The sequence below is a fragment of the Callionymus lyra genome, chromosome 8, assembly GCF_982586985.1.
Source record: "Callionymus lyra chromosome 8, fCalLyr1.hap1.1, whole genome shotgun sequence".
Taxonomy (NCBI): Eukaryota; Metazoa; Chordata; class Actinopteri; order Syngnathiformes; family Callionymidae; genus Callionymus; species Callionymus lyra.
The window spans coordinates 1,958,462-2,081,387 of record NC_141825.1 but is presented as its reverse complement, the minus strand read 5'-3'; the positions used below and the strand labels follow the sequence as shown (position 1 = coordinate 2,081,387).

Here is a 122,926-nt window from a genome sequence, read left to right as displayed (position 1 = left end):
TATACAAGTCGAAGAATAAGGCAGAGATATGTCCCATTTTGAAAGTTTTTTTTTTTTAGATCGCTTGATATTTCTTCTTTACCCAATCGAAAATACTATTATTGGGCCAAAAACAGCCTTATTATTGAATATTGGATCAACTTTGAGGGCTCCCACAATCCTCCGGCTTGGATAGCTATGAAAGCTGCATATTCTAAACCAGTTTCATTGTCTCTCCTCATAAATTCTCCCATTAACTGTTCCACTTATGCTCCTATTCAGAATACTATTATCAAAAACACCCTAGAGACTTGGACTAAGTTTAAACGTCATTTTAATCTACAGTCACTCCCCATCACCGCTCCCATAGTAAGAAACCACATATTTGCCCCATCATTAGTGGATGACGCATTCTTAAGCTGGTCTTGATGTTTAATCAAAACTTTTAAAGCTCTATTTAAGGACAACACATTTGCGAACAGTCTTCATGGTTCAACCTCCGATCCTCATCTCTACAATCATCTTCAAGCCCCTTGACTGGCTCACCGGATTCAAGATCTCTCCTCTAACCGTCTAGACTGCTACTCTGCTCCAACTGTTCTCAAAATTTGGTTTTCTCCTTCTTGCTTTCCTTCCATCCAAGTCGGTTGCAGCAGAAGGCCGTTCACAAAGAGTCTGGTTGTGTTTGAGGTTTCTGCCTCACAGGCAGTTTTCCTTGCCACTGTTACACTTGTGATTTGCTGGGACCTGTTTTGCTTAGATTAGTAAGTTAAAATACTTAAGTTAACTCAATGATTTAAAAAGTATTACCAATACATTGCAAACGTACCACCACTAGTGTCAAGAACTTATCAGGGGGGAATAAAAAAATTCTCAGATCCCCAACCCCCTATCATTCATCAAACTCTGATAATGCGGTCTAACTGCCAAATATATTTTCCAATCTCACAACATTAAAATATATCTTAAAATCCTAAATTTGTGTCCAAGTCTCTCTTGGTTGAATTAAGGTGTTGGTCAACTGGGGAAGAGAACACCACAATGTCATCAAGGTATAAGAGAGCAGGGACTGGCACTGCTGATCACCAAAAAGCCGCTTCATGAGCCTCTGAAATGAGTGGTAAGGCATCCTTTCTTGTCTTGTTATTGTGCTGCCTATGCAGAGACTACCATCTTTCTTTTAAATAACGGTAAAGGTAAGGCATACGGGCTGCTGCTCTCTCTAATTACATTAGACTTGTTGCTGTTCAATGTGCTCATTCACCACCTCATATTCTAACAGGGGAATATGTTTATATCGCTGTTTCACTAGCATTTTGTCCTGCAGTGGAATTTTAGTTCAATCAAATGTCTACAACCCACCTCACCATGATCAGCAAGGACAGATGAATACTAATTGGTGACAGAAACTTACTTGAGAAGAGACAGTGGCCACTCTTGCTGGAGCCTAACTAATCCCTCTAGGCAAAGTGATCACACCCACCTCCTCCAGAGGACTGTATCTGCGGAGACATTCCTCTTGGCTTAAATAATACAGTTGTGCTGGAAAATGGCTCTGAACATGTAGCGGCAACAACTTTCTAATCACCACCAGGGATATGATAAATTCTTCTTCCACATACCTTAAGAGTAGCAGGCAAACGTGCTGGACACACTCCCTAGAAAAGTGACCAAGTTGTTGGCACCTTCTAAAAATAACTGGGAGATGACGAGAGGAATGAGCTTTGCATGCGAGACATGCTTTGAGTAAACATACGTATTTAGCTTTACTTACTGCAGTCTTAGCAGCTCTCTGATTTCACTGACGTGGTGACTGACAAGCTGAGTCAATCACCACCTGAGGGACAACTTTTACCTGGTACTCTAAGTAAAGCAAGTTTGTGACAGGATTACTACAGCCTCTAGTGCCTAAAGGTAGACCCTCGCGGTCCCACCTGATTGCCTCTCCACGAACCTCAAATAGTATAGCAGCAGACTGGCATTGCACAAACTGTTTCAACTCCCGTCAGGCTGCGCACCTTCAAGGACATGCTCAAAAAACTGGTCGCAGAGCTTTACCTCTGCATTTGACATTTAACTAGGAGCACACTGTTTAACAGATTCCATTAAACTCCAACCAACGAGATTTACAGAGATTCAGCTTCCTGTTGTTGCAGGGAGAAAAACGCTCCATGTAAAGCATCTCCTTTTAAGATTTAAAAATGCATGGTGAGTGGACAAATCGAGGGCCATCCTGCACGCCTGTGCTTCTTTGCTCACTTAATTGGGAGTCACCTAGCACACTTGAGAGTCAAACCACACTAAATGAACACAAACAGGGGGCAGACAATACAAGGAAAGGGAACTGCCACCCAGGAACACCACCTCAGCACTCAGCCACTACAAGGTTCAATAGAGGTAATTGATATACAATTACACACAAAATCAAACGTTAACACAGAGGCCAGACAAATCGTGGCAATGTGGCAGAATTAAAGAAAATACAAATAAAGAAAACGAATAACACATTGATTGTCCTCGGAAACTTAAAAGTCCACCAAGCAATATGTGAGCACCATCTAGAGTCTCTAAGCAAAACTGCAGGGATGGTGTTGACGTCCTCAAGACCAGCAGGTTGGACAGCAGGTAAAGTTCAGTTAAAGGCGACAAAGCTGAAGGCAAGGGAAAGCTTGCAAGCAGGTCCAACAAAGCAAGTAAAGTAAAGTAAAGTAAAGTTGTTCGGGCAAAGCATGCAGGCAAAGCATGTAGGCAAAGCAGTAGTCACTGTCATGGCAGGAGTCGGCCCGGAGGAAAGATTGACCACAGGCTGGACGTGATGAGCAGGTGTCCCTTAAGGAGGGCAGTCCTATTTACCAGCAGTTACATGATTTCTTGGTAGTCATCCAATGTCTCCATCTACGTCACCGGTCTAGATGTGTCCGCTCTCTATGTCTCAAACAATTTCCAGATATTGAAGTTTTGGCTCACACAGATCATTGTGTGACTGACAAAAACATTTCCTCCTGACTCCAGGTCATCATGACCCAGCTATTTTGGCATAAACATCTCCTCATGTGGTCAGGTCATCGCCATTGGTATTTTGATCCACCCAGTGGTATTTTGATCAGAGCGGCTTAGCAATGAACTTGGAAAACCTTAAGTTCACTTCACGTCTTTTTCTTGGGGCTTTAACCAGCTGAATTCCCAATAATCACATAGAGTGACCGGTCACAAATGCCGATTAAAACCGGATTATAACTATAAACTACTTATAATATTAAAAATCAAAGACGCTACAATTTATCCATGTTGACACACACAGAAAGGAAACAAAACCATCACGTCGCGGCAGAATATGCTTATTAAGAATTTTCTGGAACCTTCAGCTACAGGTCAGGGAGAAGAACAGTCCATGTGAAGCTACCAGAGTAATATTGCAAACGAAATTTTGATATTCAAAGACAACCCGGAGAAAGAACACCTGTCATCCTTAGTAAAAAAAAATATCAATGGTGTTGGAACTGGGATGTAAGTCCGATAAAGCCCTTAAATTAACGGGGGTCAGCCAGTCCTTCACTAAACACACTTTCTCTTCCAAGTTCAACTCCAACTTCAATTCTTTCCTCATAAAACAACACTTGTCAGGATGTAGTAAGTAATTAATATAGTAAGTAAGTAATATTTGTATACCGCTTTTCTAGACAGGGGTCACAAAGCGCTTAAACATCAATAAATCACCAAATAAAATAGATGATTAAAAGGTCAATACAACACAGAGAACAACACAGGAGTCTCAGAGAATCAAGGAAAAGCCTGCATGAATAAAAGTGTCTTCAGATGTTTCTTGAAGGAGTCAGTAGACTCCATCAAGCGCAGAGCGAGAGGAAGATCGTTCCAAAGCTTAGGAGCAACAGCCTGGAAGGATTTCTCTCCTCTGGTCCGGAAGCGTGTGCGAGGAACCATCAGTAGATTCTGATCCGCAGAACTAAGCCAGCCCGAGCTGGGATGTAAGGCTGGATCAGATGACTAATGTAAGGAGAAGCCTGACCACGAATAGCTCTCAATGTAAGAACCAGAATTTAAAAAATGATCCTGAAATAAACTGGCAGCCAGTGAAGAGTTTTAAGGATCGGAGAAATGTGAGTTATTCTCCTAGAGCTAGTCAGACTTCTTGATGCAGAGTTTTGTATTAACTGCAAGCGAGACAGCTCCTTCTTGTTTAGACACGAAAATAAACTGTTACAATAGTCTTAACAAGAAGACCCAAACGCATGAATTACAGGCTCCAGATCGTGTTGTGACATAATTTCCCCAAGTTTAGAGATTTTCTCAGTTGAACAAAACAGTTTCTGGTCAGTTTTCTCGAGTGATGCCCTAGAGACATTGTCAAATACAACACCAAGGTTTCTCAGGCTCAGTTTGACAGACTGGCCTAAGTCACCTAAGTATTGACTCAACCCTTAAGCTTTATCATTAGGCGCAATAAGTAAGTAAGTAAGTAATTTTTATTTATATAGCGCTTTTCCAGACCAGGGTCACAAAATGCTTATATAAGCAGAGTTTCAGTTTTTTCCACATTTAGCAGCAAAAGTGTTTTCACGCCTCTGGGGCTCAGTTGGATCAAATTAGCAGTAGAGCTGGATGTCATCAGCAAAAATGTGGTCAGGAATCAGGAAATCTCTGAATAATTTTACTCAGGGGAATCAAGTACAGTAAAAATAATGAAGGACCCGAAACAGAACCTTGAGGGACTCCACACAGATCCAACAGATCCGATTCAGACCTTATTTAATTGGCAGATACACTGAAACTGTGTGTTTAGTAAAGGCTCAACAATGGCATGTTTAAATGCATTGGGAAAAAAACCCTGTGGAAATAGTGCCGAAATATCAGCCAGCATTACAACATTGAAGGAGGACCACAACGTGGAGACAGGCTCAGTGACAGTAGGGGTTCCACACAGAAGGGGGGCGATTTTCTCTTTGATCAATAAAATGTTATTAGTGAAAAATCTCAACAACCATTGCTGTCAGCTAACTTTCAAGGGCTTAGGTTCAGGGATGAAGTCCAGGTTAAACAAATCAAGAGAATGATCACTCAGATTGACATCATGTACAGATTCATTAGAAATGTCCAGGCCAAGAGTAAAAAGTAAGTCAAAAGTGTGGCCTTTTTGGTGAGTGGGTTCAGAAACATGTTGCTCAAAATTAGAGGCTTCTGTCAAAGTTAAAAGTTCTTTAGCAGAGCAAGATGTGACATCATAAACATGAAGATTGAAGTCTCTAAGAATAAGAACAGATTCCATTTGAATAATGAAAGATAAAAAGTCACTAAAGTCCTCGAAGAATCCCTTTGCATGAACAACTATCTCCCCCACAACACCCCCATGACGACAGGGACGGGCCTCCTTTCAACAGATCTGCCAGCAGGACAGAGTTCATCAAGATGAATAAACTCTTTCTCTCTTTGCCATGTCTCTAAAAGACACAATGAATCCAACTTTTCTCTTGTGAAGAGATCATTCAGAGAAAATGATTTATCTGCGATCGAGCGAGTGTTCAACAAGCCAACATGTATCGCTGATGACGTCACTGAGGCTGTCACAGCGGAGCACAGCGGGACCTTTTGAAGGCTATTTCAACGGTCACGTGGGTTACAGCTAGTTACGGGTAGCTCTGGTGTAAACACCGAATTAAAAGGAGAAAATGAAAACATCTGACCACCACTTGTTGAAGTCAAGGCAAGCGGCAACGCTGACGTTCTGTCACACACATCACAGGGAGGTCAGATTCTAGGCGAGCTGCAGCCATGGCAAAACAAGACCTTTTCTTCTTCGATTATTGTGGAACTCGCCTGGTATTCGACAGAACAGCCGATATATCAGAGAATCCGTGTCAATGAGAAACGCAGGAGGAATCGATCGATCATAACTGTCCCTTGTGTAAATATCCTCAATCAACTTTCTGATGCTAAACAGAGAGTAACAATCATAGATCCATAAGGCTTGAGGCATATACATAGTGAAATGAGCAAAAAATCAGCATAGATAGTTGTTAAAACAACTTTTTTGACACTCAATAGCAGGAGACGGCCTGAGGTGTTCACAGGCTACGCCACAAGTGGAAACCAAACAATCTCTCGATTGTGCCTGCTAGACTCTGTGTGCAAGGACAGTCAATTGATGAACAGATTCTCTCTAGAAGAAATCAACTGCAGCAACTTTCCATAACCACCACGTGGCACGGCCATCTTATAAGACAATTGTGTAGCTGACCTACCGCTTGGCATTCAAAGACGTCTCTGTAATAGATCTCTGCTTTGCCAAGTCCCATGATCATGTAAGTTGTGTCTCTGACTTTTGCAAATTTCACTAAAAAAACATTTTCTCTTATACTCATGCCTGTGTCTGTGACCTTCTTTACCAGTACCACCACACTTCCAGCAACACCAGCCACGGATCCAGTGGTCCCCTCTCTCGGTGGTTGGGTGGGGGTCGGATTGTGACCAGCAGTGTTTAACCTCTCTGTTCTGCTCATAGGCTTGTCTCTCCTCCCAGCACGCTTAACCTTGTCGCCGATCTCTCCTGTGTCCCGCGTGAGTACCATGACCTGAGTGAGGTGTTTTCTAAGACTTGTGTGCCGTCCTCATCGGTCCTATGATTGCGCGATTGAACTCTTACCCGGTGCTGAGCCGCAACAAGGGCGTTTGTACTCCCTCTCTCTCCCTGAGACTGAGGCCATGAACACATATATTTCTGAGTCATTGGCGACAGGCATCAAACGTCCTTCTTCTTCCCCGGCTGGCGTGGGTTTCTTCTTTGTAGAAAAGAAGGACGGGTCCCTCAGACCCTGCATTGATTACCGCTCACTCAATAACATCACAATTAAGAACCGCTATCCCCTCCCGTTAATGTCAACTGCGTTCGAGACTCTTAAAGGGGCACTGTGTTCACCAAATTAGACTTGCGCAACGCCTAGTATCTCGTTAGCATCCGCCAGGGCGACGAATGGAAGACCCGGTTTAATACTCCATCCGGGCATTACGAGTATTTAGTCAACTAATGCTCCTGTGGTTTTTCAGGCCTTGGTGAACAACGTCTTACGCAAGTTCCTTAACCAGTTTGTTTTCGTTTATTTAGACGAGCGTCAGCTCTGGTGCAGCGGTGCAAGTCCACCTGGCTCAAAGCAAGACAGAAACTTTTGAGTTCGGTGGCCTCCGTCAAGTCTGCTGCTGACCGGCGGCGTTCAGACGCTCCTGCCTGCAAGGTGGGGGGACCAAGTCTCAGCACTAAAGACCTCCATCTCCACCTACCTTCTCGTAAGCTCACCCCCCGATTCATGGGACCCTATGCCATCGCCAAGGTGATGAACCCTGTCGCGGTCCGCCTACGCCTCCCCAAGGAGATGCGCATTCACCCCACGTTTCACGTGTCAAAGGTCAAACCTGCTAAGGTGTCCCCACTGGTTCCGGCTTCTAAACCTCCTCCCCCTCCTAGGGTGGTTGAGGGTGAGAGAGTGTTCACTGTACTCAAGATCCTCGACCCATTGTGGGTTGGTCGGGGCTAAAAGTACCTGGTAGATTGGCAGGGTTACGGGCCTGAGAAGCGTTCCTGGGAGCCAACTGGGAACATTCTCGACGCCCGCCTGATTGATGAGTTCAATGCTCGAACTAAGAAGAATGTAACATCTTCCAAAACCCAGAGCTAAGGCTAATTCGTGTTAAGTTGTTTTCCCTGTCTGTTTTTTTTTTGTTCTCTCTTCTGCCTGTTCGTCCCGTGTTCCCCGTGTCTTCCTCTCGTCAGCTTTATGGTGGACTTACTGTAGGTCCGCCAGTGGCGGTCCCTTGAGGGGGGGGCACTGTTATGTCTCGTGTGTCTTTCCCGGTGTTTTTATTTTGATTCCTGCTCCCTTCTGTGTCTGTGTGAGTTTCTTTTCCGGTCCCTCCACCTGCTGATTGTTATCGTCTCCACCTGGTCTGGTATTCTCCTGCTCCGCAGCTGCCACTGATTGCTGGCAGCCTTCTTATTCTGCTCACTCTCCCTCAATCTTTGTCGGTTCGTCAAACTCGCTGTCCCGTGTTTTCTAGTGTTTGTTTCACGTTATAGACTCCTGTTTCAAGATTTTTCTGCCTTCCCGGTTTTGACCCTGGTACGTTTTCTCGCCTTTCTGCCTGCCTGTGCCCCTGACCTGTTTTTCGGATATCCTGTTCCTGTTCCTGTTTGCATGTTTTTCCTGGACTGCTTTTAACGATCCCTCAATGTCAACAGACAGAGGGAGATAAGGTGAGAAGTAAGCATGGTGCTCCTATTTGGTGTTTTAATCTGGTTAGCACTAGAAAAGACGCGTTCAACTGTACAGGATGTCATTGGTAGTGTTATCAGAGCTTTAAAGAAACGTGGATATTCGGGAAAACGTCCTCATTACATATGTCCATAACTTCAAAAAGACTTTTGAGAAGTTCTCTCCTTTTTTTCTTCCGCTCTATGAGTTGCACAAACACTGTGAGCTCCGACTCTGATATTGTTATGTGGAAGCGCTTCCCTGCATCATTGAGAGACTTCGCTATAGTGGCCAAGGTGGTGTCATTTGTATCAAGGCTAGGGGACCTCAGGATTGCCACAGGCCATGAGGCCATAGGTGTCACTGTGGAATCGAGTGTTGGAAATGTTACGCACTGTCACTCCTCACCCTTTCGGATTTCCCCAACGTGCATGTGACAATACATCCCTCAAATCGGGCTAACAGCTTTCTTGAGCAGGGTGGCAAACTGGGAACATCCCAATTCTCGACATCATGATCCTCCATCATCTTATTTCTCTTCTTTCTTTCACCAAAATGAATGTCTGCCAGTTTTTGTTTGAGGTTCTCGATCAAATCAGCCGTGTCCGTCACTGATGTGGAGATAGACTGGAGGCTTTTAGATGTGAAGTCTGATTTACTGAACAACTGTTTGGAATATGAACTTTTTTGTTCTGATCTGCTGAAGGAGTGACTGTGCCTCAATCTAACTCTGCACCCCTCCCCCCCCTTCTGCATACTGTGCCAGAACCTCCACGATAACATCATACAGAATGAAAACTTTTGTCACTGCAGCAGATCTTGAATCCCACCTAGTGTCACACCTTCGCTCCAATTCCAGCGACCTCTGATGGGCCGCATCTCTCTTTGCGCGTTAAGGAAGCGGGCATGACGTTCGCTGCCGCACATGAAGGTGTGCAAGGTGTTGAGAGAGTCGAAAAAGGTAGAGGCATCCAGCGATGTCCGGGCCAAAGATGACAGGACAAGGTTTAACCTATGGGAGTGACAGTGCACGTAGACGGCGTTTTGAAACGTGCCCCTAAGGATGGCTTGGACACCCCCCTTATGCCCAGCCATTACCGATGCACCATCAAAACCAACGCAAAGGCTAGGATCTAGTTCAAAAGGTGTGACAACTTCGAATATATTTCTGTGCAATCGCATCAGCAGTCATGTTGTCTGTGGCTACCAGGCCAACAGCGCATTCTCGCACAGTCCCCATGTGTACATACCATAAGCAAACGGCCACCAGCTGATTTTAAGATCATCCTTACACTCGTCTGCTAAAATAGCATAGAAAGATCCCTCATGCAGTTCACGTTTAATCCTTCACAAGAGGAGAGTACACAAAGAATCCAACAGGTCATTATGAATATCGTGACTGTCGCTCTTGAATTTTTTTTAACCTCATCATTCTCCCGGTTTCCAAGCAGGGGTACTTTTTGTTTGACACAAGTGATGAGAACGTCCAGGACGACTTTGATTTGCTGGCGATTCCTTTCTATGATTTCATCCTGTCTGCCATCTGTGTTGTTGAGTTAATGGATGACAGAGCCACGCTCAGACATTGATAGCCTGTAATTCTTCAATTTATCCAGTTATCCTATTTTGGTGCTTTAAACAAGCATGATTGAGGTGCCTCCAGTCCAGGTATCCAGTCTGGCTAAACTTCTCCTCCCTGCCCTGCTCACCAAAGTGCCTGCACATCTTACATAAGTCTGTATCCTTCCTAAATTGTATCTGCTATACCAGTTTGTGGAGAAACTCCTTGATTTGTCACCTATCACTGTGACCGGATACTTAAGCACTGGTTGAGTTTCTGGCTCATCCACAGAAGATAGATCCACAGTGCTATCATCATCCACTCGTGAGGAGGCAGGAGCAGAGGCACTAGCACCAGCGCTAGTCGCACTAGCCACATTAGCATCCTGGGATGGCACAGGGGAAGATGTGCTATCAGAAATCAGAAATCCTTTATTTGTCCCGCGAGGGGAAATTCGGTTTAAACAACAGCAAGAGCAATATACCACAAATAAAACACCCAGAAATAAAAATAATAAAATGAAAAAAAAAAAAAATAGAATAGAAATCTGCACTATATTATATATACACAACATATTTAAAAAAAAATAACAAGAAGAAAGGTGCTGTTAAATATTTATCTGGCTGTGTTCTTGTTGTTGAGTCTGATGGCAGCAGGGAGGAAGGACTTGCGGTACCTCTCCCTCACACACCTGGGATGGAGCATCCTATCACTGATGGAGCTCCTCAATGCCCTCAGTTTGTGCTGGAGAGGGTGAGATAAGTTCTTCCTCATGGAGGCCAGCTTGCTCTGTATCCTCCTCCCAGACACTTCCTCCACAGGATCCAGGGGGCGCCCTAGGACGTAACCGGCCTTCTTAATAAGGCTGTCCAGTTTAGCCCTATCCTTTGCTGTCATGCTGCTCCCCCAGCAGACCACACCGTTGAAGATGGCAGAGGCCACTACTGAGTCATAGAATGACTTCAGGAGTGGCTGGACACCAAACGACCTCAACCTCCGGAGCAGGTAGAGTCTACTCTGCCCTTTTTTATAAAGAGCAGCAGTGTTATCCACCCAGTCCAGGCGGTTGTTGAGGTGAACACCCAGGAACTTGTAAGACGTGACAATCTCAATGTCCTGTCCCTGGATGTTCAGTGGTGAGTGGGAGATGGAGGGACACCGCCGGAAATCCACAATCAACTCCTTAGTTTAGCTGGAGTTGATCTGGAGGTGGTTTTCCAGGCACCAGTCAACAAAGTCCTGGACAAGTCCCCGGTACGACCCGTCATCCCCGTCCTTAATGAGGCCGAGGATGGCGGAGTCGTCCGAGAACCCCTACACTGCACAGTACAGTCTTCGAAACACCATCCCAGGTCCTCACGAACTGTGGACGGTTGGTGAGGTAGTCCACAATCCAGTCCGTGAGGTGAGTGTCCGCTCCAGACAGCTCCAGCTTGTCCCTCAGGATGTCTGACCTGATGGTATAGAAAGCACTGCTTAGATCAAGGAAAAGGATCCTCACAGTGCTTCCAGGGGACTCCAGGTGAGAAAGTGCTCGGTGGAGAAGGAAGATGATGGCGTCCTCCACACCGATGTCAGGTTGGTAGGCAAACTGCAAGGGATCCATGGAGGAGCGCACCAGAGGACTCAGGTAACTAAGGACCAGCCGCTCCAGGGCCTTCATAAGTTGGGATGTCAAGGCCACAGGTCTGTAGCAGCTGGGATCCTTAGGGTGCTGAGTCTTCGGCACCGGTACCACACAGGACGTCTTCCACAGTAGTGGAACTCTTCCCAGGGTCAAGCTCATGTTGAACAGAAGTCCAACAATTTCACTTAACTGGTCAGAGCACGTCTTGAGTACTTTGCCACCGATGCCGTCTGGTCCAGGGGCCTTTGTTGTCCTGGTTCTCCTGAGCTGATTTCTCACCTGGAGAGGTTTGAGGGACAGGCTGGGGTGGGGGGGCATTGTCCCCTGTGTAGTCAGCGGGGGGGCTGAAACAATACAAGCTCGGGGGGGAGAAGAAGGTAAATGTAGAGGTGTGAATGGTGGAGGAGCAGGGGGGAGAGCAGACACCTCAAACCTTGAAAAATAACTGTTATAGTTGTCAGTCCAATTTTGATCCCCCGCCGCTACAGAGAGCCTGGTCTGATGTTCTGATATGGATTTTAAACCTCTCCAGACATCTCTGGTGTTGTTATTGGCCAGACTCTCTTCCATCTTCCTCCTGTACCTCTCCTTTCCCTCCCTGATCTTTCTTCTAAGCTCCTTCTGAACTGCCCTCAGATCCTCTTTGTTTCCTGACCTAAATACTCTCTTTTTCTCCTTTAAGAGAGCCTTTATATCAGGATTAATCCAGGGTTTGTTGTTGGAGAAGCATCGTACAGTTCTGGTTGGCACAATGCTCTCCACATAGAAGTTAATGTAGTCTGTGACACATGTGTTTAGACCGTCAATATCCTCCTTGTGGGACTCACTGAAAATGCCCCAGTCCGTGGTCTCAAAGCAGACCTTCAGAGCTTCCTCAGCTTCTTCAGACCACTTCTTGACCGAGCGAGTCACTGCTGGTTGCCTGCTCACAAGTGGCTTGTAAACAGGTAGGAGATGGACCAGACAGTGGTCAGCTCGTCCCAAAGGAGGAAGGGGGAATGATAAATAAGCATCTTTTGTGTTCGCATAAAAAAGGTCCAGTGTGTTATTGTCCCTGGTGGCACAAGTGACGAACTGCATGAATTTGGGCAGACAGGAAGAAAGAGATGTGTGATTAAAATCACCGGAGATGATAAAGAGGGCCTGAGGGCTCTGATTCTGTAATCCGTTCACTACTCCAGTGATGACGTCACATGCTGCCTCCGCGCTCACCGACGGTGGGATGTACACAAGCACCGCGACAACATGTGAAAACTCCCGTGGCAAGTAGAAGGGTCTCAGACTCGGCGCCAAAAGTTCAATGTCAGGAGAGCAGTGTTGATCCTTTAAAGTGACGTGCCTGGGAAGGCACCACTTCTCGTTAACGAACACCGCCAGTCCTCCACCCTTTCTCTTCCCGCTCATCTCCGTCCGGTCCGCGCGTAATAAACAGAATCCATCCAGCGCAGCAATCGCGTCCGTGTGGTTCTGGTTCAGCCACGTCTCCGTAAGCATCAGCATACTGCACCGTCGATATTGCGGGTCGTACCTGGTCGCCGCCGCGAGTTCGTCCATCTTATTTGGGAGAGATCTCACGTTGCCCATGACGACGGATGGGAGCGCCAGTCGATAAGCTCTCCTCAGGTCCCGGCGTTTAACTCCGGCGCGGCATCCCCGGCTCCTCTTCATAATATCCCGGGGGATGATGGGTCGCTCCTCCGGCCGCACCGTAGAGAAACGCAGCGCCAGCAGCTGATCCCGACTGTAGACAATGGCCATTACGCGCGCAGGACGCCCGTTGCGCACCAGAAAAAGCGATGAAAAACTTTCCTTTTTCACTGAAAGTTTCCAATTCTTGTAGAAAACTGTCCGAGTCTTAAAGAGACAGTGTGATGAAAAGAAAAGTTTGAAAAGACGGAGGCAATCCTCGGAAAAAAGTGAATAAACCCAAAAAAGCACTCGGAGCTGCTGTTAAGGCTGCCGTCCTGTCGGCGCCGTCTAGCTGGTTGTATCTAAACAATGACTGCTGCGACATTGTTCTACATTGTAAATTATTCACACACTTGGAGCTAGCCTAGCATTACAGTCAACCAACAAACTACGATCCCAAACTTATCTGTCTTCTGAACTTGAGCACAAACATCAATTTGACCAGCTTTTTAATATTTAAAAAAAAACAAAAACATTTAGACTATTTTCGGACAACTTATTACATTATTTGTAGATTTTTACTAATTATTGACAACATTAAAATACATTACAAGTTTTTTATTTTTTGGAAGAAAAGTTTTGGGCCTGTTAAAAAGTGGGCGGGCCTAGTCAGGCCCGTCAGGCCCACCCATAACGCCGTGCCTGCCTTATATATCATGCATGATGTCATGCTGTACCTTCTGGTACTTTCCATGAGGTCATTGTCTGAAACTTTCCTGACTAAACTCCCAAAATGCAGCCCAGTCACGTTGACCGACCGCCTGATCATTACCCAACAGAACAGGGGCGCATGATCAACTTCTTTTTCCTCCTCCTTTTACAGCAAACTCTCACGGCAAGTTTAGTTTCCCTTTTCAGGCAAACCATGGTAACAACAGTGGCGAGGACGAGGATCAGCAGTGTTAGGACAGAAGGCCACATAGACATGAGTCAGAGACAGGCAAACGGGTTATATTATACAGTTGTATGATAAAAAGGTGATTGCATATAAGCAGTAGTAAAAACTTTAATATACAAGAAAACTCTTCTCACACTCAGGGCTAATGGGGAGAGCACAGAGCTCACATGCTCTCTTCGTGTATGTCAGCACGCAGGACGTTGTGAAATGCTTTAAACTCTAGCCAGTTGATGCGTCTAGAAATCGGCCTGTTCCAGACCCCGCTTGGCTAAGTTCTGACTCGAAGTGCCCCAAACTGTCATGGATGCGTCTGTAATGAGGACGCAACCTAAAAAGAACTTTTGGCCTGAGGTTGAGAGTTCCTAGACTAGATGTCCTACAAAAAACGGTTGGGGGAGGCACACATTTTAACCTTGGTCCCGCTTGCGGTCTAGCTTGAAATCACCAAACCATCTCTGGAACTCCCTCATTTGCAGCAAACCCAGACGCAACACTGTGTGAGCTGCTGCAATGAGCCCCAGGAGGGACATAACAGCGCCTGCCGACTTCACATGACGCCGAGCTTCCAGCAACTATGTTGTCAGTCCGAGAATTGGTTGGATACACGTGTCCGGGAGGCAAGTGCATCTTTCCTTCGTGTTCAGCAGCACCCCCAGGTGAACCAACTGCTGAAGAGCGCTCTTGCTGAGGTTCACTATGAACCCCAGAGTTGCAATGTGGCTCAAAACCTTGTGTGTTTGCGAGCGTGACTCTCTGCTTCTGACCTGGCTAGGATCAACCATTCGCCCAGATGGTCAAATTGCTTTCTTTGGCTCCAGTGCTGCCTCTACACACTATGTGGAGGTTCTGAGAGCCAGGGCGTAGCTAAATGGAAGTCAAGTGTATTGAAACACTTGCTCCTTACTCTTAAACTTGGATAAACCAGTAGCAAAGCGGTTAGACCAAATGACGTAGAACACACGGTTACGAAGGAGGTTCATTGTGTTGTTATCTAAGCTATTTATTGGGGCTGATGAAAAAGAGTCCACTCACATTAGTGATCAGTATGACCAGTACAGGGCAGGCTGCAGATGCACCGAGGGAGAGATATAGGAGATGCCGGTGGCATAATAATGCAACGCTAAAGACAGCCGTGCCGTCAGCAAGACTCCTCCTTTTACATGCATCCAGCGAACATTATCATAAAACAAAGTATGTACTGTGATATCCCATTGAGCAGCATGAGTGTACAGCCCTCGGACCAGGAAATATTGCACTCCTGCCTTTGGATTAAGGACTTTCAGACTTCTAAGGTGCCTTGTCCCTCGTCGTCATAATACCCCAACAGGTATCTGGAGGATGTCTTGAGATAACTGCAATAAAATTGACCAAGATGAGGAGCTATTCCTGAAGTGTGTTACCTTGTGACCATTTTGGTGGCGCTAAAAGCTTTATAAGATGCATTCACACCAAATGTTTGGCAACACTTTTTGTACAGTGGGGGTTGGGACCTGCCAATTCTGAAGAACTTATGTAGAGACACTCTACAGTGCCTTGTGACACTGAATATATGAAAGATGTCGTGTGACACGCCTTGAAATGAGGCAAAAGACAACTCTGCCTTGGTATGACTCTATTTTAAGTCGATATATGCCTCAGAATATTCAAAGTAAATTCTATTGCATCATCTAAAAAGGAAGACTACACAGGTCCGGATTACATTTGTCACTCAAATGGCCTTTATTCCATTACAAAAGTGTGAAAGTAAAGCAACACAATTTTTGCTTAAGGGATATACGTAAGAGGGTAAACAACTCTGGAAGTAACTCAACTGTCTCTTTCTTCTTTCGTCTTTGCCATTTACAATGTATGCACAAGCGCAAGGAGATCATGCGGAAACACACATCAGACATCAAACCATACCCTGCCTTCCCCAGATGGGGCTAGGAGACGGACAGCTGGACGCCATATTTGTATGGAACTTAATGGAGCAAAGAAACGTCTACAATGCTGTACACGACCAAGAGAGAAACCATATCGGAACAACCAGAAACCTTAATATTGCCAACTACACCAGCAGTGATGTGGAGTCAGAGAGCAGCAGTGTTACAAGTTACAGCGACACAGAAAGCATCCACGACGGCGGGAGCACCAGCGAGATCTACAGCATAGAGAACAGCCAGAGTGAGACGGAGATTGTAGATGAAGACAGCAGTCAGACAGATACCGACAAAAATGAACTCAGCACTCAGAGTAACGACACAAACGAGGAGAGCAACAGACAAATAAACAGCGACGATCAGAGTTCTCTCAATAATGGCCAAGGTAACAATGGCCACCAAGAGAATGAAAAGACTGAAAACAGCCGACCGACTGACAGTGAAAGCTCCAGTGGAAAAGACCTGAGCAGCTACACTGACAGCTCCAACGAGAGCAGCAGCTGCGAGGGAAGCTACAGCTACACCGGCAGTCACAGTTCCTACGACAGCAGCGGCTACACAGAGAGCGAGAATTACAGCGACACCTTCAGTGACAGTTGTGATGTCAACAAGGACAGCAGCACGCAGACAACCGCTGCCGTTTGTTCGTCATTGAAGCCAATCATTGACCTACCTTTACAATGAGGCAGAATACTTGAACTGTACCATCCAGAACGCAGCTTTATATTATTCACACTTCAACGTCTGATGCACGTTAGGAGTTATGTTAGCTTTCAAACCTTAAGGTGTGATATATGGATGGCATTTCAGGGAGTACACAGCAATCATCAGGTGTGGATTACAACTTACTCTGTCCCACACCGCCTCTAGAAGGAATGTAGCCAACAGGTCGGGTCTTTAAAAGTCTGCAGATATGGTACATAAAGTTCAGCGTTGATTTATTTTAAATTCTCATTTCCTTTTTACTTATAATTCTATCATCTACTTTCCCATCTGTTATGATGGCTTGGCTTTTATTTTTTAACATGATCGTGATGAACGGCGTTGAATGTTGATGAATCACTGATTTAAAGTTGGAATTAAAAGTGAAATATGGTGGCTGTGGTGTTTGTTATGTCAAAGGAACTGAAGACAAGTTAACAGTGATGAGCAAACAAAGTCAATTAGGTAGAAACAGAAATGAATTGATTATTTTCCACTCAAACATTCATGGTCCAAAAAAGACAGAAAATATTCCTGAATTTTTATATTGAGGGTTGAAAAATATTGGTGAAAGGGAAAATAAACCGTTAATGGAACCTAAAATCTACTTTTGATTTTCCACAATGGCAGTGACCTTTACTGTTCTGTAAAACTTATTTTTAACCCTTACTCTGAATTCAGTTGTTTCCACCCTGTCTGCAGTCGCCTCTTCACCTTTATCATTACATTGATGATTCACACCAAATACTTGAACTTCCTCACAGAAAGACTTGACAAGCTGGTTTAACTTTGACATTTTTATTTCACCTATGTACAGGAAAAAAGCAGAATCTTACAATCAACGGAAACTCATCAAACCTTGTCACAGTTCTTCACAATAATAATCTCTCTGGGACACACACACACACACGCGCATACACACACACTTATATATGCTTTTCTGGTGGATATGTTTTAGCAACTGGATGCTGCAGTAAATGAAGCCAGGCATGTGTGTGTGTCGCAGATATATGTAAAGGTTTGTTTTGTGAGTGTGTCCACCACCAGCAGTTCGGGCGTTGTTGATCTTGGGAGTCTCAGAGTGAAGCTGAGCAGTGGGAGCTCACTCCTGACCGAAGCCCTCAGTCTCCTCGATGGCAAATAGCAGCTTCTCACGCAGCTGCTCCAGACTTCTGTACGGCGGCAGATCCAGTCGGTTGAAGCTGCACAGAGCGTTATCATCAATAATCTGGCAGTTTAATTGACAGCCATGTGCTAATGTAAAGTCAAGATAAGAATGCAGGTGTGTAAATTGAGGCAGTTTGTGTGTATTTTAACTTAAACGTCCCAAAAGGATTTAGGCTTCAAGCCTATGTTTTCCAGGTAACATGCTATGATAACCCTAAAACATATTTCAAATGTCCACTTAAAAAGGTTTGTCTCTCTTTCTTTCTCTCTCTCTGGGCGTGTCTGACAGGTGGACAGAATGCATCATGGTCTATTCATCTGTAGGCATTTATGGTAATTACTCATAACCATGAACTGCTCTCACGAGTGGTTATCATTCATCATCATGCGCACGTTTTTACGATCGGATCTTAGTTTTCTACCTGGTTGATGAATCCAGAGTTAGTTTTGAGAAGCACATACCTTGATGTGCAAAACATTTTCCTCACTTTTCATGACCTGGTTGCTTTCACATGACAAGTGGCTTCTGTGCATGCTAGCTAACAAGAGGAATCACTCACGGTTACAGTCTTAATGTCAGACAGTTGTCACTAGCTTTATAAAAACACTAGGCTTAGAAACACTTCTGGGAAAGGCAGCAGGCAGCCCTCTAGTGGTGAAGAAAAAACCCTACTAGTTCCGTATCCTGTCTGAGATCACAACTATTTCTCCGGTCAAAGCAACACTGGCTTGCGTCTTACCAAGTGTGACTTCTCGGAAGCCAAGTCTCCTTCCCCACCTTGTCTATGCAGAACTTCTGTGCTCCGTTACTTCCTGTAACAGTTTAGAGTCACAAGATTATTTAGATCTCTCAAGCCATGTGTTCATTTGCAGACAGTAATTCAGATCTTTTGGGTGTGTTGTACCTATGAGCTCGGCAAAGCCTCCCACTGGCAGTCGACAAGTACCCGTCACAAACTGAAGAAGCCGAATTCTTTTCTCGTTGTCCATCTCCTTCACCACCTGCAGCAGATCGTGTGTTTAAGTGTTTTTATATACTGTATATGTGTGTGCACACATTCCTACAGGTGTGTTCAAATGTATTTAAATATGCAAGAGTGTGTGTGTATGTGGGTAGCTGTGTGAGTGTTACCTGCCAGAACCAGTGGATCTGCTTGGTGTTCTTGGTGTAGTGTCTATAGATTGTGTTTTTCTGCCAGTCGGCCAAATCGATCTCTTGCATTCCGCAGAGCATCAACTGGAGAACAGAACCAGACTCGGGTCAGAATACACAGAATGACTTTCAGAATGTTTTCTTCGGTCTTCACCTCCAACTCCTTCTCGTCAAAGTATCTTAGCCACTCCAGGGGAACCACCTCATTGAAGCCATCAAGGAAGGCTTTGGTCTGCTCCTCCACGCCGCGAGTGAACCTCCAGTCAGTCAGCAGGCTGCAGCAAGACCACGGTTAACAACCTGGCTGTCGTTACAGGAGACCCTTGACCCACCTAATGTATTCTTCCTTGTTTTCCTCTGTCACAAGTACGTTCTCTCCATCCTCCTTCAGCTGGTGCGTCGACACTTTCCCTAGAATCTCCATGTCCTGAGCGAAGTATAGCTCCAGACCGCACTCCTCCAGACTGTTCTCCCTGTCGACAGAACCAGTTACCATCCGTCGTCTGACACTGGTGAGTGAGAGCTGCAGTACTTACTTGACCCACATGATAGAGTTAAAGAACTCCGGATCAATGGACTCCAGGTCTTTGAGGGTGGGCTTCTTGTCCAGCATTCGTTTGTAGAAGGGCAGCGTAAAGCCGGTGTCAATGAACTTCCCGTGGTACAACGCCTAGAGGGGTAAACAAGAAGTTGCTCAGACATTATCACTGCTGAGACGACGTCAAAAAACGTCCACAGAGAAGAACTTATTTTGTCAAACTCTTAGAAAGCACAGTGATAATACACACAACTACAATACAACACTCGACGAGATAGAAGTTAGACAGTGGTAAAGTGAACTGATGTTACACATGTCGGAAAGGAAGTTCTTAAATCAAGTTGGTTTTTGACTCATAAACAGTGAAGGACATATTTATTTAATTATTTTCACAGTCGGGTTACAATTTCTATTAAATTCAAATTGTATTATGTTTCATTATTTCCCATCCTAAACTTGCTATAAATGTTCTCAAACTTATAAACATTGTGAAAACTCAAAAATATGTTTTAAACAATCAATACAGCAATTGAAGAGTTTTAAGGATCAGGGAAATGTGAGTTCTTCTACTAGAGCAGGTCAGAATTCTGCAGAGTTTTATATTAACTGCAAGTGAGACAGCTCCTTCTTGTTTAGAGACGAAAATAAACATTAGTTAAAATAGTCTAAACAAGAAGACACAAACGCATGGATTACACGCTCCAAATCGTGTTGTGACATCCTCATTCTTAAGTTTAGAGATTTTTCTCAGTTGAAGGAAAACAGTTTCTGGTAAGATTTCTGCAGTGTTGTACTAGAGACATAGGATGCAAAGTGTTTTCACTCAGCCACTGTTTGATTTCTAGAAAAAAATTGACTAAGCTGTTCAGCCTCTGGGGCTCAGTTGGATCAAATGAGCAGTAGAGCTGGATGTCATCAGCAAAAATGTGGTAAGAAACCTTAGGAAATATCTCTTAATCATTTTACCCTATAACGGACCCAAAACAGAACCTTGAGGGACTCCACACAACAGATCCACTGATTCAGACCTTAATTGATTGGCAGTGAAAATTTGCCCAAAAAGGTTTGACGAGAACCACTGTAAAACAGGCCTTACAGTCCCACTTCATCCTCTTGTCGTCTTCTCAGGATCTGGTGATCAACTGTGTCAAAGGCTGAGGACAGATCCAAGAGAACCAGAACAGTGTATTTACCCGAATCAGCCGACATCATGATGTCACCTGACACTTTCAGTAAGGCTGTCTCCGTAGAGTGATGTTTACGGAAGCCAGAAATAAACAATGATAACTGCTCAGAAACCACCTTCACTAAGATCTTGGACAAGAATGGAAGCTTAGAAATAGGCTTGCAATGCCATGGGAAAAAACCCTGTGGAAGGGGAGAGGTTTACCATTTTGGTAACCCAGGGGCCAATTACATCAAACACTTTAATAAAGAGCCTACACGTGAGGACGTCGGACGAGCAAGAGGAGGGTTTCATCTTGTTCACCAGTGCCGAAATATTGTCCAGAGTTATAGGTTAAAAGAAGGCCCACTAGGTGAAAACAGGCTCAGTGACAGCAGGGGTTTCACACAAAAGGGGAGGGATTTTCTCTTTGATCAATTAAATTTTGTGAAAAATCTCAACAACAATGCATTACTGTTAGCTTTGCAGAAGACAAGGGTGATCGGAGCAGCAAAACACACGAGAGAATTGATCGTGTGAAACATCACTTTGGGTTTTTTTCTTAATTACTGTCACCAGTTTCCGAATGTAATCAGATCTGAACCGAGAGTTCAAGAAAAATCCAGAACTTTTGCTTGCTTTACCCCCATACAATGACTCGATGTCCCTGTTATGTCCCACCTAGAATACTTTTCACCAGCTGCCACTGACTCACCATCTCTCTTACTCTCCTCATGTCATCTCAGCAGACACTCGTCAAACTGTCTCACTCTTCTAAAGCCTCATGAAACCAAGAGTTTAGGAAAAATTTAGAAGGAGGTGGCTGGTGAGGAGGGGTGAGATGGTCATGAATTAAGAGAGACAGTTGGGTGGAGCAGCTGATGATCTCACTGGGAGAAACACTATGACTGAGAGAAAACTCTAAAGACCCGAACTTAGCTGCAGCACAAGTTCAGAACAACATGCACTCACCATGGCTATGAAGCGTCCGATGAAGCGGAAGTAAGTGAGGTGGTCAGGGTTGATGGAGGAGGCAGGGTTGATTTGCAGACAGTAGTTGTTCTTGCCAGCGTATTCGAAGAGACAATACATGGGATTCAGGACCTCGTGGGACAGCAGGAAAAACCACTCCCTGCATAGCCACGACAACATATGAGACAAGGTTTTAGCTTACATCAATCCATTTGAATTTGTATTCTCTTTTCTCATTTACATGAGTTGGTTTGTGGCCAACACCTTTGCCATTGTCAGACTTTGTTTATATAGATGGATGGATAGTACTTTATTTATCCTTTACAAGGTTCCTTTGGGAAATTACAATTCAAATATTCACAGCAGACAACAAATAAACAAAAGAGCACAGAGCTATATCAAAGTTTAATGAAGATTTTAAAGTGCATATACATTTCTTATATTCCTTATATAGATTAATTGCTTTACAAAGTAAATATAATCCAACTGTTGTGTGGTTTGAAAATGTGTTTTTATAAACCTTTTTTTTTTAATATTATACAAATCTAATGACAATGAAAAACAAACAATTTATTATTTAAAAAAATCATGATCATTTAACTGATTAAAGTGGCAAACAAAGCATATCCAACAGAACTAAAATAGGTTAGCAACAAAATAAAGTATACATATAAAAACAACAAAACAAACAAAAATACAATTATACATACACATATATATATATATATATATATATATATATATATATATATATATAAAAATGCACAACATGAATTGATCAGTAATTTAAACAATCATTACCAATGTAAATTTAGGACTTTGTATTAAATAAATATCCCAAGAGAAACCAAAGGTCTAAAAACACATTTAACATGCAGGCCAAATAAAGAGAAACCTGAGGGCAGTACTGTACTGTGTACTGTACAATTTTCTGATATTTTAATTTAAAGTCATATTGTAAATGGGTTATTATTTATATTTTAGTAAATTTGATTGAATCATATGTTGGTAGGTTTAACTTACTTAAACAGTAAATATTTGTTGTGTAACCTTGACAGGGCAAGAATGACATTTGAAAAAAAGGAAAGACAAACATGGATGATTGTGTGCAAGAGCAGGAGCCCACCACCAGGTGCAGAACCAAGCAGACCCAAAAATCAGATACACCAATGTCAGGAACATATGAGAGGATTTGCAGGGAAATGGATGGATTGATTGACGGACGGACGCAGACACCTCCCAACATCCCGTCCGTGGTTCTACCCTGTGGTAGAACAGCATGATGTCACCTACCATAGGGTAAAACCACTGACGTGACACCGGAGACAGAAACAAAAATAAAACAGAGGGAATGACACACCGCCAACGCAGGAGGAGAGGAGGGATGACTGATGAGCACAGACACACGGGAGGAACATGTGTGGAGAAGGAATTTTGAATCGGGAGAGCAGAGGCTCGACACTCACCTGGCGATGCCACCGTAGTCCAGACCTTCTTCTCCTCTCATGATGATGTAGAGTCTCCGGCGGAGGTCGTACGGCTTCACGTTCATGATCTGATCACAAGACAAAACATAATCAACACAAATGTTGCCAAACTAGCATTTTTGTCAAACTTTCAATTTAAGCAAATCCATACAGTTGTAAAAAGAAGGACTCCATTTTAATTGGATTCAAAACTAGATCACAGAAACTAACTGTGTCGCTCCATAAGCCGTTTTGTAGCAAACAAAGATTTATGAATATCACAATTAATCTGGTAACCTTCACAAATGAAGGACAAATAGGAAAGTAGGCAGTAATTGAGGAGAAAAAAACAGGCTGTCTAGTTGTTTAAAGACTAAAATGAATGTGACATAAAATAAAATAAATGCATATTGCTGAAGTTAAACCGATGAGAAGTTACAAGGATTCAATAAAGGGAGATTTGGTTCAGCATCTAATATGTTGGCCTATTATGTGAAGGAGGGAAAAATTCCTCTGCTAGTAGAACTATCTAGTAAGGGACACCGTGGAAAGGTCCCAAGTACAGTATATCACAAGACACAGACAGACAACCACACACTCTTTCATATTTGCAGCCGAGTTCAATGTTTTTCAATTTTATTTGTGACAAACGTGAGCTAGGGGCACCTGTTGGAACGAGTCCTCGAACAGCGTTTGTCTGGACACGGAGATCTTTACATGGCTTGGCAATGCATTCGACTGCAGAGGGAGGAAGACACAAAAAAAAGATTGGGTAAAGAAGCAAAAAATTTAACAGCCAAGAGGAAACCCACTCACATGACAAAGGAAGCGAAACTGATGATATTTCCACCTGAAGCTGCGATCATAGGCACCAGGTGATCCTCCCTGTCGTGACCTGCACACACAGAGAAAAACACAAACACATTAACTATCAAATAATTCAGATCAGGTTAGAGCAAAATTGACTGCATTAACTGCATTTTTCTCTTTATTAACTTTTGATTTTAGAATCAGAAAACATATATTACCATAATAATAATACGATGAAAATATAACGAAGAAATATAAATAAAATAAAGTTAGATGAATAAAATATAACAAAATATGTCTGGTTCATTTAATTGGGCATGTGATAGTTGAACTTAGAATCAAATTAAATAAAAATGAAAAATAAAATAACATTATCTGAGAGAGCAGTTCAGAGTGTCCTGGGTGCGAGAGGGCAGCAATTTGTATTGAAACAACAATTAAAAAGAAATGAAATATCTGTTTCAGATTGATATACTTACATATATCATCTTGAATATTTGAATCACTCTTAATATAGTGTATATATTTTACATACTAAATAACTTTAAGTAAGACCTTAACTGATTTCAAAAAGAATAATTAAAAATAAGAAATAGGGGAGTTGAGAACAGAATTTGGCACAAAATATTGAGATTATGATTGTCATGATTTGAGAAAGGACATTTTATAAATTTATAAATAAACAGGAAGAATAATAAAAACAAAAGATTGAGGAAAAACAATAATAAGTACAACTATAAGACAAAAAATAACTAAGAAGTGTAAGAGGAGAAAGAACAAGATTTTTCTAATTTAATCGGACAAATTAAAATTTGAGGGTGTTTTTTCAAAAACATCAAGAGCAGAATACACACCAACATGCAACACACAATTAACACAAAACAATCCCACAACAAATACACAGCAATTCTGCATACATATACCCTGTGTGTTTGTATGTGCATGTGTGTACGTGTGCGTGTGTGTGTGTGTGTGTGTGTGTGTGTGTGTGTGTGTGTGTGTGTGTGTGTGTGTGGTGCATGAAACCGGAATTAAACCACAGTTTAGTAATACATTCATAAACTATTACGGTACATTTGTTTGGTCATGCATGATTGTACACCCGATGACTGCTTCTCTACTTTTGATGATAAGGGACTGAGATGATAGTTACCCTGACTCAAACCCAGGTCGCGGGTCTTTAAAGGTGGTAGTGCGTGAGTTGTGGTCCACAAAATATCGGACTCCCTCAGCCGTGTACTTCATCTCCCAGCCCGGGGGCAATGGGTGCTCCTTGATCATCCTGCAACAGGGAGAGGGGCAGTGAGACGAGTCTCAGGAGGGGAGGAGTGGGGGCTCTACCGAGTCTCTAGGGGCCTTGAGGATAGTTTTTAGTAATCATCTTTGGAACTGAAGCCGTTTCAAGAATTGATCTGAACACATTTTACATATTTAGGATGTTTATGAAGAAAAAACTCAAACTATATAGCTTAATAGGAAGTACAATGAAGAAGATATTTATACATTTAATTCTTCTGATTTATAACTCATCCATCTTTAACATGAGCTGAAGCCAGAATCAAGCTGTGACTTCAATTTTCTTTAACTCACCCTATTAAAAAATGTTAAATCAAATTTAATTAATACCTCCTGGTGATTATTCACACATTAAAAAAATTATGTTGGTCAGGTTACTCATGAAGTATTTAGTAATATTTGTACTTTCATTTAAAATATCTGAACCAATTATAATAGATTTATTTTAGTTCTACAATACAAAAGTTTTTTGTATTTATGACAAAGTTTAATATCTTTTTTTGTTTAGAAAAAAGCATTCCAAGTCAAGAATTATTCTATATCAAAAGTGCAATAAAAAAACCTATTGACATGGTTTATTAATTAATACTGTGAGTCAGATGATCGACCTATTTTTATGAGTGAGTATGTCAAGAAATGCTCAAATGACTGAAGTCATTAAAGGGTTAGTTAGTATTTTTTTTTTTAATTTGTTTCACAGGAGCACAACATTTTGAGTTGTCATAGTTTAGACAAAGTTTGTTTGAAAACCAACATTTTTGTTAGATGTAAATGAATTCAAAACTAAATAAACTAAATAAAAATTAAGATTATTTTTGGTTTATTTTAAATGACTTTTGTTAAAATGTTTTAAATTGGAAAAAATACTACTCTCGTCATTAGCTTCTGTTCACAAGATTATCAATGTTATAGCAGGAAGAAATATTTGTGTCGTCACTGTGTGTGATGTATCTAGCAAAGCAGCGTGCAGTCCAACAAACATGCACACATACAGATTTGCTCGAGTGTGGCGGTCTTACCCTTGGGTCCGCGGGTCGTCCCACTGTGTGGTCCTGGTGTTGTGGTTGACGAAGTAGACTCTGCCATTGTCCTGCCGCTTCTCTGCCGACACAAGCGGAGAACATGAGTTCTTCCTCAAGTATTTCAGAGCGCAGCTTGAAAAGCTACATGTCCATGTGCTTATTCTCCACCAAGTTTTAGACGGTTCAAACCCCCTTAAAAAAATGTGTTGCCTAAAGGGAGCTCAAGCTTTCCCACATCTTTTTCTCATTAGTCACAAACAGTAGTCCCTCACATCCTCCTGTTCCAAGACGCCCCAATTAAACCAGGCCCCTCCCTATTTCCTCCCTCCATCCTCCAAGAAACCGCAGAAGAGCGCGCCAGAAAGCAGAGCTAGTGTTGTAATTGAGGTTTGGGTTCAGAGGTACCACAACATGCTGAAAAGGCATCATGGGCGGCAGGAGCAGAATATTTGGGGGGAAAGAGCTAGTTGCACTGAATCATGAATGAATGTTCGATGATGCGTCCATAGACATTCACATCACAATTATTTCACACACTGGAGTAAGAAGGGTTGTTCATTTTATGATTAACCACAGGGATGCAGGAGGAGCCAGCGTTAAGTTTGCCGCTCTTGCTGAAGATGAAGCTCCAGAACTTCCTCAACACATTTAGTCTGAGTCAGAACCTGATTTCTGTCGCTCAAGTTAAATATAAAAATAGCATTAAAGGCATATTGTATTCCAAACTACCCCTCTTAACAAATTTAACAACTCGTTCATTCAGCAGCCATCCATGACCATGATCGCCATGATGGCGTCACCAAAAAGCATCTTTATCTCCTTAATACACTCCTACACATCCCTCAGACATGAGAGATGAACATTTTTATTTACTTTACAACGAAAAAATGTTTGAAATTGGAAAGAATTTAAAACGAGTACCTTAAAAGTCAGACTAAGACTCAGAGCTAAGAATCATCAGCTCTAGACTCACCCCATCCTGGAGGAAGCTGGCCGAGCGGGTCATTTTCCACCGGAGCGCCAGACGGCTGCAGGGGAAAACAGATCCAGTTAGGACACCTTTCTCCGCCTCGGCAAAAAAGGAGCCAATCTCACTGGCTCTGAGAAGGGGAAGGGAGAGGGATCCTCTCCGCTCCAGCAGTACAGGTCGACTGAGGCAGCAAACTGCTCAGCTGCTTGTATTCCTTCCAAAATCTACACGCTCAGTAGGAGGATAAAACAACATCGTTGTTCCAATGAGCTCCTTGGCTGGATGGAGAACCCTCCCACAGCTTCCTGTTCACCTCACTGACAAACCCCTCCACCCAGGCACTCCTCCCTACCCCACCCGGGCTCTCTTTAAGCACTGCTGTGAAAGTAGGCAGGGAGGTGCAATGTCTGCATGAACTGAAGGCATCATTGATGCTTGTTCCAGACTGGACACCCCCGCACCGTTACCCCACCCCCTCCAACCCACTGGACAAAAGGTACCTTTATTCACCCTGCGTCTGGAAACCACTGAGAGGTTTGCACAGCCTGTACACACAAATACAAGCACACACACATGCATGCACGTACACAGCCACATCGGATGGAAGGAAAAGAAAAGTGGAAAGTTAGTCAGCAGCAAACAGGCCATCTGAGTGTGTTTGCATGTCGGAATGCACATGCATGCGCAAACACCATCAGTTATTTAAAAAAAAAGATAGATCACACTCTTGATTTAGCTGAGACAGAACTATTGTTGCACCTTCTCACTGTTGGACTGTTTATGCTGATGATGCATATGTGGACAGTGCTGGGCTGGAACAGGTTATCTGAAAGAACTAGTTTATATATTGAGCAAATGTGAACTGAACATAGTGTATTACTGCCTGCATGTTATTGTGAACAGAGATTTCTACGAGGCCTAACAGGCAAAACGTGTCTAAAACACACTGTAAACAGGTCTTAATGTCATGTGTACAATATCTGTCAACACAAGCCACCAGTTACGCACAACTGCTTAGGTCATCAAAACAAACAGCAGCAACAGAAAGCTACAACAGCTTGTTATTATTTATCATACCATATTGGTCATAAAACTATACCTATACATTTTTATAACTTAATAGAAATTAAATACTGTGTTCAGCCCAGTAACAGTGCCAAATCAGTCTTTAAAAAGTGACTTCCGGGATTGATGACGTAGGGTGAAGAACTTGGATGATTGACCAATCACACCTAAGTGGGTGTGATTTTATCTCCTCAAAAACAAAAGTGTTTTTGGTGGGTGGGGCATATTAAAATGTTCTATTGTAAATATTTCAGTTAAAAAGAGTTTTGTGCAAACAGGCATATAACGATGAGTACAATAGAGGTCCAAGATCAATTTAAGAAACACTTAAGTCGACAAATCAGTTGCCCTTTAAAATTAAGAGAAGAAAGAAGACAAAACAAACATTAACCATCAAAATAGTTTCTCCTGTTTGGTCAAGATGTGTGCAGGCTTGAAATGAGCAAACAGTTAATCAGGTGCTAACAGAGGGATGAAGGGATTTTTCAGGTTAAACAAAGAGAAGTCTTGCTCTCTCCCCTTGAGCTCTCGACTTCTCCAGAGCTTTTTCTTTCACCTTCACAACACAAAGTGATGATGATTATTTCCTGAGCAGCTATAAAGCTCAATATTACCCAGCAAATGTCAGCGCCACTTTCCAGCGAGTGTTTCCCATTGAGAAGTGTGAGTGTCTAAAGTGCCGCTGTCATGGAAACTGCGAGGGAGCTGCGATTGAAATGACTTTCTGGAGGAGCTTCAGCAGCCACACAAAAGGGTTAAAGAGTTTGTGTGTGTGTGCTTATGAGTGTCGCTTGTGTCGACAGCCAATCTGTACCCCAGCGCCCCACCCTTCTGGGCTTTCTGTGCCTAAAAAAGGTAAAAGGAGAATATAATGATATAAAGACACGATGACTTCATTCTGGCTGGAGCTGTCAGGCTTTTTGGCAGCTTCCAGACGGAGCAAGAGAAAACAAGGGAGGCAGAAAATGAGTGGGAGCGGTGGCAAAACTTGCACAGATGTGTGAAGTAAAATGTTGGCTATGACACATCGGGAGGGTAATCTCCATGAAGCCTTAAGAAGATTAATCATATTTCCTAGGACATGCTGATATCAGCAGGACTTCGGAAACCAGCTTCACAATCTCGTACAGGTCATTTCAGTGCAGTGGTGGAACTTAAAGAAGTACTACTAACTTTAATTATCAAAGAGAGGCAGGTATGTCACGTACTGGTAAAGTCTTTCATGTTTACTGTATTTGTCAATAATTAAAAATGGCAACATTTTGCATTATTTTCCAGAAGAAGACTTGTTGGTCCCACGCCATTCAAAACACTCATTCAGATGAGCTGATCACTTGAACCCCTAATCACTAGTGTGTAGAGAGAGCTTAAGCCAACACTTTGATGATGGTGTATCTTGTTCCTATCGAGGAAACCAACATAGAAATGAGACTACAAACCACTTTGCATTTCTGTTATTCAGCTTCTTTAGTGAAGCCTTGTGATGCCTTAAAGTCTCCAGATATAACTTACATGAACTGATGATGACAATTAGGTCCCTCCATTCAAGTCACTTCCAGCCTTGCCGGGTCCATACATAATCCATTCATGAAACAAGCTTCTATAAACAAGCCCAACGGAAACCTGACCCTGAAGAGTTGCGCTTGTAAACACAAGTGGGCTTGATAATAAGGTTGCTGTGTGTGATACTATCCTACGCTTCCACTAATAAAAGACTGATGTGGGTTTAGGGAGGACTTGTTCTTGAGAAAAGAAGGTGAAGAAAAATAAACTCAAAATGGGCAAAAAAAGAAGAAGGAGGAGATGGAAGTCTTAGTAAAAAGCGCTTAATTTTACTTTTCATAAAATAATGCGGTGGAAAAGGGGGAGGACCAGACTAAAAGAATCCAAGTCCATTCAGAAGCTCCAGAAATTGTGGCATCTGAACTAGACATGAGGAGGGCAGAGCTAGTTTTAGTACTGTAATGTATTTTTTTTTGTATTCTTCAAGTTGTTTTAGAAATGAGTGTTTTGGTGTGTGTGGTTGGTAGCACACAGAGAGCAAAAAATTACTATTATCAGCTTCTTTCCTTAAACAAAAAAGCAGCCGATCAGCCAGCTGAACGTTTTCAACACAGGGAAACTAGGCGCTAAGCTCTGGACCAATGTGAGGTTTCTCCACCAGAGTGAAGTCTAATTTTGTACTTCTTTCATTTCTAGATAAGATTCTAGATTTTGACAGTTTATAAACATAATGAAACTACACATTTTCAGCTGAAGTTTCAAGGACCAAAGGATGTCTCTGGTTCACAGTTCATGTCTTACATTATTCATCCACTGTAAGATGTTGAAGACTAATTTAGTGACAAACTTACACACACAATCTGGGTGTTTAGTAGTGATTGTTTAATAGAGACTCGTAAGCGTGTTAAAGCTGCTTATACAAAGTACGTTATAGTCATGTAGTTGAACTGGTGACCTTTGAACTCTTGTGGGTACACAAAACAGAAGCTATATTGTATTTTCGTTTCAGATTTTCTGGCACCAATTGTGAGAAGCAGCTGTGAGCAAGACCAAATTAAACTATGATGACCGTCTGGTTTGATAGATCCTTGAAATCAGAGGTAGAAGAAGTTACTTTAGTGAAAATAAATTCTAACAAAAAGTGCCATTTAAGCTGTCTCACTTGTTGCCTAAATTGGAAATTGCAGCATCTGGAATATAACATTAATTGCAGTCAAGACCAATACAAAGAAGTTCTGCGTAATTTAAATTTGCAAGACTTTCGCAAATGACTCCAGTTTTTTAAACTGGGTTTAACTGTATAGCATAACATTGCAAGTCAATATCTTGTGAAAAAAGATGATACATATGCATTGTATTTTGATTTTTAGGATTAACATGTGTAATCAGTATTACATGAACTCATTATACAAACAGTTTGCTTGTCACCACGAACAAGTGCAGATTGATGGTTACTTTTACCATGCTGTTACCTTCCCCGATCTAAATCCAAACTGGGATTTCTCACTTGTTTTGACACATACAATCCTGAAATGTCTTTCCTACTTATATATTATTATATTACCAATTATTTTTATTATACCAAAAAAGGAAGTTTGGAGTTTATCATACTGAGTTTACTTAAAAGAAGTGGGATTGTTGGCTGTAAAGGATGCTGGGAGGAATGGACCTTCAGAGTGATGACTGACAGGATACTTTTAAAGTGTCGGGGAGGACATGGAAATGGTGTTACCTGGTAGAGGAAGCGCTGGCTGAACTGGTGCATGGCGCCCTGCAGCTGGTTGCGCTGACTCTGCCACTGCTGGTAGTTGCGCACGGACTCTGCAGTTGGCCTCTGCCATGTGGTGGTTCTGGTGTTGTGGTCCACATAGTAGAACCTGCCCCGCTGGTCCACTCGCTTCTCCCAGCTGCAAGAGAGGAGAGTTTCATTTTCAAGTCTTCTGTTCCGACAGCGAAGGTGCATTTTAGAAACAGTTCTATTTAGAAAGCAAGCGAGACGGAGGAAATATAATGTGATTCAATTATTATTGTCCTGGGAACCAGGAACAGAACCAGAACACAGGGAAATTGAAATGCATGAATGGCTGATTGATTCTACCCAAAAGGTTGAAATCATCTCCGATTCCTCTCTTCAACACACAATTGTAGAGCCAGATATCGGTTTATACTAAAGCTTGATTAAGTTGGTCTTGTTTAGCTTCTAAGATCATCAAAGTCATGCACACAGACAATGGTGGTGTTTTAGGGAGGTCCAGCAGCAGGATCCCACATGTTGATGACAACCAAGTGTGTCCTCTGACAGAGCCACTCTCAGGTCTATATGTATCCCCAGAGCTCGCACATACACACGCTCTAAAAACAGAACACAAGACAAACAGATGGATCGGTCTTACTGCAACAACAAACGTACCAGCGTGTTGGTGAAGCCAACACACAGGCAGCAATAACAACTGCAGTAGGGATTAACACAAAGCACAGAACATTATTTTCTGATAGAGAGATATGAAGTTTACTTCTTATCGATGTCCAATCAAAGATTCACAATCGTGCACAGCCGAAAGCACAGACATTTTTATGACTTGAAGTGTGGGCGTTCTGAGGCCTTTATTTACGTAAAATAAACACCGTTTTGATTTTTTCATGATAATAAATGTTGGTACTTTGTGCCTAATTCTAGCTGATCATGGAAGTCACCACACTATATTAACCAATCGGAAGCACATAAGGCAGGTTCTGGCGTCTCTATCTTTCACAAATCACAACAACGTTATCGAGTTATCGTAACTTAACAAAATTTTTATACAACAGAGCTAACGTCGTACTTCAGTCAAGCTTTTTTAAGCTTCCCCAGTCAAGAGCCACACTTTAATCTAGAGTATACCTGCTTAACTTCACAGTTCAAATGTCATTTAAAAGTAGTAAATTATAATCCTCATTATCAAGATCAGACTCTTTACTGTTGTAATATGCATGTTTGTTATTCATTTATTTGTATTAATTCATTATTTTATTTATTATTTATTCATTTTATTTTATCAATTCAATGTTTATAACAAATCAATACTTTCCATGAATTACAATAATTACATACTTGCATATAACTCTTTTAGAGGATGTGGACTGTTATCCCAGAAAATATATCATTTTAAGAAGAACATTTTTTAAGAACTTTAGAGAAATTAATAACTAAATCATAATAGTATAACTAAAAGGCAGATATTTAATTCTCAAAGATGAGAAGATGCATTTTAAATTAGCTTGACTCTGCGAAGGTTGGTCCCATTAGTAGTTGATTCAAACACCACGTGGAAGCAATAGTTTCATCTACATGATGAGGAAAGAGATGAGCCAGAAGAAAAAACTCTCCATGGATTGGATTTCAACCCTCTCTAGCTTATAGATAGAATAGTTCCCTGATATTCCAGACAACTACAATAATCGAAGAGAGACTCACAGTAAAAACAGTCGAGGTGTATAAATGGGAGAATGCTATGGTGCAAACCGTGGATAAATCTCAGTATTCTCTTCCTTAGTTTCAACTTTTAGTTTAGTTTGCAGTCCAGCCCAGAAGTGTATTGAGTCCTGAGAATTTAAACAAACAGGTTGCTTTTTTCCCTTTTCATACCCTTGAACCGCTGAAGAAGCCACATCTTTGTGTGTTTAGCTCTCGCAGAGGTCCAATTCCCTCTAAATAGGTTCTCTGTTGAAACATCGGAGCTGTGAACTCACATTTTATGTACTGACGAGAAGAGAAGTTGGAAAGTCTGACAACACAACATGAACAGGGTTGTTGAGTTCACTACGTGCATTTGTCAGTGGTCAGAGAAACAGCTTTTTTTCCTTCTTTTTAACATTATAGCTGTGAATATCACCAATGTGAGGTGAAGTTTTAGTTAAATCAACTACATTCTGGTTTAAGGTAACAGGCACATGTAAAACCTGGAACTGACATTCCCAGTTCTTGACATAATTCAGACGTATTGGATTCTGTTATTGCTTGTTTTGTAATACGTTTTCTGTAAAGTCTTTTTTTTAGCCACGTAAACTTAAAAAGATAAAAATTCTGTTAAGATGCAGAATTCTGCGACTTTGTGTTTATGTGGCAATATGTTCATGGTATGTGCCTTTGCATTAGTGTGTTCTTAACTATGGTTACTGCTCACATTGTGCATTTTTGAGCAGTAACATTTGCACTAATTTGCATTAATTTGTTGCAACATTTTGATTTTTTTATGATGTTAACATTTAGCACTGCTATTGTCATTTTAGTTTTAAAAATTCATATAATTTAGTTTCACAATTTGTATTTATTTTAATTTTAAAACTGTATAATGCACATGAGAAAACAACTGCTAACTGCTGTAATCATACTGTATGATTAAGCCCATTAATTATATTTTAAATGCTAAAAATTAATAAAATAAGTGGATAAAATAAATTCAGTGTAAATATTGAAAATAGAAAAAACACAATTGATGTGTCATTGAGTGACTTAACTATCATTTTCAATCCAAATGTTCTAGAAGCTGAGTAAAGACTCAAAAGACTTAAAAAGCTGAAAATTGCTGTTAAGATGCAACATGTTGCGACTTTGTAAAAGAGCTGTGTCTGTGTATCATGACTTGTGTCAAATGTTTTTAATAAAGTGTGGAGGTCTGGGATGTTGGGATGGCTTTCATTAACAAGGAAGAGCTGTAGTAAACAGCTCCCGGTGTGTCAGGCTAGATCCATGGCTGGCAACAGTCGACCAATTCATCCTCCAAAGGTCCACGCGACTGCCAGCAGCCTGTACACTGATCCACACAGTTACAAGTGCTCCGAAGAAAAGGCTTTTGTTCTCAGGGGCCCCCTTGCTCTCCTTCCTCTTACGGAAAAAAGTTGGGGGGGTGGGGAGAAATTGGAGGAGTGGGTGACCTTTAACCAACACAGTCTCACTTGCTCTGTCACTTAGTCGCAAATGTTTCTGTACAGTCACTTCAACAACTTCAGTCCATCTGCAACATGAACCCACTCTCTTCTCAACTACGACCACTGAAAAACATCAGGATATTTCTTAGCCATCTCTGGTACAACATTTGTACAGACAGAGGTATGTAGACATTACCACTGATATCACTTGTTTAACTGGTTAGAAAGATATTACTGTAGGTATTGCAATGAAAGAAAACTCTGGAGTGGAGGGAAATCCCGGCCTAAAGTCATTTTAAGTTTTGAAAACCTATCCAACACTAGTTTATTAATTCAAGGAATTTCAATACATTCAAACCCACCGAATGATAGCAATCCTACAGCAATAGCATGATAAAAAAAAGTTGACCGTTAATCTTTAAGGTTGAGTGTGTTGTTCTTAAACTTGAGGCCTAATGTACTAAAATTGCCTGCGTAAAAAAAATACAGGTGTCCAAATACTTGGTACTACGTAGTTTCCACGGCAAAGATCATGTATCAGGAAAGTTGTTGGGAGCATGTTATTGATTAATGTGTTACAGGAACTAGTTTAAGCAGTTACGAGTGCTGTAACTAATTATTTTGTCAGAAACCGTAACATTACTGTGAGTCTCATACTAAAAATCAATAGTTCACATTCTGCGCCGGCTGATATTTTTCTTCTTATTTTTTTTTTTACAAGAGGCTATTTATATTCACACATCATTGATTTGAAATAAATCAACAATGACTTTGTGGATAAGGTAAAGATTAGAAGAAACATGTCTGTTAACTTTCCTTTGCTCTTCTTTGTCACACCTGCATTTGTGTCTTCTCGTCTGGACTACAGTCTGTTTTCATGTCTTAACAAGAAGGAGCTGTCTCTCCTGCAGTTGATACAGAACTCTGCAGCGAGAATTCTGACCGGCTCTGGTAGAAGAACTCACATTTCTCCGATCCTTAAAACTCTTCACTGGCTTCCAGTTTCTTTCAGGATCAACTTTAAAATTATGGTTCTTACTTTCAGAGATATTCATGGTCAGGCTCCTCCTTACATCAGTGATCTGATCCAGCTTTACACCCCAGCTCGGACTCTTAGCTCTGTGGATCAGAATCTGCTGATCGTTCATTGCACACGGTTCAGGACCAGTGGTGAGAAATCCTTACAGGCTGTTGCTCCTAAGCTTGGAACGATCTTCCTCTCTCTCTGCACTCCTTCAAGAAACATCTCAAGACATTTTTATTTGTGCAGGCTTTTCCTTGATTTTTTGAGAGTCTTCCGTTTGTCTCGGTGTTGTCTTGACCTTTTAAGTATATATTTTATTTTGTATTTTTCTATTGTTTAAGCGCATTGTGACCCTGGTCTAGAAAAGCGCTCTAAAAAATACCAATTACTTACTTACTAACATCAATGATGCATACAATGACAATGGGATTGCTTTAGTGCATTCAATAACATTTTTAAACTGAACGTGAAACACTTTAACTGAACACCGTATAACATAACGGAAAAAAGGAAAACACTGGAAACTTCTATCCATCCATCTATTTTTTTTAGACACGGAAATAAACTGTTACAATAGTCTAAATGAGAAGAAACAAACACATGGACTTCAAGCTTCAAATATTGTTGTGACACCATTTTCCTTGTCTGGGAGAGAAAAACAGTTTTTTTGCAGTGTTGTACTAGAGACATGTCTTTGTCAAATACAACACCCAGGTTTCACAGGCTCAGTTTGACGGACTGGTCTAAGTCACCCAAGTACTGACTTACCCCTGGAATTTTATCATCAAGTGCAATCACCAGAGTTTCAGTTTTGTCCACATTTAGCTGCAAAGTGTTTTCACTCAGCCATTGTTTGATTTCTAGCAAACAATTGACTAAGCTGTTCAGCCTCTGGGGCTCAGTTGGATCAAAAGAGCAGTAGATCTGGAAACATCAGGAAATCTCTGAATGATTTTACCCAGGGGAATCAAGTACAGCAAAAACAATAAAGGAGCAAGAACCGAACCTTGAGGGACTCCACACAACAGATCTGCCGATTCAGATCTCATTTGATTGGCAGATACACTAAAACTGCGCCCAGAAAGGTAAGATGAGAACCATTCTAACACAGACCCAGACAGTCCCACTTCATCCCTCAGTCTTCTCAGCAGGATCTGGTGATCAACTGTGTCAAAGGCTGAGGACAGATCCAAGAGAACCAGAACAGTGAATTTACCCGAGTCAGCCGACATCATGATGTCACTGGATACTTTCAGTAAAGCTGTCTCCGTAGAGTGATGTTTACGGAAGCCAGACTGAAACTTCTCATGGATGTCGCTCTGATCCAGGAACAAAGACAGCTGCTCAGACACCACCTTCTCCAAGATCTTGGACAAGAAAGGGAGCTTAGAAATAGACCTGAAATTACTGGGGTCAATTGGGTATAAGCCTGGCTTTTTGAGCAGAGGCTCCACAGTGGCATGTTTAAATGAATTGGGAAAAACCCATGTGGAAAGGGAGAGATTCACCATATTGGTAACCCAGGGGCCAATTACATCAAATACTTTGATAAAAAGCCTACAAGGAAGGACATCGTCTGAGAAAGAGGAGGGTTTCATCTTATTCACTAGTGCCGAAATATCACCCAAAGATACAGCAGTGAAGGAAAACCAAGAGGAGGAGATAGGCTCAGAGACAGTAGGGGTTCCAAACAAAGGGGGAGAGATTTTCTCTTTGATCAATTTAATTTTGTCAATTAAAAATCTCAACAATGCATTGCTGTCAGCTTCACAGAAGACAGGCGTGATTTGAGAAGCAGGAGACACGAGAGAATTAATCGTGTCAAACAACACTTTTTTTCTTATTTGCTGCTACCAGTTTTCTGATGTAATCAGATCTAGCAGTTTCTATCATCTCATTGTAAGAAGACATCAGATCCCTGAAGTGAAGTCTGTGCACCTCAAGTTTAGTGGACTTCCAGAGACGCTCAGTCTTTTTCGACAAAGTCTCTTCAGACTCAGGAGATCTTCATTTGTCCAAGGGCACCGTTTTTTCTGAACTTGCAAGTTCGATTTAACAGGTGCCACTTGATCCAGTATTTCAACACAACGAGTAGTGAAACAGTGAATAAAACTTTTCAGGTTTAGGCAGTCATCAAAGGAAAGAGAGTCAAACATAGCAGAAAACTGTCTGCAGTATTGGCTGAGATGACACGCCTCTGAGACCTAACTTTCAAAGGCTTAGCTTCAGGGATGAAGTCCAGGTTAAACAAGACAAGAGAATGATCACTCAGATGGACTTCATGTACAGATACATTAGAAATTTCCAGGCCAAGAGTAAAAACTAAGTTTAAAATGTGGCCTTTTTGATGAGTGGGTTCAGAAACATGTTGCTCAAAATTAAAGGCTTCTGTCAAAGTTAAAAGTTCTTTAGCAGAGCAAGATGTGACATCATCAACATGAAGATTAAAGTTTCCAAGAATAAGAACAGAATCCATTTGAATAATGGAAGATAAGAAGTCACTGAAGTCTTTCAAGAACACCGCCGCAGGACCAGGCGGACGGTAGATTGACACACAATAGAAAGGTCTTGTAGAACCAACCAAGATCTTCTGAGACTCAAAAGAAGTGAATTCCTGTGTCTGAATCACTTTGCAAGAACAACTCTCCCTAAAAACTGTAGCAAGACCTCCCCTACGACGAGAGAGGCGAGGCACAATAAATCCAAATTAACTCTTGAGAAAAAATCATTAAGAATAAAGGATTTATTAGTAATGGAGCGATTAGTAAGTGATGACGCCGCGTCACTGACAGGCGCACTTAGCGGGATCTTTTGAAGTGAACAGCAGCGGTCACGTGGGTACCAGCTGTCACTCATGTTCAACTCGGTTGTAAAAGCCGAATTAAAGACAGGAAATGAAAAAATCGTACCACCTTTCGTTGAGGTCTGGAAAGACGGCAGCACTGACGTGTCGTCACACTTTTCAGTGAGAGGAACGTCGATCAAACATCGATGACGTCCGATGACGTCAGAGTTCTTCCGAGCGATCGCGACTGCGCGTCTCATCCTGACCTGTACTCCAGACCTACTCGATAGCTTGTGGAAATCGCCCGGTACCCGAGAGATCAACGATATTCCACAGAGTCCGAGTCGATGAGAAGCGAAGAAGGAAACCGACTCACGGGATGTTGGTTGTGACATATCTTTAGTGATATGAGCCTAATATCCGGACAAGTAGTCGACTGTTTTTGGCAATTATTGCAAGAGATCACGTTCAAGTAGCCGATCAAAGGCTAACCGGAAACGGAAGCGAGAACATACCAGAAAAGGTATGACGAGAACCACTGTAATACAGACCTTGACAGTCCCATTTCATCCCTCAGTCTTCTCACCAGGATCTTGTGATCAACTGTGTCAAAGGCTCTACAGATCTAAAGGCCTTGACACACCGTGCCGACTGTCGGGCGTCTGACGCCAACGAGCTGTCCTGTAGACGCAGAAAAAACTGGATCTCACAGCGACAGCTTTTCCGTATGTGTCGTGCAAGATATAGGGAAATAATTGTGATTATCTAGAATGATAATTAATGTCATGTCAACAATATTGTCCTTCTGTATCATTATTAGCACAAAATGACCATGAATCAGACACAATGATAATGTACAAATGTTGAGATGAAGGTGACTCACATGAAAGGTTGCATGTGAATAGGACGACAATTCAAGACATTGACGTAAATAAATGAGTACATGGAGCAGGAGGTGATGAGATTTGTTCCAATGTTATGATCATATCCGCTCGATGCATTTGAAAGGACCAGATTACCATGTCAAGACTACATCGCATTGATTTGCTTCATTCACATGATAATATTGGTGAGAAGTTTTAGAAAAAAGTGTAGTTTAATCCATCGCTGCTTACGTAGTGTTTACAATAGTCACTTCTACTGCGCTGATTCGCTAGCTAAACCTAGCACTCGACCAATCAGATTGACCATTGAGCCAGACTCCTGACTCCAGACTAACTGCGTGCACCCGCCTCTTTTTTCGTCAGACAATGACGGCGACTCCTGTCTGGGGGATACACACCAAAGTGACTCGGGGCGCCGACCACACAGGACTGCCTGACGGCGCCAGACGCCCGATAATCGGCGAGTGTGTCAAGGCCTTAAGAGAACCAGTACAGTGCATTTACCTGAATTTGCTGATACCATGGTGTCACTGAATACTTTCATTAAGGTAGAGTGAAGTTTGCGGAAGCCAGACGGAAACTTCTCATTGATGTTGCATTGATCCAGGAACAATGAGGTAACAATGGTAGAGGTTTAATTAATAAATATCCACTTTGTTATTCAGTATAAGGTCATTTTTTTTTTCATTCAAAGTATCACAAATGCCATTTCACAGTAGGGCAAGAAGATTCTGAAATTATATTGAAACACTGGTATCGGATCGGTATTAGTCGATTCTCAAAGCACAAGAATTGGGACTATAAAAGTTGGATCGTGCATATATGTACTGTATATAAATTAATTAGGCTTTTTCCAAATTATGTTTTGGATTATTCAAGTTAAAAAGGAACCTTGTAAACCCTTGGTTCAGTTTTGTGACCAATAAAAAGGGATTTTCAGTTTTCAACGGAACAATTTAACTAAAATGACATTGTTTGACTTCAACTACAGTTAAAATACAATCTGTGGACTAATTAAAGTGTTTCAGAACTGTGACACTCACCCTGGAGGCAGTGGTCTCTCCCATGTTGTGGTTTTGGTGTTGTGGTCAACGTAGTAGACTCTGCCATGAGGCAAAACCCTTTGCTCCCAGCTAGACACAGAGAAAAAACACCCGTCACACACACCATCAAAATAAACTCATGATGCCAAATCGCTCCGATTTATTGAAAGTTAGAAAGCTGTCTGACAACCAACTGACATTTAAGATGAGATCAGCTTCACAATTATGTTTAAAAATTAAAGTTCATGGCTTCTGCAAGTCTCACTTTCCATCAACTGCAGACGGACGGACGGACGGACGGACGGACGGACGGACAGACAGACAGACAGACAGACAGACAGACAGACAGACAGACAGACAGACAGACAGACCAGTTCTGAAACAGCATTCTTTGGACAGAAGTGACTAAGATTAACCTGTGCCAGAATGATGGGAAGAAGAAAGTTTGGAGAAGGAAGAATTGCAACAGCTCATGGTACAAAGCAAAACACATCTTCGGTAAAACATGGTTGAGGCTTACAATGGCATTGGGTCACTGTGTTTATTAATGATGTGACAAAAGACAAAAGCAGCCGGATTAATTTTGAAATGTATAGGGATACACTTCCTGCTTGGATTCAGCCAAGGCAGCAAAGTTGATTGGACAGTGCTTCACAATACAGAGAGACAATCATCGAAATCAATCACACATTTACAGCACAAAAAGACAAACATTAATGACAAGAAGACATTATAGCAGTCTTACCCGGCTGGGAGGGACTCTGTCGTTAGCTCTGCTGGATTGGTTTGCTCACTGTCGGAAGAGGTAGGGGGAGCGGGGTCCGCAGGGGTTCCTGATCCAACTTCCTCAGGATTGGGAGATGGACCATCACTGCTGCCGTGCACCATGGGTTGACCTAAAGGGGATGTGGGTGGAGGAGTGTGGCGGGCCATACTTCCTTGCCTTGTCTCCATCTTATTTGTTGTCAAGTCAACTTTGTCTGGGAGAGAGATAATCAAGAGGGTACCAGAAAAAAAATTGAGTAAGCTAAAACTATATATTATTTTACATTTACATTTATTAATTGTCATAATAATTAATTGTGAAATGTGTATATGACAAAAAAAGAAATGTGTATATGAATGTCTAGACCAGGTAGTCACTATAAAAAAGACACTATAAAAACATCCAAATACCTCCATACTGCTTCTCCAGAAAGGTTCCTCTCATATTGAAGCCCCGACAAGTCCTATTTCTTATTTTTAAAGTAATAAGTCTATATTTTTAGGTTTATTTTTTTGCAAAAGATCTTAGGCTATAAGCTTAATCCTGTGCATGCTTCAGCTATAAGAAATGTTCAAAGACTTATTATACTCGTTTTCTGAAGAATTTCTTATGTTGGTGGTCCAATGAAAGAGGGATGGAGGTATTTGGATGTTTTTGGTGTGTATTTTGGACGAGGAGGACATACATTTCTGTCCGTTTCTTGAAAAGACATGGATCACTCTAAAAGTTCTCAACCTGAGGGTGAGTGGAAAATGAGTAAAACTTCAATTTATGGTGAATCTGGTTAAAAGTACCTGCATCGTTTCCGGGACAATCATTCATATTTGAAGAGATTCGATGAGAAGAAGGTCCGGAGACAGAGGCCTGCTGCTCGTTCACATCGCCATTGGTGAGTGAGATCTCAGTAGAGGACCTTGTAGAGCAGCTGTGTGAGCCCCCCACCGATAGTCTGTTAGTCCTAGACAGAAGCAGAAGTTTCTATCCGTTATACATTCTTCATAAAGTTAAGTTTGACCTTTTAACCTCTCCTTCATGTCCTTATAATTTAAAGTGTGTTTGACTGTCATTTTCACCCTCAGTTGGTTTGTTTTTTTATTGATGAGAATTTTGTCTGAATATCCTTACTAAACTATATAAATATTGTTATTATTAGATTTTTTTTCCACATTAGATAAAGGTTAAATTCTGATTATCGTGTATCCACAATCATGGCTCTCCGCCACATCAGCAGATTGATCTTCTTTTTTACATGACCTGCAGGAACGGGAAGTCGTTTTCTGTGAAGTATCACCAATATCTTTTTGCGTGAACACACCTTCATAATAACACACTTCTACTGACTGTCTTTCCTTCACTTCCTCCTTACAATATAATCACCAATTGACGGTTCACCTCTTGATGGTCCTGCTTTTCATACCTTTTTATTAAAACATCTCTATGTACTTTTTCAAACTTGTGTCAAATTTCACCTTTTTGCATTGTCTGATGGAGACTTGTTGACAGAAGTGGTCTGACTGGAATTTACCACTTTATTGCTGTAAGTTTTCGGATCCATCAAAAAGTTCACTTGCTAACATCATGTATCGACAGTGAATGGCGACAGAAATGCAAAACAACTTGAGGCTACTTGAACATGACATTTTGATGTCCATCCAACCTTGTTGAGAGAGGAACAGCGTGTGATCCTGTGTACTCTCATTGTGACAGATTGAATAAATATATAATGTAGCAGTATTTATTGTCTTTAATACGACGCGAGCCAGGCAACAGCATCTTAAAACTCACTCTTCAGGGAAACAACAGGTTTTGAGGCTGTGTGTGCAATTGTGGTCGAACCTGTCATTCGAGGCCTCCTCGCTCTGCGTCCTCCTCAGGCTTGGTTGCTCCATCTGTAGAACTTCTGAAATGACAGAAAGGATTGTACAGATGAATGTAAAATACATTTACACAAGTTACAATAGTATGTGATTCATGTCAGTTAATCCAGTTGAAAATCATTTTTCTTTTTCTTTTTTTTTTATGATCGCTGAGAACAGAATCACTGGTTCTGGTTCATTAAAATATGATTGACATATTTATTGATACATTTGGGTGGGTTTGAGCATGAGTAAATGAGGCCCCTGGTGAATCCAGCATATCTGTGCTAGAAGGTCAACTGCTGAAGATCGCAAATGACGGCGGCCTTAAAAGTTTTGTAGCAAGCAATCAACTTTTGCTATTGGGCAGGGATGCATCATGGGAGTTTGTGGTTCTGTGTGCACAATTAATAAGTTAGTTTGGATAACTATTGCCGGTAAAAACGGTACCCATCCCTAGTTCTGAATATAGCTGGACACAGGCAGCAGCAGTGAAAAAACACATACAAGTCTTCAAAATCTAGATGGAGCTACAGAATACCACTAGAATTGTATCACGCTCAAGTAATTTCCAACTTATTCTAAAATGTAGTTATTCTGTTAACAAGCAAACAAACCAACCGATGCAAGCGAAAACAGAACCTCCTTGGCATAATTAATGCTTAGAAGAAACCAAATTGTATTTGAGAAATAATCAACCCTTTAGCCCTAATGAACTTGCCTTGTACTCAAACTCATAACTGAGCGGATGGACAGATGTGTAAATGACATCTCACTCCTGAAATATCATGAAGAGTTTAGACGTCCATCTACAACTCTGCATGCCAAAAAAATGTTTCACACCATGCCTATTATGACGCAGATTTAAGACATGACAAATGGAAAACTTTTTACACAAAATAGCTGTGTAACAGCAACTAATAGACAAGTATTCAGGACCTCCATGTTTTCAGACTTTTATTTTGAAGCCGGAAAAACAATTTGCCACACAAACAAAACCAAAGAGATCAATAAAGTTTTACCTTACCTTACCTTATATCTTGTTAGGGTTTCATCAGAAAGTTTTAGCTCATTCTTATACTTAACAAAATCCTATTGTAGGCTGAATGAAACCAGTTCAAGATCATGGACCGGCCCGCGGGCCATGTGCTTGACACCTGCCTGCTCTACACTGTACACAAAAACACACCAGTGACCAAAACATTTGCCGTTAATGCACAAAAACCAAGCGTCATGACTGCGACAGTCCAGATCATGACTCTGACTTAGACACTCATGGATGGGAAAGATTTGTGCATTTACCATTGACAAAGTGTGTCAATGTTCCGATGCTTAGCAATTCAAGGGCTCAGTACAAGGGCTTATTTATAAAGCCTGCCAGGAGAAATGAGCGAAGCCTGCACACTCACAGAGGTGCGTTCAAGGCGAGAACACAGAGTGCCTTGACTGCACCTAAGGGCAATACACTTCCACCTTTATACATTCAGCAGCTCCTACAAACTAGTGAATGTAAAGCACTTGTAGGGAAGCACAAGCTAGGAAACACACATGAATAACAAGCACCTCAATGCTGTTTTTAAAGGGCATAACTTCCTTAGAAAAAAGCACACATACAGTCATCTAGTGCTGCGTGAGTAGAGACCTCCCCCCACACACACAGGTTCAGGACAACAGCAGGATTGTCCTGCTGAGGCTGCATGCAATGACACACAATTATGTATTTTTCTGGAACAAATTAGACAAAGACCTCCTGTGATGTTTTTTTTGTTTTTTTTTGCATCACCAAACAAGACACCATTGAAAAAGAATGATGAGTGAAGGATCTGCACCAACAAAAGATTCTGTTGCTTCCTTAATCCTCATACCTTACTTTCAGGTAAACAATCAACACGACATGGAGACTTGCATAACTGTGTGAGATATAAAAAACAGCTATATTTTATCAAAATATCTACCATATGACAAGGCAAAACCTTCCAAGTTTTACAAAACCAAGAGAGAGCAATACATAGACTCGAAAATTCCAAATAAAGAAATAGTTATTAATAAAAAAATTCTAACACATTATTGATCTATACATTTGTTGACAGAAAGGCACTCTATAAATAACAACCCCCCCACACAGACACTCATGACCATATGTAGAGCGATAGTATTTAAGCTTGTCGATTCAATTTTTTCATATTATTGTTCTGTTATGTGAACATTCTTCAAACATGGTGAAACGTTAATAAAATAATTAAAGAAATAAAAGAATATCTTTTAATAATAGGCTAAAATCGCAAGGTTTGTAAACGACCATCCTGACAGAGAGGTCTCTCCAATAATGCGTGCAATGTTATCCTCAGCAGGTGATATTTTGGAATGTGAGATTACTGATCTTTGCTTGTGTGCTTATACTTTTTTTCTCTCATTTACTTGACGAATAGATCGACCTCTGCCACGGCATATGCATTTCTGGAAGATAGGAAGGTTGTTCACCTTGGCCCAGAGGCAACCAAAGGGATACCTCAAACACATTTGTTTTCGGCCTCCGGATCACCTTAACTCAGAGGCTTCACAAAATATTTTTTCTCTCACTGTGACTGCACCATGTCTCAGTGCCAGCAAAACTTGCCCCTCAAAATGCAGGAAATAACATTTCAGTGTCCAGGTTTTGAAAAATTTCCAGGGGGGGCATGCCCCCGGTCTCCTTTAGAATGGTTGTGCCTTGGAAGCGTCTGAGATAACGTCAAAATGTGTCCGCATCCGAGAAATGCATGTCTGTCATTTGGCAATGCGTGCAGAGAATAAAACAATTACGTTTTTGAAAAGGTTGCAGGACCCAAGTTTTTGTGAAAATGTGCGCCTTGATTTCATGAAATTTCTGTGATTAGCCAGATGTTCTCAACTGAATCTTTGAGTCATGCATAATCAAGTTTGTAGCTCAGATGACAAAGACTAACTAAATGTTTATATCTCTACCAAAATATGCTCCATGCTCAATCCAGAAAAGCCACTCAATCAAACAGGCTTTTCCTAATCACTACTGTGGGGTTAATTGAGTGACAGATGCCAAGACGAGGAAAGGAATTCTGGAAACATACGCCTGTTTGATCCTTAATGGATCCTTTGGTTTGTTGTCGTGTTAGGTAATCCCACAATTTTACAATTTTATCCATGTCACCACTTTCAGGACACACAACAGTGACTTAAAATAGTAGAACTCAGTGTCTCAATAAAGCCAGGTCAGAAGTCAGTCCCTAGGGACAAGTCTTCAGCAGCCTGTGACTTGCTTGGCCTCATGATTCTCGTGCTGAGACGTCCTGTTGCAGCTCAGCCTGATCATCAGATGGTTGGCTAAACAATCTAGTAAGATAACATGAAAGATTTTATTATTTGTTTAAAAACAAAAATTTGTGTAAAACATAAACCACTACTTTATTTACTTATCTTTTCATGACAAACCTACTAAAGACGCTAACATTTGATACAAAGCAAATCAAATATGAACACAGGTCAAACAAACATTAAGTTAAAGTTGATTTAAAGACAATCAATAATGGATTGATACAATATTACAGTTTAAACATTACTAATGTGAACTTGGCAAGCTAACCTACAACAATACGTGTTTGCAGTATATTCTAGGTACCTGTGTTTAATCCAGAAACCAGAAACTCTTCTCCAATAAACATTTTTGCATCTGGCAGCTGACAAAATTTGAAATATGTCTAAATTCAACTATCATGACATCAACAACTTTGCCATTTCTTTTTTTTTTACATTACAAAATTTCCTGTCAACGGATTTGAACGGCTGCCGATGTATATAGTTTTAGGTTGCCATTTGCAAGTTGCGAAATAAGTTCAAGTTTAAGTTCATTTATTGTCAAATATACATGTATCAAGACATAAAGAATAGATGAATGTGTAGTCCTCTCAGACCCACGATGCAAAACATGAAATAGACAATTGAAATGGCATTAAATAATAAATAAAATAAAATAATCTAAATAAAAAAGCAACAAAATGAAATTAATAATCAAGCGGAGAGTGCAAGCAGAGGTCAAAGTGATTGTAGGGCAGGGAGGGAGTTTAGTCTCCTGGCAGGCTGGTGGAAGACGCCGTCCTTTAACTTGCTGGTTCTTCCTCCCTGACGGCAGAAGGCTGAAGAGGCTGTGGGATGGGTGAGTGGGGTCACCAGTAATTCTGATGGTGTTGCGGGTGTTATAAATGTCCAGGAGGAGAGGGGGGGGGACACACCTAGGATCCTCTCAGCTGCTCTCAGGATGCGCTGCAGGGTCTTTCGGCAGGAAACGGTGCAGGCGCCGTACCACACGGTGATGCAGGATGCTCTTGATGGTGCCTCTGTAAAAGGTGCGCATCATGGGTGGTGGGGCTCTTGCTCTCCTCAGTCTGCGGAGGAGGCCCTGGTGGGCTTTTTTGGCCAGGTGATGTTGTATTGTGGCTCCAGCACAGATCTTCAGAGATGTGCACACCCAGGAACTTGATGCTGGTCACCCTCCTCACTGCAGCTCCGGCAATGGTTAGTGGTGGATGCTGGGTGTGCACTCTCCTGAAGTCCACAAGGATTGTTGTCTATGCACCACGTGACCAGCCTGTTTACCTCACTTCTCTAGATCGCCTCATCGCTGTTGTTGATGAGACCCACCACAGTTTTGTCATCCGCAAACTTGATGAACTGGTTGGAGCTGGATGAGTGAGTGCAGTCATGGGTCAGCAGAGTGAAGAGGAGGGGGCTCAGCCCACATCCTTGGGGGGCCCCTGTGTTCAGTGTGATGGTGCTGGAGGTGTTACTGCCATCCCGCACTGTCTGTGGTCTCCCTGTCAAGAAGTCCAACAGCCAGTTGCACAGGAGGTGTTGAGTCCCAACTGGTCGGTGGATGAGCTGGACTATTGCAAAAGTTTGATTTCATGTCAACAAGAAGGAGCCGACTCGCCTGCAGTTGATTCAGAACTCTGCAGCGAGAATTCTGACCCGCTCAAGTAGAAGAACTCACATTTCTTCGATCCTTAAAACTCTTCACTGGCTTCCAGTTTTTTTCAAGATCAATTTTAAAATTCCGGTTCTTACTTTCAGAGCTATTCATGGTCAAGCTCCTCCTTACATCACTGATCTGATCCAACCTTACACCCCAGCTTGGGATCTGAGGTCGTTGGATCAGAATCTACTGATGGTTCCTCGCACACGGTTCAGGACTAGAGAAGAGAAATCCTTCCAGGCGGTTGCCCCTAAGCTTTGGAACGATCTTCCTCTCTCTTTGCGCTTGATGGAGTCTACTGACTCTTTCAAGAAACATCTTAGACGTTTTTATTTGTTCAGGCTTTTCCTTGATTTTCTTGAACTCCTGTGTTGTTCTCAGTGTTATCTTGACCTTTAAAGTATATACTTTATTGAATATTGTTTTGATTGTTTTTTGACCCTGGTCTGGAAAAGCGCTATATAAAAACAAATTACTTACTTATTGCAGGACTAGCTGCTTGAAGCACTTAATCAGGATGGGACTGAGTGCGATCGGACGGTAGTCTTTGTAGCTGGAGGGGGACTACCTGTTTGGGCCTGGGATGATGGTGGTGGTTTGAGGCATGTTGGGACAACAGCTTGTCTCAGTGAGGAGTTGGAAGATATCGGTGACAACATGAGCTGTGAGCTCCTCGACACAGTCTCTCAGGACACGACCACGAATGTTATCAGGACCCTGTGCCTTCTAAGGGTTTGTGCGTCTGAGGCATCGACTCCCACTCTCTGGGGATAGCGTGAGCACCTGGTCCTCAGGAGGTGGCGTTGTCTTCTGTGCCTGGGTGTTGTTGTTAGCCTCAAAGCTAGAGAAGAAGTTCTTCAGCTGGTTCAGCAGAGGGGTGGAGCTGTCGCAGGTCTGTGGAGGGGGCTTATAGTCCGTTATAGTCTGCATCCCTCGCCACAGGTTCCTGGTGTCTCTTCTGTCATTGAAGCGGTCAGCAATCCTCCTGGAGTACTCCCTTTTGGCCATCCTGATGCCTCATGACCGGTTAGCCCTGGCCCTCCTCAGACCCATCTCGTCTCAAGCTTTTCCGAGCTCTCAAGAGCCTGTAGACTTCACTTGTTAGCAATGGCTTCTGGTTGGCCCGAATGGAGATGCTTCTGGTGACCATGACATCGTTCATGCACTTTCACATTCTGAACGTGATCCAGTCTGTGGTGGAGAAGCAGTCCTGGAGTGCTTCTGTAGACCCCTCAGGCCATAAGCGAATTTGCATTTAAGCTGGTTTGTTGACTTTAACCAGCTAATGCCTGCATTAGCATAACAGTGTTGTGGTCGGAGGCTCCAAGATGGGGTAGGGGACGATGTAGGCACCTTTGTGTGTGGTGAAAACATTGTCCAGGATATTGTTTCCTCATTTTGGGAAATTGATGTGTTTGTGGAGTTGTGGAAACACGTTCTTTGGGTTGGATTGGTTGAAATCCCCAGCCAGGATGAGGAAGGCATGTGGGTGGGCTGTCTGCTGGACCGATTTGCTGGTGAAGTTCTTGTTGTGACTCACTCCTGTTGTTCTTGGAGCCAGGGGGGATGTATATTGCCACCAGTAATATGGCACTAAATTCCCCTGGCAGGTAGAAAGGTCGTCATTTAATAATCATAAACTTCACCAGAGATGTGCAGTGTTTGTAGAGCATAACAACGTTGCGGCACCAGGCGCCGCTGACGTAAAACACAGAGTCAACTGCCACGCGTCTTCACCCCCTCAACTAGCTCTCTATGGGCCCTATAACACGTGTGCCCTGTGAGTTGAATGACACAGTCCGGCGCTGTCGTTAAGCCATGTTTCCAGAAACACAGAAACACAACACTCACTCCTAGTCGTCAGCCTAGCCCGGATACCTCTGCGCTTTTCTCCCTTCTGCTTTCTTACACATGGCTTGTTGCGCTTCCTCTGTGTGGTGGTTTTAGTCGGGGGAGGGGGAACAGGTGACGGGGGTAGTGGTACTGTTCATCTCTTCTGAGTCCGTGATGTTTATGTCAGTTGCTATGGTTCCGCTGACGCCGAGCAGAAACTCACTTGAGCACGTCCGCCTTGAGTTCAACGAATGCGACGAATACGAACATATGCAAATAGGTGAACAAAAACACCGATCTGGTGGGAGAGAGAGGAACCCTCAACAGTCAGGTTTTGAGGGTGTGTGATTGAGGATTGAGCTTGAGTATTGAGTGTTGAGATTGTAAAGGGGGTAAATGGGATTGGGCCTTAGAACTTTTGGAACTAGAGAGTCTTTAATCACATTTGACTTGCCTTCGAAGTTCAATCATATAAAAAGCACAAGAAGATGCCATCTCTGCTGCTTTAACTCATTATGATAAACTGAGGAGCGGTCGGTCTGATTGGGAGCAGGAGTAGATCGAAAAGATCTGTTTTTCCCCAAACTCAGAATTAAACAGCCTAATAGCACGAGGAATGAATGAGTCCTTGAGTCTATTAATGTTGCATCTGGGAAGGAGCATTCGTGCTCCATCTGCTCCTCTGCCAACTGATGACAGTGTTCAGAGGTTGACTGTCATCATCCATGATGGCAGTAGTTTGTCCAGTGATCTCCTCTTTGCAACTGTCACCAGTGAGTCCAGCTTCAAGCCAACAACAGAGCGAGCCCTTCTGATCAACCTGTCCAACCTGTTGACACTCCTCTTGGACACATTCCCACCCCAACACACCACAGCATAAAAACAGGACACTGTCCACCACACAGTGGTAGAACATGCAGAGGAGTTTCTTGCAGATGTTAAATGATCGGAGCCTCCTCAGAAAGTACAGTCTACTCTGATCTTTCTTATATACAGTGACTTGCGAAAGTATTCGGCCCCCTTGAACCTTTCAACATTTCGCCACATTTCAGGCTTCAAACATAAAGATATAAAATTTTAATTTTTTGTCAAGAATCAACAACAAGTGGGAAACAATCGTGAAGTGGAACGAAATTTATTGGATAATTTAAACTTTTTTAACAAATAAAAAACTGAAAAGTGGGGCGTGCAATATTATTCGGCCCCCTTGCGCTAATACTTTGTAGCGCCACCTTTTGCTGCAATTACAGCTGCAAGTCGCTTGGGGTATGTCTCTATCAGTTTTGCACATCGAGAGACTGGAATTCTTGCCCATTCTTCCTTGCAAAACAGCTCGAGCTCAGTGAGGTTGGATGGAGAGCGTTTGTGAACAGCAGTCTTCAGCTCTTTCCACAGATTCTCGATTGGATTCAGGTCTGGACTTTGACTTGGCCATTCTAACACCTGGATACGTCTATTTGTGAACCATTCCATTGTAGATTTGGCTTTATGTTTTGGATCATTGTCCTGTTGGAAGATAAATCTCCGTCCCAGTCTCAGGTGTTTTGCAGACTCCAACAGGTTTTCTTCCAGAATGGTCCTTGAATTTGGCTCCATCCATCTTCCCATCAATTTTAGCCATCTTCCCTGTCCCTGCTGAAGAAAAGCAGGCCCAAACCATGATGCTACCACCACCATGTTTGACAGTGGGGATGGTGTGTTCAGGGTGATGAGCCGTGTTTTTTTTACGCCAAACATATCGCTTTGCATTGTGGCCAAAAAGTTCGATTTTGGTTTCATCTGACCAGAGCACCTTCTTCCACATGTTTGGTGTGTCTCCCAGGTGGCTTGTGGCAAACTTTAAACGAGACTTTTTATGGATATCTTTGAGAAATGGCTTTCTTCTTGCCACTCTTCCATAAAGGCCAGATTTGTGCAGTGCACGACTGATTGTTGTCCTATGGACAGACTCTCCCACCTCAGCTGTAGTTATGAATAGAATAGAAAAGCTTTATTCATCCCCAGAGGGGAAACACACTTTTACAACAGCGCAGTTTAAAAAAATAAAGTGCAAGGAAAAAAATAAAAATAAAAGAGATAATACAAAATAAAATAAAAAAGATCTTAAAAATATACAATTATTTACAAAATTAGAAATTTAACACTTTTAACAAAATACAATAGAATAAAATAAAATAAAAATAAAAACAAAAAAGTAAAGTAAAAAATAAAATAAGACACACAAGAGGAAAAACACACTACGGATTAGCATCAGGATATTTAAAGTAGAGAGTTAAATATCCTGACACCAGTTGGGATGAAAGACCTTCTATAACGCTCCGTCCTACACTGGGGGTGCCTGAGCCTGCCACTGAAGGAGCTGGCCAGCTCCTCCACGGTCAGGTGCAGTGGGTGGAGAGTGTTGTCCCTGATGGAGGATAGTCTGGAGAGTGTCCTCCTCTCTCCCACCTCCTCCACCGAGTCCAGCGAGCGGCCCAGGACAGAGCCGGCCCTCGTGACCAGCCTGTTCAGTCTCTTCCTGTCCCGGTCCGTGCTGCCTGCTCCCCAGCAGACCACAGCGTAGTGGATAGCAGAGGCTACCACGGAGTCATAAAAGGTCCTTAAAAGTGGTCTGCACACTCCGAAGGACCTCAGTCTCCCCAGGAGGTGGAGGCGACTTCGGCCCTTCTTGTACACGGCGTTGATGTGTGTGGACCAGTTCAGTTTATTGTTGAGGTGAACACCCAGGTATTTGAAGCTGTCCACTAGCTCAATGTCCGAGCCCTGGATGCTCACCGGTTGATGTGGTGGGGACTTTTTCCTGAAGTCAATCACCATCTCCCTTGTCTTACCGGTGTTTAAGCAAAGGTAGTTGCTCTCACACCAGTCAACAAAGTCCTTGATGACTGACCTGTACTCCAGCTTGCCCCCCCCAGACACGCAGCCCGCAATGGCCGAGTCGTCAGAAAACTTCTGGAGGTGACAGCTGCTGGAGTCATAGGTAAAGTCCGCTGTGTAGAGGGAAAAAAGGAAAGGTGACAGCACTGTCCCTTGAGGCACCCCGGTGCTGCAGATGGTCACCTCAGACCTGCAGTCCTGCAGCCTCACATACTGCGGCCTGTTGGTGAGGTAGTCCATCGTCCATGCTGCCAGCTGTGTCCCAACTCCTGCGTCCTCCATCTTCTTCCTTAGCAGCGCCGGCTGGATGGTGTTGAAAGCACTTGAGAAGTCAAAAAACATGACTCTCACAGTGCTACCGGCGGCTTCCAGATGAGTCAGTGCCCGGTGCTGCAGGTAGATGACGGCGTCATCCACCCCCATCTTTGGCCTGTAGGCGAACTGCAGCGGATCCAACGCAGAGCTCACCGTCGTGCGTAGCTCGCGGAGTACCAGCCTCTCCAAGGTCTTCATCAGATGGGAGGTCAGGGCGACTGGTCTGAAGTGGCTTGGTTCCTTCGCGTGCACCGCCTTGGGAACCGGAACCACACAGGAGGTCTTCCACTGGACCGGGACCTTCTCCAGTTTGAGGCTCAGGTTGAAGATGTGTGTGACCAACTCACAAAGTTGATCAGCACAGTCCCTGAGCAGTCTGGGGCTGAGTCCATCTGGTCCAGCAGCTTTCCTGATCTTCAGTCGCCTTAATTCTCTCCTCACCTGTTCAGATGTAACAGAGAGAGGTGGCTGTGGGGGGTTGGGCAGCTGAAGTAGGGCGTGTTGGGGGGGAGAAAGGTGGCTTGGAGGTGAGAACAGTTGGGGGGAGGGGGCTGAAGCAGGGGAAAAACAGCTTTGTGAAGAGTGGGGGGCAGAGATGGAGGGGGGAGGGGGGCCCTGATCAAACCGGTTGAAATACTGGCTAAATTCAGTGGCCCATCTTTGGTCTCCCCCTGCTGTGGCTCTGGCTCCACTCTGGCCATGACCTGAGATGTTCTTCAGGCCTTTCCACACATCCCTTGTGTTGCCCTGCGCCAGTTGCTCCTCCAGTTTCCTCTTGTATTCCTCCTTGGCCATCCTGATCGCCTTCTTGAGCTCTCGCTGGACCTCTTTAAGCTCCTCTCTGCTCCCTGAAGCAAACACCCTCTTCTTCTTGTTCAGCAGAACTTGAAGTTGAGGGGTCACCCATGGCTTGGTGTTGGCAAAGCACCGCACCTTGCGGGTCGGCGTGACGTTGCCCTCACAGAACTTTATGTAATCCGTGGAATGGTCATTGAAGGTGTCGATGTCATCACCATGAGAGAACACGCTCCAGTCTGTAGACTCAAAGCAGTCTCTCAGCCTCTCCTTGGCTGCATATCTGCAGTTCATCCAGAGTGATCATGGGCCTCTTGGCTGCATCTCTGATCAGTCTTCTCCTTGTTTGAGATGAAAGTTTGGAGGGACGGCCGGGTCTTGGTAGATTTGCAGTGGTCTGATACTCCTTCCATTTCAATATAATTGCTTGCACAGTGCTCCTTGAGATGTTTAAAGCTTGGGAAATCTTTTTGTATCCAAATCCGGCTTTAAACTTCTCCACAACAGTATCTCGGACCTGCCTGGTGTGTTCCTTTGTCTTCATGGTTCTCTCTGCGCTTTAAACAGAACCCTGAGACTATCAAAGAGCAGGTGCATTTATACGGAGACTTGATTACACACAGGTGCATTCTATTTATCATCATCAGTCATTTAGGACAACATTGGATCATTCAAAGATCCTCACTGAACTTCTGGAGTGAGTTTGCTGCACTGAAAGTAAAGGGGCCGAATAATATTGCACGCCCCACTTTTCAGTTTTTTATTTGTTAAAAAAGTTTAAAATATCCAATAAATTTCGTTCCACTTCACGATTGTGTCCCACTTGTTGTTGATTCATGACAAAAAATTAAAATTTTATATCTTTATGTTTGAAGCCTGAAATGTGGCGAAATGTTGAAAGGTTCAAGGGGGCCGAATACTTTCGCAAGGCACTGTACATGGTCTGTGTTGCAGGACCAGTTTACTGTCCAGCCATACACTGAGGTACTTATAGTTGTCAACTATCTCTACCTAGTCGCCTCTGGACATGGCTTTGTCCTGGACCTCCCAAAGTCCAAGACCAGCTCCTTGGTCTTTGAGGTGTTCAGCTGCAAGTGGTTCCTCTCACTCCAGTCCACAAAGTCAAAGCCACAAATGGCAGTGTCATCAGCATATTCTGGACGAGACTCAGCTCGGAGTTGTAGCAGAAGTCTGAAGTGCGAGAGGACTTGGTCTTGTGTCCAGTGATGGTTTTAACACCATCCCAGACCTCTCTTATTTGTTCCCTGTACAGTTTTTCCTCCAAACTCCTCCTGTAGGTGTCCTTTGCCTCCCTTAAGCATCATTTCACCTCTTGCTGTGCTGACCTGATGCCGTCCCTGTCCCTGCTCCTGAAAGCCACCTTCTTCCTGTTAAGGACATCCTTGACTTATTTTTTTACCCACGCTGTATTATTTAGGTAACACTGGACAGTGTTAGCAGGGGCAACAACGTCTAAGCAGAATTTTAAATAATCCCTTAGACCATGTGCCTGACCCTAGATGACAACATGATCATTTTATACCTCATGTTTTATCGGCTATTTTATTCGCCTTTTCAAGCAATTCATAAAAATGTGAATTATAAGCTTGTTTTTAAAATATAAGAAACAAAATGATCCACGTCTGATCGCTTTAAGTCTTCTCAGTCACAGAGACAACATCACGTCAGCCCGTTATATCAAACTGAAGCAGCAGGTTATGTTTTATCAAACTGAATCTGCATTTTCAAATGAAGGTGCATGTAAAGCTGGTTTTACCACAAAAGTCATACTTTTATTAATACACCATCACATGAAGAATATTTGTTAATAGCATCTTATAAATGTAATAATAACATGCGCCATGTTGTGAAGGTGAGCCACAAGTGAGCTTTGTGACCCTGGTCTGGAAAAGCGCTATATAAATAAAAATGACTTGCTTACTTACAAATTCTAATGAAGATCAGAGACGATCTTCATCATCATCATCATCATCACTACTACTCAAGCTTAAAGTTACTGATTAATACTTTTATTATTGTTAAACTTCAGACAATCCACTGATTGCCTCTGTAAGTAGAGTATTCGTGTTCATAATCCCATATGTAAAATATAAACATTTACACCGGAGCTCGTCTGAACTTTACTAGTGTAATCCATGTCAGTAAAGTTTTAAATTAACAAACATAAACAGTTAATACAGTTAATATTCATGTTTTGCAGTGACTTTACTTTAACACCATATCATGAAAATAAATTTGTGTCATGGGACAATCCGCAATGGTCCAAATGAATAAGGTCTATGACCTGGACCAGACGGCTGTCCCCATGGTTACAATGTGTATTAACAGAGGGGTTATCAGGCTAAAATATGAAGTAATTGACCTAAAATAGTAATGGTGAATGTAGGCTTACCTACGCTGAATTTTAGGTATGAAATGATGCATGATCCGATTTTCTCCTATTAGAATTGGAGATGGTCCTGGCAGAATTCCAGGTACTAGTAGAATCTTGAATTCTCGTAGTAAAGATTGGAATCCCAATATTCAGATCCTGATTCCAATTTCCAATCTCTACTAGTAGAGATTGGAATTCCAATCTCTAGTAGAGTTCTGATTACAGTCTCTACTGTGACACATATATTGTTTCTAAACATTCAGTGGGAAATAGTTTTTGGAAAAAGAATATCAACATTTTCTGCCTAAATCTCATACTAAAGGTTTGGAACAATGCAAGTCCTTCACCTATTTTACAATATCATATGTTCATATCTTATGAGCTGTTTCATGTTGTTTTCTGTGTCGATGGATGGCAGCGGGAGACACTGCTCTGCTAAAATTTCCGCATTAATCTCCGGGGATCAATGACGCTGCGTGACAACAGACGCTTAACCAATCCCAGTAGAGTAGGTGTTGTTGTGGCAAACAATATTTCATCTCCAGAAAAATGAAGCGTATTAAGGGGGCAAGGCTTAAGTGCATTCTTTAATGTAAAAATGTCATTTAAAAGAGAGCGTTGTACAAACAGACACATGCTAATGATTAAAATAGAGGTACAATTAACTTGGATGGGGTGAATATCTGACTCCGAGATATTTAATTTTTGTCACATGCTTATTTCTCTGTCCTTTCACAATGGAAGTCAATAAAATGGCACTGGCAACTTCACCCGACAAGGGCACACATGACCAACCCTATTTATCCTTCAGAGTAGGAGCCTGAAATTGTATTTTTTCTTTAAGTTTGAAGATCATTTAAGGGAACTACACCACCTTCGAAGTGGTGACAACAGAAAAAATAAAACTCATCCATCACTCTCGTCTTAAATTAAGGTCCATTGTTGTGTCGTATTCTGTGTTATTTTTGTGGCTAAAACAGTGCGTGTCAGAGAGTTTAGTGAGTGACAGTTGTTTTTCAGTTATGTTAATAAACGGTGACAACGAAGAGACAAGTATATTAATACTATACCTGTCCTTCTACAACCTAATAGAAGCCATGTCATAGTAGAATAACATCCTAGCATGTTGAGCTAGAGGGGCTATTGATACATTCGAATTAAAGTTCTTGTTTGATTCAAGTCAGATAAAGTTTAAGAAGAACCAAGAGCAGAGCCTCTGTGGGTTGTATTAAAATGCGACCAGTGTTACTATCTAATTACTTTTTGTCAAAACCATTATGTGTTAATCATTCCTGCGACTAAAACACGCTTGTTACTAGTTACTTCATGCTTCACCATTGAATTCAATTATCTCATTTGGCAGCACAACAGAATCAGACGAAAAGTACCAGCATTAAGACTAGCTTCCTCTGAATTTTTTATTTTTTTTACCAGATGCTATATATATTCATTTAAGATGATTTAAAAGTAACTTATAACTTGTACCAAAACTGTATGTGACACAGGTAAAGTCTTTCAGAAACCTTGCTTGTGAACTGATACAATGGTGAAGGAAAATCTAAACAGATCATGGAGGAGAAAATAAAAATAAAATCAAACTGTGAGAAAAGCTGAAAAAGAAAGAAAAATAAACATAATATTATCAAAAGTGTCTGTATAATGCCTTATTATATTTAAAGCAAAAGTAAAGTCGAGGTACTTCACCAGCAACTTTCTGTCATAGTGTGAACCACAACAAAACAACAGTTGACCTCTGAGACACATTGTTGTGCGTCTGTCTCTCTACGCTCACATATTGTTTGTAGTGTCTGTGTAATGTGGTGTGGTTAAGGCGGGACTTACTGTCTGCAGCAGCCATGCTGCAATTGGGCAAAGAGCCCAGATCAACAACTATGCCGTCCAGACAGACGTTGAGCTCGCCACCCGTTACAACTGAACCTTTGTTCTCCGTCTGCAGAGCTAGACTCAGCTGCACGTTCTCCACTAGAGGGAGCAAGAGGGGAGGAAAGAGATTTAATTTAAGTAACAACTCAACAAAAAACAATTCATAATCATTCATTCATTATTAATTAAATAGTGAATTGATTTATTAAAACCCGTAACATGATATGACGGTGAAAATCGACATCTTATGTCTCAACATACAAGTATTAAGAGAGCAATAAATATTCCTCTGTTTTTGTTATTCCTCTTATGACATTTGGGTTTAAGATCAAAAGATTGGTATCAGACAAGAATTCAGAATGTCGGCTTTAATTTCCTGGTGTTTATATTAGGATGTGTTATACAACTCAGAATAGATTTCCATTTGTATTACACTACAGCATGTTTAGGTGAGTAAAAGTAAAGGAAGTAAATAACATTCAATTTTTGGTGCTATAAACTTTATTTAGCACAACTGCCTCAAGATTGAGACACATTGACATCACCTGTTCTTTATTTGTGACTATATTCCAGGCTTATACAGCAGCTTCTTTCACTTTTTCATGGAATTTCTTCCATCAGTTACATATTAAGGAAGGAAAAATCATGCTCTGTTGGGTTAAGGTTAGGTGACTAACTTGACCCAGCTAAAACCTTCCACTTTGTATGAAGTACCGGCATTTTGCCTCAGGTCATTGTCCTGATACATAATAAAATTCCTTTCAAATTAGTGAATGCATTTCTCTGTAAAATTTTTTTGTACGCTTTGGTATTCATTATGCTGCTACCATCAGTTACATCATCAATAAATATTGTCAAACAAACAGTTAAAATAAATACAGATTTAAAAACTCTTAAAGGCCAAGACAACATAGAGACAAACACAGGAGTCCCAGAAAATTAGGAAAAAGCCTGCACAGATAAAAAGGTCTTAAGATGTTTCTTGAAGGAGTCAGTAGATTCCATTAAACACAAAGAGAGAGGAAGATCGTTCCAAAGCTTAGGAGCAACAGCCTAGTAGGATTTCTCTCCTCTGGTCCAGAAGTGTGTGCGGAAACATCAGCAGATCCTGATGCACAGACCTCAGAGCCCGAGCTATGGTGTATGGATCACACTGGATCAGATCAGTGATGTAAGGTGGAGACTGACCCTGAATATATCTGTAAGTAAGAACCTAACTAAATTAAACTCACCAATATATGTAAATACCTGGAAATACTCATCTTTTCATCTCAAACCCAGATGTCTTCAGTGAACAACAATAGTTGAGTTGTTGTTGTTTTCTTCATAAAATATAAAATAAAAACTAAAACTAAATGCAATGTAATAATTAAGGCTAGATCCAACAAATCTGTGATATGCTAATTTCATGTCATTCTATTTACATTTCTCACATCAGGGCAGACATGCAGGAACAACACAAGACCTTATTAAGCACTTTAGGAAGTTTGGTAAATGATGTAAATGTTAACTAATGTTATTTACACCAAATATAATGTACAGTGATGTTGAGTGTGTGTCTGCAGCATCTACAAGGAGGACAGGGTTCTGACCCTGGTGAGGGGCATAGAGAAAGTCAGTGAGGAAAGTGGTGAAACTGGAATGCCTGGCCAACCAGGATGGTTTCAGGATGGTGGGTTTGTTAACTAGTCTAACCTTTTCCATCATGTGTGCGCAGTGTGTCGAGCAGGTCGATGGTGGCGCTGCCCAGTAACTCCTTTCTCAGGGTGTGGCAGCTCCACAGCTTTAGATCCAGGCGACTTTGTGGCGTCACGTTGCTGTTAAACAGAGAACACAGTCAGCAAACACACTCTGACCTCAAATTAACCTTTTTTTTATTTCTGTACTTATTGACATAACAAGACAAACAGGTCCACAGTAAGGCTCTTACAGGGTGAGGTTCTCGTTCCACTGCAACTCCAGGTGTCCGCTGCGTTTGCCTGTTTTTTTGGTTTCACTGGTCAACCCGTCTGCTATCACCTCTACGAACGAGCTGAGGCGAGGTTGACGGTTCGGCAGCTTTGGAGAATGAGGCTTCGCTGACACCACTGGAGACACAAAACACAAAAATGTCTTTTGTATGCTTTAATTGATTCACTGAAATGACTTTGAACTTAACCACAATACACACCTGCAACATCGCCAACAATAGAAGTAACAGGCTTTGGATTCAGAATCGCAGTGATTAAACGTGAATATGTCGCCCTCTAGCGATACAACAAAGTAGCTCTTATCATTTTATATACATATATACAGCTATGTTCAGAATAATAGCAGTCCAACATGACTAACCAGATAAATCACTGTTTTTGGTATAAAACATAATAATAAATGGAAAATAATTTACCAGCAGGTGTAGTAAAGTCAGAGGAACCAACAGACCTAACTGTAATGATATGAATACTCCTGGGTCTGTGTAATTGACTTATTAAGTAAAAGGGGCGTGTTCAAAAAAATAGCAGTGTGGAGTTCAATCAGTGAGATCATTCATTATGTGAAAGAAACAGGTTTCAATCAGGTGGCCCTTATTTAAGGATGAAGCCAGCACATGTTGTGCATGCAATTCTCTGTGAAAACTGATGAAAGATGGGTCGTACCAAACATTGTTCAGAAGAAATGTGTGCTTTGATTAAAAAGTTGATTGGAGAGGGGAAAACGTCTAAAAAAAAGTGCAGGAAATTATCGGCTGCTCAGCTAAAATGATCTCCAAAGCTTTAAAATGGAAAGACAAACCAGAGAGACGTGGAAGAAAACGTAAGCATACCATTCGAATGGACGGAAGGATAGTCAGAATGGCAAAGACTAAGCCAAGGGTCTGCTCCAGGGAGATCAGAGACGGTCTGAAGGTACCCGTGAGTGCTGTGACCATTAGAAGACGCTTACGTGAGGCTAATCTACCAGCAAGAAGACCCCGCAAAGTCCCATTGTTGCAAGAAAGACATGTGCTGAAGAGGATTGCATTTGCCAAACATCATGTCGACTGGCCTCTGGTGAAATGGAGAAACATTTTGTGGACTGATGAAAGTAAGATTGTTCTTTTTGGATCCAAGGGCCGCAGACAGTTTGTCAGACGACCCCCAAACACTGAATACAAGCCAGAAGAAGAACGTGACACATGGTGGTGCAAGCATCATGATATGTTTCTCTTACCATGGTGTCGGGCCTTTATATCGCATATCAGGGATCATGGATCAATTTGGATACATCACAATACTTGAGGAGGTCATGCTGTCTTATGCCGAATGGGAAATGCCCCTGAAATGGGTGTTTCAACAGGACAATAACCCCAAACATACCAGTAAGCGAGCCAAATCTTGGTTACAGACCAACAAAATTAAGGTTATGGAGTGGCCAGCCCAATCCCCAGACCTTAATTCAATTGAGCAGTTGTGGTGTGACATAACATTTGCTGTTTCTGAGGCAAAACCCAAAAATGCAGAGCAATTGTGGAAGGTTGTCCAATCTTCCTGGGCTGGCATACCTGTTCAGAGGTGCCAGAGGTGGGTTGACGCCATGCAGCACAGATGTGCAGCAGTTGTCAAAAACAGGGGTTATTCAACCAAATATTAGTCAACTCATTTTCAGGATTGCTAAATGTTAATATTTTTCAGTTTATTTAGTAAATATTTGAGTTTGTAATGAGAAATGCCGACACTGCTATTTTTTACAGAAATATCACCTTTTCCTTCATATTCTGTAAAGTAATTAAATATTGATACTTTTTTCTTTATGATTTGTTGTGAAATACCATGTGCAGCGTTCCTAATGAAAGAAAATAAAAAATATTATAAGGATTTTGAACTTTATTCACTTTTTTTAAAACACTGCTATTATTTTGAACATAGCTGTATATATATATATATATATATATATTTGATTGAGTGAAGACAAGTAGTTTATTTCAATATTTCAAAACATGTCTTTTCTGGAAAATCTTCATGATAATCTTCATCATACAATATTCCTCCTCATCATCACTACCACAATCATCTTCTTTATCATCATCATCATCATCATTACCACTATCATTTCCTATATCATCATCTTCATGATTATCATTATATTCCTGTCTGTCTGTATAATCTTCCTCATCATCATTGCCATCATCAAAGTCATGATCATCATCGTTATTATCATTACCATCTTCATAATTATCACTATTACCATAAACAACGCGAATGGCCAGCTTGGGTAGAATTGGAGTTACAGACGAACGACAATCACTGCCAGCAATTTTGGGCTCCGATATACAAACATCTTCTTATTAATCTATTTCAAATTCTTCTTTCAAGGTTAATAGTTTTTCTCTTTTCAGTCACATATCTTCAAACCATCTATTCATACCCTCCATGCAGGACTCTGCCTTTAAGGAGTGGCATTAGGAGGGATTGGTTTATTTTAAAGACATAGTTAAAGACAAACCTGTACTCTCTATGAACAGCTCAGTGAAAAATGTCATCTTCACAGGTCACACTTTTTTAGGTACCTACAAGCAAGGCACTCCATTTTATCCAAATGATCGGCTCAAACTGTGAAAGAAAGGAAAATATTATACAGAATTCTTTCTTTGAACCCAACTAAAAAAGGATTAACGGCAATCTTGCTCATGTGGAAGGACACTGCCCTGCCCACACACACTCACTGGCTCAGAGACATCATGTCATGCATTATTCAAGACCCTGTAAATATTTTGAATTGATATCATTTTCGATCAACGCTTTTGTGTAAATTACTAGGAAAATCCATCTAAATATAGCAATGATATAAGAGGGGTTAATTTGTTCTGACTTTTAGTTATTAATATTATTATCATTATTATTTTATCATTTTTTGTCTATGAAAAAGAGCACTGACGTGAAATTGCTGCTATAACTGGTGTGCCTGCATATTTACATTGGTTGTTGCCTTTATACTAAACAAATATTGCCTGGTATACCCGATTGCCTACTTGTGCTCAATAAAAACATTTTTTATTAAAAATAACTTCAATGACCAGTGATCTCAAGTTAAAGAAAACAGTGGTATAAAATACTTTTTTCAGTGCTCTGCAATATTTCAGAATCTCAAAAAATTGTTAATGATTTCTGCAAATACACAAATTCAATTCAATTCAATTTTATTTAAAGTGTCTTATCATAACAAAGTTATCTCAAGACACTATACAGTTGAAGTAAGACTATAGTTGATTAAGGAAAAACAGAACCCAGCAATTCAAGAAGCACAAACCTCCATACTACAACCTTTTCAACCTAATAATGCTTACATTTACATCATTTATAGCTTTGTAATCCATAACATTACTGTAACTCTTTTAGAAAGAAACCTGGGTGTTGTATTTGACAAAGACATGTCTCTAGATCAACACTGCAGAAAACTGACCAGAAACTGTTTCCTTCAACTGAGAAAAATCTCTAAATTTAGGAAAATGTTGTCACAACATGATCTGGAGCTTGTAATCCATGCGTTTGTGTCTTCTCGTCTGGACTATTGCAACAGTTTGTTTTCGTTTCATAACAAGAAGGAGCTGTCTCGCCTGCAGTTGATTCAGAACTCTGTAGCAAGAATTCTGACCAGCTCTAGTAGAAGAACTCACATTTCTCCGATCTTTAAGTCTCTTCACTGGCTGCCCGTTTCTTTCAGGATCAACTTTAAAATTCTGGTTCTTACTTTCAGAGCTATTCAAGGTCAGGCTCTTCCTTACATCAATGATCTGATCCAGCCTTACACCCCAGCTCGGGCTCTGAGGTCTGTGGATCAGAATCTACTGATGGTTCCTCGCACACGATTCAGGACCAGAGGAGAGAAATTGTTTTCAAATCCTTTATAACATATGCCGATCGTGAACCGTGGCAGGACTGTTGCAAAAGTGACAAAAATAGCAGGTTTTCTGTTTTTTGTGATGGTTGACTTATTCTGAACTACACATTTACAAATCGAGTTGCGCATTTGTGGATCACTGTACAGATACATGTATATATATTTGTTAATCCTTTCACTCATTTACAAATCTTTTGCAACAGCAATTTTTACTGTTATTTCATGTCATAACGTTTTCATGTAATTAAATGACAAGTTCTACGCTTTTTAAAATGTTTACTGTCATTTCATGTCATAACGTTTTCACGTAGTTAAATGACAAGTTCTACGCTTTTTAAAATGTTTACTGTCATTTCATGTCATAACGTTTTCACTTAGTTTCAGCAATGCTTCTGTTAACCTGTCTTTCTAGATATATAACCTCAGCCAAATGTAGGCTAACAACATTGTTTTTGTTTATTAATTAGTAAGTAAGCGAGTTATTATTATTTGTAAAGCAATTGAGGTTCAAGCAATATATATACAGTTTATACTGTATATATATATATATATATTTATACACACAGCAAATATGAAAATGAAAAGATGAAAATATGTATGTATATATGAATAGCACACTCCACAACAAATTGGTGCGCTCAGTCTTTATGCTGATGGTGAGATATGGTTGAAACTATTTTAAGTTCGGGTTCTACTTAACACGTTTATCATTTAACTTGTTTCCAATTTATATTTTATATTGTTTTCTTTTAGTACGCCTTGCGGCACCGTACAACTTCAAAGCAGTATGTGCACTTGAAAATATTAACCTCATACATATACATAAACATACATATTTGTTTTCCAGTCTGACCTTCCAACAATAATTGGTGGACCCTGGTTCTGAGGGAGAACTTTGGGGACTTCCATGAAAGACAAGTCCTACAACATTGAATTACTGTGTGAAGAACCCACGTCTAACCAATTAATTGCAGGACAGAAAACCATGATGACAGAGAGATTCGTTTTTTATTTCATAATTTGGGTTATGTGGTTTGTTTGTTCCTTTTTGTTGTGTGGATGTTTTATTTAGATAAAGTTTTATGAACAGTGCCACTGTGTCTTTCAATAATGCCATTAATATATATGTGTTGTTAACATCTAAATGAATCTTAACAGCAATGCAAAAATGAATACATCAGATGATAAATACTGTTGAAAGTGTCTTATATTTAAGCCTTATATTGGTTTTATTCAGATACGAAGAACGAAACTGCCAATATATTGTGTACAGTGTTCCAGAGTCTGATAAACTGAAAAACAAACAAAAACGGAACGTTTCACACCTGTATACATGCCTGCCATGCGCGGTATAGTTTTCACAACAGGTTCTTTTTTATTTAAGTCACATTACGTAGCAGGTATCAGTAAGGTAAGGTAAGGTAAAACTTTATTAGATCATCCATTATCTGCCAGAAGTATCTTTAAAGCGCTGTTTAATAACTAGTTGTGTTGTTTTTAATTATAAATAAACTAAATGCGTGTTGAAAGTTCAACTAACTCCCCGTTTAATTACATTTAATCACGCTTTGACGTTCGATATGAAAATCATGTTTATCATTTGAATGTGTTAAAGATTAGTTTAAAAAACATGCTCGTCTGAAACAACTTCCTGTCTGTATTAACGTTCCGTCTGAAATTACAGGCTGCAGATGGACCCTCCTCACTTTTAGAGGCTCTTTTTCATTGTGAAAACCAAATAGTGAGTCCAGAAGCTTTTAGATCAGAGATATTTAAAAAATGTTACCATAAACACTTGGAGCAAAACAATTGCAGAGAAATATATAAAGATTCTGTTTTGTGGCCTAAAAAAAGTTCAATAGTAAAGAAAATTTGTACAGGCTTAAACCCATCGTAATGAGCACAAACCAAGTCAGGACCATAACCACTCTTGACACCACTGCCCGGGTTTCCTTGAACTCCATAAACTTGCAGTTGATTTTATGGGAATCAAAGGATTACCCCAATCGGTAGAATACTACCAACCACCGTCCCCAAGATGAACAAATCGCTAAAAACAACTTAGCCTACAGTGAAGCACAATGATATCACAGCCAAAAGGAACTATGAAAGCACATATAATAAGATAAGTGGTATTTAGCAAAACTACTTCATGCTTTACATGTGATTACAGAGTGTACCTCAAAATCGATGTCGAGAATGGACGGATACAAAGATAGATAGAACTTTATTGATCCCTCAGGAGGTCTCCTTTGGGAAACTGTTTAAACAATTTGGAGAGGAACTGGTGTCATTTGACTGACAAGTGCAACATCACAGACATTGGTCGTGAGAGCACATAGTTGGGACATCAGAGTAAACCAACGATACTTGCAGCTTTAAGCTTGTTAACAAGGAGGTTAGACTTAAAGCAAACTAACCCTGGTAACTCCCTCCTCCCTAGATGACAGTGTGACATCCACACCTAGTTTCAAGATGAGGACATGTTGTGAAACCTGTAATATTAACTCGATAGTAGAAAGGATGCCAGACGGGGCAGAATAACCCCTCTTCCTATTCATATTTGTGTTGTTGTTTGCTCTTAAGTTGAACATTTCAGAAGACTGAAAGAATATCTTGGTTGTGTACTGTTATATAGCTTTAAAGGGGGAGATGTATATTATTGTACTCATTATAATCGAGCCACCATGTTAAAGGAGGGTGCTTCTTCTTCACTGATCTTGTTGACTTCCTGATTTAAAAGAAGTAAGTAAGTAAGTAAGTAATATTTATTTATATAGCGCTTTTCGAGACCAGGGTCACAAAGCGCTTAGACAATCAAAACAATACTCAAAAAAGTACATACTTTAAAGATCAAGATAATACTGAGAACAACACATGAGTTCGAGAAATTCAAGGAAAAGCCTGAACAAATAGAAACGTCTTAAGGTGTTTCTTAAAGGAGTCAGTAGACTCCATCAAGCGCAAAGAGAGAGGAAGATCGTTCCAAAGCTTAGGAGCAACAGCCTGAAAAGATTTCTGTCCTCTGGTCCTGAGCCGTGTGCGTCGAACCATAAGTAGATTCTGATCCACAGACCTCAGAGCCCGAGCTGGGGTGTAATGCTGGATCAGATCAGTGATGTAAGGAGGAGCCTGACCATGAATAGCTCTGAAAGTAAGAACCAGAATTGTAAAGTTGATCCTGAAAGAAACTGGAAGCCAGTGAAGAGTTTTAAGGATCGGAGAAATGTGAGTTCTTCTACTTGAGCGGAGTTCTGAATCAACTGCAGAAGAGACAGCTCCTTCTTGTTAAGACATGAAAACAAACTGTTACAATAGTCCAGACGAGAAGAAACAAACGCATGGATTACAAGCTCCAGATCATGTTCCGACAACATTTTCCTAAGTTTAGAGATTTTTCCCAGTTGAAGGAAACAGTTTCTGGTCAGTTTTCTGCAGTGTCGAACAAGAGACATGTCTTTATCAAATACAACACCCAGGTTTCTCAGGCTCAGTTTGACAGACTGACCTAAGTCACCCAAGTACTGACTCAACCCTGGAATCTTATCATCAGGAGCAATCACCAGAGTTTCAGTTTTGTCCACATTTAGCTGTAAAGTGTTTTCACTCAGCCATTGTTTGATTTCTAGCAAACAATTGACTAAGCTGTTCAGCCTTTGGGGCTCAGTTGGATCAAAAGAGCAGTAGAGCTGGATGTCATCAGCAAAAATGTGATAAGAAACATCTGGAAATCTCTGAATGATTTTACCGAGGGGAATCAAGTACAGCAAAAACAATAAAGGACCCAGAACAGAACCTTGAGGGACTCCACACAACAGATCTGCCGATTCAGACCTCATTTGATTTGACACTAAAACTGCGCCCAGAAAGGTTAGATGAGAACCATTCTAACACAGACCCAGACAGTCCCACTTCATCCCTTAGTCTTCTCAGCAGGATCTGGTGATCAACTGTGTCAAAGGCTGAGGATAGATCCAAGAGAACCAGAACAGTGAATTTACCCGAGTCAGCCGACATCATGATGTCACTGGACACTTTCAATAAAGCTGTCTCCGTAGAGTGATGTTTACGGAAGCCAGACTGAAACTTCTCATGGATGTCGCTCTGATCCAGGAACAAAGACAGCTGCTCAGACACCACCTTCTCCAAGATCTTGGACAAGAAAGGGAGCTTAGAAATAGGCCTAAAATTACTGAGGTCAGTTGGGTCTAAGCCTGGTTTTTTGAGCAGAGGCTCCACAATGGCATGTTTAAATGCATTGGGAAAAAACCCTGTGGAAAGGGAGAGGTTCACCATATTGGTAACCCAGGGGCCAATTACATCAAATACTTTGATAAAAAGCCTACAAGGAAGGACGTCATCTGAGCAAGAGGATGGTTTCATCTTGTTCACTAGTGCTGAAATATCACCCAAAGATACAGCAGTGAAGGAGGACCAAGAGGAGGAGATGGGCTCAGAGACAGTAGGGGTTCCAAACAAAGGGGGAGAGATTTTCTCTTTGATCAATTTAATTTTGTCAATGAAAAATCTCAACAATGCATTGCTGTCAGCTTCACAGAAGACAGGCGTGATTTGAGGAGCAGGAGACACAAGAGAATTAATTGTGTCAAACAAAACTTTGGGGTTTTTCCTATTTGCTGCTACCAGTTTTCTGATGTAATCAGATCTAGCAGTTTCTTCAGACTCAGGAGATCTTCATTTGTCCAAGGGCACCGTTTTTTCTGAATTTTCAAGTTCGATTTAACAGGTGCCACTTGATCCAGTATTTCAACACAATGACCAGTGAAACAGTGAATCAAACTGTCCACGTCTGTGCAGTCATCAAAGGAAAGAGCATCAAAGGAGTATCGGCTGAGATGACACGCCTCTGAGACCTAACTTTCAAAGGCTTAGGTTCAGGGATGAAGTCCAGGTTAAACAAGACAAGAGAATGATCACTCAGATGGACATCATGTACAGATACATTAGAAATGGCCAGGCCAAGAGTAAAAACTAAGTCTAAAATGTGGCCTTTTTGATGAGTGGGTTCAGAAACATGTTGCTCAGTAAGTAAGAAGACACATAGCAGAATATATAGAGTATTTCTAACTTAAACTCTAAGAAAATGTGCATCATCATAACCCCCATTTTCATTATCATCATCATCAGCACCATCCTCATGATTATTTATATTATATTATCGTTTTCAGAATTGAATCTGTGTTTATAAGATCACATGTCCATATTGTAGGTTCCTTTATACACCCCTGGCAGAGCCACTAAGGGCTAACGATTCTGAAAATATGGCCTAAGGATCTGGAGGAGTAAGTAATTTTTATTTGTATAGCGCTTTTCCAGACCAGGGTCTGTGCTCTCCTACATCAACTTCTGTGTCGCCAATTACACAGTGGAACAACATCTTCAGGTTTATCCCAAACAGAATCCCTGGATATTTTAAAATAAGACTTTGATTTATTAAACCCTCTCCTTCTGTTAGGTTTCCAGTACACAGCAAACGACAGAAGGTATAGCAAGTTTCATAAAAGCAAGAACAAAGAGCAAATATAAAGAACAAAGAGCAAAGAGATAACAAAGTGCAAATATAAAGAGCACAGATCAAAGGAAATAAAACAAAGATCTTAGGTACAAAGATTAACATCATTCCTTCACTCTGCTCCTGCCCCAGAGGTTGGGGACCTGCTGTGGCAACGAACTGTTACTTTCAGAACTGCTGAGGAGTACAGAGGCAAGCTGTAAAGATGCATTAAAGAGGCTTGGTGGACACATTATTGCCAGTCTTCAAAAGACTACAACCTTGCAGATAGTCAAGAAGACCCAAAAGGGTTTTGAGCTGCTCTAGAAGGAGATTCAGGGGACTGAAGTCACAGACTCATATTCAGAGAAAGTGAACCATGGGCATTGAAAATGTCAACTATGCTCTGCACCTTACAACTCTCTGTTTCTGTTGCAAAAAATGACAAAAAAAAAGTTCTTCTCTTATCTTCATCATCAACATTGTTGTCATAATAATCATTATTGTCTTAATCATTATCTTCACCATCTACCCATCTTCCGTTTTTTTCATAACTCTGCAGCGTGTATTCTGACTAAGACTTAAAGGCATAGTCACACCTCGCTTTATATATGAACATTACCTCGTGGGCGACTTGTTTACAAACAATTTCAAAACTGAGCCGAGTGAGCAGACACGCCGTGGGCATGATTACATCATTGCGTCATCACGGTGTGGGATTCATGACACCGACACATCCTGGCAGACGGCTATGGAGTGATATTACTGCCACCGGTTTGAACAAGTATGTCTTTGTTGTAGACTGAAAATCACTCTGCTGCGCGCTCAACCAGTCATACACGTGCGTTCAACATGTCATACACGTTCACTCTAGCTGTCATACACGCGCTCAACATCACTGCTGCTCACTCAACATTGTCTGCTCACAACACCAGTCTCACGCTGCTGTTTGAAGCCTTTTAAACATCATTTGAACATCGTTACCATGGGAGTGAACAGAGTTGTAAGAACGCATAATAAAGTTTGACTTCATCGGATTCCCTTTAGCGCAGCTTTATCTAGCGGATGCATATCGCAACCCCAGTCAAACGTTTGACTGTATCTTTTATTCTATGCCCCTTATAATCCGGTGCGCCCTATTTATGAAAACAGTTCTAAAATAGGCCTTTTATTGAAGGTGCGCCTAATAGTGCGGAAAAAACGGTATATGGAACTTGAGGTCTTGCATGGCCTATTTTTAATAATCAGTTTACCTTAAATAAATGTATTGTTTTAACTCTAAGTTTCACTCTTCCTTGGAGCAAACAAATGCGCAGAACTCAAGAGAGAAGTAGAGGACTGAGTTCTTCAATATTACGTACTGCTTCAATCTGTGATAGTTTCATCCACCACTCACATTCAAGTCTAATGTATACTCTCACCTTTCAAGATGAGCTGAGTCTTCTCAGCCAGCTGGACACCACCAGGTCTGGTCACGCTGGCGGCTGCCATAACATCACAGCTCTGAGGAGTCAAAGTTTAATTCAATGATTATAGCTGCAACACAATTTGATACAGGGGGTGCTTTCTCCTTCTTCACTTCATTCGACCGTCACATGTTAAGTCCACAATCGTAAATTGACTCAGATTTGGGCACAAATGACACATCACTGTTTAGAGAAGTGACCAAAGTGGTGTATACTTGTGTTATTAATTACAGTTCAGTTGTAATGTAGCTATCCTTCATTTTGGAAAACTATAAAATCAATTCAAAATTAATGATTTATTAGCAGGCGTCATCCTTCATAGAGGAGTTTATCTTTACTACCCCGTGACAGACAAGACGGCCTTATTTGAGAAATCAATGTTAACTTTCAAACTACCAACAAGCACAAATTGATCATCTAATCAAACATCTTGAGACCTTTTATTTGAGTGATTTCATCTACTGTCTGTGTTTACTTGAATAAATTGTGTGTTTTTAACATAACATGCACGTTATCAATGTGTTCGTATTTCGCAGCATACCATCATAGTAAATTGGTTTCAGGTATGATTCAGCATTATTATCAAGTTTGTTTACATGGATACTATTTGACCAGAATGAAGGAGTATTACCTTAGAAAAGTCAGTGTTGCTGAGATGTTAACAATGTCACCAGAACTACACCTTTTTTAAAATCCAATAACATTCTAGTGACGACTCATCCATCAGTTATGGCACCAAGGTGACTTCTAGAAAAATACAGAATCCCACATCACGGTGAACACAGTCACCATTGATGTTGCATCGCAAGCAAACAGCTGCTGTCCGGTACGAGGCTGAGACAATAAAAACAGCAGCTTGAGGACCTTACTGGGCGAGGAGGCAGCAGAGGAGAATCCGCTTTACCGCGACTTCTTGATCCCCATTTTCAGGTCTTTTATTCAGATGAACGATCTGCGCTACACAGATATCATTGTGTGTTTTAATACCATCGGTCGCTTGAAAGACACAAACACGGAAGACGAACAAGGATTTTCAACGCATCATTGTCAAGCCCGCAGAAATAATGACGACTTCCGGTCATATTGTCAACATAATTAACGTTGAGATTCACACACTTATATATAAATATAAGAACGATGTAGATGTGACACATTCTTTGATTTTAACTTAACGCGTGTTTAAATTGTTTTTACATAATTGTTATTGGTTTTTTGTCACTCTTGTTTTGAAGGACAAAGTAATATGCCAACCCCCGTTAGCTGGCTCTGCAAAAGCTAACAGTTAGCAATCGAGCTTCGCAGAGAAGATTTCTGAAAGGAAAACTCCATAAAACGTTTTCTTTACCACGAGCGATGACTCAAATTGAACCAATGTATGACAAGTTAATAATAATATACCATACATGTAATGACAGGGTCGAAAACAGAATCAAATCTTTGTATTTCTATACCTTTGTCGGCTGTGCTTCGCTGCTTCTGCTCAAGAACTTTCATTTCCGCCTCAGTGAAAACACCACGTGACACGTGAGCTTTAATTTTTCATTGGTCAGAAATTAAGTTTGATCAGCGTTCTTAATCGCGTAATCTATGGGGGTAAAAACAACAACAAATGACTGATTTTAAAACCTCAAGATATTTATGTTAAATTGCCAGGATTCTTTCATCACTGGACTGTACGTGTAGACACAGCTTCATCAGTCAATGAACGAAGCTGAAATGTTTTTTTTAGGGACCGAGAATCAGGCACGACATATTTGCACCCGACAGCATCATCTATAAAGGTACTTGAAGTACGGCCTGCTCTTCACTGTAACATAACATCCTTTTTCATCCACCATCTGCATTTTGTGATCAGGTTTTATTTTTCATCTAATTAAATTAAAAAACTGAAACCTCAACAAGACAAAGAAAGATCAAAAAGAGTTACAAAAAGATTTATTTAAAAAAAAAAATGTGAACAGAAAACATGTTTAACACCATGATTAGATGAACTTAGAAGTGATCATGATGTGAGACTCTGTACTGTGTCTTCAGTTGATGGTGAGGACGTCACTTTGAATCTCATGGCTCAGTTGTGTCTGCAGGTCACTCAACTTCTTCTTGAGTACAGCCAGCGCTGTCATGACGATAGTCTCAGGTCGTAAGGAACCGCAGGATTCCACGTTGTAATAGAACCTATAAAACGTAGACGATTCATATTCAAGTCTTTCTTCAGTCAGATCTGAATTTAAGCACTTTGATTACCTCTCTGGCTTTCCATTGGGGTCATATGGGGCTTGAACCTCCTCCTCCTCTATCTCAGAGTACTCACTCTTCGGCCTACAAATCAGAAAGCAGTAGTAACTCAAGAGTTTGTCCAAAACCTTTTGATTACTAAAGGGCAACTAATGTGAAAACCTAACTTTCCTGACTAACTCAAATGTTTCAAGTCTTTCACTCCAATATGCAGTAAGTCATCATGTTGTGTTTTGAAGTTTTACTTTATTTTAAGTTCTTCCCCATCTGAAATCTTGCCGAACAAGAGGTTATGAGAGCGGAGTCCATTATGATGTAATAATGGTCTTCAATCTTAAAACCAGCTATAATCACACTCGCTTTGTTTTGAAGACATATCCTCAGATTTACCTACAGATGTGTACTCATGTTTACCCACAAGCTAATGTTAATAATATAACCTTTTGTATTAGAACTAACATTGAAATATATTGTTGTATTTACCTTCATGGCATTTGCTTTTATTATTCATAAACAAAGGTTGAACTATATTACTTTTAACATCCTCCATTCAAATGGGTGATCAGTGTGTGAATTGAAAGGGTGTGAACTCTGTGACCCGAATGTTTTTCTATTCTAACATTCTCAACAACTTGAGCCAAGGAGGGACCATCTGTGTGGGTTCTGCTATTCAGTGTGAGTCGTAAAAGAGATAAGATAAAAAATTTTTTATGAAGATTTGACATTTACTGAACTCTGTAACCCTGAAAGTTTTTATGTTCCTACATTTCAATAGTTTGGGGGTCTCATGATTAATTGCCTATACGCGAGTCGTGAACATTTTAAAATATATATGGTAGAACTCCAATAGAAAGGCATGTGCTATGAAGCACATCTTTGTAAAGATTATCACTGCTCAGAAATAATTTGTCTATCTGGTAACAATCACAGGTTTAAAGTGACAAATGGAGAAGATATGGCCGTGGTTGAGAGGACGGATTAATCTGATAATTTATAGTTGTATCGGTAAAGGTTTCGCAAGTAGAGAAAGCAGACAAGAAAACATGCAAAGATGAGAATAACAGCTTTGTTTTAGTTAAGCGGATGGAGTCAGAGCAAGGCAACACCCTCCTATCCAGCTATGGGGTAATGGTCATAAATCACCTGAAGGAGGAGGGCTTCTGAGGTATATGAAAGGAAGACGAGTTTGGGGGTTATTTTAAAGAAACTGGTCAGTGCACCAGGATTTGATGGAGAGTGGACCGAGAACTCTGACATTCTTGAATAAGTTCTACATTTTTTAATCATTTGAACATTTCTGAATAATCTGCATTTTGTGTTTTCAGTGGGTGATGCTTAAGCACATTTTCTAATGAAAACATTTCAAATAAAATAGGGTTTTGTGCAAAAAGCCGCATACTGATGAGTAGAGTACTGATGAATAGAGGTACAAGATTAATTTTAAGACCGTGTTGAATTGAGACTCAAGACTCAGTTCAACACACTAATGCTGTGTTTGTGACTGTGGAGCTTCCAATACATTTCTCCTTTATTGATTTCAGTCCTTTATGTTCAATGTTCAATAAAAAAAAAGTCTGAGAACGCATTATAATGCCTTCGTATTTATGGGGTCGAAGGTGGGCCGCAAAAGTTTTTGAGACTTAAAAGTGGGCCCTAAGTTGGAAAGGGTTGGGGACCACTGCTCTACTTAGTTGCCCTTTAATCCCCTGCACTCAATAAGAATGTATACAGTCTAACTTGCCATTCTTCCGGTCGTGGGAAAACTGTGTGCCTTAAGGCGTTGTCTGGGTCATATTCAAATGAGACTCCTGCTGTGGGATTCCACTTGGCATGCTCTTTTCCAAAACCTTTCTTGGCGTACGCTCTGAGCCGCAGTTCTTGGCCTTTACGAAGCTTCACCAGCAGAATGTCTAGTAAAAAGACAAAGATTGAAACATTGAAAAGGGGGTATCACAGCAAGAAACCTCTTGCTCACCATCTTGCACTGCATATTCGTTGGAGTTGTCTCGACTCCTGGAGGTCACCTGTAAGCAGAAAAGGCATTTTAATGGTCTAATGATTTAATGTTTTAACAGGAAATGCTTTAACTAAAAAGTTAGAGTGACAGATCTTAAGTTTGAGTTCGAGGGCATCAACAAGAGGAAACTCTGCGTACCGGGATGACTCTGGGATTGTTGGACAACAGGTCACGTGATGTGACATTTCGCGTTTGGTCCTCAGCGCACCGGACATCAAGTGTCAGCTCCACAGAACACTCGGGGCAGAAATCATCACAAGTGCAGTCCTGCAGGGGAGAGTTTTATGCTGATATCAGCTAAAGAAGCAAAAGGTTTTTGAAAATGTTACCCTGGAGTACTGTAGTTTTTCTACGATGTCATCACTGGTGAGAGGGATGAGACCTGACAACAAAAATGATTTAATTTTATGTTAAAAAAAAAAGTATTTGAATGTCTTCACAAATAAAAACACATACCAACTCTGTGAGCGACAAACTCATCGTGCAGGACAGAGGAGTTGGCGTCGATTTGAATCCAGTCGATTGCTTGAAAGGAGAAAAAGAAAATCTTTAGTCTGCAGTTACCCAACATGATTTGGGGTGGAAAACTATTCATCAATGGCCTATGTTCCGAAAGGAATACAAAGGCCTAGGTCAAAGTAAGTCATGTATCCAACATGAGCTTGTTTTAGCCCAACACTGTATTCTCATGAATGACCTCTCACACAAGACTTCAGAACAACGGACGAAGGAACACTAAACAGTATACCTATAGTTGGAACTTCTGACATGAAGACTCGACGGATGGAGTTTGCGACTCTGAAAGACAAAGACGGACAATAGGATCAAACCAGAATCTGAAGACTCAGATAATCAACCACATAAATGACAGATATAAGACATATTTAAGACCATGAAAAATGTTTAAACCTTTTCGGGTATAAATTATGTTGAAATCATGGATCATAACTGCTCAGAAAAAATGTTTGTGTGTGCTGTCCTCCTCTACCAGTTCTGACCAATAGTGAAGCAGAGCTGCTGTTGACCAATGAGGTGTGTGTTTTGGTCATGTGATGTAGGAGACGAGAGAGTGGTGTCAATAAAGTTTTGAGACAAGTTGGCTCCAAGCAACGACTCAAGTCTTTTTGTGAATGATTGTTAAATATAAGACAAGTACAAGTATATTACTCATATACAAGCATTTATAATACTTATACAGGGTTTAAAATGAACAACCGGGCTAAACCAGACCAGGTCCCACCCTGCCAACAGCTGTGGTAAATTCAAGAGGAGGATGTAATATATACATATACGAGAACACAAATATGTTAACAAATCAAATAGCACATAACATTCATAAAATATGGAACTGGAGATGTCGGTTTTCTTCAAGTTCAAAGTTAGTTAAGAAAGCTTTTTATCCTTGTTACGATTTAAACTAAACGTCTGTCATGGTTTTCTTTTATTAATGATCAGCAGGAGGTGGGGTTGCATATTGATTTCGGTCCACTTTACCTTTTCGGTCCTACATGATGACATTATATGCTATCATTCCAACGTCTATCACTTCCTGGTCTATCAACAAGGAATGGGTCAGGGCTAAATGTGACGAAGCCCCTCATTTGTTGAACCGGGTTTGACTAACTCTTTGACACTTTTAACTGTACAATGTAATATAAACATTCAAGTGACTAACAGGGATTACCAAATATATAGTGTTTCTAATTATAAAACGAAAACTTTTTAAATGTCTTGATTACTCATAATTTCAATAATTGGCATGGGATACGGTTCAGCCAGTCAGCAGCGTCATTACGTGTAGCCCGGACCAATGCTGGGGTGAAAGTCACATGCGTCTTAGTTAATGTACATTTTTTGTACGTGTTACAGAAAGTTTTCTTGAAACACTTGTTTGATATTTTGTACACTCAAAAAAACAAACAACAATGTTAGGGTTTGCCACGTTTGATGTCAACAAGTAAGAAACAAAATTCCCCTCAGCGCCTGTTTAAACACTGAGCAGCTAAAATTGTAGTGTTTATGGCCAAAATGTTCCAAATAGACAAGATATTTCAAGACGTATAGCCAATCAAAATATCAGAATTTTTATTGGCAGTGTCGGAATCAAAAACGTCAAGACGTAATTAACACGTTCACGTTTTTGTGGGCGGCAGCAAGTTAGGTTGATTTATTTAAATTCAATTGAAAACTAACCTTGCTGCCATACTTCAAAACTGAAGTTAAAAGAACAACATGGAGTATTTTACAAAGGCTTTGCCCCATGAGCGAAAATTTGAAATTAATTGATTAGGAGTGGACCTCATCAGGATGATCTGGATTTTAAAGTGTTAGTTCACCCAAAATTCAAACTTTACTCATTTTTTACCCAACCTCATCTTGACTAAGGGTCAAGATTATTTTCAGGGTAATCCGTTCCTTTTTAGAGTTATGGGCAAAAATGTAGATCCCCTTTGATTCTAGGACTGTTTTGCTTTCAGTGTGGACAGCTCTTGGAACGCTTGCGATATTTACTTCCTTTTAAAGCGCTTGTTTTAATTTTTTTAACAACTCTTTAAAGAGTAAAATATAGACCAATTTCATCGTCAAGGCTTTTTAGAATCTTTTTTTTTTTTTTTTTTAGAATCCCTTAGTACATGACGGACATTCCAGAAATGCATGGATTTTTCTTAGCGTATTTTGGGAAAAAGATGAATATAGGCTCCACTCATGAATTAAAAATCAACATATATTTTCCCTATGACTTTAAAAAGGAATGGATTAGTCTGAAAATAACCCCAACCCTTAGTCGCCATTAGGGTGAGTAGAAAATCAGTGAAGTTTGAATTTTGGGTAAACTAACATTTAACATTGGACTTTGAAGGACGGATATTGGCATGTGTTCCCAGATGAAAGATGGTCGTACATCCTTTGTATTTAAATGAAATCGATTGTGTTTTTGAAATAACTTGCAACAGACTACCATTGGGACATTCTTTGAACATCTCGCCAACATCTACGTTTTATTTGAACCTTCAACATAATTTCCGTCGCTTTCAAATAACATATACGCGACTCTAGCCAGCCTTTGCCATCATAAAGTGTGTCTATCAGTTATACACGTTATAATAACAGTCTTTGTGCAGCACACCGGTTTAGCTGGAGCTCTAACACGCAGCAAGTACTCACGCCAGGTCGGTGTTCTCGATGACAAACTTTACATTCTCGTCAGTTAACTCAGTAATCTTTACTGTGGGCTGGTTAGCATACGGCATGTTTGCAGTAATGTGAAGCTAAATGCCAGGAGGCAACAGTTAGCACCAGTGCCTCAAAGAACTGCGGTTCTGTTTACCGCCCGCCGATTGGATTACACGGTCATGTGATCAGTAGTCGGCGATGACCCCCTGACAACATCCGGGTCATTGTGATAACATCCGGGTCACACGATACGAACGTTTCTGGGTTTTTTTTATTTTAATATCACATGCAAACAAACATACAAACAAACACACATAGTGTCGCAGATTACCATTCAGAACGGGAACATGAGATCTCAAACTTTTTGAAGCCATTTACGATGTAAGACATGGTATTCCACCCATTGAATACTATTGGCACTTCCTCCGTATATCTAACCAATCACAGAAGGCACCGCGCAATATTAACCAATCAGAAGCATTATAAGGCGGGTCTTGTCTCCATTATACGTAACACATTTATTGTTATCATTTTTTATCATTTATTGTTATCATTTAAATCATTTATTGTTATCATTATTTTGTCTACTACTTTTTATATAGTTTTTACGGAAACTAGATTCCGACAAAAATATAGCGTGGAACACGATCTGGGAAATCAGCAATCCATTTATTTATATAGCCGGTGACATAGCGTCTTCGAGTCTCAAAGCATCGATTTTATGAAAGATAAGAGGAAAATATTGCAATGTTTCCATACATTCGTCGCAGGGAAAGTTTCAGTTTAGACGAAAACATCACATAAGCCCCACAGTTGTTTAGTTAGTGTCGATGATCGTCATAAAAAAAAAAGTCGTGCAAAACGGTGGTTTATTTTTGGAAGCGCACAGTTTATCGAATATGGAAGTATATCAGTGCCATCAGAATATTGAATGGTTGATTTTTTTTCTCGGTATATTGAAAGGTTGAAATAATTTCAATTATACAGTATTTGTTATATTTTAATTTCTGAGGAATACTTGGCAGTATATCACCATTATACGTTGGCTGAGTTGGTAGTAAGTAAATAATTTATATTTGTAGAGCGCTTTTCCAGACCGGGGTCACAAAGCGATTAAACAATGAAAACAATACCCAATAAAATATATACTTAAAAGGTCAAGACAACACCGAGAACAACACAGGCGTCTCAGAAAATCAGGGTAAAGCCTGCATGAATAAAAATGTCTTGAGATGTTTCTTGAAGTAAGTAAGTAAGTAAGTAAGTAATATTTATTTATATAGCGCTTTTCGAGACCAGGGTCACAAAGCGCTTAAACAATCAAAACAATACTCAAAAAAGTACATACTTTAAAGATCAAGATAATACTGAGAACAACACAGGAGTTCGAGAAATTCAAGGAAAAGCCTGAACAAATAGAAACGTCTTAAGATGTTTCTTAAAGGAGTCAGTAGACTCCATCAAGCGCAAAGAGAGAGGAAGATCGTTCCAAAGCTTAGGAGCAACAGCCTGAAAAGATTTCTCTCCTCTGGTCCTGAGCCGTGTGCGTGGAACCATAAGTAGATTCTGATCCACAGACCTCAGAGCCTGAGCTGGGGTGTAAGGCTGGATCAGATCAGTGATGTAAGGAGGAGCCTGACCATGAATAGATCTGAAAGTAAGAACCAGAATGTTAAAGTTGATCCTGAAAGAAACTGGAAGCCAGTGAAGAGATGTAAGGATCGGAGAAATGTGAGTTCTTCTTCTAGAGCGGGTCAGAATTCTCGCTGCAGAGTTCTGAATCAATGGCAGGCGAGACAGCTCCTTCTTGAACATAAACTGTTACAATAGTCCAGACGAGAAGACACAACTCATGGATTACAAGCTCCAGATCATGTTGTGAACATTTTCCTAAATTTAGGAGATTTTTCTCAGTTGATGGAAACAGTTAGTTTGTTGGTAGTCGGCCATCTTGTTCGTGTTTGTTGATAAAGTTCGTTTTATGACGCTGGTTGGGCGTTAATCCCTGTAAATCTCAGTTTTATTATTTGATTATAATTATTATTGTCATGATGATAATATTATCATTATATTATTAAGTTTATACTGTTCTGTGTATTGCTGTAGGGCTCCTTAATCGTTGTCATTAAACTCATAATCTGACATCGAGGAGTGTTTTCTTCATAAAGGAGCCATGGTTGTCATTCAATGCTCTGTGCCAAACTGCGCATTCAAGACTGGTGATGTATCTAAAGCACTTGCCATCGCCTTGCTGACAAATCATGGACTTGCCCACCAGAACCCATCATCCGCCATTGTGGACATTGGGAAAAAGTCAGACCTATGGTCTCTGGAGGAGTTCCTGGCATGTGGGTTATTGCACGATAACCTGTGCCCAGTCAGACTCAGCTTGCAGGAGGACCCAGAGACGAGCACAGCCCTGGTTCTCTTGACTCACCATCCAGGCCCTTGTTTGTTGGTGCTACAAGGTCCACCGATGGAGGCTGTAAGTTCCTGGAGGAACCCCATTAAACCCAGTGCTCATGTCCCTTGCATACAGTCCCCCCGCCTCGACCAGTGGCATTGCCTTTTCCTTGCACGCCAGAGAATATTGGCCGGATGAGGGATTGGCTACTTGAGCGATACGCCTCATCTACATTAAACACTTGCCCTCATCAAGCTTTGTCATGCATGGAAGGACCTCCCATTGAGATACATCTGAACCCCGAAGCAACACCCAAAGCATGCCACACCGCGGCCACTGTGCCTCTGCACTGGCAGCAGACAGTCTATGATGACCTTCTCCGTGATAAAGCACTTGGTGTCATTTAACCTGTCCCATATGGTGAGCCAGTGACATGGTGCCATCGTATGGTAGTCATTTAGAAACATGATGGTCCCCCCCACAGGACAGTGGATCTCTCACCGCTCAACAATTGAGACGTGAGACTTTCGCCACCTAATCCCTGTTCCACCCTGCACGTCGCATGGCGAAGGACACCTGGAAAACTGTCACGGGCGCCTGGAACGGCTATCATAGCGTGCCTCTCTGTAAATCTGATCATCAGCCCTTTGGCCACTGGCGATACACCAGGGCCCCGAAACGTTTCCTGTTATCAGGGGATGGCTATAACCGACGTTTTGATGCCTTCCACTATGACTCTGACCTGGAGCAACACTGGTGGAGAACCATCGACCTTCTGGCATGCGTCGGCCAGTCGGGCGTCAAGTTAAACCCGGATAAGTTTCAGTTTGCGGAGAGGTGTGTCGATTTTGCTTGTTTCCGGGTGTAGGAATCATCTAACCACTTCCGAAGTACTTGGATGCCATCCGTGATTTCCCCACCCCAGACTCTATGACGGATATCAGAAGGTGGTTAAACCTGGTCAACCAGGTGGCCAACTATGCCCAGTTGCTTGACACGATTGCACCATTCAAACCGTTCCTGAACCCTCTCTGTAAGTTCTCATAGTCCCCTGAATTGGAGGAGGCCATCCGTGTGGGCGTGGAGATCTACGACATGCGCACTTGTCTCCGCCTAGACTGGTCCAGGGGCGGCATAGGTTACTTCCTACTCCAATAACATTGTAATTGCACCTCTGGTGTGCTGGACTATTGCTCGGGTGAATGGAGGATCGCCCTTGCTGGTTCACGTTTCTTGTCCTCGGCAGAGCAAAGCTACGCAGCCATCGAAGGAGAGGCCCTGGCTGTGGCATGGGGCTTGGAGCACACCCGGTATTTCACACAGGGATGTGACAACCTTGTCGTAGTCAATGACCATAAGCCCCTGGTGAAGACTTTTGGTGATCGAACGCTACCCTCCGTTGGCAATCAACATTGTGCACTTGCCTGGCAAAAGTAACCAATCACCAAGTGCACCCGACGGCATAGAATCAGCACTTATGAATTCCATCCGTGATTTTGGAGACTTCGGCGGACGCATGTCTATACCACCTTCTGCACCTGATCGAACACAGAGGCAGGATTGACATGAATGACCCTGCTCTGATGGGTCTGTCACAGGTCTGCGAGTCCGTCTATGCGCAGGACGGCGTCCTACTTTTTCACTACGGTGTTGTGGTCCCTCCGTCGCTAAGAGAAAGGGTCCTTTACCACCTTCATGCCACCCACCAAGGAACTTCTACAATGGAGCAGCAGGCTCGTGCCATAGTCTACTGGCCTGGGCTGAAGGACATCCAATCCACCAGGCACGGATGTACCGACTGTGACCGCAATGCTTCATCACAGGCAGCCACGCCCCCCCTACCGTCATCGCCACTATCAACCCCATTCAAGGCGGTGCTTGCTGACTTCTTGACTACGGGGGCCTGCACTACCTGGCCGTTGCAACCGACTCTCAGGCTGGGTAGAGGTTTCTAGCTCCTTAGCGAGCACCGATCTAGGATGCTCATTCGGCCTGGTTCGCCACCTGCACACATTCATCGCCACATTTGGCATACCGGAGGAGTTCTCAAGCGATGGTGGCTCGGAGGTCAAGGCAAGCCATAATGAGGACTTCTTTCGTCTATTGTGTGACTTCTGTCAGCTTCCCACAGTCAAATGGAAGGGCAGAAGTTGCTGTGAAGGCTGCTAAGCACCTCCTGATGTCCAACACTGGCCCGACAGGCTGTCTTGATAATGACCGCTTCCTGCACGCCATGTTGTGGTTGCGAAACACACCTGACCCTGACTGCAGCCTCTCACCAGCGTAGATCATCTTTGGTCGACCTCTTCGAGACTTGTTGTCCTTCGTTAACACACTCGAGAAGTTCTCGAACCTACATGTGAGACCACTCTAGCGCCAGGCATGGGCGACGAAGGAGGATGCCCTTTGGACCTGGATATCACACACCACAGAATCTTTGAAAGCTCACTCAAGGCCTCTCCGCCCATTAGCGCTTAGTGAGAAGATGGACATACAGAACCAGCAAGGTCCAAGGCCTCGCAAGTGGGACAGGTCAGGTGTGGTAGTCAAGTCGCTGGGTAACGATCAGTACCGGATTAAGGTCGACGGGGCAGGACGCCTGACCCTGGGTAATCGGCGATTCCTCCATGCATACACTCCAGCCTCCTCGTACACCAGGGAGCAGCTGGCTACATCGTTGCTGCCACCACCAACCCTGGAACACCAGCCCTTGCCTGTCTACCCAGAACCTGTGACACTTCAGGGAGTCATCCCACGGACGGTGGATGGGCCCTGAGATACCATGTTGGACATCTCCCCACTGGCGTTCCCTGATGAAGCTTTGTTTATAAAGTTCGTTTTACGACAGTGGTTGGACGTTAATCCCTGTAAGTCTCAGTTTTAATAAATATAATAATATAATATTATTATCAAGATGAAAATATTGGCATTGTATTATTAAGCTTATACTGTTGTTGTGTGTATTGCTGCAGGGCTACTTCATCGTTGTCATTAAACTAATAATCTGACATTGAGGAGTGTTTTCTTCAATTCAAATTCAATTTAAATTATTTTTAAAAAACACCAGCCAAAACCAAACGAGTACCGAGTTACTTAATCATACTTGCATGCATAAACGATCAGGTGACCTCATCACTGCCGCATCAGTTTAGATATTTTCATGACAAAGTATCAACTTTGTTTTTACGTCTGGAGTTTAAACATCTTACACTACATCTCACGATTTATCAGTAGATTCCAATGTCAAAGGATTTAAACAGGAATGATGTATTAATATCATAGTCACATTGTTTGTCCTCAACATCTTGTTGGGGTTTTGTTCCGATGAACCGCCCCCTCCCCAGTTTGATACGTGGTGTTGGTAAGAAAGACACATACACAGGAATGAGTTTAAGAGAAGATGCTCGTTTAGTGAATTATGCAAAAGTCAGAGACAAACTTACGTGATCACGGACGCTTAGCAAGCAGAGAATATCGCAGATGCAAAGTTTCTAACGAAATGGTGGATCTTTATAGTATGAATATTCAGGTGAACACCTCTAGTCATTTGTGCATGTATGATTGGTCAGATACTCTAAACACTTGACTTCTAAGATGGCCGTCTCACGTGTTTGTTGTGGAAAGTTACCGCAGTAGATTTCTTCTAGAGAGAATCTGTTTATCAGTTGAATTGCGCAGATATATTTCCTAGGTCTCAGAGACAAGCTGGTTTGTTTTGTCTTTCTCAGTGTGAGTGTCTACGTGACCTGTACTGAAGAATGTGGGTTGTTACAGTGAATAGATTTTACTGCAAGGCAATGATAATTTAATACGAATTTAATATGAAAGATTATCAGTTAATCAAGTGATTAGTTGAAATGTGTGTTAATTCTAGATTATTGATTAAAGTAAAGTTAACATTACAGTCTGTTTAGCTCAGTGAGTTAATGTGATGTTTCCTCTTTTGGAGTCGCGGTTTCGAAACCTGCTGAAGAAGTTTTGTCAAGCGATGTCATGTTTTAGAATTGGCTCATATGTGGTGAGGCTGACTCTCTTTACAATGCTGGTTCTGTTAAAAAAAAAGGTACTGTGGCAGGATGCAGGAACGAGATGTTTGTTGAGTGAACTGTTTATTCAGAAGTCTTGGATCAGAGAGAGCATGCGTAATGGAGCACGGATATTTATACTCTCTTGCCAGACTACCCATGATCCACTGGGTGAGAGGACACACTCCCATGTACCCGCCACAAAACAGGCTGGTTTTAGTCGGTCCACAGACACCAGTTCTCTACGCCCATCCACCTCCTGTACAAAACATTTCGGACCCGTTTCAATCACCGGAAATGGGCCATCATATGGGGCCTGAAGGGGCGACCAGTGAGCGTCATGGCGAACAAAAACAAAACGAGCTATAGCGAGCTCCGTGGGCACGAAAGACTTTTGAAAAACAATGATGCATCGGCACCGGAGAAACCGTCTGAAGACTGACTGCGCGCAACGGGAAAACGAAAGGCTGCAGGACACTCAGGCGAACACTCCCCAGGAACACGGAGCGGTTGACCAAACTGTTTCCTTCCTGGAAAACATGGTAGGTTGGTAGGTAGGTAATAGTAATTTGTAAAGGGCCTTTTGGTCCAACGTCCCGAGAAGAGGTCAGCAGCCAACCATTGCCACTGTAATTGGTGTCAAAAGTGCACTGCCTCCCACCTCCTGAGACGCCTAATGAACCTTTTTGAAGCTGTACGGAAGTCGTTCTCCATGTTCTCCTCAAACTCCTCCAATGCCTGGGTGTTTCCCTTAGCTAATGCCGAAGTAGCAGCTCGCTTGGCCTGTCAGTTCCTGTCAGCTGCTTCAAGAGACCTTATTTCCATTAAAGGTGAACTTTGGGTCCCCCTTACTTTTACATTTCGCAAAGTGTGCAGATTTTATTAAGGGAAATCTGGTTACAGAAGAGGAGGCAACTTTCTGTGTGGAGTTTGTATGTTCAACCCATGTTGCGTTGGGCATTTTGGTGGTGGTTTCCGCCGACCGTCCAAAAACATACAAATTGGCAACTTTTGAAATTGACGGCAAGTATGAATGTGTGAATGGTTGTAAGTATTTGTGTGAAATGTCAGAGCTAGAAAACCCATGCATTTAGTAAAAAAAAAAAGTTTGAAAAATTAATAACAACAAAATGTTAATCACTAAATAGATTTATTGGACAGATATTTCAGTATAATTATTTCAGACAGCATTTCAACAGCTTCAGTGTCCAAGATGAACACTCAAGATATGAACTGATTTATGGATCTGATCGGGAGGGGGTTGATGCTTGATGTCAAGCTTTTGACAAAAGTCCCAGGTCCCATAATCATCGTCTCTGGTTCAGTCCAGTGAGGTTCTTCAGCTGCAAACACAGAATCAATTGTACATTTCCTGACTGATGAAGAAAGTCATGAGCAACATGGAAGATGATGCCGTGTAGGTGTTTCTAATGTTACTAGCCAACACTGAAGAGTGGACTCACAGTTACAGCTGCTCCTGCCAGCCCCTGCACCATAGCTTCACCGGTCAACTGAACCTGTGAGACGGAACACAGGCGCTGAATAGTTTGAATCCATCAGCTGATCATCTCATTAACTTTAGCTTTGTAACAGTTGTGTCTGCTCCCTACCTGCTTGGCCGTCGTTGCCATGTTAACCACATCCTGGATACGATTTTCCAGGAAGTTCCATGTGTCTTGAAAGTCTGGAGAAGAATCCTGGATCATGACGAGCTCTGTTGTGTTGTAGATGCCTGTTAGCGCCGCTCGCTTGGTATACCAGTTCATCTGCAGACCACACAGAGAAAAAGAGGGATTTTAACAACATCTTGAAAAGAAAATATGAAAACTATGCATCAAAGCTTCAGCCATGAGTTCAATGAGAGGGAGTGAGAGCATAAATATTTAAGTGACATTAAAGTGATTTTAATTTGAGATGGAAGACCAGTTGTTCAGTGTTGCTTCACCAGCTGCTACCAAAGCAGCCTCAAACACCAACCTGTCAACAACAACTGAAACATAAAAGTACAGGGAAGCGTATTATAGAAAATAATGTCAAATATGACGAAAATTATTCGTTTTGATCAGTTTTTTTAGACTTCTTGACATTTAGTGAAGTTGAAACATCCACTTGATGTTTTAAAACTGTTGTTTGAACGTTTAAACAATTTGACATCCACACGAAAACAGACTTCTTGGTGCTGAAATTGTTGGAGTGGTTCAGGTTAAAGATGTGTTGAGGTATATCACACTCGGGGAGTAACCTTGGAGGAGGCGGGCCTGGGGTTGTGGGGGTGATGATGGAAAGGAGACAGGAAGGTGTGGGCCGAGGACAAAGGGGTTCGGGGTCGATAAGATCCACTCACATCTGTGGACCGGTCTCCAGCGTAGTACCACAAGTCGTCCACCAGGGTGGAGAGGTGCTTGAGGCTGTCAGGGATGTTGGGAGGGAGCATCAGGATGCTAATGGCCTGAACACACATACACAAACACACACATTAGAAACTGATGATGACAGTGAAGAAGGATTTGATTAAGGATATCAAGACAACAAGGACTATAATAATGAATATGATGGTGAATAATGTAGATGATGATGAAAATAATCATTCTCCATACCTGCGGCCACGTGTTGATGTAGGGAGCATACATCCTCAGTCGAGTCTCTATAGCGTCTCTGAGGAATTCAGATGTTTTCTTTTTTCTACAACACAAGTACAAATGTGCGATCAAGAGGTCAGTATGAAAGTTCATCTTGTTCAGCATCAGACATCATCGACTCACTCTGCCTGTCCCAGCTGCACCTGCTTGTGTTGTTCAGCCAGAATCTTGGTCAGTTCTGTGTTACAGTGAGACACGAAGTGCAGGACCAAGTCTCCTGCCCCGTTGTTGAACATCCCAGTGGAGGCAGACGACAGTCCGAGAGTCTGAAACCAAAAATTTGAAATTTGCACATTTAAAATGCCACAGTAAGAACGGATCTAGAATCAACCAAGGATTTAATCAGATTTTTATAACATCATAATACACACACACTAGTTTATATCATAATTTCTGTGACATCATCAGCTGGCAACAGACTGACCCACTATGTACCTGGACCAGTCCACCTCACCTCAGCTCCTGCTGCGATGGCTTCCACTGTCCAGCCGTGCTGTGGCACAAAATCCAGAGCAGCCATCAAGATCCGTTCCTGCAGCTGCTCCTCGGTCTCATACTCCTCGCCACTCTGGTCCTCGTAGCTGTACCATTAAAATGGATTATCAAGCTGAGGTGACATCAACACTGGACGGTCGGTGTGAGCTGACCTGGTGTTCTGACTTGTGGTTCTGTCCGCCGCTTCCTGGTCCTTGTCGATGTCGTGAGCATGGTAGTGCTCATGGTGAATGCTGGATGATGAGGACTGTTTGGAATCGTCCTGGAGCCTAACAGGCGCAAAGTGGAACGCTCGCGCCTGGTCGCTGCTGTGTGGTGACGCCGGCTTGACTGCCACTGGAAGATTTATCACAACAATTGTACGATGAGGATCAACCCCTCCAAGTGTTCAATCATTATTTATCATAAACATGATGGAAGCTGCATTTCCTAATTCCTAAATTCTAACCTCATTGAAATTAGATATGAGAATATTTTTCAACTACTTGGCATGTGCAGGGGAAAAAAACTGAGCCATAGGGTTAAATTCTCCGATTATAATTTCTTCCCATCTCTAGATTCATGACCAAATGTTGGGGGAGCACTAAAATAAAAAGACGTGGTGTTCTCAGGATTACAACGGGCATATAATCACCGAAACTCACAAACAAAGGAACCTTTATTTAAATAAAGAAGTAGAAAATAGCAGTACGATTGTAAAAATAAGGGTCTCTGTTATTCAAAAATGATTTAAAGTTTAAAAAACATGCTACAGAAAAAGCAAAACAAAGCTAAATTTAGCTGTATTGCACAAGTTACATAAGGAGCATGTTATTGTATATCATAGAGCACAGTTTCAGAATTGAACTGAATAAACACAGCTTTAAATCATTTTGTATTTTCGTCTAATTGTAGTAATGTATTCCCAGGACGAGTCAACAAGCTGTCCTTCATGATCACCTCTGACTAGCCGGGAAGCTAATCCGAGCTAGCATTGACATCCTCTTAAAAACAGCTGAAATTGAACATGCGATTCTACATTTCTGGGAATTAACCGGACTGCAAGCGACTGGTTAATCGGTGTTACCGGTAGACAGCCCACGGAGTGCCCTTCCGACCCGCACAACTCTCAGCAGCGCCGCCATCTCCGCTGACGCTCCTGCAGCTGCAGCAACGCACCACCAGAGGTCACCCTCGAGATGGGGCGGAGTTGGACTCTCAACCTCCTGGACAATTACATTTTCTCAGGGGCCACGTTCATGTCAGTATATCGTAAGTCTCGTATGACTGGATGGTTGGACTGGTTTGTTTTTCATTTTTGGCTTGCGCATTTTATGATCAATATTGATTTAAAAAATAATCACACACATATCAATTTATTTATTTTGACACTTTTATATTTATTTATGTATTTATAGATTTAGTTATGTATTTATACATTTATACGTTTATTAATGTAATGATAATTATGTCATTTATCATCCTTCATAACTTTGTTAGGTAATAAACAAACACACTTTTTTTTAACTTTGTGCCTCAAAGCAGAATGTCCTTCATATTATTTTCAATGTGAAACTTGCACCTTTATATTGCAGAAGGGGCAATTATATACTCCAGTGCTGTATTACTCCTTATTTGGAATGACATCTAAAATTACAATCTTAAATTTGTTATTTGTCTAGATATGGAAAATATCAAAGGTCACCTTTTCATTTAGTTCTGTGATTTCTATCTATCTATTCTCTATTCTCAATTGCATCAGCTCTGTTGTTAAGAGGTGTTGGTATTTCAGCCAACTGTTAATTCATTCCATAATCTGGTGAAACACGGTTCTGTACCACTGCTAAGTCTTTTCCCCACTAGAAAATAAATAAACATGCTAGTAGAGTGGTTTTCGGTTAAGGTAAATTAATGTAGAAAAGAGTGACTTCCAGATGTTGATTTTTCAAGTTGACTAAAATTTGGTAAACACTTCAAAAAGTGTACGATTAGACCACCATCTTGAAAAACACCCTCTTTCCTTGTCATTTTCTGGAGCTCAGTGCATTTCACCTTAAACTTAAACTTTAATCACCAGTATAAATTGAGCTTAATTCTAAATAGTTGTATAATGGTAAAGAAAGTAAATAGGGGCTGGAACTAGTGTAGTCATTTCATTCATTAATTTTATTTTTATTTTTTCTGTTCCTTATTAAGATGCTTTAACGTCGTCTAATAATAACGATGAACAAATATATATATATATATATATTTTTTTTTTCTGTCTTTCTTTGATTTTTAACCTATTTTACATATTTTTTCGTTGTTAAATGCTGTCAATAAAGCATAATGACCAGTGGGTGGTAGTAATGAGCACTTACTCTACTCAACTCGATCACAGCAGAAGAAGCAGGCGTGCTGTTTCACCGGAAATACGCATTTCGATCTATACGCTCAACCGGAAAACAGATAAGGCAGGTCTATCCAAGCGTTTACTATTTTACCTAACCCACTCCTTGTTAAAATATGTATAGTCACAATATTAGAAGTTTGGTAGACCTCGATTGAGCACAAATGTTTGCGTTTGTAAGGAGTTTGTCTTTGTCAAACCGGTACCTACGTCATAACATTTAGCTAAGATTCTCTTGTGCAACTCAAGACCCTTTTAAAGTGCGACCATTTAAAACGAATCCATAAATAATACATTTTTAAAAGTTATTGCGATTCAAAGACTTTGCATTGACTCATTTAATACTAGTTTCGGTATAGGAGGAATAGTGGGGTTTAAAATAGCATTACGATACTATTTGTCTAGAGAATTTTATATATATTCTCACACACACATACACACACACACACACACACACACGTGTTTGGTTAACAATACAATAACGAGACAAAGACATAAGAAGTATATAAGAAGATTAACTTTCACCAGAGGGAGTAGGAAGAAGTAAGGCATATGTGGTCTTGCAACTTAATCCTTGTGACATTTTTTTGTTAAATGTAAAACCTAGATCGACTCTTATTCATAAAGGAAATTATACATGCTTATTAAAATATAAATATGTATCTATACATACTACTCTATTGCATAAATCTCTAACAATCTGTGATTACCTACCCACACCATAAACACTCTGATTCTCATCCAGCAGGCAGCAATGACCATGGAGAGTGTTGGCGTCCGGCCTGGGGACCAGGTTTTACTGGTGTGGTCTCAGCCGTCCTCCCCAGCAGCCGTGAAACAGTTTGTTGAAGACCTGATGTCTGTTGTTGGTTCTGAGGGGAGTGTGTCAGTGGAGAATCTGGAGCGCCTGCAGCTGTGTAAGTGTTTAGATGTGCACCGTTGTCGCTTAAACACTAATTAACAAGGTATTTTCCGCAGCCTCTCTACCTGCTTCCTCCTTCCACCTTGTGTTGTCCGGCCTGCTGACCAACAGCTCCATCATCCACAGCCCGGAGAATCTGGAAGAACTTGCCCGAGTTCTGCGGCCTGGAGGGAAGCTGGTGCTGGAAGAGCCCGTCACAGGTGAGAGTTGAACTCATTTGGTCTGAACAATTAAACACAAGTTTTTGTTTCTTACCAATACAGGAACAGAGGGCCAAAGAGTTCGGACCACGAATGGTCTAACATCAGCTCTGAAGCTCTACGGCTTCATGTCAGTAATACAGGTGAGAGATGTTTATGACAATGGACGATTTTATGATGTCCAATTGCATATATATTCCTCAATATTTTGTTTGCAATTTAATATGCAACCATTTTTGCTATGCAAATTAAGCATTAGTTGGGTAAAATGGAGACCATTTATTTATTATTTCAATTACAGTTGTAAAGAAACACAATATAAATCTTGCAGCCTTGTAAACATTCACTGCTAAAGCTTTCTAAAAGTTTGGTGTAAAGGTTTGTATTTAACATTTATTAATAAATGACAAACTTATGTTCAGATAACATTATTGCGAACAGCATTGAACTTTGACGTAAGTCAGCCATACATAGTTAATTAAATTACGTACCGATGATGTGTCCTAATGTTGCCCCAAACACTGCTGGGTCTGCTCCTTTCACTCAGCTGTGCGGCCATCATCAGATTATTCATGTTAAGATCTCCACTACTTATTATTTCCAGTGTCAGTTTTTGACAAGCTGCAACAGGTTAAAGCGTAGTGCTTGTTAACTCTGTTCTTCTCATACTCATCCTAATCGAGATTTAATTGCAAATGCAATTCATCGTTTAACCGCAATTATGACCCACGAGCACCACCACTAACAGAACTGTTATTTGCAGGACAGTAAGTCTGAGTTGAGTCCAGAAGCTCTGAGCTCGCTCACTGGGTACCAGGGTGGCAACTTGTCCAAAGTCCGAATGTCGGCGTCCAAACCCAACTTCGAAGTGGGATCGTCTAGTCGGCTGAAGCTGCCTTTTGGGAAGAAGATTTCTCAGACAGGTCAGGCTGTTTGCTTAACGTCTTAAGTCAGGAAGCTTATGTTCTCAGTTGTTTTCAACAGAGAAACCCGCTCTGGACTCAAACACTGTCAAGATGTGGACACTGTCGGCGGCGGACATGAACGATGACGAGGCGGTGAGTCAGGACAAGGAGAAAGTAGATTTTGGTTTGTTTACTGTGACGTCTCGGCAGGACTTAATAAACTCTGATGCCCTGCTGGGCGAGGAGGACCTTAAAAAACCTGACCCGGGATCTTTGAAAGCCCCCACCTGTGGTCCTGGAGCTGGCAAAAAGAAAGCCTGCAAGAACTGGTGAGAGCAGACCCAGTACTGCTGTTGACTGGTTTCATTCACTTGGGAATAACTCCGGATTCCTTGCAGCTCGTGTGGTCTCGCTGAGGAGTTGGAGCAGGAGGGTAAAGGAGGCCCAAAGCTCAATCTGCCGAAGTCTGCCTGTGGAAGTGTGAGTTCAAGCTCAATAACGTCACCTTAGAACCTGTTTCCATCATGGTACAGGTTTGGTCACATGACCCAAAGACCATTCTGATTGCCCATTAGGACAGGGGGACTGCAACTGGCAGTTGTTTTGTGGAACTTCTTACACAACACAAACAATAGAAACAAAGAAGTTGGGAAGTTTGTGCTGAATCTCCATCTGCACCAATGACAAATCCTAAATTGGCTGAATTGTTTTATTGAAGTCAGGAAAAAAGACTCCATGACTAATTACTGTTGGGATTATTTCCCTAGTTATCTATTACCTTTTCAAGTTACAGGCAATATGTATATCCATTTTATGCAGACTAGAATTCAGGCGTGTCATCCAAAAAGACGCACCCCAAAACATCGAAATGCCTCATGATGCTCGTCTGTAATGTCCTTCTTGTATTGAAGCCTTAACATGAGGAATTGTTCAGAAAAGCTTAAATAAGTCTGATAACTTCCACTACAAACAAACTTAAAATATACAGTCACTCAGCTCCTGCCTTGTGTCTTTCCTCGTTTAAAAACATTGCAAGTGACTATGCATGGTTTCGGGTGGTTGCCTAGCAGCGCCGACTAAACAAGTGCTTAAACATGAACATTACAGAACAGCACAACAGAGGTATTTGAATGGAATTTTGAAGGAAGCTGAAGACAACTGAGCATCAGCCGCTACATTTAAACAGTTTTACATTTTTCAATTCTAAAAAAGAACGGATTACTCTGAAAATAATTACAACCCTTAGTCGACATGAAAGTGAGTAGGAAACAAGTTATTTTTTAATTTTGGGTGAACTTACCATTTTAACGTAAAAAAGAAAATAAATGAATAAAATGAAAATCAAGGAAAAAGTGTTAACTCTTTCGTCTCATGTTGCTGCAGTGTTACCTCGGCGATGCATTCCGGTGTGCCAGCTGTCCGTACTCTGGGATGCCGGCGTTCAAACCGGGAGAGAAGATCTTGCTCGAGAGCAAAACTCTGACGGACCTGTGAATTCTGAAAGACGGCTCACATTCCTGCTTACTTCAGCACCACAAGTCTGACCTTTTAAGACTGCTGCGATTCTGACATGTTTTTAGTATGCAAAGATGAAGAACAGTAAAAAACATCTGTCTTTTTGTTCACCTCAGACGCAGAATTTGTTTTGTTTGAAATGGCCATTTTAGAAGTTTTAAGTTTTTTTAAGTTGCACTGAGGAAACCTTACTTCGGACACAAGCAGACTATTCAGTGCTAGCATAACGTGAGGAAAAAGCAGTGCAACATGGCAGCAGCATTAAATCTACCAAATAAACTTTGAAGTGATCATTGTGCAAATAGTTGTCACACAGAATAGTCGCAGATAGATGTCACAAAATAAGAGTTTATTTCAGGCTTTTATTCATTCATCAGATTTATTTACGAATTGACTGCTCAGTATGCGCATGTGGATCACCATTTCCTGATTTCAACATTGGGTGTAAACATCACGTTTCAAAATAGTAATAAAAAAATCTGCATAAGAAGTGTTTAAATGGGACCTTTTCAATGCAAAATCAAAAGTGAATGCAAGTAAGTAGTTCTTCATTTTAGATATAAATGCAGTTTAATATTAAACATTGTTCACATGACAGTGGTGACAATTTAGTCTAATCCAATTAAAATCTGGAGACGACAAACCACTTGTTCCATTACACCTCTTCAGCAGGACTTCTGTAGGTGTTCATCTGAACCACCAAAGTGGTGATCAAGTTTGTCAAGTTGCAACCATGGACTGGGAAATGTAACCGGAACTCAACAAGTTTGCTGCTTCAGCTGTTGTGGACATTTAATCCAGAGTTAATTCAGTGAGTGTATCGTCATGGCAACAAAAATAAGACTGTGATTGTTCTGACCCAGTTGGGTCCCGAGTCACGGTCCGGTTAAGGTGGTTCTGCAAGATGAAGTCATAAGTGCATTTAGTTTAGCACTTGCTCGGTCACTCACTCTCTCGTCCTTCAGCTGATCACAATCTAACTCGTGTTCTCCCTTGACACGCTGCTCTCTCATTTCTTACCCTTTTTAATGTCTCATGAGAAAACAGGCCTCCAGGTTATTTGACTCACTGAGCCTCCTGACTGAAGTCCATACTGAGGTCTCCTGAGCTGGGGTCAAAGGTGAAGCTATAGCCCACAGACCTCCTACTGTCGACCGACACATCCCAGCCAGATGGGAAGAAGTACACGCCCTGTTTCCTGTGTCGGGTCCAGGTGCACCGGCCCTGCGGAACCGGAAGTTAGCAAAGGATGGAGGATAAAAAGTGTGTACTCACCTCATCACTGATGGGTTCAGTAAGACCGCCACTGACGGCAATATCAGGGGTCAGCTGGAAGTCCAACCACAGAGCCACACCATGACAACGACCGCTCCTGCAACAGTCAGATTAAGGAGTCAACACAAGAACCACCAGAGGATGAGAGAATGAGAATTTCATCAGGGAAGAACAAAGACATCAGGGATAGTGACTTAGTATTATGCCTTGATGTCTCTTACTCATTCACTCTCACCATGCAATCTTTTCTTTTACTCCCAACTAAAAAAAGTGTTTTTACTCGTTCTGGCCCTCTTGTTCTCGTAATCTGAACCCTCTCTAATTTTTACACCCCACATTTGCCCTCTCACCCTTCAAACCCTGCTCACCTGCTAACATTCATAATGTAGGGCGTCATATGCCGTTCTTACCTGTTAAAGGGCAGCGACCCGTGACTAGTGATTGGATCCTGGGGGACACACGTGGTGAAGTCAAAGGTCATAACAGCGGCGGAACGCGTCAGGGCTCGACACGGATATTCCCACAGTGGATGAGGTTCTGCCTCCCGGGACTCGCGGAAGTCCAGGGACTTCTGAAGAATGAGGAGATGAGAGGATTACACTTCAGGGACTCTTCTGCCATGTTTGTTTAGGTCTACCTGGACCATCTCATCCATGGGTTGAACATCAAAGCCCGCACAGGTCCCACAGGGGGCTCTGATCCTCCACAGGTCCTGGAACCAACACTTGATCACTCTCTTTCTGTCACGCCTTCTGGATTAAGTGAAGTTCTAACGTGGATGCACAAACTTCAAAAGACCTGAAAGACACACTGACCTGAAACTCTACGGCCACCATGTGTAGGGCAGCAGAATGTGGAAGAATGGTGGCATCTGGCCGCATCAATCCTGCCAGGGCAGTCCGACAGTACCAGAAGAAGAGACAGTGCCAGGGCAGCAGGCAGGTGCTGAAGTAGGGCTCCCCCATGAGGACAGAGATCTATCACAATAGTGACAAGTACGAGTTGGATTCTTTTTCTACAGATCAGCACCTTCACTCAGGGCTTACCTGCTCTCCTTCCAGGTCATCCGTAGTCTCAGGTCTGACCTCCAGAAACTTCACTGCGCCCTTCATGGAGTTCGCCTCCAGCACCTACAGAGGACAAACATCAGATCTTTGACTACGGCTACTACGAGTTGAAGACCACCGGCTTACCTGCTCCACCACCTGTCTGGACATCCTGGCGGTCTCAAGACTGAACACCTAGAAATAGAACAACCATTAGTGTTACAGCAGTTATGTCATTGAAGGTAAGAGCAAGGAAAAACCTTCTTAGCCCCAAGTATGTGAGCAAACACAGGGAGAAGACATCCATCACTGATGCTGAAACACACGCTGTCGTCTCTCACGACCTGAAGGGGACAAAAGAATAGCATGAGTGTGAGAGAGTGAATGAGGTAGAGTGAGTCAGGAGTGTGAGTAAGAGAATGAGCTTGCATAAGTCGGGTACACTCACACTCTTTAAGGCGCTGACGTAGCTCTCTGTTCGCTGTTTGTCGTTCAGTTCTCCAAAGCGTGGTCGAGTCCAGACTAGGTGAGCCTGGCAGGTGCAGGCAGGCCGATTTGGGGGAGACTCTCTGTGTAAGAACGAGCTGGTTTTGTCAAAGAGTCTGGATTGACAACTCCAGAAGTCATGGGTCACAAATGTAAACACACGTGTTTAGCTATGACCAATATTCATCATGTTCTGTGTTGTGACCGTACCCATCAGACTGCAGGCTAAACCATAGACTGTAGTCATCATGGCAGACGGTCAGACTCAGCTGGTCCCCTTGTGTGACCAGGGTCTCCCTAGGCAGGAAGTAGACGCTCTGCATCCAGTGATCTCTCCACTGACACACACATGCACACACATATCAGAGAGCAGAACAACAATCTCACAAGCAGGCAATGACTTACTGGAGTTTTGTTGTCCTGCGGGTAGGTCCAACTAGGAGCCATAGTGCACACAATGGTCCCATCAGGGTCCATGTCTAGGTCCCACCAAGAGAGAACCACATGAGCACGACCATCAGACTGGGCAAGGAACCTGGAGGAGTGGGCCTGAGGGGCACTGCTGACAAGCCGACTGAAGTCCACACTGAGAGGAGGCAGGAGACCCTCAGACAAAACAAATGACCACTCTCCAAACGCTTTTTAAAGGCAGGTGGTTGTAATGTTATGGTGCACAGAACAAACCATACCTGAACATGGTGCAGAGAGGTCCCAGCGAGGTGAAGTTTTTGGGCGAGACTTGACTCAACTGGATGTCACAGACGGCGTGAGCGCCACTGCAGCGTCCAACTTCAGGCGCTGGTACAAGTTTGGTCCCTTCCACCTCCAGGGGCTGCAACTGAGCCCAACTCCACAGCAGCTCTGACTCCACCAGTTGGGCATAGACAGTGGCTCGGTGAGGGACGGCCTCGCAGCCCTCCTGCAGAGGACAGGATGTCCAGATAAGGGTTTCAAGATTTTCTTCCTTTGCTTTCAGGAGACAACAGTTAAACTTTACCATCTTTTGGAAATCATTTATAAGTGCAAGGAAACCTTACAATAATATAAGTTACTTAATTGTCTAAACAATATGTAAATATCTCTTAAATTGATCTTGGACCACTATTGTACTTATCAGTATGTTTCTTTTGCACAAAACTCTCTTTTAATTTAAATATTTACATAACGAAGTGTGCATGATCCCTGCCCACTAAAAACCCTTTGTTTTTCTGGAGATGAATCTTGTTTTCCATAACCACAACCACTTTGTATCTGCCTCCAAGGGATCCATTTATACAAAGCATGATTACAGTTGGCTGGGAAGGCGTTATTATTACATTATAATGGACTCTGCTCTCATAACCTCTTGTTTCCCGACAGGGGAGAACTTTATAAAGTAATAACTTCAAAACAGTCATGATGAGTGTGTTAGGGTTTCTGTTCCGAGGAACCGGCCCCTCCCCAGTCTCGAAAATGTGGTGGTGGAAAAGAAGGACAGACGCATGAATGAGTTTAACAGAAAATGCTTGTTTAGTGAAATATGAAAAAGACGGAGACACACTTATGTGAACACAGGTGCTAGCAAGCAGAGAGATCTATCGCAGACGTCTTCAAATGCCTGAACGCAAAGATCTCACAAAATGGCGGATGTTTATAGTATGAATATTCAGGTAACCGCCTCTAGTAATTTGTGCATGTTGGATTGGTCAGTGATTCTAAACACTTGTCTTCTAAGATGGCCGTCCTATGTGGTGGTTGTGGAAAGCTACTGGAGTTTGGTTGTCTAGAGAATCTGTTTATCGATTGAATTAAGCAGCTGTGGCCTGTTCAAACATCATACATTGTACTTTGCACTATATTATTATGTATAACAGGAGATGAACTCAGAGATGACAGACGGACAAAAGCAACGTTTAAAAAAGGGGTATTTGGATATTATTAGTGCGTTATTCTGGAGGACAATAAAGAGTGACTCCTTCAAGAAACATCAAGACATTTTTATCCGTGCAGGCTTTTCATTGATTTTCTGAGACTCCTGTGTTGGTCTGTGTTGTCTTGACATTTTAAGTATATATTTTATTGGGTAATATTTGATTGTTTAAGCGCCTTGCAAATATAAATTACTTACTTACAACTGAGTATGAGTCTCTACATTAAAATGGACTTTCTTTTTTTCCTATAACTAAAAAAAGGAATGGATTACTCTGAATTTCTGATGAACTGACCCTTTACATTATTGCAATATTGTTCATATTGTTCAGCCCTTACCTGGACCAGGTTCTGGTGTGCATGTTCATAACTCGGCAAAGCTCCTTCTCCAATCAGTTCTGTGTCGAACAGCTCTGTGATCAAGATGTTGGCCTTGGTCTGCATGTCTCCATCTAAGTGACACAAGAAGACAGTGTTAATCATGTTATTAAGAGGCTTCGAGCCATATAAAATCCGAAAAAGGGCCTCTAAAAGGTCCTCAGGATTGATGTTCACCCTGACCAGGATGATGATCACATTGAATAAAAATAAATAAATCATTACAATTCTTGTGACATTTGATCCTGACCTGGTCCAACTGTGACATCTGTTGAGTGTTTGTTGATGATCTTGATCTTGTCAGCAAAGCCGTTTTTTTTCACAATACACTGAGCAGCTTCTGCCATCGGCTTGAACACCTGAACATTGAGGACACCGCTTAACTATGACACATTTTAAGTCGTCTTTGTTGGCCTCATGTAGTTTGTATATCATTTAATTAGTAATTTCTGGTTTAGTGGAAATGTTGAAGATTGATCAGTGAAATCTTCACTCAAATTCTCATGCACACCTCCACAGCGTAGCAAAAGTCTGCTCCTGCACTGATAGCCATCATGGACAGCAGACCTGTTCCAGTCCCAATGTCCAAGATGACAACTTTCTCCTGACGAGCCTTGACCCGAGCCACAGCTGCCCGGATCCCCTGGTAGTATTTCTGGTTCTGTTGTGTTAGAGGAAGACAATGATCAATTCCATCATCTGACTCCTGTGATATAATATTTCTACACATGTTTTTAGATAGATAGATAAAACGTATTTGATCCCTCTGAAGGTCTCCTTCTCGAAATTGTTTTTCCAGCCAGCACACAGCAACACAGATGATAGATTCATAAAAAACGAGAACAAGAACAGTGCAATAAAAGGAAAGTGCAAGATTACACAATCTAAGTCTAAAGATAAAGAAAATAGATCAAATAAAAATAACAAAGACAAAGGATACAAAGATTAACATGGACTATCATCATCTTTTCGCTCCAATCCTGCCCCCAAACTCAGAATTAAACAGCCTAATAGCACGACGAATGAATGAGTCCTTGAGTCTATTAGCGTCACATCTTGGATGTTCATGCTCCATCTGCTTCTCTGCTCACTGATGACAGTGTTCAGAGGATCACTGTCATCATCAATGATGGACAGTAGTTTGTCCAGTGATCTCCTCTCAGCAACTGTCACCAGTGAGTCCAGCTTCATGCCAACCACAGACACTCTGTTGACACTCCTCTTGGACGCAAACAAATTAAGAGTTAAAGCTCTAAAATGTTTTATTGTTGTTATTTCAATAGCTACTCATGCCCTAATTTACAATTGTACTTTTATTCTACTATTTCATCATTTGTAAAAGATTGACAGTTGTACAAAAATAGGCTAGTTTGATAACTTCTTCTGATATCACTCACCCTGTCGTGGTCGTGCAGCATGTCAGCATAGCAGGACCTACACAAACATACGTTTAAATACAAAACATGTTTGCACACGTGTTCTGGTCGCTATATAAAACTGATTTAATGGGTAAATAAACCTCCAACTAAGCTGATTTAACTGAAGTTTACACATTATAGTGTTTTAAAACAGTTGCTAGCTACTTGCTAACCTGGCTATCTCCTGGTGGTAGTCGTACTCCTCGCTCTCCTCAACCCACTCCAGAGCTCCGGTGGTCGGGTTGGCTCGCCCACAGAAGGTCTTCATAGCTGCCAACACTGTGCTGTCCAAATATCTACCTTTTAGACCCAAGATCAGGAAAGCTCATTCAGTGAATTACAGTAGATGCTTAGAGAAGCATTGCCGAGAAGGAGGCAGACATGTTTGCAATGACGTCATAATTAAGCGTCGCGTACACGCTTTCCCCAAACGACAATAATACTGTAATTGTATTAATCCTGTAATGACACAGTATTTACAAATGTTAACTTAACATGTTTTCAACTACAATCACAACGTTACAATCACGAAAAAAGAAGGTGTTTGGAAGATATTAGAAAAGTATATACTGAGCCATGGTCACTACACGAACATTTTAAGATGTGGGTACTTTATGGCGTACAGTGAGGTTCATGGCTGAAGTTCAATTGTATGAAGTGAAAAGGGCATTGTTATACTTCCATAGTCGTGTCACTAAAGTAGAATAAAATTGTAGACATTTATCAAAACGTTTAGGTTTTGCTGTCGAACTTTTATTTTGAAAGAGGTCCCGTTGCGCTTCATGAACGGAAGTGACGTCTCTGTAGCCGCGTCTGGGCTAACCGTCTGCTAATTTCAACATGTTAACTCGAGTGAAAGTCATTACATAAATGACATTCAACTTCAGTCCTCGACATGACTAACACGGAGTTTGCAGATGAAATCGCCCGGTTGTGCTACGAGAGTTTTGTCAAACTTCCCAAGAAGGGGAAGCCGGAGCCCGGCAGAGAGTGGACTCTGCTGGCTGCATTCATCAAAGTCTCCCGGGGCTCTCACTCCGGAGTCGGTAAGGTTTCTTGTGACTTGTTGTGTGACTTTGCTCGCTCAATAAATCACAAAATACATGACATAGATATGTGTTTAGTTAAAAGTGTAGTCGTTTTTTTCTTTTAGTTTAGACAACTATTTATATTCTCACATTATTGATCCCAGGTAGTTTATTCTGAATAATATACACCCCTTTCATTTATACTATTTGAAGAGAGATATCACTTTGTATTGTGTTAGAAATCAAATAATGTATGTAACTGCACGTACATATGTTACACCCCTTAATAATATTATAAGAAAACGACAGCAGTCAGAGATATGTTCATGCACCTTACATAAATCAAAACTAAACAAACTACCAAAAAACACAAACTAACGACTCAAACATGTTATATATCTTAACCTTAGCACAATCAACATAATAATAAACGCTAAAACACAAACCTTTATTATATGGAAGGAAAATGAAAGTAGACAGAGATGGGTTCATGGCAGCAGGCATTGGTGTATTGAATCAATATACAGGTACATCTCTAAATTAGAATATCATGAAAAAGTTAAATATTTTTCTCGTTTCAGAATTTGAAACCTATATATTATATAGATTCATTACACATAGAGTAAAACATTTCAAACGTTCATTCCTTGAAATGTTGACAATTGTGGCGTATAGATAATGAAGTGAAAATTAGAATATTACATAAGATCAATGAAAAAAAAAAAAAAAATTTAAACAAATGTCAGGCTTTTGAAAAGTATGTACATTTCCATGCACTCAATACTTGGTTGGGCCTCCTTTTGCATGAATTACTGCATTAATGCGGCGTGGCACGGAAGCGATCGGGGTAATGAAAGCGCAGGATGCTTTGAGCCTTCAGGTCATCTTCATTGTTGGGTCTGGTGTCTCTCATCTTCCTCTTGACAATACCCCACAGATTCTCTATGGGGTTCAGATCAGGTGAGTTTGCTGGTCAAGTCACACAGCAACACCTGGTCATTGAACCAGCTTTTGGTACCTTTGGCAGTGTGGGCAGGTGCCAAGTCCTGCTGGAAAATGAAATCAGCATCTCCAAAAAGCTTGTCAGAAGAAGGAAGCATGTAGTGCTCCAAGATTTCCTGGTACATAGTTATGTTGACCGTGCACTTCAGAAAACACAGTGGACCAACACCAGCAGATGACATGGCTCCCCAAATCCTCACCAAGGTCCCAGGGTCTGGAGGAAGAGTGGAGAGGCACAGAATCCATGTTGCTTGAAGTCCATTGTGAAGTTTCCACAGTCAGTGATGATTTGGGGAGTCATGTCATCTGCGGGTGTTGGTCCACTGTGTTTTCTAAAGTGAACAGTCAACATAACCATCTACCAGGAAAACTTGGAGCACTTCATGCTTCCTTCTGCTGACAAGCTTAATAGAGATGCTGATTTCATTTTCCAGCAGGACTTGGCACCTGCCCACACTTCATTGATGCAGTAATTCATGCAAAAGGAGGTCCAACCAAGTATTGAGTGCATGGAAATGAGCATACTTTTCAGAAGCCTGACATTCCTGTTTAAAATATCCCTTTTTTCTATCTTATGCAATATTCAAATTTTCTGAGAGAGTACATGTTTGGTTTTCATTATCTATAAACCACAATCATCAACATTTCAAGGAATAAATGTTTGAAATGTTTTACTCTGTGTAATAAATCAATATAATATATGGGTTTCACATTCTGAAATGGGTGACAAAAAATATTAAATTTTTTCATGATATTCTAATTTTTTGAGATGTACCTGTACAGCTTGCCATGGACATTAACGACTCCGCGCCCCCTACTGGTATAAATAACACAATATTTCTATGTAATTATATCCTTATTAGACACACACAGATAAAAGAACTTGTCCTTTGTACATAATGATCAAAGATGAATTATTCACAGCCTTTTTTTCCCGACCTCATTTACATATTTTAATCAAGTTTAAATTAACCTGTGGGTTCTACTTCTTGGTGCTACACCCTCTAACAGCTTCGCTTTTGAGGAATCAATAAAGTTTATCTATCGGTCGGTCAGTCGGTCGGAAAAACGGGGGTCTCCCTCGCAAAACAATGTGGCTCTCCTCTGCGGTGCACTCGACAAGCTCACGTTCCAACGTGATGAGATGAGGTAGAGATCTATAGAGGTTGCCCTCCTCAGGATGATGCGTGCATATGCTCTCCTGGAAGAGGTTCCGGGACCCTGCTTGACTGAAACATCGAAACATGTGGTGAGGTTTTTGCCATATTTTGCCTGAGATTTCAGCAATATGCCCAGAGGTCGGTTGAAGGAGATTTCCTATGCTCGAGCCGGACCTCTTGGACACAGAAGTCGGGCATGATGTGGCACAGCAGGTATCTGTTCAGCTGAGTGTTTCAGACGCCCGGAAAACTGTCATCAGCTGCACAGCCACCGAAGATGCAGAAGCAGCTGTGGGTGAGCGTTGTCCTCCTTTAACAAAATACACTTTATGGCAATAAAGGACATAAAATGAAGTCTTCTTCTGTGGTTTATTATGAGTGTCACTGGCAGTGCGTGCATCTTCAAGCCTGGGGGGGGGGGGGGGCAACCCGATGTTCTTCAGAGCTGCGGTTCTGACAGAAGATTATTCGTCTTGGAGTCGCCTGGTTTTACTTCATTCCATATGGCAGAGGGAAGTTATCAGGCTGGGCTATGCCCTCCAGTTTGCCCGTGAACCCCCACATTTTTCAGGGATTCTATGCACACGTGTGGTGGAACAGGAGAAATTATCCTGACTGAGAAAACAGGTCACTACTCTGCTGCAGAAAGAGGTGATAGAGCCTGAAATAATGAGTGGGTACAACGACGTCATGTTATGCCCCTCCTGGGGCTCATGAGAGCAGCTCACACGGCCGTGCGGCTGCGCTTGCTGCAAATGAGGTAGCTCCAGAGACGGTTTGGTCGTCTCAAGCTAGATCCCAAGCGGGACCAAGGTTGAAAAGTGTGCCTTCCTACACTGGTTTTTGCAGGACATACAGTTTTTGAACTCTGAACCTCAGGCGGAAAGTTCCTTTTAGGTTGCGTCCTTGTTACACTGGTGTTCACAGACGTATCCCTGACAGGTTGGGGAGGCACTTCAGGTCAGATCTACGCAAGCGGGGTCTGGAACAGACCAGTGTCCAGTTGTATCAACTGGCTAGAGTTAAAAGCATTTCACAACGTCCTGCTTCACCTCTCTCCCAAATTTTCCTAGTCCAACATCCTAGTGCTGTCGGGCGGCTACATCGCCACTGAGATGTGGTCTCGGTTCGGTCAGCCGGTGGCTGACACCTTCTCCAGCAAGGAGAACTTCAAATGTCCTCTTTGGTTCTCCATCAGGGCCTCGGACTGAAGTGAGCTGCACCCAGCTGGGTGGCGAGTTCATTGATCTTTCTCAGAGAAGAGGCAGGACCTCGAGGATAAACCAATAGCAAAGCAGTTAGAGGGCTTCGCACCAATCGTAGAGAAAAACCTGAGATTATGAAACGTATAACTTGGGGGTTCTATGGTTTTTCTCTCCGCTGTCAGAAAAAACTAATGAAAACATGAATTTTAACTTGATTAACAGTTTATATTTGTGTGTTCATTTATGACATGGATCCCATACTTTAGTAATTTAAATGAGACAAAATGTAAACATTTATATTTTACATTTAGGGTTATTAACACAAATACTTTATTTACAGAGATGATCCGGGGCTTATTTGAAACATCTTAAAATGGAGTCTTACAAGAATAAAACAGTAAATCAGTAACTTGAGGCATTGAGTATTGATGTTGTTGTGAAGACGGTCTGATTGTCTGAGCTTCAAATGAGCTTCATGTGCACCTGAGCAACATGCACTCAAATTATTATTACATTTATAAAATAAAAGCATTTTATTTACAAATTACAAATGAACAAATCATGTGTGTTTTTCAATGAGACACGTGATCACATAAGGGAAACTTTAGCTGCTTTCATTCTGTGGCTTCACTTGGATCAATCAAGACACGATCGGACGCTCGAACCGAACCGAACTCTGATGTGAACATCTCAACGTGACGAGTGACATGCATCTGAGCAGCTCATCCGTACATACGCAAGCTACAAACATGACGGGAATTCCAACCTTTTAAACACTTTTTTCCTTATTGATACACATGGACTTTGATGTTAAAAAGTACAGTAGGTCCGTGCGTTTTAGGTCCCTTAGTACATGAGGCCCCAGAATATGGTCACCCTAAACGTAGTTATATTTTGCGCACATGACACCTTTATTGGACAGTTGTGTAAGTAAGCTGGGGAAACTAGAAACCACTACCAAAAAGTCCTTCCTGTTTCGAAGTTGGTTCTGTATAAATGAAAGCATAAAAGCATTAGCAACCCTGTTAACATCTGAAAATGTTATCTTCCAGTTGAGAAGGAAGTCATATCTATGGGAACTGGAACTAAATGTATCGGCAAGTCATCCATGAGTTTGAAAGGTTTGTGATATTTTCCTTCCAGTCTCGGTGTCCTATGTGTTAGGTATTGCCATGTGTTTGTTTTCAGGTGATGTCCTGAATGACAGCCATGCAGAGGTCATCGCCCGGAGAGGCTGTGTCAGGTCTGTTTAGTTTGTTGGCTGGTTTTAGCAACTTTAAATGTGTGCTTTAAGGGAGTTTTTTGTTGTTTTTAGATTCTTAATGCTGGAGTTGCTGCGGTCTGTCAGAGGAGAAGTTAGCTCAGTGTTTCATCCAGCTGATCAGCCAGGGAAGTGGAGGCTTCAGCCAGGAGTGTCCTTCGTCTTCTTCACAAGTCATACTCCTTGTGAGTCCAGGTTTGTCAGTGTGTGCCAAAAATGTAAATTAGTAATTGGAATTATTAAGTTAATGTACAGCATTTAGAATATTTTTGTGGAAGATGACACCATTTAGTTTTAAGTCACAGACTTGCTTTGTGACCCTGGTCTGTGAAAGGCAATTTACAAATTAAAATTACTTGCATAAAAACAATGAATGATTATAAAAAATACATAAATGTTCATCAAGGTGTCAGTGGTGTTACTGTAATTTGATGAGGAATTCCTGATTCTCATCTCTACACCAGGTGGTGACGCCTCCATTATCCCAATGATGGAGGTTCAATGCCAACCATGTGCGTCTATACAGTCTTTGAAGTTCACGCCGCCTTCTGAAGAGGGCACTAAAAGAAAAGCTGAAGAGACCACGGAGAGAAGGAAGAAACCACGATTGGAGGTGCCAACAATGAAGAGTTGCACTACAGACTCACAACTGGACCTGGTCCCTGACATCTACCGGACAGGAGCCAAGTGTGTCCCGGGTGGTCCTGCTGACCCGCTGACCCCGGGCGCTGGGTATCACAGCACAGGCTTGCTGCGGGTAAAGCCTGGCAGAGGAGAGCCAACCTCATCTCTGTCCTGCAGTGACAAGCTGGCTCGGTGGTGCATTGTGGGTTTCCAGGGCGCCCTTCTGTCCCACTACCTGCAGGGGGCGCTCTACTTCAGAACTCTGGTGGTTGGAAAGTGTCCATACAGCGAGGAGGCCATGCAGAGAGCTCTAGTTAAACGGTGAGCTTGTTTTTTTTAATGAGACAGGTTGCCCCATATGCTGTTCAATACAAATGACTTTCTTTTTTTTGCTCTTCAGTTGTTCACATTTGTTGGGACTTCCTGTCAGCTACGCCGCAACGTCCCCTCAATTTCTTCAGTCCAGTTTGGAGTTTCCCTTCAGTCAGAGCCAGACTACAGCCCAACAACAGGCCGGGACTGGCCGGGTGTCCGCTTGTGGCGCAGGTATTGTTGGCAGGGTTCCTATGCACATCGAATTACACATACTAAAATAATACTTAATACTAATAATGATAGAATTGTGCATTTTTTGAGAAACCATATAAAAAAACCTTTAAAATTATGAGTGATTTTAATTACTTGAGCACTGTCTTAGCACACGCTTCTGTGCCTTTTGGAACCATTATTGAATAAAACCTACATGACACAACACCGATATAAGATTTACATTCAGCAAGATAATTGTCTCCAGAAAATATAAAGATTTTTAAATTGGGCATTTAATCCAAAGTTGGTTCTGGTCTGACTTAAAATAAATAATTTAAGACCCCCTTTCCACTCTAATGCTATATTTGATTTAATGTAAGCCATGAGAGTATTTTTTGTGAATACACTAGTTGGTGAGGTGTCTGTGAGTGTCACTCGTTTTACAAAATTGAACTATTTAATTAAATATATATTTAAGAAGATAGAAAATCACGAAGCACAGACCTCTGCCAAGAATCTCCCAGTTGTCTTTCACCCCTTATAATTTATTGCAATGAACGCTCATGAACAACAGGTGGCAGTAACATTCCAGACTACTAAAGATGTGATGAACTAGATGGTTATCCGACATGTCCTTTCATTGTTTCATTATCAACATTTCTGAACATTTCTGAGATAAAGAAAATATTTCAACCTCACTGACAAAAGGTTTAAACGTTAAATGCAATTTTCTTAACCTTCTGAAAGCTGATTTGCGGCCTAATTTCGTGGCCCAACTAGATCAGATTTAGGACACAGATCTACCTGTGTCCTGACAAGTGTTTTCAATTTGTCCCCTCAGCCATCAGCTGGTGTAACGTCCCTGAGCAGCCGCTAGATGTCACCGCAAACGGCTACAAACAAGGAGTCACCAAGAAGGTCCTGGGCACGGCCAAGTCCAGGTTCTGAGTACAACAGAAACATCTGTGAATTAAAATCTTAACCTAGTGGGACACTTTCCTGTCTACAGGTCTCTGCTGTGCAAACTGGAACTCTTCCACGTGTTCCTGTCTCTGGTTGCAGCCACCGACCCAGAACATCTTCCCGACACGCTCAGGTAAAGAGGGAAATGCTCTAGGAGTTAAGTACTTGAAGTTTGGGGCAAAAATGTAAGTCCATTTATATGTAACGACTGGAGCTCAGGTTTCCAGCTTCGTCCAAAATAATAAAATACCTACATGCTGCTTTCCTTTAATGTTCATCTTGTATTGAGGAATTGTTCCGGAAATAGGCTATATTTTAAGTCTGTGTTTAGCGGAGGCTGCTAGTCCATCAGCCTAAGAGATTGCAATGTGTTTAAATGAGGAAAGACTTGAGGCAGCAGAGACTTATAACTTGATAATTAACCAAGATAAAGACAAAAACACCTGAGCTCCAGTGGTTTCAACAAAATGGATTTGCATTTTTTCCTATAACTCTCAAAAGCGACGTATTGTACATTGACATTAACCTAAAAGTAAACCCAACCCTTAGTCGACATGAGGGTGAGTAGAAAATTGTGTCATTACATTATATAAATAAGACAACGTTGTTTTATTGTGATTCATTATATATGCAATTTTTTTTAAATATACTGTAAATTGAAATATAAAATAAATGTGATCTGATGTCGAAAACATTTGGACCAAGGACCTCACTTAGACAAACAGACTTTATGTTGATGCTAAACTTGGCTGTTTTTCTGTCTGTCTGTTTGTCCATCTATCATGTTAATACTAAGCGCTAAAGGTACTTGCTAACACGCATGGCTTTACAAGATCTAATCACGGTGTTGCTGTTAAACTAAGACCATGTTGGTACCTGATGGGTCAATGAAAGGTATTTTTATGTGTGTGTTTCTCTAGCTTTGTCTCTGTGACAAGCCAGACTCGCATTTCAGCACCTATTGTCCATGTGTTTTTCACTTGTCTCTTTAACATTCTTGTGTGTTCTAAGAGAACAGTACCATCTATTCATCAGCGCTCGGCTTGATAATCTGATCTCTGCTTAGTCAGGCCGTAAGCAAGACACACTCCTTCACACACCAAATAGTAGCTGGGAATGGCTCCGGTAGCTCTTCATCAACAGGACATTTAAACAAGCACCCCTATACACACATACAGATAACAACACTGAAGATGAAGTCTCCCTGCAGGAGAACGGTTTGATCAACTTATTGAGTCCATTCTGAGATGTGGATGCTCCAACAAAAGCAACTGTCCTTATTAGTAAGTAATTATAAGTAAAAGTATAAATAAGAATACAAAGTGAAGTTTGCACCATATATGAACGGGGAAACCATGGTCCGCCTCATCTTGTCGCTCACAGCTCCGCCTCCGCACTGCCAACCCATCTCCAAAGAGGCAGAGTTGTACAACCTGAGGAGGAATAAAAGAGTCCTTGAATCTATTGTGTTAGTTCTGGGGAGTAGCAGCCTTCTTTTGACCCACCTTCTCTGTCTGATGATGGTCTTTGAGGTGAAGGAGCTCTAGATAGTTTTGTCCCTCTCCAATCTGAGCTGTAGCACAGTCTTTGTATAGTAAGTAAGTCATTTATATTTGTAGAGCGCTTTTCCAGAACAGGGTCACAAAGTGCTTAAACAAACAAAACGATACCCAATAAAATATATACTTAAAGGATCAAGATAACGCAGAGAACAACACAGGTGTCTCAGAAAACCAAGGAAAAGCCTGCACGAATAACAATTTTCTTGAGATGTTTCTTGAAGGAGCCAGTAGATCCATCAAGCACAGAGGGAGAGGAAGATTGTTCCAAAGCTTAGGAGAAACAGCCTGGAAGTATTTCTCTCCTCTGGTCCTGTGTGTGGAACCATTAGCAGATTCTGATCCACAGACCTCAGAGCCCGAGCAGAGGTGTAAGGCTGGATCAGATCACTGATGTAAGGAGGAGCCTGACCATGAATAGCTCCGAAAGTAAGAACCAGAATTTTAAAGTTGATCCTGAAAGAAACAGGAAGCCAGTGAAGAGATGTAATGATCAGAGAAATGCAAGTTCTTCTAGTGGAGCGGGTCAGAATTCTCGCTGCAGAGTTCTGTATCAACTGCAGGCGAGACAGCTCCTTCTTGTTAAGACATGAAAACAAACTGTTAGCAATAGTCACAAATACATGGAATACAAGCTCTAGATCATGTTGTGACAACATTTTCCTAAGATGAGAAGATGGGCCAGTGCTGAGCTTGACCATGATGCTTTTGCAGTAGGTCTGCATCTTAGTCAAGCTGTCTCTGTCACTACAGGACACCCTACCTGAAGACGTACCTGGACTACAAGCTAGCTTCCCTCGGCTACCAGGAGGCCTGGCAGCAGCTCCGCTGTCAGGTGTTCCCTCTGTGGCAGGGCAGTGACCCAGACCTTCTACAGTTTTGTTGACCCGCAGTGACCCTAGTAAGTGAGTTTTCAGTTCTTTATGTAAGTGTGATTCTGTGCCGTTCTTTTTTTTAAGCGTTAATTTCTTCCTACAGCCAGCAAGATATACTCTGCAGGTCGCCAGGAGTAGATGATGGTCCACCCTGGAAGAACTGTATAGCTCTCACTGCTTAGTAGGGCTGAAAACAGTTTAAGCACTCGTCCCACCAAGGTGACCCACTCTTTGAATTATTGCCCTCGGGCAGACAAATAGACGTAACTTTTTATCCAAAGATTTTGGCAGTTATAACTTCTGATATTTAATGTGAGCATATCTTCCAGCAGGGTCACTGCAATATACTGTTCTTGTTTTGTATCTCTAAGCTGCTACAATATTTTGTGGGTGTCTTCTTTGTTTCAGTGTGTGCGTGTGGATAAGCATGTCATTTTAATTGTGTCTTTTAAAGGGTCTATTTTATGTTTTTAATATTCAAGTAGTTTGTGCTCTTAAGGGATTGTACTGCAAATGCCGTTGTTCTAGTACAATGACAATAAAGCCAATTCAATTCGGACAGAAATGCTCCCCGAATCGTTCTTCTAGGTTCAAAATTATATATCCGGATACTTACGATTATTCAGTTTGTATATGTAATGTACAAGTCACTTATTTTATTGATCTAATTTTATTTTATTTTGTTCATTCTATTCTAAACTGTATTTCACAGCACCAAATAGTGTGTTGTTTCTTTACAATACTAACAATAAATATTTCTGATTCTGATTTTACAATTAAATTTGATGCATAAATTGAATGTAAAACTGATTTTTTTTTTCCTGTGATATATGGGCTTTAGTAATAATATTAAATAGTAAAAGCTCGTAGCATCATATGGGGAAAAAATATTTTTGGAGCCGTGAAAAAGGGAAATTAACGTCTAAAATGTGTGAATTGAACTGAACACAGTTCTTGCATGAAGAAGAATTATTAATCTCGTATCTCTTTGGCAATTTGGTAAAACGTAAAAATATAAAACTGTTAAACTGTCAAAATAAATGACACCTAATGGTGGTAAAAATATTTGTAGAAAAACACTTGGACATAAGAAAATAAACACACTTAAAGGTAAATAAATGTGTCTGTTTAATTATTCCCTCCACAAACATTTCAATTGAGCATACAGTGAATGACAGCAGCCGAACATGAGTAGCATTTATGATTATGTGTCAAATGTCGTCTCAGTGTCACCAACATTTACAAGAGGACAGATTTTCTTTACAATAATCATGTCTCTGGAAGAAATAATTCAGGGTCTGAGCCATGCAGTCAAATTGCCATTACCACTGGACATGTTTGAAGCCTCTGGAATCTATAAAACAGGCTCATAATGAGGTCATGTGATTTTACTAAATATTCAGTAAAAAAAAAACTAAACACAAAATGTAAGATTGACCTAATGGAAAGTTCAAAATCCAATATTTTTATTTGAAGAGATGGAAGTCCATTTAAGTCAAAAGACAAAGTAGACATCAGTTTTCTTTTGAAATGGCTGCTTTAATCAAAGTGGGAACAAATTATTTAACTCTCACTATTGATTCTGAGAATGTCTATTCACAAGACGGACTTGAGTAGACGTTCAACGTCCCACTTTTGTTTGTTGTTTGGATCTTCTTTCTAGTTGGCAGTTAAATTGAAAGCAAGAAGTGCAGAACTAGCTGAGCGCTAACTAAACTGACGTGTGTGTCGTGTCCAGAGTGTGTTAGTAAAATGTGATAATTAACCTTAACGTTATCTATTTATCTATACATGTTCACATTCTTTTGCAAATGAGTGTCAATATACACATGTATTTAAAAGAAAGTACTGCTGTGTACAAGTACTCCACAAATATTCAACTATAAGGTCTGAGCTTGTACTGCGAGTAGTGTTGAGGGTTCAATTACCAAAATGCAGTTAGATAGTTTGTATGTGTGCACGTGTTTTAGAAAGGGACAAGCTTTGCCAGGAGTCTAGTGTCCAAAGGTGTTCTCTCCACTGTAGGCCACATACAGGAACCCATCATCATCCTTCTCCTTGTCGTACAGCTGTCCCATCGTCAGACTGGAACAATTCAAAAGTTGCAAAAGTTACTTTTTTTTGACAAAATTGTGCTTTGTTAAGAACTGAAAGTATTTTGTATATCTTCTTTTAATGTTTTGCATATATCTACTTTCTTTCATCTCCAGAAGTCCATCAACATCTGCTGACACCCATTTCACCTTGAACTACAAAATCAGTGTATTCTGATCAAATAAAATGTGGAGGTTTGATTCTGAAATGTCAAACCGTTTAACTAATTTTCTTCCAAGTCAATTCCTTGTGACTCATTTAGAAGTGACTCCATGAACTTACTCCTCAACTGATATTTGTCCAATATAAATCCAATGACAAAAATGTTAGACAACACATCCAACTCATCCAGCAGGTTGACATAAAGGTGCTTGTATGGACATGACTGTTGGTTCTTTTCTTAGAGCTTAAAAACTACCCATACCTCTAAAAAGGGTTACTCTGAAAATAATCCCAACCCTTAGTCGACATGAGGGTGAGTAGAAAATGTGAAATAGTGAAATTTAGGTTGTTTTTTCGAGGTAAACTATCACTTTGAGTGTCTTTCAAAATGATCATGGACCTCTATTGTACATGACCTACTGTGACCCAGTTGTAGAGATAAATGAGTCATTTTCAACCCCGAAATGCTAAATTGTGACCAAGATTTATCAGATTTGCTGTTGTGTGTACATGAAAGTGCGAGACGATTCGCTGACCTGGACTGCGGCACGGTTTTGTCGATGAAAAGGAAGATTGCTTTCTCTGAAGGCAGCTGGATGCGTTTCCTGATGATCCACATGAACTGGGCCACCGTAATGTCAGAAGGCACCAGGTACTTCCTCTTGTCGATGTCCACGATCTGAGAGCCCGATACTTTCTCCACGATCACCTGCAACACACACACATGTTACTGATAAGAAACACCGACGAGGAATGTTTGGGACTTATCGGACACTAAAAGCATGTCACAGTTATCTTATACAAACTAAGCATCAGGTTGTTTTAGATCGTTTGGTTTCAGTCGGACAGTAACTGAACGCTCAGGTGATGCAAGCTAGTAGGAGCAGTGGAAAAAGGATTTGTGGTGCACACATAAGCAACAACTGTCTATAACTTCCCTCAACAAGTGAAATTCTATTATATTTTAATTTAAGGATTACATTCATAACCAAGAGCAACTTATTTAACCGTCTGTTAAATTGTTGTTGGAACACTATTGTACTCATAAGTATGTGTCTGTTTGTACAAAACTATTGTTTGAAATATTTACATTAGAAAATGTGCTAAAGCCCCGCCCACGGAACCTTCGTTTTTTGGGAGGTGAAATATATTTTACCATAACTACACCCACTTTGCTGTGGTCAATCACCGAGGTTTGTCACCGCGCGTCATGAATCTCGGAAGTCCCTACCTTGAAGGGGAAATGTGAGTTGCAGGGGGACGGCTACTTCTTGTTTAGACACAATTACATTACAGTCCAATCGAGAAGACCAAACGCATGGATTATAAACTCCAGGGGCCTCATGTACTAAGAAGTTTGTAGATCTTCTACTAAATATGTCCGAAAAATTGACATAAAGAATTTATCAATTTAGGCACTTTTCCTTTGTACATCCCCATAAACCTAGAATTAATCACAGACTGTGATTTGTTAGTCCCTTTTACATATTTAAATAATATTTAAATGAAGCAGAGTCCATGATTTTTCTATGAATGTATACTGGTTTAATCTTTTATATTCGTTAATTTATACATTTCTGACATGGACCACATACTTACATTTAAATAGTGCAGACGAGCTCCGGTGTAAATTATATTTTATATACAGTTATTAACGCGAATACTTTATTTACAGACGATCAGGGGCTTCTTTGAAACGTCTCAAAATGAGTTTAACAAGAACAAAACTGTAAATCAGTAACTTAAAGTGCTGAGTATTGATGATGAAGATGATGAAGAGGATCTGATCGTCTGAGTTTCATATAAATGTGTGACGCAACTGCAACACACACGCAAGTTCTTATTACATTTATAAAATAAAAACGTTTTGTGTAGAAAAGAACAAATCATGTGACAGTGTATTTATATAAGTGTGTTTTATCACACGGCTTCAGCTGCTTTCATTCTGCAGATTCACTTTGATCAAAAATCTTCATGACTTTTGTTGACTTGAAGCATCAGACGCAAATCATTGTCTTTGTTATATTATAAAAACAAGCTCATGATTCATTTTTTTCTGAATAGCGTAAAATAGCGGATTAAAATATTCATTATATCATATTAAAATGATCGATGCTGTCTTAATAGATACAGATCACCAATTTGGTGATTGAGAACATATTAATAAGTTTAATAAGTTAACTTATACAATATACAATACTGTGTGTTATTTTATGATCAGTATTGGTCGTTAATGTAATGTAACTCTGATGTGAACATCTCAAAGTGACAAGTGAGGCTGATATGCATCTGAGGGCGTAGGCAACCTAGTGCGGAAATTGTGAACGTTGTACTGCTCTTTTCAGTGTTGATACATATGGACTTTGCCATGGAAAGGTTGCTAAGCACGTTTTTTGTGCGTAAAATCCCTTAGTACATGAGGCCCCTTGTCATGTTGTGACACCAAGTTAAGAGATTTTTGCAGTGTTGTACTAGAAACTTCGTGATAATTAACCTAGAAACTTCGTCAAATACAACACCCAGGTTTCTCAGGCTCAGTTTGATAGACTGGCCTAAGTCACCCAAGTAATGACTCAACCCTGGAACGTTATCATCAGGCGCAATAACAAGAGTTTCAGTTTTGTCCACATTTAGCTGCAAAGTGTATTCACTCATCCATTGTTTGATTTCTAGCAAACAATTGACTAAGCGGTTCAGCCTCCTAGGCTCAGTTGGATTAAATGAGCAGTAGAGCTGGATGTCATCAGCAAAAATGTTGTAAGAAACATCAGGAAATCTCTGAATGACTTTACCCAGGGGTATCAAGTACAGTAAAAGGACCCAAAACAGAACCTTGAGGGACTGCAAACAACAGATCAGCTGAATCAGACATGGTTTGATTAGCAGATACACTGACACTGCGCCCAGAGAGACAAGACTGGAGCCACTGTAACACAAACAGTCCCACTTCATCCCTCAGTATTCACAGCACGATCGGGTGATCAACTGTGTCAAAGGCTGACGACCGATCCAGGAAAACCATAACAGTGTATTGACCCGAATCAGCCAAAATCATGATGTCACTGGACACTTTCAGTAAGGCTGTCTCCTTAGAGTGATATTTGCGGAAGCCAGAAACTCATATATGTTGCTCTGATCCAGTAACAACGACAGCAGCTCAGACACCACCTTCTATAAGCTCTTGGACAAGAATGGAAGCTTAGAAATAGGCCTGAAATTACTGAGGTCAGTTGGGTCTAAGCCTGGCTTTTTGATTAAAGGCACCACAATGGCATGTTTAAATGCATTGGAAAAAACGCCTGTAGAAAGGGAGAGGTTTATCATTTTGGTTACCCAGAAGCCAATTAAATCAAACACTTTAATAAAGAGTCTACACAGAAGGACGTCGGACGAGCAAGAGGAGGGTTTCATCTTGCTCAGCAGTACCGGTTTATCAGCCAGAGTCACAGTGTTAAAGGAGGACCACAAGCTGGAGACAGGCTCAGCGACAGCAGGGGTTCCACACAAAAGCGGTGTAGGAAGTCAAAGCAGCAACACTCCATGATACAAGACAACTCCAAGCAACAAAAGACGAGCTACTGGAAAATAATGCACAAGCCTTTACTGGTATTGATGAGTTTACTAGTGATAATTACATCCGCATATTGGTCCTTCACACTATTGATACATAGTTGCAGAAATGTGCCACTAGCAGTCATGGACTCATTGAAAGAGACAAAAACCTCCAGATAGGGGAAGTGATTACAGCAGTGAATATGCCAATAGAATGGGTCAACAGTCTGGTGGTCACAAAAAGAAAGTTAAGACTTTTCCATTTCTAAACAAGAAGATGTCCTTAACTAACTAGCTGGGAAATGAGTTTCACCATACTAGACGAAAAAGGTGGTTATTGGCAGATAAAACTTTATGATGCATCTTCAAAACACACATACAAGCTCTACAATCTGTGTTTGCAGTGTCAGTAATTGCAGCCCAAGAACCAGGCTGAGGCACATCTTCCAAATGAACTTCCAGAGTTGCCATGAATGAAAGTAGGAGCAGATATCATTGAGCTAAATGGTCACTCTTGTCTACTCTATGGTTTATTATCTCCCGAAATTCAGACAGAGGATACGAGATCAGCAGTCCAGCCAGAAACTCTACCATGATCCGAAGACAAACCAGTGTTGGTACCTGGAGACAGTGCACATGCACTTGAAACGAGGGTGGGAACCTGCAATTGTCATCCAGCAGAGAGATGAAACCTGTTTTTAGTTGTTTTTGTTGTTTTTTTTAACAATTTTGATCATTAATGTGTTTCTGGTGTGAACTTTTCACTATGACAAGTGAGGCGTTTTCACACAATTGTGTGCCTTTTTTGTACATGACGTCCCAGGAGTATGTCAAATATCATTGACTTTGATTATGTATGTCTGTTCTTAACATGCTATGAAGTTAAGACACACACTCATGTTAAGCAACTGCACATTTTGAAAAGTTATCTTGAAGAAAAACAAAAATCAAACACCTTTTTTTTTAAACAATTTTTACAGAGATAAAGACATAAGATCAACAAAGAAAATCTGTGTATAAATCTATAAGTAAAAGGGGTTGAAAGGGTTAATAGCCACACACACTCACCGGGACTCTGTCAGGGTATTTGTTGCGTATTTTGGCAGATTCCACGCATCGATGCTCTGAGAGAGGGAGAGAAAGGAGTAACATGAACCGGAAGTCAGGACCTAAAAGAATGGAGGCTCATAGGAGCTCCATCTCATATGTTATTGACAAATCCTGCAACATCCTCCTCTCGTGTCACTTTAGTGCTGATAAGATTTTAGCAGATTTAAAAAAAATCTACTGGTGCCTTTCAGATATCTCAGCAGGGCTCTTCAAAACACAGATAAACAAACTACTCCTAAACGACAAACACCTTTATCTGTGTCCATTATTGTCAGCGTGGATGATGTGAAGAAAGCTCCTAAAGAGTACTGTCCTGTCAGTCAACTTGTCCAGCGTCGTCTGGTTGTTTGTGTCTAGTTTAATCACCTCCGTCACCTTTCATCCTCCTTTCTGCTTTGTTGTACACAACGACCTTTGATTCTGCTTAAATAACATCTCTTTGAAATCATGTGAAGTAACCATTTTCTGTACTCTGTTGCACGAGTTTGAAGTCCCCAGCTCATTAAGATCTATGACAACATTTTACTTTATACATTCAAGGTGGCGAAGGTAAAGTGACAAAATAAAAGAATAAATTGTTGCCCAATTTATCCTAACATACCCCACCACATAAGCGAGGACAGCTATAATGGTTGGATTTCTTGGTGAAATCTGTCCCCCACTGATGTGTTAACCCTATATCTCCATTTCAATTTTAGCATAGATTCAGAGTTACAGCATCGTTTCTAGACAGATGATGCGGAAGATACAACATGGGATGTTGCAGGGCATGACGAGGCGTCTCTCCATCAGTTACCGAGCGAGTGGTCCTCCTTAAACATCCATTTCATGTTGACTGGTTCCCCGCACTAAGGCGTGAGGCTTGCTGTCGTGGCGATCTTCTCCAAAAGGCGAATGAAGACGAGCGGCCAGAAATATGCGCTAAAAGCGACAAAAACAAAACAAAATATCAGATGCAGCTTCCGAGATGTCTCGCTGTAGGTGACGTCACCGTCTGACAAGCAGATGGATGCTGTGTTCGGATGCTATCAGGAATCTTGAATGATATACTTGTTAAAAATATTTATTTATCTAAATTATACGGAGCCCCTTATTTGACATGACTTTTTACGTGCTCGCCTATAAACATTAATTGCTCGCAAAAAAAAGCGTATACGTAAAATAAGTGTATTCAATATTCGGTCACAACATAACCATGGTGACTTGCGATTATGAGAGACTCTCTTTATTCAGGCGTTTCCAATCTTTAAATGCCTCGGATTTGTCCAAGGTTTTGGCAAATCTCGTCTGCTGCTGTACTTCCGCATTCCAGTCACAGAGCATCAGCTGATCATAATATGATCACACGCATAACAACAAGTAGTTTATAACAATTACCACTTTTATTTAGGTGAATTCATATTGGAAAATAAAAGACCACCATCTGGAGTTAGCTTTCGTTTCGTGATCCCACTGAGCCTGGTGCATGTAGATGTTAGTCAGGTCACTTATTTTATGCAAAAAGAACACTATTATAATTAAGACCTATAGACGTCTGTTAAACGTATCCTTAGAATGGATCAAATTATTCACAACAAACTCACATTAAAAAAAAAAAAAATTGTGAAAATTAAAAGCTTAATGAATTTATGTAAAAGCTATACATTTGATCATTACCTTGATATAGTTCTAGGATGTGATGACATTTTATTTGCATTGTTTAAAAAAAATGTGTCAGTAATGCCATTTTGTTCATTTTACCACTGAATATATACTATACTATATACTATATAACATTAAACAAACTATCCTACTCTAATCTAAATAAACATTTTACATACATTACCCAGCCATCAAAAACATGAATGTACAAACTGTATACATATTTGCCAAATTTTTAACACATTTATAGACTTTAAAAACTTTGGCTGATTTTATTTTATTCCCAGGCTCTGGAGGAAGAGTAAAGAGGCACAGAATCCATGTTGCTTGAAGTCCAGTGTGAAGTTTCCACAGTCAGTGATGATTTGGGGAGTCATGTCATCTGCGGGTGTTTGTCCACTGTGTTTTCTGTGCACGGTCAACATAACTATGTACCAGGAAAACTTAGAGCACTTCATGCTTCCTTCTGCTGACAAGCTTAATAGAGATGCTGATTTCATTTTCCAGCAGGACTTGGCACCTGCCCACACTGCCAAAGGTACCAAAAGCTGGTTCAATGACCAGGTATTACTGTGTTACTTGGCCAGCAAACTCACCTGATCAGATTCCCTATGGGGTATTGTCAAGAGGAAGATGAGAGACACCAGACCCAACAATGCAGATGGACCTGAAGGCTGCTATCAAAGCATCCTGGGCTTATTACCCTGATCGCTTCCATGCCACGCCGCATTGATGCAGTAATTCATGCAAAAGGAGGCCCAACGAAGTATTGAGTGCATGGAAATGAACATACTTTTAAGAAGCCTGACATTTCTGTTTAATATATCCTTTTTTTCATTGGTTTTCATTATCTTTAAGCCAAAATCATCAGAATTTTAAGAAATAAATGTTTCACTCTATGTGTAATGAAACTAAATAATATTAGGTTTTACATTCTGAAATGAGAGACAAAAAATATTGAACTTTTTCATGATATTCTAATTTTTTGAGATGTACCTGTATGTGTCAGACTGGTTGGACCAAATACCTACACCACCCCTAATTTGACACTCCTAGTCTAGTCTATTGTTTAATATATCCCACTCTAAGAGATAAGCTCTTGAGGAATATATAAACAGTTCTCTAGCAGCTGGACATATATCTTCTTCTAACCCTTCCTTGTCTCTTCGCCCCTACATTGATTATAGAAGATTAAAGAAGCCACAATGTTTTCCAAACTTGATTTACGCGAAGCCTACCACCTAGTGCCAGTCCAGGTGGGGGACAAACGGCAGATGGCTTACAAGACTTAATTGCGCCTGAGTATGAAGGACGATAAATGACTTATGTATAAATAAATGTATAAATACATAACAAAATGTATAAGTACATAACAAAATGGGGCGAAACAAACTAAAGCAATCTATTTTTTTTTCAAGTTCTTTTTTTTTTATTGTCAAATATCGAGTATCGAGACATACAGCATAAAAGAAATTGAGGTCCTCTCTGCTCTGTCTAGGAAGTATAAACTATAAAGGATTAGTTATTGCTATAATAGCTATTGCATAGGATATTAGAATAACTGTATTAGAGGCCCAGAAGGATCCCCTCAACCCAGGTTATGGTCCTAATGACTGACTGTTAGTTCACTCCCAGGTTCTGGAGTGGAGACACACTTCCAAACTGACTTGCCACCAAGTTACAGCATTCCCTCTGGGGATGCTCCGCCAGTGTTTCTCGTGGCCTGAGATAGGTTCTGTTGTCAAGGAGTTTATCAGCACTTTCTCCACATGTTTACTAAGTATGGCATCTTATATGCCACCTGGGGGGTTACTCCAACCTCTACCAATTGTATCCCCAGCCATCCTTGGTTTCCTATCTCTGTGGACGTTGTTATAGGGCTGCTGGCCTCTGCAGGTGATCATGATCATCAAGGATTGCTTTTCCAAGATGGTACTGTGCCCCCTTCCAAATTACTTTCAGCACTTGAGACGGCGAATGTTATGGTGAACCATGTCTTCCGCACTCACGGCATCACTCTGGCTAGACATTGTGTCAGATAGAGGGCCCCAGTTTTCATCTCAGGTATGATGCGCTTTCTGCAATCGTGTTAATTTATCAAACAAAAATCAAAATTTGGATTTGATGAAAAAGCGATAAAAAATATTTTAACACTTTACAACAAGCCCACGGCTAGAATAAAAGATAATGGATCCCTTAGAATGAGTCAATGCAGAACGAGGAACGAGACAAGGATGTTGAGTCCAGCACTGTTTGTTTTATATATAGAACCATTGGCTCAAATGATCAGACAAAGTAACTCAATTGAAGGAGTTTATTAAGAAACAAAAACATATCATTAGCTTATTTGTTGATGACATGTCAATATATTTACAAAACCCAGTGAAATGCTTCTCTTCACTCAAGAAAATATTAGATCAATTCGGGCTATATTCTGGTTATAAAATTAATATTCACAAAACTCAAATACAAATGTTTACCTAGTCAAGAACTAAAGGGAATTAAAATTGGATTTCAAAAGTAACTAAATATTTAGGAATACATATTTCCAATAATCTTTCCACATTATATGAGAACAATTATAAAATCATTGATATAATTATAAGGAAGTACATAGAACAATGGTCCACATATCTCGTGGGATTGAGAGACAGAATCAGAGCAATCAAAATGAATATACTACCATTAATGCATGGTATATACTTAATTCACGGTTTATAGAACGATTTTCCTCTCCCTCTTGATGGATCTACTGACTCCTTCAAGAAACATCTTAAGACATTTTTATTTGTGCAGGATTTTCCTTGATTCTCTGAGACTCCTGTGTTTGTATTGGTGTTGTCTTGATCTTTTAAGTATATATTTTATTGAGTATTGTTTTGATTGTTTATGCACTGTGTGACCCTGGTCTGGAAAAGTGCTCTACAAATATAAATTACTTACTTACTTACTTATATGGCTTAAGGAAAACGTCCCAGGATAAGGTACTGCACTCTCCAGCTCCCTAGAGAAAGTTGTAGAATGGAGTTCCCCAACCTGAAAGAATAGAAAGTGTCCTTTGATAACGTTGTTATGATAAGACACTTAAAATAAAATTGAATTAAATTGAATTGAATATTACCATGCATCCCAACTAAGACCATTACTATTGGTGTAGTGAATATCTAGCACGATTGAAGGAAATATAAATAAAAGACCGATTTCCAATCCAAACACTAATGGGGGAAAGAGAAATTCTATTAAATATAACAAAGTCTGTAAATGTAAATAGTATTATTACATTTTCTGAGATGTGGTTTATGATAACTAAGAAATTCAAATTAGACAAAGAAAATGGATAACTAAAATGGATTGCATATAACAGAGAATTTCTTCCTAACAAATAAGACACCACATATAGACAATGGACCAAAAAACTGATTAAAAACTATATTTATGATTTTTTAAAAAAGGGAATATATTCGACAATTTGAAGAAATAAGAAAATCATTTAACTTAACAAATCAGGATTTCTTTCGATACTTACGATTAAGAGATTATTATGATAAAAAAAAGAAAACTAATGATGCAATACATCCAATTGTTAAGATCATGATGCAAGCATACAATATACTTGTTCCAAAGGCTGTCTCTGTCCTATGTCACTGTCTGATGCAATTCAAAAAGGAAACAACATTATATTTAAAAAATAAATGGGAAAAGGAAATCAGGGAAATGATACCAATGGAGTCATGGGATGTAATGTGGGAAATGCACACAAGAACAAGAGAAAGTGGGGAAAAAAACAAGGGGGTTTATCTTTGACACTG

General features: G+C 41.1%; 7 protein-coding genes across 14 annotated transcripts; 2 read left to right on the top strand and 5 right to left on the bottom strand.

Annotated features, from left to right (window-relative positions):
* Nucleotides 1–17,415: 17,415 nt before the first annotated feature.
* On the bottom strand, nucleotides 17,416–72,458 carry wwp2 (WW domain containing E3 ubiquitin protein ligase 2). Of its 2 annotated transcripts, XM_087796728.1 has the most exons (24): nucleotides 72,395–72,458; nucleotides 70,899–70,980; nucleotides 60,040–60,196; nucleotides 59,805–59,926; nucleotides 58,068–58,208; nucleotides 43,007–43,070; nucleotides 41,965–42,128; nucleotides 41,150–41,384; nucleotides 40,405–40,494; nucleotides 31,493–31,667; nucleotides 27,196–27,250; nucleotides 26,220–26,301; nucleotides 25,058–25,186; nucleotides 23,911–23,989; nucleotides 23,761–23,832; nucleotides 23,095–23,183; nucleotides 21,629–21,788; nucleotides 19,490–19,623; nucleotides 19,286–19,426; nucleotides 19,108–19,228; nucleotides 18,933–19,037; nucleotides 18,706–18,802; nucleotides 18,541–18,613; nucleotides 17,416–17,835 (listed from the first exon to the last, which is right to left on the bottom strand). In XM_087796728.1, the coding sequence occupies exons 2-24, from the start codon at nucleotides 70,966–70,968 to the stop codon at nucleotides 17,736–17,738; spliced, it is 2,655 nt and encodes an 884-aa protein (XP_087652854.1). In that variant the 5' UTR covers nucleotides 70,969–70,980; nucleotides 72,395–72,458; the 3' UTR covers nucleotides 17,416–17,735. The 2 variants fall into 2 exon arrangements, with proteins under 2 accessions (XP_087652854.1, XP_087652855.1); XM_087796729.1 differs by lacking the exon at nucleotides 25,058–25,186.
* Nucleotides 72,459–72,861: 403 nt separating this feature from the next.
* Nucleotides 72,862–78,526, bottom strand: polr2c (RNA polymerase II subunit C). Its single transcript, XM_087797951.1, has 9 exons — nucleotides 78,361–78,526; nucleotides 75,944–75,993; nucleotides 75,652–75,720; nucleotides 75,525–75,577; nucleotides 75,334–75,462; nucleotides 75,154–75,202; nucleotides 74,920–75,088; nucleotides 73,188–73,262; nucleotides 72,862–73,118 (listed from the first exon to the last, which is right to left on the bottom strand). Exons 1-9 carry the CDS (start codon nucleotides 78,444–78,446, stop codon nucleotides 72,974–72,976), a joined length of 825 nt encoding a protein of 274 aa, XP_087654077.1. The 5' UTR covers nucleotides 78,447–78,526; the 3' UTR covers nucleotides 72,862–72,973.
* A 7,405-nt stretch (nucleotides 78,527–85,931) lies between these two features.
* Nucleotides 85,932–89,120, bottom strand: coq9 (coenzyme Q9 homolog (S. cerevisiae)). Its single transcript, XM_087797084.1, has 9 exons — nucleotides 88,999–89,120; nucleotides 88,085–88,268; nucleotides 87,892–88,018; nucleotides 87,561–87,703; nucleotides 87,396–87,480; nucleotides 87,143–87,247; nucleotides 86,409–86,564; nucleotides 86,262–86,315; nucleotides 85,932–86,141 (listed from the first exon to the last, which is right to left on the bottom strand). Exons 1-9 carry the CDS (start codon nucleotides 89,054–89,056, stop codon nucleotides 86,106–86,108), a joined length of 948 nt encoding a protein of 315 aa, XP_087653210.1. The 5' UTR covers nucleotides 89,057–89,120; the 3' UTR covers nucleotides 85,932–86,105.
* Nucleotides 89,121–90,262: 1,142 nt separating this feature from the next.
* Nucleotides 90,263–94,332, top strand: ciapin1 (cytokine induced apoptosis inhibitor 1). 4 transcript variants are annotated; one of them, XM_087797682.1, is made up of 9 exons: nucleotides 90,263–90,368; nucleotides 91,053–91,217; nucleotides 91,279–91,422; nucleotides 91,486–91,565; nucleotides 92,186–92,345; nucleotides 92,407–92,480; nucleotides 92,538–92,656; nucleotides 92,726–92,807; nucleotides 93,711–94,332. In XM_087797682.1, the coding sequence occupies exons 2-9, from the start codon at nucleotides 91,055–91,057 to the stop codon at nucleotides 93,819–93,821; spliced, it is 933 nt and encodes a 310-aa protein (XP_087653808.1). In that variant the 5' UTR covers nucleotides 90,263–90,368; nucleotides 91,053–91,054; the 3' UTR covers nucleotides 93,822–94,332. The 4 variants fall into 4 exon arrangements, with proteins under 4 accessions (XP_087653808.1, XP_087653807.1, XP_087653809.1 ...); XM_087797681.1 differs by having other exon boundaries at nucleotides 90,286–90,364; nucleotides 91,046–91,217; XM_087797683.1 differs by having other exon boundaries at nucleotides 90,341–90,368; nucleotides 91,049–91,217.
* On the bottom strand, nucleotides 94,191–100,716 carry prmt7 (protein arginine methyltransferase 7). The gene is made up of 17 exons (XM_087797680.1): nucleotides 100,527–100,716; nucleotides 100,333–100,369; nucleotides 99,447–99,596; nucleotides 99,186–99,294; nucleotides 98,897–99,009; nucleotides 97,339–97,568; nucleotides 97,055–97,235; nucleotides 96,860–96,987; nucleotides 96,612–96,732; nucleotides 96,424–96,507; nucleotides 96,311–96,358; nucleotides 96,164–96,247; nucleotides 95,933–96,094; nucleotides 95,755–95,829; nucleotides 95,528–95,688; nucleotides 95,118–95,214; nucleotides 94,191–95,066 (listed from the first exon to the last, which is right to left on the bottom strand). The coding sequence occupies exons 1-17, from the start codon at nucleotides 100,619–100,621 to the stop codon at nucleotides 94,908–94,910; spliced, it is 2,034 nt and encodes a 677-aa protein (XP_087653806.1). The 5' UTR covers nucleotides 100,622–100,716; the 3' UTR covers nucleotides 94,191–94,907.
* A 456-nt stretch (nucleotides 100,717–101,172) lies between these two features.
* On the top strand, nucleotides 101,173–112,787 carry adat1 (adenosine deaminase tRNA specific 1). Of its 3 annotated transcripts, none has more exons than XR_015712082.1 (11): nucleotides 101,173–101,399; nucleotides 105,801–105,869; nucleotides 105,937–105,991; nucleotides 106,064–106,194; nucleotides 106,474–106,954; nucleotides 107,034–107,179; nucleotides 108,003–108,102; nucleotides 108,171–108,257; nucleotides 110,437–110,584; nucleotides 110,662–110,777; nucleotides 112,769–112,787. XR_015712082.1 is itself a non-coding variant. In XM_087796902.1 (11 exons), exons 1-10 carry the CDS (start codon nucleotides 101,249–101,251, stop codon nucleotides 110,567–110,569), a joined length of 1,284 nt encoding a protein of 427 aa, XP_087653028.1. In that variant the 5' UTR covers nucleotides 101,173–101,248; the 3' UTR covers nucleotides 110,570–110,584; nucleotides 110,662–111,174. The 3 variants fall into 3 exon arrangements, 2 of the variants coding, with proteins under 2 accessions (XP_087653028.1, XP_087653027.1); XM_087796902.1 differs by lacking the exon at nucleotides 112,769–112,787 and having other exon boundaries at nucleotides 106,474–106,741; nucleotides 106,811–106,954; nucleotides 110,662–111,174; XM_087796901.1 differs by lacking the exon at nucleotides 112,769–112,787 and having other exon boundaries at nucleotides 110,662–111,173.
* On the bottom strand, nucleotides 111,669–118,456 carry gabarapl2 (GABA(A) receptor-associated protein like 2). Of its 2 annotated transcripts, none has more exons than XM_087796903.1 (4): nucleotides 118,273–118,456; nucleotides 117,435–117,490; nucleotides 113,351–113,523; nucleotides 111,669–112,643 (listed from the first exon to the last, which is right to left on the bottom strand). In XM_087796903.1, exons 1-4 carry the CDS (start codon nucleotides 118,304–118,306, stop codon nucleotides 112,553–112,555), a joined length of 354 nt encoding a protein of 117 aa, XP_087653029.1. In that variant the 5' UTR covers nucleotides 118,307–118,456; the 3' UTR covers nucleotides 111,669–112,552. The 2 variants fall into 2 exon arrangements, with proteins under 2 accessions (XP_087653029.1, XP_087653030.1); XM_087796904.1 differs by lacking the exon at nucleotides 118,273–118,456 and adding an exon at nucleotides 117,727–117,827.
* Between the last annotated feature and the right edge of the window lie 4,470 nt (nucleotides 118,457–122,926).

What these genes read in the sequence shown, in the direction of transcription:
- prmt7 (XM_087797680.1), bottom strand. Translation starts at nt 100,621, where the DNA reads ATGAAGACCTTCTGTGGGCGAGCCAACCCGACCACCGGAGCTCTGGAG. An exon ending in CCAGACAGGTGGTGGAGCAG is followed by an intron (nt 96,248 to 96,310) that starts GTAAGCCGGTGG and finishes TGTCCTCTGTAG; the next exon opens with GTGCTGGAGGCGAACTCCAT. An exon ending in ATGACCTGGAAGGAGAGCAG is followed by an intron (nt 96,095 to 96,163) that starts GTAAGCCCTGAG and finishes CTATTGTGATAG; the next exon opens with ATCTCTGTCCTCATGGGGGA.
- gabarapl2 (XM_087796903.1), bottom strand. Translation starts at nt 118,306, where the DNA reads ATGAAATGGATGTTTAAGGAGGACCACTCGCTCG. An exon ending in TAAGGAGGACCACTCGCTCG is followed by an intron (nt 117,491 to 118,272) that starts GTAACTGATGGA and finishes TCCCTCTCTCAG; the next exon opens with AGCATCGATGCGTGGAATCT. An exon ending in AAAACCGTGCCGCAGTCCAG is followed by an intron (nt 112,644 to 113,350) that starts GTCAGCGAATCG and finishes GAATTGTTCCAG; the next exon opens with TCTGACGATGGGACAGCTGT.
- wwp2 (XM_087796728.1), bottom strand. Translation starts at nt 70,968, where the DNA reads ATGGCAGCCGCCAGCGTGACCAGACCTGGTGGTGTCCAGCTGGCTGAG. An exon ending in GACTCAGCTCATCTTGAAAG is followed by an intron (nt 60,197 to 70,898) that starts GTGAGAGTATAC and finishes TTGTGTCTCCAG; the next exon opens with TGGTGTCAGCGAAGCCTCAT. An exon ending in CCAGCTTCCTCCAGGATGGG is followed by an intron (nt 26,302 to 27,195) that starts GTGAGTCTAGAG and finishes TTGTGTCGGCAG; the next exon opens with AGAAGCGGCAGGACAATGGC.
- ciapin1 (XM_087797682.1), top strand. Translation starts at nt 91,055, where the DNA reads ATGACCATGGAGAGTGTTGGCGTCCGGCCTGGGGACCAGGTTTTACTG. An exon ending in GAAGAAGATTTCTCAGACAG is followed by an intron (nt 92,346 to 92,406) that starts GTCAGGCTGTTT and finishes TGTTTTCAACAG; the next exon opens with AGAAACCCGCTCTGGACTCA. An exon ending in AAGAAAGCCTGCAAGAACTG is followed by an intron (nt 92,657 to 92,725) that starts GTGAGAGCAGAC and finishes GATTCCTTGCAG; the next exon opens with CTCGTGTGGTCTCGCTGAGG.
- coq9 (XM_087797084.1), bottom strand. Translation starts at nt 89,056, where the DNA reads ATGGCGGCGCTGCTGAGAGTTGTGCGGGTCGGAAGGGCACTCCGTGGG. An exon ending in CCATCGCAGCAGGAGCTGAG is followed by an intron (nt 87,704 to 87,891) that starts GTGAGGTGGACT and finishes TTTTGGTTTCAG; the next exon opens with ACTCTCGGACTGTCGTCTGC. An exon ending in TGGCAACGACGGCCAAGCAG is followed by an intron (nt 86,316 to 86,408) that starts GTAGGGAGCAGA and finishes TCCGTCTCACAG; the next exon opens with GTTCAGTTGACCGGTGAAGC.
- polr2c (XM_087797951.1), bottom strand. Translation starts at nt 78,446, where the DNA reads ATGCCGTATGCTAACCAGCCCACAGTAAAGATTACTGAGTTAACTGAC. An exon ending in GTTTGTCGCTCACAGAGTTG is followed by an intron (nt 75,578 to 75,651) that starts GTATGTGTTTTT and finishes TTTTGTTGTCAG; the next exon opens with GTCTCATCCCTCTCACCAGT. An exon ending in CCCAATGGAAAGCCAGAGAG is followed by an intron (nt 73,119 to 73,187) that starts GTAATCAAAGTG and finishes TACGTTTTATAG; the next exon opens with GTTCTATTACAACGTGGAAT.
- adat1 (XM_087796901.1), top strand. Translation starts at nt 101,249, where the DNA reads ATGACTAACACGGAGTTTGCAGATGAAATCGCCCGGTTGTGCTACGAG. An exon ending in GGGCTCTCACTCCGGAGTCG is followed by an intron (nt 101,400 to 105,800) that starts GTAAGGTTTCTT and finishes GTTATCTTCCAG; the next exon opens with TTGAGAAGGAAGTCATATCT. An exon ending in GTCATCCATGAGTTTGAAAG is followed by an intron (nt 105,870 to 105,936) that starts GTTTGTGATATT and finishes GTTTGTTTTCAG; the next exon opens with GTGATGTCCTGAATGACAGC.